The sequence below is a fragment of the Onychostoma macrolepis genome, chromosome 24 (assembly GCF_012432095.1).
Source record: "Onychostoma macrolepis isolate SWU-2019 chromosome 24, ASM1243209v1, whole genome shotgun sequence".
In the NCBI taxonomy this organism is placed as follows: Eukaryota; Metazoa; Chordata; class Actinopteri; order Cypriniformes; family Cyprinidae; genus Onychostoma; species Onychostoma macrolepis.
In genome coordinates, this window is record NC_081178.1 from 21,996,338 (window position 1) to 22,140,516 (window position 144,179).

General features: G+C 38.7%; 2 protein-coding genes across 6 annotated transcripts; one reads left to right on the forward strand and one right to left on the reverse strand.

The window, feature by feature from the left end:
* Positions 1-56,781: 56,781 nt before the first annotated feature.
* Positions 56,782-81,765, reverse strand: LOC131533443 (NXPE family member 3-like). Of its 5 annotated transcripts, none has more exons than XM_058765778.1 (10): positions 81,535-81,765; positions 73,968-74,156; positions 65,362-65,450; positions 65,075-65,139; positions 61,359-61,730; positions 60,571-60,986; positions 60,426-60,496; positions 60,121-60,324; positions 58,056-58,396; positions 56,782-57,713 (listed from the first exon to the last, which is right to left on the reverse strand). In XM_058765778.1, exons 3-10 carry the CDS (start codon positions 65,384-65,386, stop codon positions 57,516-57,518), a joined length of 1,692 nt encoding a protein of 563 aa, XP_058621761.1. In that variant the 5' UTR covers positions 65,387-65,450; positions 73,968-74,156; positions 81,535-81,765; the 3' UTR covers positions 56,782-57,515. The 5 variants fall into 5 exon arrangements, with proteins under 5 accessions (XP_058621761.1, XP_058621760.1, XP_058621759.1 ...); XM_058765777.1 differs by having other exon boundaries at positions 65,362-65,453; XM_058765776.1 differs by lacking the exon at positions 73,968-74,156.
* chst2b (carbohydrate (N-acetylglucosamine-6-O) sulfotransferase 2b) lies at positions 65,461-71,916 on the forward strand. Its single transcript, XM_058765781.1, is given in 2 exon segments — positions 65,461-68,584; positions 68,587-71,916. Coding segments are annotated over 2 exon segments (1,395 nt in total). The 5' UTR covers positions 65,461-68,220; the 3' UTR covers positions 69,618-71,916.
* Positions 81,766-144,179: the final 62,414 nt, after the last annotated feature.

Genomic DNA, 144,179 nt, shown 5'->3' on the forward strand with positions numbered 1-144,179 from the left:
CATGTATCATAAAACACTGACATAAAACCAAAAACACTGCAGTTCATGAAAATTCAACATTACGCAATCTTATGTGAGGAAGACTATGAACTTGAGGCTGAGCACCCCCCACCCTCCAATAATCCTTGAAACGTTATGTATGAAACTTCTCAAAGCAGTTTTTTTTTTTCAGAGGTGAGACACAGGTATACCTCACATTTGGTGCATTTCATCCTAACAACATCCTTACAGCCAGGATACATGCATCTACCTTTTAAGACACCATGGTAGGCCAGTGGCTCACTGATGTAATGTTACCTGTATTCATATCTAATCAAAAGTAAAATTGCCATTTAAATTTGATTGTATCCATTATACACACGCCATTACCATACAACTAATCAACATTATATCACTAGCATTAATGATGTTATTGTTACAGCTTAACAGATTGCAGCTGACCTTGCTAGCTAGCTAAACTATTGCAATAATATCATTCCACTATTGCACAGAGTTGCCGCTACAACACATACATTTGATTGATTTACCAAAATATAATTTCATAAAAACTTTTTGAGTAGTGAATATGTCGTTATAACTTATCTGAGGTGATCTTTATGATTTTTGTGCATGTGACACGGGCTGGTCCTTGTTTTTTACTGACGTTTTAGTTTGCTTTCAGCAACTACTGACAAGAGACGGCAGTCTATCAGAAATTGCTCCACAGAAAAAAACTGCATGTCACGTGACTTAACCAAAGCACATCATTGGCTAAACAAAGGTCTTCTCTTTCCAACAAAAAAAATGAGAATGTTCTCTTAAAGACACAGTGGCAAGGAAATTAACACAAAGTGTATGTTGCCATATGGCAACACCATGCGGTAGAGGGTTAAGATTAGCCCACCCCAGAAATATGGAAAATATTAACCAGATTGCAGGTGAGAACAACCATGATGGGTTTGTTCCAGTAGAGGCAGACCTGTCGTGTGTGTGTGTGTGTGTGTGTGTTGTGTGTGTGTGTGTGCAATTATTACTTTGAGAAGAAAAATGTCTGTTATGGTTGGTTTCAATATCACGTTAAATGTGTAAAAACATCTGACATGATTTATCTTGCATTCATTTTATACATTTCAAAACAGCAATTTTAACAGGGGCTTGTAGATTTTTATACATCACTCTTTAAATCTATGGGATTCCATCAGCCTATGGGATTGTTTCCCTACTTTTAGTCAATTAAAAGGTGAAAATTTTAAGTTCAACTGCTTGGAAAACAAATAGAAAAGACACACCTGGCCTTAACAAGTCGCATAAAGCTGGGTGTTTCCAGAGTGTTGCCAAAGTCCATGACAACAATAGATGCCATGCTTTAAACAGCACATTCTCGTTGTAACGCCATGTACTTATGTAAGTCTGCCAGTTTATTGTAAGGTGTTGAGAATGAGCTGTTTAAATTCAACATTACGCAATCTTATGTGAGGAAGACTATGAACTTGAGGCTGAGCACCCCCCCCCCCTCCTCCGATAATCCTTGAAACGTTATGTATGAAACTTCTCAAAGCAGTTTTTTTTTTTTCCAGAGGTGAGACACAGGTATACCTCACATTTGGTGCATTTCATCCTAACAACATCCTTACAGCCAGGATACATGCATCTACCTTTTTGAGACACCATGGTAGGCCAGTGGCTCACTGATGTAATGTTACCTGTATTCATATCTAATCAAAAGTAAAATTGCCATTTAAATTTGATTGTATCCATTATACACACGCCATTACCATACAACTAATCAACATTATATCACTAGCATTAATGATGTTATTGTTACAGCTTAACAGATTGCAGCTGACCTTGCTAGCTAGCTAAACTATTGCAATAATATCATTCCACTATTGCACAGAGTTGCCGCTTGGCAACATATACATTTGATTGATTTACCAAAATATAATTTCATAAAAACTTTTTTGAGTAGTGAATATGTCGTTATAACTTATCTGAGGTGATCTTTATGATTTTTGTGCATGTGACACGGGCTGGTCCTTGTTTTTACTGACGTTTTAGTTTGCTTTCAGCAACTACTGACAAGAGACGGCAGTCTATCAGAAATTGCTCCACAGAAAAAACTGCATGTCATGTGACTTAACCAAAGCACATCATTGGCTAAACAAAGGTCTTCTCTTCCAACAAAAAATGAGAATGTTCTCTTAAAGACACAGTGGCAAGGAAATTAACACAAAGTGTATGTTGCCATATGGCAACACCATGCGGTAGAGGGTTAAGATTAGCCCACCCCAGAAATATGGAAAATATTAACCAGATTGCAGGTGAGAACAACCATGATGGGCTTGTTCCAGTAGAGGCAGACCTGTCATGTGTGTGTGTGTGTGTGTGTGTGTGTGTGTGTGTGTGTGTGTGTGTGTGTGTGTGCAATTATTACTTTGAGAAGAAAAATGTCTGTTATGGTTGGTTTCAATATCAGCCTATGGGATTGTTTCCCTACTTTTAGTCAATTAAAAGGTGAAAATTTTAAGTTCAACTGCTTGGAAAACAAATAGAAAAGACACACCTGGCCTTAACAAGTCGCATAAAGCTGGGTGTTTCCAGAGTGTTGCCAAAGTCCATGACAACAATAGATGCCATGATTTAAACAGCTCATTCTCGTTGTAACGCCATGTACTTATGTAAGTCTGCCAGTTTATTGTAAGGTGTTGAGAATGAGCTGTTTAAAATGAATTCAAGGATTATTGGAGGGGTGGGGGTTGCTCAGCCTCAAGTTCATAGTCTTCCTCACATAAGATTGCGTAATGTTGAATTTTCATGAACTGCAGTGTTTTTGGTTTTATGTCAGTGTTTTATGATACATGACGTACAGTATTAGATTTGTTTTAACTGTATAAATTTGAAATTTAAATAATATTCATGAAAATGTATTGAAATTCAAATAATATAAAGCATTCAGCTAAAAGAATGGAATAAATAAAAGCAGAAGTTGTTGGAAAGTATGTATAAGGTTATAAATACCGTGTTAAAGCTTATTAGAACACCAGTTGAATCACCACAAACATTTGTGAGGAAAAATATTAACTGTAAGTAAACTTACACTTATTCTAAGTTAGATCCACTGTTGTATGTTGTTGCCGTATGGCAACAAATCATAAAGTACCTTAAAATAATATTTTTTCCCATTTTTTTTTTTTTTTACAGCACTTCAAGTTAAGCCATTCCAAGAAAAGAAAAAGAGTCAAATATTTTTTATAGGTCTATCATAATGCGTGCGGTAGAGGGTTAAATTCAAATAGCCATTCGTTGGTGCCCTCTTGCCCTTTTATCAGTTGTAACTGATATAAGTAACTGATGGTTATTTTTGGTATATTTTCCTTGTAATAAAAGTGGAATAATGTTGTGAAAGTGCCACAGTGCCACTGTGTCGGCCCTCTCAGAGAAACTCTTGTGTTCTAACTTGTGTTCTTATTTTTGGATAAACAGGGAAAAAATAACTGCTGAATTTTGTAGTTCCAATAGCGAGAGTTAACTATCTGCAAGACAGTTGGCATCTAATGTCAATCATCTTAAACAAAGAAAACTGGATAAACAAAAGAGTATTACTAAGGACAGCTGTGTTGTGCCACCCACATGTCACGTTATCCAATTTCAGAGCAGTGTGACCAACTTAACAGAACACTGGTTTAAGGTCGGGAGAACATGTACTTAGCTCACAAGCTGACGTTAAATCCTTCTAGGAGAACAGCGGACTTAGCCATGGTCATACCATCCGTGAAGAAATTAAATCCACCAGGTAATCACTATTTGTCACATTTGTCATTTTGGTCAAAATGGTTTCATGTTTTGAATGATTTGGAAGTTGCTCATTTTTATGTATTATCAGTCGGCAGGTTAAGACGATATGCATTACTGCTGGCATGTTTTCTTTGTGCATCATCCTGTCTGGTAAGTTCTTAAAAACTGATACTTAAATGCAGATGTAAAAATAATGAGGACAAATAAGAATGTTACTTCTCCTTGCAAAACAACAGGGATGTGTGGTATTTAGTTAGATTTAAATGAGAATGTATTGTAAATTCCAGTTCAATCCATGAATCTGAATGCATGTATCTGAATTTAGCAAATAAATTTAAGAATTTTAATAGGGCTAAACTGTTACAAGTGCAGTTTTAAATAATAAAATAAGGTTTTAGCAGGAATCAATACATTTTTATGTTTCATATTTTATTAAGTTGTCTCAATGCATTGTGGTGGACTTGTTTTGACAATATTAAACTTAGTTCAATTCATTAGACATCAGATCAACTGCGGAGAAACAAACAAACATGCTCTTATCAAGAATTAAATAGGCTAAATGTGGCTGTTGGATTTCTTTGAATTGCAATTGAGTAAATTCCCCTTCCTATCATTCAATTTCAAATTCTTATTCACTACCTCAATGTGTTATTTAAATGTAATTTATACAAATAATAATAATAATTTATACATAGGCTACTTATCTTTAGTGTATGATCTCATAGCCTAATCGAAAAACCCACGCAAAATATCTGTAATGAGCTGCTGGTCGTATGCAGACGGGTTTAACGACAACGCCTCATATATAGTTTGCACCAAAGTATTCAATATTCTCCGCATTTATAAAAAAACTCGTGACAGCTGTAACAAAGCGCTGCCCCATATGATGATAGGTTTTCCACTGACTAGTGTTGGATAAAATTTGGTTTATACAACGTAACTGCTTTGTTTTTTATGACTAATAATAGCTGCTTAGCCTACATAAGCTCAAATAAAAGAGAAAGGGTGTAGAATCGCCTGTGGCTTGAACTAAAGATTCTAGATTTGAACGCAAGATTCTATCGGAGCGCTCCTGCTAAAAATAAGTTATGAGACAGTGACGTATTCAACTGCAAGTGCAAGAAACAAACTGATTTACAAAGTTTTTAAGCATACATCTGTTGGTTATGTTCAGTGTTATAGCCTTGGTGATGTTGAGATTTTAGTACGGCACAAATCTTTCATATTCTATCTCAAACAGCTGTTGCGCCACAGTTTAAAGAGACTTTTTAAAATCCTATCTAGGATATATCCATATGGAAATTTATACAGAATATATTTCTGTTTGTGATGGATCCTTGTCTTCTGCTCTTCCTTTCTGAAACTCTTAAACACAGTTTTATACTGTCATTTTTAGCTTTACATTTTAGGAGGGATGTGCGTCTTATTCATTTTACTCATTGTTATAAATTTTCTATGTGGCTAATGTTATTTATAATTATACTAACATTTGTATTTCAAATAATTCAGATTTCTATTTTATTTTTTCGAATTTCTATTTAGTCTATTTCAGTCTTTCACATTATCATAAAGTTTTGATAAATAGCTACACCTCCACATTTCATTAAGCAGCACAGCCATTTTCAAGTATGAACAGTTTCTTGAGCACCATGCACATGAGCATATTAATGATTTTCTGAAGGATGTGTCATGGAAGGTTGGAGAGCAGGGTAAAGTTGGTTTTATATTGGCATATTCACAACATTCACACATTTCCGCGTTCAATAACTTTCTAATTATATGTGCAATAAAGTTATTTTTTTTTTTGCAAATTCTAATCAGCGACATCATTGTCAACCTACTACATATTTTTTTTCACAATCAATCGAAATGGGAAGGTATTGTTTTAATGTCATATTTACTTGCGAATGTCCACTGAATGTCCAATGTACTGTAGTGCGGTAAACAAGATAGGGACCATCTAAAAAGTTCTTTTTTTTTTTTTTTTTTTTTTTTACCATTGTGTGCAAACAGACAACTACATTTTGGCCAACTACAGACGTACCCGCAAATATCACTCACATTTTGCCTTCTAATGCTCCTTTAGCAACAATAAAAATTGCAATGTAATGATGGCGTTTGAAAAGATGTTTAGGAAATGACAAACAATGAACATGTACATGAACTGTAATTTGGAAACCTTCCAGTTCAATAACTTTCCAAAGTAGGGTCACCCCGCAACAAAACAACTTGCTAAATATTTATTTGGGCCTAAACAACATACTACAAGTTTTTTAATCTACTATTATTTGCTCTAGATGTTCAATATCTACTCACATTGTATTCAATGGGGTTCTTCAACCTTCCAGTTCAACGTGATCTCATGATAATTCGTATGCATTTTACGTAAAATGTGGTTCTATAAAATGTATGTTTACTTACGTTTTTCCAGGCACTAAAACGTACAATACTTACGTATTTTCAGCATTTAAACGTACAAAACTGACGTATTGACGACATCTAAAAATAAATCCTTATGAATATTGAAATCGCGGCATTAATTTCATTATTAGTTGCTTTTAGTTGTCATATCAATGACCTTGTTTTCAATGGCATCATTAAATAGTTTACTTAATACGAAATGATAACATTTCGTTTTGTTGTGTGATTTCTGCTGCCAGCTCGTTTCCAATAATAGGCCCACATAATGTTAAACAAGACTTCACTTTAAACCTTAAAATAAATAACATTTGAAATCGTTTACCCTTTACTTGTCATGTACTTTGTTTGCCATGGGCCACAAAAGGCGTTTTTCTGCCGTGTTTCTGGTGAGGTGTGTATTTGAATGATGCTAGCACGCGCGCGCCTTCACGAGTTCACAGAGAGCGAGAGGATCAGGGAAATCTGGATAATATTTTCAGCAATTAACAACATAAATTCTGCTCTGCACCTCACACAAACCTACTGTATTCCGTCAGAGAGGACTGCGGCTGCAACGCATCGTCATTTGGATTACTTTTGGTAGTGCTTTTGACATTTTTGCAATAAATAAATGATTGTAATTGTATTTACCTGTCTGTCATGTTTTTTCTTATACTGTACAGACATATCTATGTTTAGGTTTAGATGCAGGAGTGGGATTAACGTCTATAAAAACATTTTTAATGCTATATTGTTACTAAAATGGTTATTTTCCTGCATGTTTTGGTCAATTGCGTTTTATATCCTTTTATATTCGCTATAAAATGGGTAGGTTTAGGTTTGGGGGTAGGTTAAGGGGTCTAAAAATCTAAATCGCTTATAGATAAAATGATAAAAATGCATTACATGTTTCGAATATCTTAATGATATAAAAGATACGTAAATATTTTTACGTTTTTTAGCTAAAAATACGTATCGATTTGTACGTTTTAAACGTTGAAATACGTCTAAATTGTACGTTTTAGCATCAATAAAAACTTACAAAAATGTACGTTTTGTATTTGTAAATGTTACATATTAATACCTGGGCGTTTCTTCAACTAGGGGCACTTTTAGCCTTGTGAAGTTGAATAAAAAAAAACTTGTTCAAACGTCACGTAACACAGTCTTATAAGTTGAAATAATTTGTCTAGTTTTAAGGTCTGTAAGAGGACAAACTTAGATTACAAGTGAAATTGTTAATATTTTACATTTTTCCGACTTGCAATGAACAAATGTCATTTCCACCACACCCCAATATACAGCTGTTATTTAAATATAGAATAACTTATGCCACTCAAGAATTGCCTAAGATCATTTTTCTAACTAGTTTTACCAGTTTTTCCACAATGTACAATAATTATACATTTGTCAATGAGATAAATTAACTGCCCTAAGGACCAAATGCTGAACTGTACACCTGTCACACTCTGAAATTTAATATTGGTTTGGGTAAGAGCTTATTAGAAAATAAATAACTTGAATTTTTATATTAAGTAGAGCATGATCTCATAAATTGTGGATACATTTTTAATGTGTGATGAGAACTTTTTCAATATTTTTAAAAAATGTGTGGTGATGGAAATGACAGGGTGGTGGTGGAAATGACAGAGTGTTGTGGAAATGACAATGAATTAACGTGAATGTAGAGAAACAGCAGATATATTTTTTTCTGTAGCTTTCCTGTAGCTCAAATAGTAGAGCATGGCGCTAGCAACGCCAAGATCATGGGTTCGATTCCCAGGGAAAGCAAGAGCTGATCAAATGTAAAAACTGTAACTTGAATGTAAGTTGCTTTGGATAAAAGCGTCTGCTAAATGTATAAAAAAAAATGTAAAAAAATATATTTATTAGAAAAAGTCTTAAACTCATCACACTCATTAAACTCAATTCACAAAGTCATTAAACATATCAATTGTATTTTGTAACCATAAATGCCATTTCCACCACAGAAGCCATTTGGTGGAAATGACATTTCTGTAGTATTTTGTGAAAAAATGGAAGATAGCTTCACTGATTAGCTTTGAATTAATACTTAGCATTTAATGTATGCAAAATACTCTTATTTAGCTTAAAATGTTTAGCTTTTAAAAAAGACCCTTGAAGGTACAGCATGCTTGGAAATGACGTAGAATAAATATATGAACTGATCAAGCAACATTTACCTTGATTTTTCTTCCATTTGTTGTTGATGAAAATTTAAATTTCCTCCATGTCCAACATGTGCTCTGATGTCACTGAACATTTCCATAGAAACCACCTAATCAATCTTTCACACAAACTTTTTAAAGGGACATTACAGTGTTGTGGTGGAAATGACACCAATACTGTGCGACAGCTATATTTTATATAAAAAGTAATATTGATAGTGGTCTCACATTAAATATTATAATGTCTTTTAATTATTTTACTAGTGCTTAATTCAGGTACATTAATAGTTACCAGATAAGTCATATTTTTTAACTGTATTTTCATTGTTGAATTTTAAAAGTCTGGGTGTGCGACAAGAAGAAAACAGTGATTTTGACACCTATAAGGAGGTTGAAAAGTATGAAAAAATCATAATAGAAAGGTAGTAAAAAGTTTTAAAGGTGGTTTTATTGTTAGTTTGACAAAGAAAGAGGAATTTGTCCAAAATTATATGTATTTTTAAAAATATGACCAAAGAACATAAAAGTGCCCAAAGTCTAATAATCACCCACCTACGTATAAACATGAGACCAGGCTGTCCAGTTCAATAACTTTCCAAAGGAGGGTAACACCGCTACAAAACAAATTGCTAAATATTTATTTGGGTCTAAACAACATACTACAAGTATTTAATCTACAATTACTTGCTCTTTATGTTAAATTTGTTCCATCACTGTATTCAATGGGGTTCTTCAATGGCACATCTTCCAGTTCAATAACTTTCCAAAGGAGGGTCACACCGCTACAAAACAACTTGCTAAATATTTATTAGGGCCTAAACAACATACTTCAAGTCTTTAATGTGCAACTATTTACTGTAGATGTTCAAAATCTACCATCACTGTACTCTATGGGTTTCTCCATTGACACACCTTCCAGTTCAATAGCTTCTGAAAGAAGGGACCCAGTGCTACGGTTGAAGTTGCAAAATATTAATCTGACTCTAAATAACATACTTTAAGTCTTCAAAGTCTGTGTAAAGAGAATTCTGAGAATTGTTTCTAAACACATTACAAATGATAGAAATGTATTCCTGAAACACATTACAAAGACTCTGAACTATGTAGTACTGAATTGTGGAGTTAAACCGTTAAACAGTTTTTCATTAATTCTGTGTTCAGGATTTTTTGGGCAGGGCTAAAACGGTGGCTCGATGACGCAATAGAGCCACCGAGCGTGGCCCCGCCTCTAACACTCAAGTAACACTCGAGGTCAAGCTTTTAGTTTGTCTTCTTGTTTGTGTGTGATGTTAGATATAGACCCTTTTCCCGAATAACCGATGAGCGGCACCATGATGGATTCTAACTTCCATTTGGGTGCTCTCGTGTTCCGTCTCCATAGAAATCCGTTAAAACGGGTAAAAAGATAGACTAAATTGAAACTTTTTCAATATAACTACATATAAAAATGTGCGGAGGGTTGCTGTGCTGTTGTTGGCTGCCACAGTAACGGTAGTAAGCTTTAAGCAATTCCTTTAAAGTACTTGTTTTGCATACCAGAAAATCTGTCTTGTCAGGCACTGTATACATGGCTTGTAGTGCTTAAGTTAAAATACTGAGTGTGAAATAATAATACATGTTAAAATAATGTTTGTTCTTATCATTCTGTGTACAAAATCCCATGAACTTCACCCCGATCGGGAGCTGTATGTGCACTCGATCTGTTTTCAATGCAGTTTAACCTCGCATCGCTTCGTGTCTCATTGAACTATGACTGGTCCTTTACTGCAAAAAGACGGTCATTGCCACACTAAAATGATGAAACAATGGCGCCACATGATTTAAAAAAAAAAAAATGTAATCATAGGTTTCACATTATATTATCGGCTCTGAAAATATGCAAATGTGACTAGAAACCGGAAATGTAAAGCACCATTCTAATCGGGGGAGACTTCCGCGTTCAGAAAAAGGTCTATACCGATTCTAGGCAGGGACGGTTCTAGGGTGAATGGATACCTGGGTCTTAGCCCAGAGACATCAATAGGTAGCAGAATACATACAATTTAAAAACATGGAGCGTTCACAATTCGCATCTAAAAACGCATGGAAACGCGAGCTGTACCGCTTTCTCTTCTTTAAGCGAACCGGAGCTTGCGCTCTTGGTGTTTGCCGTTGCTAAGCAACCATGAGCCACGCTCGCCTTGAAGATAACAAGGTATCAACCACTGATCTTTTTTTTTTTTTTATTAATGCAATACAACACAGAGCTGACATTTCAAATAATACTTTTCCATAATACACAAAGTATCATAAGTATACAATGTCAACTGAAATCAAGTACTAAAGATTACATGAGAAAAAGTAGGAAAAAAGAAGAAAAGAAGAAAAACATAATAACTTGAGGGTAAGACATTTAAGTATCAATTACAGTATATAAATTAAAGTCATTGCAGAATGAAAAAGTTCGTCTTGCTTTCTTATTTTCTGACAGTGAAATGGTATTTAGATAATTTTTAAATTCTTTCAAAAAAACAATAAAATGTGGTTTGTTGTTAGTAAATTTACATTTATGAATATAAAATTTACAAAGAAAAAAAAATTATAATAAAACAAGCATTGCTTTTAGTAGAGTCAGCCTCATAATGTCCTAACATAATTCCTTTAAAAGTAATGGATACATCTTGCTGGATATTTTCATTAATAAATGAACCAATATTTTTCCAGAGTAGTTCAGTATAATGACAAGTCCAAAATAAATGAAAAACAGTTTCGGTATGGAATTGACAAAATGAACATTTAGTATCAATGTTAGCCTTATATTTCTCCATAAAATGTTTAACAGGGTAAAATGTATTAATTAATTTAAAAGATACTTCTTTTACTTTATTAGTGAGGAAGTATTTCTGTTGCAAAGACCATATTTTTTTCCAATTCAAATGTCTAAATAAACTATTCCAGTAAGAGATTACAGGTGACAAAGTAGTAACTTACTACTTTGATAAAAAGAGATCTAATTTTATAATTTCTATCTTTTTTAGTAGAAAAACATATTTTACCTATGGTGGTATCTATTGGTTCAGGAAAAGAAGCTTTTTGAAGTGGGGAGTAACTGCTATTTTTGAAGAGCATACAAATTCCTGATGGTATTGCTCCCATAACAATGGCGAATTCCTTTGGACTAACTGGTATGTTGTATTCTGAAATAAATTCTATAAAAGTCATTAACAAACCTCTTCTGTTAAATAACTGACTTACTAAAAGCAAACCATTATTAAACCACTGATTAAAAAACAAAGATCTATTTTTATATAAGATATTTTGATTATTCCAAATAAAAAAATTATGGGGGGTAAAATTGTGTTAATAAATTAATGCCCAGGCCAAGAGTACCTGTTGATGGAAATTTGAAAGCTTAACAGGTATTTTGGATATGTTATAATTGCACATCAACAGAAATTTAATACCTCCAACAAATGAAAATGCTTGTTGTGGAAAAACATACCAGATTGAATGTTGATTTTTCAAATACTTATTAAGCCAATTTATTTTAAAGGTACAATTTAAAGAATTGAAATCTATAAAATTTAGGCCACCTTTGTTATAGGAATTTAGTATAACAGACTTTTTCATATAATGGCATTTATTTTTCCAGACAAAGTCTGTTAAAGTTCTATCAATCAGTTTACATGTTGGCTTATCTACATAGAGAGATTGGGCTGCATAAGAGACGCGATAGCCCCTCAGCTTTAGTGAGCAAAACTCTACCTTTAAGAGATAAATCTCTTTGAAGCCAGCCATTCAATTTTTCTTTGTTTTGCGATAACTGGATTAAAATTTGTAGCACATCTGTTTTTATTCTTCGTTATATTTATACCAAGGTATGTTACTGTGTTTTTAACAGCTACACCACAGATTGAGGAAACACAACAATTTTTAATGGGCAGTAATTCGCATTTATCTATATTAAGATTTAGACCAGAAGCTTTGGTAAATGCTTGGAGAATATTTAAAGCTACCGAGACTTGGGAGGAGTCCTTTAAAAACAATGCTGTGTCATCAGCTAGTTGACTGATAATTAATTCTACATTTCCAATTGCAATGCCTTTTATATTACTCCTTTTAACATACAAATTAAGAAATTGCACTGCAATTAAAAACAAATAAGGAGACACAGGGCATCCCTGCCTAACTCCACAGTTTAAAAAAAACCTTGGAGAGGTACCACTGCTTAACTTAATTGAACTATTTGCATTTTTATATAACATTTTGACCATTTTACAGAAAATAGCACCAAAGCCAATTTCTTTAAGGGCTTGAAATAAAAAACCATGCTCTAAAGTGTTAAAGGCTTTATAATAGTCCAAAAAAAAGATGTAACTATCTTCATTAATTATATCAGAATAATCCAAAATGTCTAATATTAATCTTATATTATTAGATATGTGTCTATCTTGCATAAAGCCAGATTGTGTTTCATCAATGACAGAATGTAATTGTCACGAACTCGCCTCTGTGGCCCTCCCGAACACCACCGGAGGGCACCATCACCAGAGTATTAGTTCTGAACTGCATCTCCCACAATGCCTTGTACCTGAGACTGATTGCTGCACAGGTGTTTCCCATCTCTGTGCCCTTTATAAGCTGCAAACTAATGCTCACTCATTGCGAAGTCTTGTTTTGCCCTGGCTAACACTTCTGAGCGTATCTCTTGTCTTTTGTGATCGCCTGTTTATGACCTTGGACTGTTTACCTGACTCTGTGACTCTCTGCCACTTGCCCTTGTGATCTGATCTCTGGATTGTTAGTTACTTCTCCTGTCTGCCGCCTGCCTCGACTTAAGCCTGGTAATCGTTTACGTGTTTGGATCTGTCTCTGTCTCCCCTGTCATTGGTGTCTGATCTTCGCCTGTTTGATTCTGCCTCTGAATAAAAGCTGCAAATGGATCCCCATGCTTCAGACCCATCATTACATAAGACTTCGCCACCCCCGGATCCAGCGGCTGTTTCCCAGCTCACCACCGAGGTCTCCGCCCAAGCCTCTATGCTAGCTGCACATCATCAGCAACTGCAGCGTCTCACTTCACTCATGGAGGAGCTAAGCAAGACACTCCAGGCTTTGTGCAACGTTGCACCACCGGCTGCTCCGGTTCCACCAAGACCCCCAGTCGCGTCTCTTTTGTATGTTCATTGCTGACGGGAGAGCGTTAGACTGGGCTACGGCGGTGTGGGATGGCGGTAACATGGCTTTTCCTCCTTCAGAATCTTTATGCGACAATTTTGAGAAGTGTTTGAACATTCTGTTGATGGTAAGGAGGTTGGGGAACAACTTCTGGCCCCACGCCAGGAGGCAGTACGGCGGCTGATTACGCACTCACCTTCGCACTCTCGCTGCACAAACAGGCTGGGACAATGATCCACTCAAGCTGTTGTTCAAGGGCCTCACGACTGAACTCCAATCAGAATTGGCTTGCCGCGACGAGGGAAAACATTGGAACAATTTATCGAGCTCACCATTCGTATTGGCAACCTGATGCGCTCAAGAGGCTCCTCACGTCGCTTCACTACACTGCCCTCTGCTGTCACGGTGAGAACCACTCCAGAGTCTGAGCCTATGCAGGTGGGCATGACACACCTCACATCCGAGGAGAGAGAGCGTCGGCGCCGTCAGAATCTGTGCCTATACTGCGGTCTGCCAGGCCATATGAGAATCTCCTGTCCTACAAGACCAACCTTCAGGGGTCATCCGTGGTGAGTTCTATTCCATCTACCTTGTCTACACTTGAAGTTCCGGTAACCATAATGTTTGATACTCTGGCATTGATCGACTCGGGGGCTGCAGGTAACTTCATTGATGTTAACTTCGCTAAGACCCACTCTCTTCCTCTCATTACATGTGAATCCGGTGTTGCAGTGGCAGCGCTAGACGGCCGCCCCCTGGGCACGGGGCAAGTCAAATTCATCACCAAGGACATTACACTGAGAACAGGTTCTCTTCACACGGAAAGCATTGCCTTTTCGCCATTAAATCACCCCAGAAACCCATAATTCTCGGCTTGCCTTGGCTGGAGAGACACAATCCCTGTATCTCATGGTCCACACATCAGATCGTTCAGTGGTCTGAGACATGTCACAAGCACTGTCTGTTACCTCAGAGTCACTCACCCAAGTCCTCTAAACCCCCTCTCAAGGAAAGTTCAGCCATTCAGGGGTTACCAGCCGAATACCATGATTTATTTGAAGCCTTCAGTAGATCTAAAGCCTCACAACTTCCCCCTCACCGCTCCAGTGATTGCGCTATTGATCTCCTCCCAGGGGCAGTACCCACCAGAGGCAGAATTTTCCCTTTAACACAACAGGAATCGGAGGCCATGAAGGCTTACATAGAGGAGGAGCTGTCTAAGGGCTTCATCAGACCATCCACATCACCAGCGTCAGCAGGCTTCTTCTTTGTCAAGAAAAAGGATGGAGGATTACGCCCCTGTATTGATTATCGTCATCTCAATGAAATCACAGTTAAATTCCGCTATCCTCTGCCGCTAGTTCCAGCCGCCCTTGAGATGCTCCGTTCTGCCAGGTACTTTACCAAGCTTGATCTTCGCAATGCATACAATCTTATCCGTATCAGAGAGGGTGATGAGTGGAAAACCGCCTTTTCTACTACCACTGGGCACTACGAATATCTGGTTATGCCGTTCGGGCTTGTCAACAGTCCATCAGTCTTTCAGTCATTCATCAATGATGTGTTCCGGGACATGTTAGGCAAGTGGGTGATTGTCTACATTGATGATATATTAATCTACTCTGACACGTTTGAATCCCATGTGCAACAGGTTAGGGCAGTACTCCAACGCCTCATCGACCATCGGTTGTATGCCAAAATGGAGAAATGTGAGTTCCATCAGACCTTAACTTCATTTCTGGGATACATCATCAGTGCAGATGGGGTGGCGATGGATGAGAAGGTCAACTCAGTGTTAAACTGGCCCACACCTAAAACCACAAAAGATCTGCAACGTTTCCTGGGGTTTGCCAACTTCTATAGACTCTTCATACGCAACTTCAGCACCATAGCCGCACCACTAACGTCGTTGCTTAGGGGAGGCAAGCGCCATCTCGCCTGGTCCACAGCGGCCTCCGAGGCTTTTCAGCAACTCAAGGAGCGTTTCACCTCCGCACCGATACTTCATCACCCTGATCCTGAACTCGAATTCACAGTTGAAGTGGATGCCTCTAACACAGGCATCGGAGCCATCTTGTCTCAACGTCAGGGTAACCCCGCTAAGCTCTATCCTTGTGCCTATTACTCCAGAAAACTCAATGCTGCCTAAGGGAACTATGATGTTGGGGATCGAGAACTGCTAGCCATGAAAGCGGCCTTTGAGGAGTGGAGACATTGGCTAGAGGGTGCCAAGAGACCTTTCATTGTACTCACGGATCACAGAAACTTGGAATACATCAGGTCAGCCAAACGTCTCAACCCCCGTCAAGCAAGATGGTCACTGTTCTTCTCCCGATTCAACTTTCATATCACTTACCGCCCTGGCTCAAAGAATGGGAAAGCTGATGCCCTCTCAAGGCAATTTGACTCCACAACATCCTCAAATGCTCCCAACGAACCAGTCATACCCACATCTCTCATCCTCGCTCCGGTACAATGGGACATCATGACCGAGATTACCGATTCACTAGCCAATGATCCCACGCCACCTGACTGCCCACCGAACTTAACTTATGTTCCTGCTGATCTTCGACAACGAATCCTACAGATGATTCACGACTCTCCCAGTTCTGGGCATCACGGCTACGGTTCATCTCGTTTCCAACCGGTTCTGGTGGCCATCATTACAAAAGGACGTTATCACTTTCATCCAGCACTGTGCTACCTGCAATATTACCAAATCTTCTCATCAATGCCCAGCTGGTTTACTTCAACCCCTACCCATACCTCAACGCCCCTGGTCTCACATCGCCATCGACTTTGTAACTGATCTCCCTTGTTCCAGGAATCATACCACCATACTTGCAGTTATCGACCGCTTCTCCAAAGCATGCCGTCTCATTCCTCTCAACAAGCTCCCCACGGCCTTCGAAACAGCAGAGGCTTTGATGGAACAGGTATTCAGATTCTACGGACTACCCGAGGATATTGTCTCAGACCGTGGACCACAGTTCACCTCCAGAGTCTGGTCTGCTTTCTGTCAGCAGCTTAACATAAACGTCAGTCTAACCTCCGGCTATCACCCAGAATCCAATGGCCAAGTGGAACGACTCAATCAGGAATGAACTCTATTTCTAAGATCTTACTGCCACAACAACCAGAACGACTGGAGTCGTTATCTGCTTTGGGCTGAATATGCGCAGAACTCATTACGCAAGCCTTCGACTGGTCTTACACCTTTCCAGTGTGTTCTTGGTTTCCAACCTCCACTATTCCCTGGTCAGGGGAGCCCTCTGATCTGCCCGCTGTCAATGATTGGCTACACCGCAGTGAGGAGACCTGGAATACCGCACGTTCATCTCCAACATGCTGTACGTCGGGTCAGAGAACAGGCTAATCGCCATCGGAGACCAGGTCCTCCCTACGCCCGGTCAGTGGGTGTGGTTGTCCACCAGAAATCTTCGTCTTCATCTCCCGTGCAAGAAGCTCAGTCCCAGGTACGTGGGTCCTTTTAAAATCATTCGTCAAATCGCACCAGTTTCTTATCGTTTAGTACTTCCTGCCAATTACCGTATCTCACCCACTTTCCATATCTCTTTGCTCAAGCCCGCCGGGGTAGAATTGATAGAATTGATATGATAGAATTCTGATGTGAGACCATCTGTGCCAGGAGATTTATTTACTTTTAATAATTTAATTGCTGCTTCAACTTTTAAAGTAATGGAAGCATCACAAAAAGCTTGATCAGCATTACTCAACTTATTTATACAAGATAAAGATTCAAAAATCAAGAGCATGTTTATTAAATTTAGATGTATTTAAATCTCAAAATTTGGCACAAAAATTGGCAATGATTTTCTGGTCTTCACAGAGACTATCATCTATCATAAGCTTTCCAATCTGATTTTTTTTTATTTGTTGCTTTTCCAATCTAAAAAAATAAGAAGAATTCTGCTCACCACCTTCCATCCATCTTTTTCGCGATCTAACAAATGCTCCCTCAGCTTTTTGTTTGTAAAACTCATCCAATATATGTTGATAATGGACAAGTTCAACTTTTTCAGCATCAGATAACATAGATTTAGATAAAAGATCTGAAATTTTGCATATTATAATAGTCTAATTTTTTTCTTTTTTGCCAATTTACTGCTAAATGTTTGTAAAAATTTACAGATTTCATATTTTGCCAACTCCCAATTACTACCAAAATTATTTTCCCTATTTGCTTTTTTCCAATAACTACAAATTATAAAATCTATTTTTTCCTTTACTTTATAATTAAGCAATGAAACCTTTAGTTTCCAATAGGAAGCAGCCCTATGCTGATTAACAGAATCTGAAAAAAGGAATAAATATAGAGATGCATTTGTTCAACCACTGATCTATAATAGAGAACTGGATTGCTCATGACTTCATGAAAGTGAAGCCGCCTCCCCGCCATATTGGTATTCCCCAGTATTCCCATACTGAATTAATAGGAAATCGTAAGAATTTAATGAGAAAACATCACCTAACAAGTCAGCGTTTTTAAATCTGAAGTATCCCTGTGCATTCTTACAATGCAAACTCCCTGGGCATGTAAACGGTTATTATTTAAAAATGTCGGGAATTTCCCCTGCTTATTAAAACGTTACTTTCATATACATTACAGTAGCAAACATCAGATGAACATGATAAACATCAGACGGACACGACCTCAACATATAACAAATCGCAAAGTGCTCATTCTGAAATCTGAAGAAAGATTTATGCTTTGTCTACACATACCTTCGCCTTGTACAGTTATTCATTGTTTATAATTTTGTTAGTGTTTTTATTCGTACAGTAAGCTAACTGCAAATGTTTCAACAATGATTTTGTTAACAGCATTCGTTTTGAAGCAGATTTAAACGGTGGTTAAATAAATGATTAATTTAGCATGACATTTTACATAAATGGTAAGCATATTTGCGATCTTGGAGAGTCTGAAATAGATGTTGCTCAATCATGACATTAAAAATATATACATAATTTATTCAGAGAAATAACTGACTAACTTTCAGTACGGAAGAAGCAAGAAGCTTTATTTCAAGATGATGCATGGTAAGTTAAGCTTTTCATTTCAGTGCAATATAGAGGCTCATTGTATATTCAAATCAATTTCTGATACTAATACGTTCATGTTGAATGATTCCTGAATAATTACGTACATAAAGAAATAGGCTATATTTTGTGTTGGATCAGTTAACATTACCTGTGTCTGCAGTGCGCAGCAGGCACACACCTAAACGATTTAAATATATTGCTTATCCTGCCCAAAAAGATCATAAACATTGCAGATAACATCTGAAGTAAAAATGAATTCACATACACATAACATAAAAACTAATCCCGTTTGACTGATTCGCTCCAAATCGGGTGATTTTAGGCCATCGGTTTGCATGTGACTCAATGGTGCTCTCTGCTGGTAGGGAATAGTAAGATGGCGGACCGAGCACTTCCGGTGGCTTCACTGCCTGTCGGCAGTTTAGAACGCAACGAGCGATCCAGTCATTATATATAGATCAGTGGTTTCAACTCACTGCAGCTTGAGCGCGCATCTACAATTAAATAACGAACTTGCACGCTCAAACATGTATGGCTGTAGCATCAGTAGCATCCATTCAGGTTGTAGCGGTATTTGACAGTTGAGAGAGACTGCCGCTTTCCCGCAAGTGGGCGTGGGTTCAGCGACGACAGCGGACACGCCCCCAGCGTTTGAGAGCAGAGAGTCCTGCTTATTTTTCAAAGATTTTGATAACTTATTTTAGTTACTTGGCAGTTTTTTTAATCATTCAGATTTGGCTGGGTGGTTAATAACACATTTTTCTGTTGTGTGACAAACTCAGAACACATATTTTAATATCACTTTACACGGACTTTAATGTAGAAGTATTTAGTGTAGATGTTCAAAAAAATACCATCACTGTATTCTATGTATTTCTTCATTGACACCTTCCAGTTCAATAGCTTTCCAAAAGAGGGTCACAACGCTCCAAAACAAGTTGCAAAATATTTATCTGACCCTAAAGAACATACTACAAGTCTTTGATGTACAATTATTTACTCTGTTCAATTTCTACTATTTTCTACCATTACAGTCACATTGAAGACATAAGGTGAAACTGTACTTTGCTCATAATTGTTTCGAAGTTTTAAAGTAAATCATTCCTCTATAGATAAATCCATGAAGTAAAGAAGTTACTATTTGTCAGGCATTACAGTAATAAATAAAAGTAGGTAATGTAATATTTTTTGATGGAAGGTGTGTCAATGAAGAAACCCATACAATGATGGTATATTGAACATTTAGAGTAAATATGTCAGGATCCTGCCCTTGTCTGTCTTGTCTTTGTTCCATGGTTCCTTGTTTGTTTTGTCTTTGTTGTTGTCTGCCATGTGCTCCTCCGTCCTGCCTCCCTACCTCCCGTTGCAACGCCCCCTTGTTTAGTCCTCGTTTGTCTGATTGTTGTCACCTGTCCCTCATGTTCTCCGCTCCTTTATATTGTGCTCCCTTTCTCTCTTGTGTTGTCAGTTTGTTATTTCTAATCTGTTGTGCGCACGCCTCTGTTTGCTAGCTCGTCTACCCTTTTTGTCATACTGAATATTCCTGCTTAGTTGTGAGTTGACTTTTGTCTAGTCTAGTCTTGTCCTGTTCTGTCCAGTCCTGCCAGCTGAGCTCCTGGTCTGCCCCCTCTATCTTCCACACAGCTAGTCCTGTGCTGTGCCTGTGAGATCGCTGGTGTGGAATGGCTGCTCTGTTTCTGTCAGACCACCATTGCCTTTCTCGGGTCATCACCTGCACAGTCCCTTCTCTCTGGCATACAGTCATCTGGGGCTGGACCCTACGGCCTCTCTCTCAGCCTGCCTGACTTCTAGTCGTATTCCCTGCCTATTGTTTGGACAGTGTTCACTCCCCACCTCACCTTCTCTCGTCTTGTCTGCAAGCTTGTTCAATAAATCTGTTAATACTCACTCTGCATTTGAGTCCATCTTCCAGATTCATGACAGAACAAACTGACCAGCACTGGACTCAGCAGAATGAGTATCAAGATCCTGCTACCTGCTAATGCCAGGGAGAGACTGGTTCGCCAACAAGGTCTGGCTAACCTTCGCCAACAGGGCTGGGATATAAGTGCTTTTACCCAGTTTTTCTGGATGTTCAAGGGGGCTTGATTATGATGATAGCACCCTCAAAGACATTTTCAATGCCTGCTTGGATGATCCTGTGCCTGAGTGGGAGTTGGAGAACCTCAAAATTTTGAATTTCCAAAGTATCTGGGTCATCGCATCCAGTGGGGAATGCCTCATCCACCTAAGCCAGCATGCAGCAACCACTCTGCCCCACTTCCCTTGGCAAATCAAAGCCAAGATCCTCTTCTGACTCCAACTCAGAAGCGAAGGGCAAGAATGAAGGGGGCTCTTCAGTCGGCTGCATCCATTTATAACTTTGACACCTTCCCAGTCACCCCTTAGTCTACTGAGATCACACATGTTTCCCCTGAGCCAGTCAAGTCAACTGATGTCATCTCCCAGACATACAAGTCTGTCCCAGTTATTTCTGAGTCTGTTGAATCAACCTCAGCTTTCCCAGAGATAGTCAAGTGTGTTGCTGACCTTTTCTATTCCAATCAAACCCGCTCCAGTCACTCCAGATCCAATCAAGCCTGTTCCAGTCACGCTGGAGCCAGACAAACCCATTCCAGTCAGTCACGCCCGTTCCAGCCATTCTTGACCCAGTTAAGCCCGCTCCAGTCACTCCAGAGCCAGGCAAGCCTGATCCAGCCTTTCTTGACCCAGTCAACCCAGTCAGTCTCGCTTGCGGGTGGCAAGTATAGAAGCCCAGCCGGAAGAACTCTCGCCGACATCTTACGCAAGATCAAGACTCACTGCATCAGACGGGTAAGGTAGGGAGAAAAGGAAAACCGGACTGGCAGGGCTCTCGCAGCATCCGATGAGAGATTGAGACTCAGGACATCGAACAGGTAAGCCTCGCCAGGTGGGGGAAAAAGATGTGAGGTTAGGCTGAGAGGGTTCAGACAGCGTTCGGCGGTGGGACGAGACCCATGGCGTCGGACGGCTGGGCCTCGCTGACTCTCGCCGAGGACGGGAGATCAAGACTCACTTAGTCGGACGGGTAAGCTTCACCAAGCTTGGGACAGAAAAGGTAAGGTTGTCTGGCCGGGAGGCTCTCGCCGGCATCCAACGGGAGATCAAGACTCACGGCATTGGACAGGTAAGACAGAAGGATAAAGTTGTGTGGTCGGGAGGCTCTCGCTGACATCCGACTGGAGATCAATACTTACGGCATCGGATGGGTAAGCCTCGCCGGCCGTAGGATGGAAAAGGTAAGGTTGTCTGGCCAGGAGGCTCTCGCTGCATCCGACAAGAGATCGATACTCACTGCATCGGATGGTTAAGCCTCACTGGTAGGCAGACTGAAAAGCTTGAAGCTTGCTTGAGCTGTGAGCTCTGCGCTAAAAGGGGAAAGCAGCGGGGCTGAGATTGGCGGCGGCAGCGGCCAAGTACCCAAGCGCCCAAGCGCCTGCTTGAGCTGCGGGCCCCGGTTGAGCCGCGGCGGACGGTTGGGCTGTGGGCTGTGGCCGGAGCCGCGTAGGGCCTTACAGCGGCAGAACTTGGGGCGCAGCCCAGGCTTGTTGACGGCCTGGCGCCATGGTTTGATGCCCGTGGAGACCTGGGCCTTGTGCTGGAGGAAGGTAGAGGAGTCCGGTGAGGCGTGACCGAAGGTTTGTTTTGCTTATTAGCAGCCTTTGGGGCTTGGGTGGCCTTGGGAGAGAAGTTAGTTGGTTACAGATTTTTGTACAAGTCATATAACTCTGCTTTGTTTAACTTGGGAGAAGGCTGGACATCGGAGTTGGTCAGCGCTTGCCTCGGACTCGACACGGCCCACTTCTCTATGGGCGGAATCGTTGGCCTGGTTAAACGGTAGGAAGACGCCAGGGAGTCGGCTGGGGTTCTCGCTGGAGGTGGCGAGTGTAGGCCTGGGTGTCTTGGGAGGCGAGTGGCTACTCGAGCCGAAGAACGCCCGCGAGATGGAGCCTGGGGCTCGATTGCGTTGCTACACAGGGAAGGAGTGGTCCTGGGGCCGGCTGACTGCGGCAATGGGACCGGAGGAGAGTTGGACTCATCTCCAGATGAGGAAGTTTGTCTCTGTGACATGGTGGTAATGTTAGACGGACGAACCAGATGTTGATTAACCATCAATGGATAGAGGTATGTCAGCAGTATTTATACCTGTGTGTTGATTAACTTGAGTGCGTTCCTCTTGTGTTAATTAGGCTAAGCATTTGACGTGCTCCTCCCGAACTTTGTTAATAAAACTTAATTTGTCTTAATTTTGAGGACCCTTCTTGTGGCCTAATCTTATCCCACATTTTTCTTGTTTTGTAAATGTTTTGCTGTTTCACCTCTAAACATGGTCTCCAAACATTTACATTTTGGGAAACGCACATGAAACAAAAATGAACATTCATAAAAAGACCTGTAGAAAATGCTCTTAAGCGCTAAGATCAATTGTTATCGAGAAACGCAGCCCAGAGATGTCAATGTTGCTTTGGAGTCAATTTGACCCCAGACATTACAGGAGAGTTATATACTACATGATCCAACTTCAACTTTTATTTATTTATTTTATTTAATGTACATTTTGTTTTATTTATATATATATATATGTGTATATATTTTATTTCATGTAATGTCACCTATTCTTCAAACAACTTATTTTCTAAGAATCAGGAACATGTCTATGTTTGTTTTTTTGCTCACAGCATTGAGTCAATAATCTGACACAAAAGAAGAACACAACCTCTTGTAAGGATCCGCCTGCTAGTCCAAACAACGGAATCCAGCGGCCTGGTCGAAGGTTTAATGCATGTTTGGCCTTTTACTTGCGCTTCTGAATTTATCGGGATTTAGTTTCAATTTTGATCTAGCTCCAATACTGATCTGACTCCAATTCCAAGTGATCATTAAATTTAGACTGTACTTCTAATTAAAAAATATCGCTTATATATTAATTTATATATTTGATTATCCTAGACATCCCATACTTTCAATTATCCGTTCACTGGGGACCTAATGTCTCTCTTGAGCCTATAGCATCGGCCGAAGGCGCCGGTCTCACGATCACAAATTTGCCAGTCCGATGTTAGTCAGAGGGTGTAGGTAGACTAATACCTAATTGTCTGCCACCAACTGCTTGCTTATGACAAAAAGTTTAGTTTACTTTTCCCGTACAACTTGCTAGCACCAGTGATAGACAGAAATCTGAGCTCTCCGATGACGTGTCTACTGCTCTGTTCATTCATGAGCCTTCAGTTTGACCTATCCTGGCCGTAGATTTGCGGTAACAAAAGCCTCCTCACAGTCTAGTAGTCATAATGATTTCAGGACAGTTCAGAATAAATCAAATATAACAATTTATTATTAGTCAGGTAAACGTATCGTGCCAATTACATAATAAAACGATAAGAAGCCAATTCAAAAATAAGAAAATACATGACATCAGTTGTTCAAAGATGAATCTAAGAGTAAAAATGTATACCTGACTTCAAGAAAATACATAGAATGGAGCATATGAAACATACTCCACACTACAGGCTGATCTGGCTGCAGAATCGCGCTGACTGATCTGCAACTTTCCCTTAAATACTACAAGAACAAAAGGCCCATAAAAATTTATTCTCTGCCCTAAAACAGATTAGATCTATGTATGGGGGATGAGAAACCTCAGTAGGAGCTGTTCTTGTGTCCCAAATGGTGACACCCGTAGAGCAATGTTTATCAGGTTTTGAAAGGAGACCACCCCCACAACAGAGGTACAGAATTCACTTAAGTTTCCAATATTTCTAATAATATAAGTGACTACTGTAAAATTGAGACCATTTTACCAATCACACAGAGACCTTTAAAATGATACCAAACATGAAGGTGAAAATAACGGGTTCACAAGATATATGATAGGTATAGCTATTCTCAATGAACTTTGAGTGAAGCTTTTTTGGGGGGAAAAGAGAGAGAGGTAGAGAGGGCAGGGGGAGAATGGAGTCGTAAATGATCAAGGGGATGAGTTTGGTCAGGGTGGTGTTTGTTTTCTTTGAAGATCTTTTGTTCTCTTTGGAGATCTTTCGTTGTCTTTGGAGATATCTTCTCCAGGTTAGTTTCATGGCTTTATTGCATGGCATCTGTCTTTGGGAGAGTTCCTGAGTTTTGGCCTCAGAATTAATTTTATAAGGAAATAAATTAGCTCCCTACACTCTGATTGAGATAACCCTAAGTATTATATATGTATTAACATTTAGCTGTTCTTAAAAATATCACATTCTACAAAATAATTAAAGACTGACATATTGTGAAGAGAGGGTGATAAGATTTAGATTTAGTTCCCCTTCCATTTAATACTTTTGTTATCTTAAACAAATAATCCTAAACATTTCAATAAATAACTACTAAGCCCAATGTAAAAACTTTTTTTTTTTTTCTTTTAGTATTGTGATTTAATTCTTTCAGTTTGACCTCCTGGCTCCATTTCTTCTGTCCCATTTTGATGGTACATTTTGATCCCACACCTGTTTCTGCAGCCAGATGTACTCTTTCTCTCAGGCCTTTGCTTTTTTGGTTCAGAGCACCCATAATGTCACGGTGCACACAGCAGGGAGGAACGAGGAACACAGAGACGAGGATAAACTTCAAAATAATAGTCTTTAATGGTGACATCAGGACAGGGCAAGACAAGGCAAGGTTGACACAGACAGGAACACCGGGGAATAATGAGTAGACCAGACAAAATCTAACTAAACAGGCAGGAACTAAATACACATGACAATTACTGATAATTAGACAAAACACGGCTGGACAAAACTTAACTAATAATCACACATAACAAGGACAGGAACAAGACCAAATAAGGAAACAAGAGGCGGGAACACATGACACACTCGACAGAGGACGTGACAGTACTCCCCCCTCCCGAAAGGCGCGACCCGCGCCGTAACAGTTCCAACAGGGAGGGGGGGTGGGCACTCTGGAGGCCCCTCAGGACAGACATGGACAGGAACACAGGACGGGGACCTCCAGAGTGGAACAGACAGACAGAGGCCATGGCAGGGCAGGGAGCTCAGGAGGCCATGGCAGATGATCTTCGTGGCCATGGCGGAGCAGGGAGCTCAGGCGGCCATGGCGGAGCAGGGAGCTCAGGCGGCCATGGCGGATGGTCTTCGTGGCCATGGCCACATTCTTCGCCCGCCCACCCTACCCCAGAGCTCTACTACCCCCCCCCCAAAATTTCCTTGGGGAATCCAGGGGGTATCAGGAGCCCTCCAGGGCTTAACAGACAGGGACAAGACAGGGACAGGGCAGGCCAGACACACAGACAGGACAGCCCACAGGAACAGTTCGGAAGCTGAGGCTTCTTCTGGGCATGGCAGGGAGTCAGGGGCCCTCACAAGGTCCCTCAGCAACCACCTCCACTTCCACGACAGGGAGGCAGGCGGCTGGAATGGCCTCCATGGCCACTACAAGAAAAGCCGCCTGCCCCAGACGAGTCTCCATGGACCAAGACAAGACAAGGTAAGTTTCATTAAAATGTTCCTGTGGGCAAGACAAGACGGCCCTCCTGGCCGTCACGTGTGGACTTGATCCACTTGGACCGTTACTGGACTGGAGTCAGCGGCATCCGGCGGGCATTGAGTCAGCGGCATCCGGCGGGCATTGAGTCAGCGGCATCCGGCGGGCATTGAGTCAGCGGCATCCGGCGGGCATTGAGTCAGCGGCATCCGGCGGGCATTGAGTCAGCGGCATCCGGCGGGCATTGAGTCAGCGGCATCCGGCGGGCATTGAGTCAGCGGCATCCGGCGGGCATTGAGTCAGCGGCATCCGGCGGGCGGGAGCTCCAGGCGGGCTTGCCATACGCACTCCAGGTGGGCTTGCCATACGCACTCCTGGCGGGCTTGCCACACCCCAGGCTGGCTAGCCATCAGCACTTCCAGGCGGGCTAGGGTGAGCCGCGGACGACGGCGTGAAGGGATGGAGCCGCCGACGTACGGGTTGGCTTTCCCCGTGGTCGGCGGCGTGCACGAGCGGCAGCCCGTGAACCGGACTGAGGACAGCCGCAGACGGCGGCGACGATTCTCCCGCGAACGGCGGGCTGAAGAGCCGCGGACGGCGGCGTCGATTTTCCCTCGAACGGCAGGCTGAAGAGCCGCGGACGGCGGCGTGACTTTTCCCGCGAACGCCAGGCTGAAGAAAGCCGCGGACGGCGGCCAACGGACTCGCGGCACTCGCGGCGATCCCGCCGAACTCCCACGCCTTTCCGTGGGCTAGAGCGGGAAGGACGAGCGGCGACTTCCATGCCGCGGGACAGACAGGAACAAACAGGAACCAAAAATAAAAGACTTAAAAAAAACGGAAAACAAAATGTGGTGAAGGGGCGCCGCTTACTTTGTGGTCTGGTCTTCTGTCACGGTGCACACAGCAGGGAGGAACGAGGAACACGGAGACGAGGATAAACTTCAAAATAATAGTCTTTAATGGTGACATCAGGACAGGGCAAGACAAGGCAAGGTTGACACAGACAGGAACACCGGGGAATAATGAGTAGACCAGACAAAATCTAACTAAACAGGCAGGAACTAAATACACATGACAATTACTGATAATTAGACAAAACACGGCTGGACAAAACTTAACTAATAATCACACATAACAAGGACAGGAACAAGACCAAATAAGGAAACAAGAGGCGGGAACACATGGCACACTCGACAGAGGACGTGACACATAAGCAGTTACATTTATTTTTTATTTTATTTTTATTTTTTTGGTGTGTCATCATATAAATAAATCTATGGCAAGCTGGGACCATATCTCTAAGGAATATTAGTGTTTCTATTAAAAACATCAGCTTTCTGCAGTTTGTTTATTATGGATCTCTCCTGCCTCTGCCCATAGATCTTATCTTACAAGTTTTTTGCATTTTTTATATCTACAGTGTGAGAGATCCAAGTCTGACTATGCTGATCCTAGGTCCAGGTTGAGGTCCAGTTCACTACATCTTGAATTAGGTCTCACTAGACTCGCCTTCTTCAGAGAAATTACTTTATTCGCTACTCAAAAATCTTGCATTGTCTGTGGTCATTCTGACTTCATCTGACCAGCACATTTTCAATCAGTCTAATTATACCAAGCAAAGATAGTCAGAACTTACTGTTTCACAACATTGGCCTATCTCTACTCACCCTTGGGAAAACACAGCTCCCAGTCTAAGATTTACAGTTTTTCTCGATTGCTAACACACAATTCATGACACAATTCACAGTTTTCTCACAACTATAAACACAATCTCAAAATTACACACCAACTTGTGCAAGCTTCAAACTTCCAGGTCAAAATCAAATAGTTTAGTCAAAAATGTTCTCTTTTGTCAGACTCAAACTTTGGCCTCAGATGATACACAAACCTGTTAAATACTCAGACTACTTTCCTGTCTAGACAACACTAGTGAGATCAATCCAAAACACTGTTACAAAAACCTCCTTTTGGGAAACCGGAATCCTTTTGCTAGTCAATGACTGTTACAGTATTATTCTTATTCTTATACTTCTTCTGGACAAAACTTCGGTTCGCTACTCCTCCTTCACCATTCCTCACAGACCCATGAAAGAGGCGTCAAATCATGCGGCTTATTGAGGAATGGTGTGCTATATCTTTTATAAGTGATCAGGCGTACAATAATCGTACAGTGGGCGAAAAATCGGCCGAAAAATCCCATAGACTTAACATTGCGGCCAACTTTGACGAGTTGTAGCTCAGAGCGAGAGTTTCGTAGAAACATACGAATCACCACATTTAGAGAGGCTATCAAGCTGTGCGAGAACATACCCCGCAATGGGGTATAAGTTATAAAATTGCCCCATTGACATACTATGGTGAGAGACGGCCCATGAAACAGCACACGTTTTTCCTACTATGGTAATTTACGTAGGAATTTTGCATTGAACATAACTCTGCATCACAATATCATAGAGACATGGGGGTTGGCTCATTTTACTCAGCCAACCAATCAGACTCTCAGGATCATTATGAAGTTATCAAGCCATGCCCTAGCAACCATTTATAGCACCCTAGCAACTGATCCCTTAGACTGCTATGTTAAAAGCCCAGATGGATATCTTCGGATCACAGTGTCATAGAGACATGGGGCTGGGCTCATTTGACTCGGGGAAGCAAACAGCCAATAATGAATCACCATAGACACTTCCTAGCCACTCCCTAGCAACCAATGTCGAGTACCCTAGCAACCCAAACCCAAACAGCCATATCTTCAAATCTGAATGTCATAGAGACATGGGGTTGGGCTCATTTTACTCAGACAACCAACAAGACTCTCAGGATCAATGTGAAGCTGTCAAGCCACGCCCTAGCAACCATTTAGATCACCCTAGCAACAGATCCCATAGACTGCCATTATAAAAGGCTCAGATGGATATTTTTGGATCACAGTGTCATAGAGACATGGGGGTGGGCTCATTTTACTCAGCCAACCAATCAAACTCTCAGGATCATTATGAAACTGTCAAGCCACACCCTAGCAACCATTTAGAGCACCCTAGCAACAGATCCCATAGACTGCCATTATAAAGGGCCAGATGGATATCTTTAGATCACAACGTCATAAAGACATGGGGGTGGGCTCATTTGAATCGGGGCAGCAAACAGCCAATCATGAATCACCTTCACCACTTCCTAGCCACACCCTAGCAACCGGACTCAAGCACCCTAGTAACCCAAACCCAAAGAAGTGTATCTTCAAATCTGAATGTCATAGAGACATGGGGTTTGTGTTTTTGACTCGGGACAGCAAACAACCAATCATGAACCACCACTAGCACTTCCTAGCCACACCCTAGCAACCATTATTGACGTCCCTAGCAACCCAAACCCAAAGAGGTGTATCTTCAAATCTGAATGTCATAGAGATATGGGGGTTTGTTTAATGCCATTCATACTGACAAGCTGTCTTTGGAGTATAATCATTGGCAGCTGCCAAGCCACTCCCTAGCCACCAAACAGTGTACCCTAGCAACCATCTAGCAAGACCTATATCTTTGCATCAGAATATCGTACAGACATGGGAGTTGGTTCTTTTGACTCATGCTAGCAAACCGGACTTCAAACATGATAGTCATGCTAGCAGTGAATAGCTACATGCTAATAGTGATTAGCGAAGTGTTAATTCAAGCTAAGAACATGCTAAGAACTCTATAAAACTCTATAGAAATGATCTTTGACAACTAGCAACTGCCTAGCAACCCCCCAGGTACCATAGCAACCACTACAAGTACCCTATCAACCGCATAGCAACACCCTAGCAACAACCCCAAGTACCCTAGCAACCACCAGCAACGGACCTAGCAACCATCCTGGGTATCCTAGCAACCATATAGCAACACCTTAGCAACCATCCTGGGAACCCTAGCAACCACCCAGAGTACCCTAGCAACCAGCCTGGATACCTTAGCAACGGCCCTAGAAACCATCCTGGGGACCCTAGCAACTGCATAGCAACATCCTAGCAACCACATAACAACACCCTAGCAACCACCCGAAGTACCTTACCAACCGCATAGCAACACCCTAGCAACCACCCTGGGTACCATAGCAACGGCCCTAGCAACCATCCTGGGTACCCTAGCAACCACCCCGAGTGCCATACACTGGGTACCCTAGCAACCACCCCGAGTGCCCTACACTGGGTACCCTAGCAACCACCCCGAGTGCCCTAGCAATCGCCTAGCAGTGCCGTGGAAACCACTCAAGCCAACCTAGCAACCGAGGGGCGAGTTTTGCCAAGACAAGTACCACTCACATTTTCTTCAGGAAATGTACATTCTAGTTAGTGGTGCTTGCCAAAGGCAAGGCATCATTATTGTTACCTTGCATACTTCTTCTTCTTCTTCTGGACAAAACTTCAGTTCGCTACTCCTCCTGCACCGTTCGTCACAGACCCATGAAAGAGGCGTCAAATCGTGCGGCTTATTGAGGAATGGTGTGCTATATGTTTTATAAGTGATTGGGCGTACGATAATCGTACAGTGGGCGAAAAATTGGCCGAAAAATCCCAAAGACTTAACCAACTTTGACGAGTTGTAGCTCAGAGCGAGAATTTCGTAGAAACATACGAATCACCACATTTAGAGAGGCTATCAAGCTGTGCGAGAGCATACCCCGCAATGGGGTATAAGTTGTACCCCTGGGGCACAAGAGCGCCCCAAAATTGCCCCATTGACATACTATGGTGAGGGACGGCCCATGAAACAGCACACATTTTTCCTGCTATGGTAATTTACATAGGAATTTTGCATTGAACATAACTCTGCATCACAATATCATAGAGACATGGGGGTGGGCTCATTTTGCTCAGCCAACCAATCAGACTCTCAGGATCATTATGAAGCTATCAAGCTACGCCCTAGCGACCATTTATAGCACCCTAGCAACTGATCCCATAGACTGCAATGTTAAAAGCCCAGATGGATATCTTCGGATCACAGTGTCATAGAAACATGGGGGTGGGCTCATTTGACTCGGGGCAGCAAACAGCCAATCATGAATCACCATAGACACTTCCTAGCCACGCCCTAGCTACCATTATCAAGCACCCTAGCAACCCAAACCCAAACAGCCATATCTTTAAATCTGAATATCATAGAGACAATGGGGGTGGGCTTGTTTGACATGGGCAGCAAACAGCCAATCATGAATCACCATAGACACTTCCTAGCCACTCCCTAGCAACCAATGTCGAGCACCCTAGCAACCCAAACCCAAACAGGCATATCTTCAAATCTGAATGTCATAGAGACATGGGGGTTGATTTATATTATTCATACTGGCAAAAAGCCTTTGGAGTATTATCATTGGCAGCTGCCAAGCCACTTCCTAACAACCAAACAGAGTACCCTAGCAACCATTTATCAAGTCCTATATCTTTGCATCAGAATGTCGTATAGACTTGGGAGTTGGTTCTTTTGACTCATGCTAACAAATAGGACTTCTAAACATGCTACACATGCTAGCAGTGAATAGCTACATGCTAATAGTGATTAGCTAAGTGCTAATTCAAACTAAGAACTCTATAAAACTCCATAGTAACAATCTGTGACAACTAGTTACTGCCTAGCAAGACCCTAGTAACCACCCCAGGTACCCTAGCAACCACCCTGAATACCCTAGCAACCGCATAGCAACCACCCTGACTACCCTAGCAACCACATATCAACACCCTAGCAACCACCCCAAGTACCCTAGAAACCACATAGTAACATCCTAGCAACCACCCTGTGTACCCTAGCAACCACTCTGAGTACTCTAGCAACCGCATAGCAACACGTTAGCAACCACCCTGATTACCCTAGCATCCACATATCAACAACCTAGCAACCACCCAGAGTGCCCTAGCAACCGCCTAGCAGTGCCGTGGACAACACTCATGCCAACCTAGCAACCGAGTGCTGAGTTTTGCCACGGCAAGCACCACTCACATTTTTCTTCAGGAAATGTACATTCTAGTTAGTGGTGCTTGCCAAAGGCAAGGCATCACTATTGTTATCTTCCATACTTATTCTTCTTCTTCTTCTGGGCAAAACTTCGGTTCGCTACTCCTCCTGCGCCGTTTGTCACAGACCCATGAATGAGGTGTGAAATCGACCGGCTCATTGAGGAGAGGTGTGCTATATCTTTTCTAAGCGATCAGACCTAAAATGTTCGCACAGACGATGGAAAAGCGGGCAAAAAAGTCCCATTGACTTACAATGGTGGAATGTTCGTGAATTTGAATCTCAACTGTTACTTTCTCACACACACACAAACGCAGGCCCTTAGGAACCCCTTCTCTCTCTCTCTCTCTCTGTAACTCACACACACTCATTTGACTCCTCTTTTAAGGAACCAATAAGTAATGACCTATGATCTTCATAGCCACACCCTAGCAACCACTTACAGCACCCTAGCAACCACCCTATAGACCTCCATTGAAAACAGATCAAAAGGGATATCTTTGGATAGAAGTGTCATAGAAACATGCAGGTTTTGCTCTTTTGACTCGTGATCACAACCAGGACTTTCCTCATGCATGCTACACATACTAGCAGTGAACAGCTACATGCTAATAGCTAAGTGTTAAATTAGGCTAAGGAAATACTAAGACAAAACTTCGGTGTGCTACTCCTCCTGCACTTTTGTCATAGACACATGAATGAGATGTCAAATCATGCGGCATATTGAGGAGAGGTGTACTATATCTTTTATAAGTAATTGAGTGTACGATGTTCGTCTGGTGAACGAAATAATTTGGGCGAAAAAGTCCCATAGACTTAACATTGGCACAAAATTAGTGAGATTATATGTTTGGATCAGGAGGTCACTGAAACTTGGGGAAGGGCTCATTTGACTCGGCCTATCAAGCAGCCAATAAGTACAGACATGACAACTTCATAGCTATGCCCTAGCAACCACTTACAGCACCCTAGCAACCGTAAAAGGACATTAACAAACAATTTTTCAGCACCAAAACATTGTAGAAACATAGGGTTGGGCTCTGTTGATTCAGACTGTCAAATAGTCTTTAAATATCATCCCATAAACTGTATAGCACACCATAGCAATCATTTAGAGTACCTTAGCAACTGAACAAACACATGAATAAGCAATTTCTCGGCACCAGAAAGTGGTATAGATATGGGGGTGGCCTCTTTTGTTTGGGCCGAAAAACCAGTCTGCAATATCACTATGGCGACTGTGCAGCTACACCCTAGCAACCATATAGAGCACCCTAGCAACCGTATAGCAACATAAAGAAGCCATATCTCAGCTCCACAACATCATACAGACATGGGAGTTATATATATATATATATATAATTGTTTTTGTTTTGTTTTTTGTTTTTTTCAGACATCAGTTTCTTGTCACATTTAAATTGGTTGTCATAGTAACGACACTAATTTGTGGAAATTCAACACATTGTGTGTTCCACAAATCTGAACGCATTAAGCCAGGCTCACACTACAGTTTTAAAATCCTAACCGATTATGAAATCTGGTTGGAATACACATAAGGAGAATCTTTGCAGATTATCTTCTCTCAAATCTTAAACATGCACACACTACAAAATTTGAAATTCGTGGCACATCACACACTACAAGATATTATTAAGATTATCATGCCAGAGGGATCGCCTCACGTAATCTCACGCAGCAGCCCGTCAGCAATGTTTACATAATAGCTAGCGTGCTAGCAGCTTTCACTCACCCGGTATGTTCAAAACTGAGGCGATTTCACCCCAGCGCTTCTCTTTCTCCTTATAGGTTGTGTTATACGTGTTCGACATAATACAGACAATCGTGTTACTACAAATCTTCAAGAAGCAGTTTCCTCCGTCTCCACTATTCAATGGAGCCATACACCTGTTTTGCGGTCGCGCATTGGCTGTTAGAAGTGCTGACGTAATCATATAGCCGTCATCATCCCGATTTAAATCCTAAATATCAAACATGTTTGATATGATTGGGGCGGCCCCGATTTGTGTGCTAGAAGATCGGGAGGTGCAAAGTTCTATCGGTGAATGCCTCACGTTACCAGATAATCTGCGCCGAACAATGGGACCGATCGAGGTGCTCGACAAGATTTTCCCTCCGATTCTCAGGAGGGGGAAATTGTGGCTAAATCGGGCAAAAAATCCTAATTGCTAAGAAATTGTCACCAAACATAAATTAATTTTATTACATTTGGTTTTGGATACATGTTTAGATATTATCAATGGCTACTTTTTGACTTTATCTGTTTTTTTGTTCAATTGTTTTGTTGTTGTTGTGTCAGTTATTGCAATATTATTTCAGTCAAACCTATAAAACCCTTTGTTACCCCAAACTACATAGTGTCAGTCCTGTCTTCCCGTGTTTCCCCTCCTCTCGTGCCCATATTTGGTCTATTTCCTGTTCTCGTTTAGTTCTCCTCATTAGTTTATTAGTCCCCAGCCGTGTGTTATTAATCATCTAGTTTACTCCTGTTTATAAGCCCTGTGTTCCCTGAGTCTGGTGTCTGCTGTTATATGTCTTCACCCCATGCAATGATTCCTGGCACTTTGATGAATAAAGACTGTTCAATTGGAAGATTTCCTTGTCTCCTCGTTCCTTTGTCCCTGCGAACCCTGACAGAACAGCAGACCATAACCATTACCTCTGCGCGGTGTTTCCCTGTTTATTTTCCCCGTTTCTTGTACTTTTTTTTTTGTTGTTCCTGTTTTTCCCCCGTGGGCAAAAAAGTCCCATTGACTTACAATGGTGGAATGTTCGTGGACCTCCCAGACACCACAGGACTAAGCTAGAGGGTAGGGATCCTCCGGTGCCTGGAGAGAGTCCAGCCCCGATCCAGAACCAGCCTGCCGCTGTCCGCAGCCCACCCAAGCCCGCTGCCATTCAAACTCAGAAGTGTTGAGTAGTTAAAAAATTAAATAAATAAATAAAAATAAAGGAGACTTATGGGCGGGAATATCTAAAAAACAATATAAAGAGTTGAAATACTCAGAACTTCACATTGGATGTTTTCCCTTGCAGTGTTGCAATGCACCAATGGAACTACCTCCTTGCAAATCCATCAACAGCCCTCTGTCTTTAGATGAAACCAGTCTTTCATTTAGTGCATCAAAAAATGTGATGAGGCTTTCTGTATTGAACTGATAGTTTGAATGTGGCAAAGGACACCATCAATGGATATGGTAGCACACATGGTGATATTGGCGCCCCTCTGACCTGGCACTGCAACAGTGACCCTCTGCCCAATAAATGTTCCTCCTGCGTCACCTCACTTTCCACATAAATTAATTTGTGATGTGCTGCCTTCAGCTTCAAGTACATTATTCTTTAAAAAAAAAAAAAAAAAATCGGTAACACTTTATTTTGATGGTCCCTTTTGAACATTCTGTTGACACTAAGTAATATTGCAACTACATGTCAACAAACTCTCATAAGAGTATTAGTAGACTGGCTGCTTCATATCTACTAACTCCTTATTGTGTTGGTCTCCCAACAGATATTCTACTGACTATAAGTAACTTTGCAAGAACGTGTCAACTTAATCTAACCCTAACCCTACCAGTCAACTAATACACTACTAACACTCTAATGAGACTTAGTAGAAATGTAGGTGCAACATTACTTATAGTCAATAGAATGTGTTAAAGGGACCATCAAAATAAAGTGAAACCAAAAAATCATAGAGCGAATTATTCCAGTTGCATGTAACTGTATGGCATATCAAAATTGACATTACGACAAACACATAAATGGGACTGATGAAACATCTGTATTACTGTAGACACAGTTTGTTCTGCCAACAGGGCAATACAGTAAAGCTGAAATACACAGTGGTATACAGTAACACTGTGACTTACCTGTTGTCATTTTGAAAAATTCCTAGCAATAGATGCCACAGTGCTCCGACTCAGAATGGGTTGGACCCTTTGTCAAACTATGGACAAACTATGATTGATGACATGGTCAATAATTGTTTCCTGCATTTCATTTGAAACTTGAGCTGTATTTTCTCCGTTACAGTAATGCAACTCCTCCACCATGTATGCAAACTTCTCTTTCTCTGGCCCCTGCCATGGTCTTTTACTCTCCTTCCATGCCTTTGGCCTCTTTGATCCATACTTGCAAATAGCAGGACAGAGGTGGAATCTTTTGTAGAGGGATGAGGATTGATTGCTCATTGAAGAGTTGTACGAGCAAGTTTCACACGGGTGCATTGGAGATTCTATCAGCTGTGAATAGATGTTTTCCTTTTGTTCAACACAGTGAATCCAATAGAGTTTGGGGTCTTTCAATGAGATCTGTGGTGACTGTTTTGTCAAAGGGTGTGAAAAATGTGTGAAACAAATGAAAAAGTGTTAAGGCATTTGAAAGAGAAGACTTCTGCTGTGCTAAGAATGTGATGATGAAGATCAAGTGGATCCCAGTTTCACTGAGTGTGTCTTAGCAAATGAGAAAAACTGTAACTATGAATACGTAAATCAGGAATAATAATAAAAATAATAATAAACATTCTAAAATGTTTGCTTACAATAATCATTCATCTGATGTTCATCTTCACCTATACTTAAATTTTGCATATCATATCTCTTATTCACATTATTAATTCACTTATTATTATTCATTCAGGTTTTTAATTATTTTTTTGGTCTGTGCACTGGCTTGTGTGTGTGTGTGTGTGTGTGCGCGCATAAAAACCTTTACGCCTATGGGATATCCCCACTTTTCACAAAAACAAACGTGTGTGTGTGTGTGTGTGTGTGTGTGTGTGTGAGAGAGAGAGAGAGAAAGAGAGCATACTTGGATATAAAATTAGCATATACTGCACAACACCTTTTTCCAGACAGTAAACCTTCGGATCAAAGATATGCAAGCATGGTACACTGTAAAAAGTGAAAGTTGACTTAACTTAATAATTTTAAGGCAACGGGTTTCCTTAAAATTATTAAGTACATAATAATTAAAAAAAGTTAAGTGAACTTAATTCAATTAACTTATTTTTTTTAAATGATCATTTACTTAATGTTAAGGCAACGGGTTTCCTCAATTTTTTTAAGTTAAGTCAACTTTCACTTTTTACAGTGTAATAGCAAGAAATCAGATTTAAAAAAATAAAACATTTTAGAAGAGAACACAGCGTCAGGGTTGTCTGAACCAATGAGCATTAAGCTGTGTCATCAGTCAGTCGTTTCCCATCATGCTTTTGATCAGCGCAGTCGGTGGAGAGCTATGGGGTGTTTCTCAAACGGAAGTCTTATTTATTTATTTTTTAAGTACTTAAAGCTCTGAAACAAAGAACGGCTTATTTTATTTTTTTACCATTTGCATGTATGAATATGATATTTCATCCAAAAATAAAACAAAGTTGACAACATTTAAAAAAGAGAATTTAAATCACATTAAAGAAAATATATCCTGCAAAACAAATGGAGGAATTGTTTACATTTTTACTGATAACCAACTATGAATATCAAACCAGAATTTAGAAGTAACATCTCAGTAAAAGAATAGATGATCAAGTGTTTCAGGAAAATATATATATTTTTTAAAAACCACATGGGTCCACTTAATTTAAATATTTTCTGTATAAAATCACTAACAGGGTAAATCCTAAACATAATTCTGTAATGTGTCTCCTTAACCTTTGGAGCAACTGTAAGATAAAAGGTAAAATATTTATCTCTTACTGAGGGTTCAACATCTCTCAGAAAATAGCACTGATAATCTCCTGTAGCTGTACGTTTAAATTCTTTATAAATTAGTTTAATACACACTTACTATCGAAGAGATCTATATTAGCCTCTATATTTCCCCTTCTCCCAAAACAGCTTATACAGCTGTTATTAAAACGGTTCAGTTTTGTAAGAAATGAAAAAAATAATTATGTTTAGAAAAACGTTTGAGAATTTTTTGTTCGTTAAATGTAAAGTTTTTTATTTTTATTTTTTTACATTAACGACAAAGCGGCCAGTGGCAGACAGTAAGATGATAAAAGCCTATGTTTGATCTATTTAGCCTTCTCAAGTCATCACGACTAGCCTAAAATAAAATCTATAAAACAGTTCAAGCATATCACTGTTACGTGTCGTGTCTGCTAAGGAGGAGCAACGAAGAGGAGTAGAGAAAACAAAAGTCTCTTATTAATAATCCACAGTAGAATTCCAGGAGCATTGAGTAGCAAAACACTTATGGCAGACGAAATAGCAGACAAGGAATGGAGGGAGAACACGGGCTTTAAATAATAAACGTAATCAAGGGGAAAACAGAAACAGGTGAGGATCTAATTAACCAATAGGGGAACAGAAGAAACTAGGTCATACATGTGACAATCACAATGTTACTTGTTTAAATGTTTAACCTATATAAATGTGCGCTGTTAGACGCATATCCAACAGTTTGTGCGGAAAGTGGAAGCTGAAGGATCACTTGCATTTTTTTTCTTACAGTAGAAATGGCTTAAAATATGCCATACTTTTTGTTTATAAAGGTAAGAGTAATACATCATTCGGAACTGTCTACTTTTATTTGAGTCGTGTGCATTCACATATAGTTTGATTATCGTTATGGATAAAATCCGAGATATCATTTTTGTCTATATCGCACACCCCTATATTTAATTCTTCTTTGCTTGTTTGGTACACATAATTCACTGATCATCGTAAAATAAGCTTAGAAATAGGTTTTCTCAACGACAATGAGGACACGACAAAAAACTAGGTGAATCATATTTATATAAGATTTTATTTATTTAGGCTATTTATTAATTGAAGGGGCGGGGTCTGGTTAATATTGTGAAATATCATTACAATTTAAAATAATGGTTTTCTATTTTAATATACTTATTTCTGTGATGCAAAGCATCATTACTCCAGTCTTCTGTGTCACATGATCCTTCAATGTATACTGTCAACGGAAACAATTGTGCTGCTTAAAGTTTTTCTGTGATATTTTTACAGGATTGATTGACAAAATCCTGGCAGATTATTATTAAAAATATTTTTCAAAACGAAAGGAAAATGAATAGTGCTGTCCTTTTATTCTTCAAAGAATCTTAATATTATGTTTTAAACGTAAAATAAAGCAGAGAGAGGCGGTTGAAAAACTGAACATTGGGTATAATGTATTTTTCTATGTATTTGTCTATTTTATTTTATTATTATTTCACAGCAACAGTCTCAGATCTAACAGATGATTGCGATCAACGGGTTGACCACCACTGATGTAATGTTGGCTACATAAAAAATGTAAAAGATAAAAACACAATAAACCCCAAATGTAAAAAAAAAAAAAAAAAATCAAAAACGATTTCATAAAAACTAAAAAAACGACATGAATATACCTATAAGCAACGCAAACTTCACTAAAGGATTCCTTTCGGAAACATTTGTTATTTATATGTTATAGATGTTTTATATTACCTTTATATTTATTTCAACTTTATTTCCAGACTCAAGGTCCATTAGCAAGAAACACACAAAACAACCCAAAACAATACACATTAAAAAAGACAGTTATACCAGTACGTCCTCATAGAGGACTGATATCGCACATTAGTAAGCCTAGGATGACAACAACATTATAATATTATTATGCAAGTCATCCAGCTGACAAATACATTCATACATCAAATTTCTCATTAATGCAGGGAATGACTGTACTCTTGCCTTACAGAATAGATCACTTGCACTTTATACTTTTACAAATAGTGTAATAAAAATAAATGTCTAAAAATATGTCTAAATTATTATTATAATTATATTTATATATTTATATTTAATATGCTCTATATCACTTCATCATAAATAACCCGCATACGAAACCATACATCGTCAGTTAAGTCATGAAATTACCAAAATTGCGATTAAAACTGCGCATGCATGTATACATGCATCACATTTAAGAAAGTCTCTCAAATGCGTGTACTGAAATATTCTGCAATTCGAGATCACAATAGGGCGCAAGATGATAGCCTATGTAATTGTTTTTATTTCTAATTTAATGCACAGGTAGGCTAAATGTGAGCACAGTGCAGTTGTACTTTGTAAAGTACGATAATGAAATTATATTTAAATGCATAAAATAAAAATTTTACATTCTGACATTTGCTGTTGACTTCTGCCCTTTTTCACATTATTGCAGATGGGGAACTTTTTTTATTTTCCTTTGTACAGAGCTCGATTTAGGTTTGACACAACTGTTGCAATTAATTAATTTTGACAACTAATAGTGTTAAACAATGACTTTTTCAGAGTTCATTGAATATAAAATTTAGTGAAGGTTGACTAAACTTTGAACTATGCATGTCTCATCCATGAATAGGCCTGTGCAATGATGGAGAACAAGCTTTTGGGTTGTTGAGACCCAGAAGCAAGCTGACTGAGCAATAAACCTAAAGCATCTGCAAAATGACTAAATGCAAAATGACTAAATGCAAAATGACTAAATGGTAGTTAGCCCTTTTATTAAAATAAATACCTGGAGGTAATACAAAAATAATACAAAAAATGGTCATATTCACTCAATTACCTGATCTAATTTACAACTTCACAAATTCTCAATTACAATTACATACAAATTAATTGTATTCAGTTGTGTTTTAGGCAGTAAAACAGCAGACATTATAAACATTCTGGGCTTAGCCCAAGTGTTGTAGCCCTCCCCCTATATATGATGGTTTATGGACTAGCCTATTTCAGGAACAGATGTCAAATTTCAAAATGGTGAATAACATAATAGGTAGAAATTTGGCATAAACAACTTTACTAATCTTAAAACCAATTTTGTTATACCATGCTGCAGTAAAGTTCATACCCAAATTCAACCAAAATTTTGTCATGCTCCAGACATGAGGGTGAGTATGTATATTTTGAAGAATGTTGGTAATCAAATGGGTGAAAGGAGCCATTGTATTCCATTGTATATTTCCTACTATGGAAGTCAAAACTGTCAACTGGCTGATTACCAACTTTCTTCAAAATATCTTATTTTTAGTTCAATAGAAGAAAGAAAATCATTCAGGTTTGAACAACATGAGTAATGATGACATTTTTTTAATTTTGGGTGAACTAACCCTAATGTTTAGCTGACAAATGTGCTTAAGTTGAATCATGCAATAATGGGGTGGTCTAACTGCAAAGCAAGGATCTCCAACAATCCCATTTAAATATGGGCTTCAGTATTCTGAAGTGAATACAGGAGGCCAACAGAAGAAAATCTACTTTATTTATATTAGATTTCTTAAGGGAGTAGCATAAAAAGACAAACACTGGCATACAGGGCCGTGCGCAGGATTTAATAAATACTGAGGTCCCAAAATAGAGATTGGTAGGGGGGTTCGGGGGCATGCTCCCCTGAGAAAATTTTGATTTTCCTGACTTACATGTGTGCCTTTTAAGATGTTTTAAGGCTCATAAATTGGATAATAATATAGGTTTAAAACCAAGTCAGTGGGAAGTAGTAGCATCAATTATTTTTCAAGATAGCAGATTCTTAAACATGAGAATCAGATTAAATGTTGCAATGAATGATCCACACTACACACTGTAAATAGAAAACGAAATATAGTTTGTTTTAATTATAAACTCAAGTTATAATTATGCTGGTAGCCTTCAGTAAAATCAAGTGTCTAAAGTGATTAAACATGAATATTATTTTTTATATTTTTAATTCACACTAACAGAAATTAATCTTTTCCAATAAGTTTAAACGGATTTTTACATTTTATGGGCATTTTTACCTTTTATAAAGCCATTTTTTTTTCTAAAAGTGGCCATTATCTTTTGAGTCAAATTCTTACATTTAATTTAGTGAATTAGAATAATAAGACATTACTATGGAAGGATTTTCCGGACTATTTTCAAAAGCAATTGCAAATTGTATTTTCAATTGCGTTTTCCACATGAGGGCGCAAAAATTGTGACATAATCCAAATGCAATTGCAAATCTTGAATGAATCATAAAACACGGGACGTGATGGTAAACTGTCCATTGTGCCAATAGATAGTATGCACATGAGGTTTGCCTTGATGTTGAGAGTGGCGTGAGAGCTGTATCTCAGACGTGGGAAAGCTGTAAATTTCGGGACACATCATCAGTAGTGTACCTTTGAATCAGGGGGTGTTTCGGCCTTTCAACACTAGACACCCTCATCAAAGGTGGCCAGCTACAGGGTGATCAAACCTGAGCTTGTGTCCCATGCCCAATCATGAGAATTGCCTAGTTGTTTAAATGGCGCAGCCCACGGGACTATGCAAGGCAGGGGGCGTCCTCTTCCATGAGTCAAACCTAGAGTTGACCGCATACCTTGTTCACTCTCCTCCTGGAGGGTTGTAACCTGGGTTCTCAAGTGGGATATGGGGTGGGGGGGATTAATGAGTGGGTCACGTTGATGTTCTATGAGCCCAGCAAGTGTCCTTCCGCTTAATCCATATCCACTGGCTGCTTCTTTCGGCTGCTTCAGAGACTGATCTAATTGTCTGTTGCACAGCCTGTCCATGGATGCCAAGATCTTTCAGCAGTCTGATGGTGGAAGAAGCCACAAAACCTCTACATCCCACTTCAACCAGATAGACTTTAGCTTTCCATCCTCGTTGTTGAGCGTCTGCTGCCAGTTCTATGTAGCGCAATTTCTTGCGCTCATAGGCCTCTTCTGTTGAATTCTCCCATGGGACTGTGAGCTCTGGTGGAGGTTTTTTGGAGATGGGAGCACATCATAGCACGTCCTAAACTCTGATGATGAAGCTGATGTTGCTTGCCTCCATTTCCCAGAGCTCCCTCCAGCTAAACTTTCTCCTCTCCAGGTCTTCCCACCTCATCCATTGTCCCTGCTTGACAAGAGAGACAGCCTTTGCGCTTCTTACCGCCTCCTCCTGACGGCGCACCTCCTCGACCACCATTTTCCTCTTCTCTGATGTTGATGCCTTATGCCAAGTTGGCTTACTTGCCGTAAGGCCAAAGCCTCCTCTTCCCAACTGGACGTGCCCCACAATGTCACTGTGCCTCAGGGCTGACGTAGCTTGCTGCACCGCGTCGGATGGTGTCCATTTCCGTCCAGTTAACAGGAGTGGAACAGCATTGCTGATGGTCTGGTCTCTGGAGTCCTTCAACGTCATCTGGAGTCTCACTTTAGAGCACTTGTACTCTTCGGTGAGGCTCGTGATAGGCAGTTCAAGGACCCCTTTGCCATAGAGGCTGATGTCAGTCAGACAGCGTGGGACACCAAGCCATTTCTTCACGTATGAAGTCATGGTTCACTCCATCTTCTCCACAGTTGTTATTGGGAGCTCGTAGATAGTGAGTGGCCACATTACCTGAGGGAGAAGTCCAAATTGCAGGCACCAGAGCTTGAGCTTCCCTGGCAGTAGGGTCCTGTTGATGTTTTCCAGACTGTTGGTGATGTCCTGCCTTACTTGCTGCACTTGGTCTTTGTCCCTGAGGCTTGCGTTGTACCATCTGCCCAGGCTTTTGACAGGTTGCTCAGACACCGTTGGTATTGGGTCATCACCAATACAGAACTTCACGTTTTTTTAAGCTGTCCCTTGACTATCGAGATGCTTCGTAACTTGTTCGGTTTGATTTTCATCCGGGCCCACTTGATGTTCTCCTGCAGTTTTCCAAGTAGCCGCCTGGTGCATGCTGCAGTAGTAGTCAGAATGGTCATGTCATCCATATATGCTCGGATAGGTGGAAGGCGGATCCCGTTCTTAGTTCGCTCACCCCCCACCACCCATCTTGAGGCCCTGATGATGACCTCCATGGCCATTGTGAAGGCCAGGGGTGAAATTGTACAGCCTGCCATGATGCCTACTTCTACGTACTGCCATGATGTTGTAAAGTCGGCTGTTGTGAAACACAGTTGCAGGTCTTCGAAGTAGGCTTTTACTAGACTAGTGACAGATGATGGAATGTGGAAGAAGTTGAAGGATTCCCAGAGGAGGTTATGAGGAACTGATCCAAAGGCATTGGCCAGGTCAAGGAAGATGACATGGATGTCTCTTTTGTCTTTCTTCGCCGCTTGGATCTGGTGCCAGATCATACTGGTATGCTCCAAGCAACCAGAGAACCCGGGAATGCCAGCCTTCTGTACGGCTGTATCAATGTACTTGTTCTTCTCCAGGTAGGTGGACAACCTCTGTGCTATCACGCTGAAGAAGATCTTTCCCTCAACGTTGAGAAGGCAGATTGGCCGGAATTGACTTATGTCTGTCGCATCCTTCTCCTTTGGAATTAGCACCCCTCCAGCCCTTCGCCACGCCTTAGGTATTATTCCCTTCTGCCACACTATCCTCATTAGGCTCCAAAGATAGCGTAGAACATCTGATGCGTTCTTGTAGAGCTTATACGGTACTCCATTCGGCCCAGGGGCTGATGCTGATCTTGCACGCCGTACTATACTCTCTACTTTCTTCCATTTTGGAGGGCCAGCCTCCAAGTTGAATTCAGGAGGTTGAATAGGTGGAATATCATGTGGGATAATTATCTGTTCATGCTTTTTCGTGTCATGGTGGACCTTTTCCAGATGTTCTTCCAGTTCCTGCTTTGGAATTTTCAGGATTCAGCTTTTTTCATTAGCAAAGAGATCTTTGACGAACTTGAAGGGTTTTTGTAGAACGGTGTTCTTGTGTGCTCCTTCTTCTTGCGAAGTTTCCTCAGGTTTTCTGCTCGTCGCAAGGTTGCCAACCGACACTTGATGTCTCCCTGGAGTAGCATGAGACCCTCTCTCTCTACACAAGAGGCCTTCTTCCACTGCTTTCTCAGCTGCCTTCTCTCTCTGACCAGCCTTTCGATCTCTTGCTGCCTCCTGGATTTGGCTGGTGCTGGTGTTGCTTTGTCGCTTCTCCTTGTGTTTACTCCAAAGCGCTCTTCTCCATAGTGGTAGATGATGTCGCCCATCCTTTCCAGCTTTTTCTTTGCTGTGCCCAGTTGTTGCTCCAGGATTTTTGTCAGGTCGTTGTTGACTATTTCCCACTCTCACTTTTCAACAACTTTGGGCCACTTCACACTCAGTCTGTGCCCTTTGATCTTTTCCTCCTTAGGAGGTCTCTGTGGTTGGGTGGGTTCCTCCACCAACATTTCTGTGCTTGTATTATCCTCTTCAGTGACAGGGGTGCTGATGCTCTGCGAACTTTGGTTTTTATCCTGTCGCCGTGCTTCAATCGACTGATTTGACTGGTTGCTTCGTAAGAAGTACTGGTCAATGTGAGGCCATTGTCTCTGCTCTCTCAAGCACCCTCTCTTTCCTTGGTGGGTCCTCAACCCCCTGAATGATGTTATTTTCGCCCAGCCACAAGTGCACACTTGAAGTGAGTGTCCTGCTGCTGCTGTGGTTGTCTCATGTACCGTGTTCTTGCTCGTAGTCATGTCCGTTCCTGGGTCTGTAGCCATGCTGTCAGTCATCGAGCCATCTTGCGCCCCCGCTCTCGCAGGCTCTAGGGGTATGTTCCTTTGTTCACTTTCTGTAGCATTTGGCGGGTGTCTCCAACAAACTGAAACACGTCGGAGACTGCCGCCATGGGTAGCTAGCCCATGGCAGCCCCAGTGGGGACTATTCCCTCCAGTCAGCTGTCTCTCCAAGCTGTCACACAGACTTTCCTATGTTGTCAGCTGTCCTTTCACAGCGGTCACTGGACAAGTCCAGATACTCAGAATCATAAAACACGGGACGTGATGATAAATTGTCCATTGTGCCAATAGATAGTATGCACATGAGGTTTGCCTTGATGTTGAGAGTGGCGTGAGAGCTGTATCTCAGACGTGGGAAAGCTGTAGATTTCGGGACACATCATCAGTAGTGTACCTTTGAATCAGGGGGTGTTTCGGCCTTTCAACACTAGACACCCTCATCAAAGGTGGCCAGCTACAGGGTGATCAAACCTGATCTTGTGTCCCATGCCCAATCATGAGAATTGCCTAGTTGTTTAAATGGCGCAGCCCACGGGACTATGCAAGGCAGGGGGTGTCCTCTTCCATGAGTCAAACCTATCGGTCACTCATTAAATTATTTGCTGCCACCTAATGGCGGTTTAGTTTCACGTTTAAAAAGTATCATTGCATTTCTACGTTTCTTATTTGTAATTTCAAAAATGTATGTAAAACATTAATGTCATAACACAGTTGTAATTTTGCATTATAAATTCTTTAATTTGATTGGTGGTACAGTTCTACAATGTATTGTTATAATTGAATTTATTAATCAAATGTAAGAGTTTATTTTAAAATATATGCCTTTTTGGGTGTTCATTTTGGTCTCATTTATGTAAATGCGTTTTTTTTTTGCTTATTTATTCATTTCAGGTGTACCCAGTGGCTTTTGACTAGGCCTATTCGAGGGTCACATGGTTGTAAATTCATACCTCAACTTTGCGGCTGGATTTTCAGTCTTATTACAACTTCAGTCTGGCGTCCCGGGAGCATGCGTCATTTGCACACTTGAATTAATTTCAAAGGTAACATGTTTTACTTGAGTAATTTCATTTGTGAAAAAGCTTACTTATTTAGTTTAAGTACTGGTAAATGCTGATTGTATTGTATAAGTGGCATTTTTACATTTATTTTATTGAGCTAGTTTCATTCAATACTGAACTTTATTCTAAAGCTTCTGCTTGTCTTTATGTGCAGATGTTTTGTTGGAATCACAACACTCACTGGATACAAGACGGATACATAGAGGCAAAACAAGTGGAAAGATCTCAGAGAAGAAGGACAACCCTCATATGTGTGTGCTTATCTCAGAAAGTTGATGGACTTTCAGTATGTATTTACTAAATTGTCTTTTGCAGGAATATTCTAAATTTAATATAACATAAGCTCAAACAACAGAATTTGTGGTATAATGTTGATTCCAGCATTTTATTTGAATCCTTTAACCAAAACTATACAAATTCTGTTGATTGACCTTAAATATTTTATAGAAAGTTAATGTTCTACTCAGAATATGGCTTATTTTTTGTGATTTAACAGTTATTTGTAGTTATTTTGTGATGCTATGTTATTTTTATGATAAGATTTTAACTGTTGAAAGACTGTCATTTTTATTTTTACCAGTAAAAGCCTTGCAATGTCTTTCTGCCAGTTTTAATAAATATTTATTTGCAACATCTTTGACTTGGTTTTTATTAATTTGTAAATGTATTAAGATAGTTCTCATGATAATTCATTTAAATCAGTTTACTGTTAAAATTATTCTTTTCAGCATTTTCATTGTTAAATTATTACAACATCATCTTGGATTTAGGGGTATTTACATGATTTTATTGGCAACTTTTGTTGCCAGGTAAATACTGTACTTTAGTGAGATTACAAAATATTGCTGTAAAATATATTTACAGGATTTTATTGGCAACTTTTGTTGCCAGGTAAATACTGTACTTTCGTGAGATTACAAAATATTGCTGTTATATAAACTACAAGTTTAATTCAATGTTACTGTAAACAATACTACAAATTACTGTATTTCACATACAGCAATTAACTGCAATTTGCTTTGCAGTATTATACTGTAATCCATTTTACAGCAATTAACATCATTTTTACAAGATTTTATTGGCAACTTTTTTGCCAGTAACATCCTGTAAATTCTACGGTACATTTTTTACAGTGCGGGGACAGGCCTGGCGCCAGGATGTTATAGCTGGGGGGGCCACTTCTTATATGCGCAATGACAAAACAGACACGGGCGCCTGCGCGCACACATAAAAAAGTTAATAGTTTTTTAAAGTAAAGTTTTAAAGATATGTTTTAAACGTTTGCTGCATGAATTAAAAATAACTTTTATAAAATTGCATTTTTGAGAAAAAAAAAAAAAGGTAGGCTAATGCCAAGTCACATTTTATTATTACATTCATGAATAGCCTAATGTAAAATGCTGGTAAATAAAGCTAAATGTTTACTTGCATTATAAATGCAGATAAACATTTCTAAAAGCTTTTTTAGTTGTTCTCACTTGATGATAAATCCTTTAAATTTAACGGTATTCAGAAAACTAATGAAAAAATAGTAGGCTATAAGTAGCTAGTTAAACTAATCCTTTAAATTTTAAGGTATTCAGGACAGAGAAACATAAATATCAGAAAATATACGCAGCTATACAATTAAAGGACAACGTTTTACATATGCCATTATAATTTGTTTTATTTTTTAATTGTATACAATTATAAAATAAAACAAAAATTATAATCGGGCCTGTTTTAGGCTTTTCCATTTTAAAAAAAAATAGTTTAGATGGTGTCATGGTGATGAGAAAAAATGCCATGTCCTCATTGTATGTGCCTTTAGAGAGAAATGCATCTTTACGGATTACATAATGAAAGGGTTTTTACTATCGATTTGAATGATTTCGTTTTAAAATGGTAATTTAAAGCTTTCTATAGCTATATTTATCATATCTGTGAGTCAATTTCGCTGAGTTTCGGTTCATCATTGTGAAGCGCTCCAGTTCAAGACCGGCAGAAAGCGCATCCTCTGTTTTCCTATTTTATTGATATTGTGAATGCACACAAATAAAAGTAGACCCTTTAAAGTTCGAATGATGTATTTCTCTTACCATAATGAGCAAAAATTACGGTGTAGGCCTATTTTAAGTTGTTTCTACTGTAAGAAAAAATGCAAGTGATCATGCCTCTGTGTCCTGCAGAGCGCGCTTCAGCTTACACTCTCCACACAAACTGTTGGACATGAGTCTAACAGCGCACATTTATATACGTTAAACATTTAAACTAACATTGGGATATGCTTGAACTGTTTTCTATCAAAATATTTTATTTTAGGCAAGTCGTGATGATTTTATACGGCTAAATTAATCAAACACAGGCTATGATTGTGGCGAGTGGGGCGGGGCCGAGAGCCGTGGGAACGGAGCGAGGCCGGTGGAGTTAATGATAATGAGCGACACCTGCGCCACTCGCCGGTCTCGAGTCCCACGGAGGAGCTCCGGAAGGATAAAAGGAGGAGTGACGACAGTGGAAGACGAGAGAGGACCAGGCCTGGACTTTTATTTTGTATTTTATGTGCGGCAGTCGTCCGTGAGGGGCTGCCGCTTTACTTTGATGTTCTGCTACTTCATGGAGTAAGGATAATTATGAAATTAATATTAGCCACAACAGAGGTGCAAATTTTGCAATACATAATTCAAATTTTAAAAATTAAATAGACCGCAGCAATTAACATTTTGTCAGAACCTCTAGTAAATTACAAGCTATTTGTTTAGTTGTCTACTGAGAATCATAGGAGAATATGATCTCTATTTGAAAAACAAAAACAAAAGAGATACATTTTTCCAGAATTGTACATATTCCTATGTTTGACTGACTGTTTCTCCCATGGCAGTGACGGGCAAATGTAATCCCTCCCCTCCCCTCCCCATACCATTTACAATTTTTATATATAGTGAAAAAAATCCATTATAAAACACTCGTGCTTTTAAGCCAAATACAAGCTGAAACGACTCTCCGCAATCTCTGCAATCTCCGCAATCTCTGATCTCGGGTTTTCTCTGTATTAGAGCTGTTTTAAACTTGCTGTTTGAACGCGTTCGTTTACTGGATCCTTGGACTGAAAAGTTTACAGGAGTTTACCGGTTTAAAAAATATCTGATCGCAAAAACCTGGTCCTTTTGATTTTTCTTTTCATATTATAATGTATTGATTCAAATTAGAAATCAATAATTAATTATTATTTTGCCATCTTGTCTGGGGACAAAGCAGGCGCGGGCGCAATCATCAATCATATTTAAAGGGAAGCCGGCGCGTCCTGACCGCATCACTGTCTTTACTGGGTGTTTTTAGGGAATATTTGCATTTATTCACAGACGATTTGATTAGCGAATCATGTGGTGGACTGTCATTATTTTGGCTAATGCGAGACACCACTGAATGCGCATCAGAGGGTATTTAGAAGTAGGTATAGGCTACATAAAGCCGACTGATAAGCCTTATTATACCTGAATATACCCTGCACTACACCACTGAGACTGACGAAACCATACATCAACAGATTCTTAGCTTATTGACAAATATCTGATCTTGTAAGATGTTCTCCCTTTACACAGTGCACTGTCCCACTAAACATTAGACGTCTGACGGACGTGCAGATTATGTCTATATTGCGTCCGTCGGTCCAAGACCAATTCTGCACGTCTACACGACGTGCAAACTAGGTCCCCTATTTGGACGTCTAACCAAGACCCCATTTGGACGTCAATATGCAGTTCTACATTTGAACGTCGGACTAGGTAACTTTTTTTGGACGTCGAAGACATGTGCAGAAAATTTACATTATTAATGAATGTAATATTTATTTTATTTAAGACAAATATCAACATTGTTCTTATCAGCATGGTTAATGAATATCAATATAGGTTACCTGTGATGAAACATTATTTGTTATTTAAATATTTTATTTATTGAGTACATGATGTCTAAAATTAGTTTAAGTTTGATGTAGAAAAGACGTCCACAAAGACCACATTTGGCCTACAATTAGCCCTTATACAGAGGTCCTGTGGACGTCAATACTGGACGTTCATTAGACGTTGGAAAAAAGACGTCATCTGGCGTCACAGTCTGCACCTTCAGGGGACCAAAATTGGACGTTCAAAAACGAAGTACAAAAGACGTTGTTTGGACGTGTCTTTGCTCAGTGGGGTACGCGTGATCGCCAAATGGAAAGTGAAAGTGAAAGGCGCGAGCGCTCATTCAAAAGCATTTCAATTTCGCGCATGTTGATAGCGGCTCCCTGATGCGCGAAAATACATTAGCACGTATTTGGGTGTGGGCGGTAAGAAAACGAAAAAGAAAAAATATATGAACCTCAATTGAATATCACAACAATTTTGTGATTGGCTGTTATGTGTGGGGCCAGGGTGGGCCAAGCTTCTGACTGGGTGGGCCAGGCCCACCCTGGCCCCCCCGTGGAGCCGGGCCTGTCTGTGAGTCAATTTCGCTGAGTTTCGGTTCATCATTGTGAAGCGCTCCAGTTCAAGACCGGCAGAAAGCGCATCCTCTGTTTTCCTATTTTATTGATATTGTGAATGCACACAAATAAAAGTAGACCCTTTAAAGTTCCGAATGATGTATTTCTCTTACCATAATGAGCAAAAATTACGGTGTAGGCCTATTTTAAGTTGTTTCTACTGTAAGAAAAAATGCAAGTGATCATGCCTCTGTGTCCTGCAGAGCGCGCTTCAGCTTACACTCTCCACACAAACTGTTGGACATGAGTCTAACAGCGCACATTTATATACGTTAAACATTTAAACTAACATTGGGATATGCTTGAACTGTTTTCTATCAAAATATTTTATTTTAGGCAAGTCGTGATGATTTTATACGGCTAAATTAATCAAACACAGGCTATGATTGTGGCGAGTGGGGCGGGGCCGAGAGCCGTGGGAACGGAGCGAGGCCGGTGGAGTTAATGATAATGAGCGACACCTGCGCCACTCGCCGGTCTCGAGTCCCACGGAGGAGCTCCGGAAGGATAAAAGGAGGAGTGACGACAGTGGAAGACGAGAGAGGACCAGGCCTGGACTTTTATTTTGTATTTTATGTGCGGCAGTCGTCCGTGAGGGGCTGCCGCTTTACTTTGATGTTTGTTTATTTTATTAAAACTTTGTTTGAATGTTCGCCGGTTCCCGCCTCCTTCTTCCCGATCTACGAACTGTTTTACAATGATTAACTCACTTCTGCAACTGGCTGCTTGGTCCTTGCTTACAAAAAATGCATTTAACGAACAAAAAATGCTCCGTTAGTTTTTCTAAATTAACTTTACCAAAACAAAAAAAAACAACACAATCACTTTTCCATTACATACAAAACTGAACTATTTTAATAACAGGGTCAATATCACTAAAAAGTGCCTTTGAGACTTCACAATTTCCAAAATAAAAATATGAGATTTTCTATTAAACTTCATATTTGTTGTATTAAGGAGACTGTAGGCTGTTAGAATTGCATATTGGTCAAGCTCCTGCACTTTTTATAAAATAACTGCAAGCAGACAATTTTTGAGTAAACCACAAAATATGTCCACCCTGTCATGGACAAATTCAAAGTAGAGTATATACATTTTCATTACATAGTGATTATAAAATGTAGATTTTCAGAAAGATATTTTGTCCCTTTCTCAGCAATAAATTTTACTTAGTGTGAAAAAGTCTTTTGAAAAATTGAAATTACTGCAACATATCTGTATCCCTATAAAATATGCGAAAGTTGCACTTTCTTTTCTAAATAAGTCAAACTTTCAATGAATACTAACTGGCCCTCATTTCTTTATAAAGAAAACCCACAAAAGGTTTTGCTAACTTGTTTAAATAATTTGTTAATTTTCATAAAAGATGAAGATGACAGGGTGGACAACAAGATGACAGGGTGGACCTTGGCATGACAGGGTGGACAAATGCATTAACGGATGAAGAGAACATCAGATAAACAACAGGAACAACAAGAAACGCTTAAATAATATAAAGAATGATTTCAGAAATATATATCCTACACTGCAATTGTAAATTGATTTAAAAGGGCATTTTTACATTTATAAGGCCTTTTTTTCTCTCACCTTATTAGATGTATGCATCGTATTTTGTCATTCTTACATTTGAATCAATAATTTAAATTAGAATAGTAAGACACTATGGGGCTGTTCCAAATCAAATGAAATCATTATATATATATACATATACTGTATATATTAGTGCTGTCAAATGATTAATCGCATCCAAAATAAAGGTTTTTGTTTACATAATGTATGTATGTGTACTGTGTATATTTATTATGCATATAAATACACACATGCATGTATATATTTCAGAAAAATATGTTATGTTTATATATTATATTTATTTATAATATAAATTATATGAATATAAAAATAGACATGTAAATACATGTAAATATTTTCAAAATATATACTGTATGTGTGTGTATTTATATAAAAATAATAAATATACACAGAACACACATATTTTATGCAAACAAAAACATAAGAACCTTTATTTTGGATGTGATTAATCAAGATTAATCGTTTGACAGCACTAATATATATATATATATATATATATATATATAATATTAATTTACACAGACTGTATACACTGCACTTGTATTGCATAAATAGTGCTATGAGATTAATGGGTTTTAAATGGGTATTAATGGGTTTTTAAAAATGTAATATTAAATTATGAAAGTAATAAAAAATGAAATGATACTCTAAATATGAAACTAAAGCCACTCACTAGATTTGTTAACACGGATTCATTCAGTAACGAAAACGCTTTGTGTTGCTCAGAGATGCACAACAGTTTCACTGTGGATATTTTGGAACTATTTTCTTTGGAGAAATAGAACAAAAACAGACAATATTGACAGCATTGTGTTTAAAATGTAACTATTGTTTTTTGTTGTTGTTGTTGTTTATTGTTATAACTGTTGTATAAAGTCAAATTTGCAATCGAGCAGATATTCAGGAAAATGGCACTTTTGCTTTGGGCATTTTTTGCCCACTTATCTTGAATTTTAGGAACATTCTAACTGCCTTCTAATAGGCTATATCACAGTGAGTCGTTGCCTTCCATCATGTTCATCACTATGCAACTGCATGCAATGTAAAATAGCGTACAGTTCTGGGCTGGGGTGCATTAAATGCATTTATCAATTCAACCTTTTTTTCCCCATAATTAATCACACCAATTTAACATGTTAAATTAATAGCCCTTCTTAAAACATTATCAGAATTTGGCAAAAACTATGCACATGTCCCCCCTGTCATGGAAGGCTTGGTGACAGGGTGGACAATGACAGGGTGGACATTTTTGGTTAAAGTTAGCATTTAATAAACACATGGTGTACCTTCAGTCAGCAAACTGGTTCATTGTTGAAGCTGAATGTGTACTGCTTAAAATATATATTTTTAATTTCTGAAAAATGTTTATGTAAATTAATATTTTACTATGACAGGGTGGACATGTTAAGCTTGGCAACATGCAACTACAAACACAATATGATGAAAATGAGGAAATATAAGTGTAGATACTTCGTGTACTTGCATCAGATGTTTTAACCTCCACTGAAGAAAGGCAAAATGGGGGGGGAGATTTCACTGAGTATATCAGAGGGTTTCTTAAAGGGGCATTTACAACATCATGACAGGGTGGACAGCAATGTCAGGGACACGTGCAAAATGCTTAATATTATTATGAAAATAGAATATAAATGAACAATCTGACTTGTTTTATATAACAACTAGATGAGGGCAATAAGAACATTTAAAAATTATTTAAATATTGTGTTATTTAACCACTTTTTACACTCATTGAAGTTAGCTGAGCTGCGCGAGGGACATGCCAAAATCACATACATCCAATCAAAGAAAATTGTATAAAATGAGAGAAAATTAATTTCAAGAGACTGTAGTTGTAGTTATATGTGTGCAAATGTTTGGTCATTTATCATATAATTTCAGAATTTCATTATATTGTATTATGTTCATGATAACTGAATGATTCTGATGAGGACACCAAAGGCACTTTATAGTGATATTGACCCAACAGCTAGTCTGTTTTGGGAGAAGGGGAAGACGGGGTAATTCTGATAAGTGCGTACCCACTGAAGAAATCCTGTAGGCGGCCCTGATTGCGTTAATATAACTAGATTTTTACAAGAGTTTGTTACCATTAGAGGTCATCAGAGCTCGTGCAGCCAGCAGCGCCAGAGAAACTGCGATGACCGTAATCAGTGTCTGCTCGAATCGCTCTTGTTGTTGCCTACTTTGACACACACACTGCTTCAAGTCAGACACTGATCGATCTGCGCAAATCAAAATGCATCATATGCGCTCAGACGGACAAATCCAATGCGGAAACCCAATTCGGAATTGAGAACCATCATTTCATGCTTGTGTCATTTGTGGTGTCTGTATTTCACAAAGTAAGGCTGCACCACATCGCAAAATTAACTACCCTGGAGTTACAGAGTGCCAGCATACGCAAGAAGCTGTGCAAAACATTTCTTTTTCAAGGGTTTTAGCTCCTCAGACCCAGTTGCAAGCCTGACAGGGTGGTGTAAGATGCTGGAATGACCTGGAATTATAACGCTTACTTTTCCAGGCCTTTAAAAAAAATGTACTGAGCTGGTGCAGTATGGGAGCTTGTATGTGTATATGTGTTACAGAAGGGTCGTGTGAGTGTGTGTGTGTGTGCGTGAGAGAGAGAAATAAAAATGAACAATCAAACTGGTTTCTTTATTAAAATATCAAATTAATTAATTTATACATTTATCAATATGCCATAGCCTACCATATGTCTTTGTTAAAGAGCATAATACAAAGTCGTTTAGCATGAAAGCACTTAGAATGTAGTATACTGATAAAGAAAATTAGGCTTGATGAAGCCAATAGATGGCGCCAATAGACCGTTTCTTTTAAGTCCAGTTGCTTTTTCACCTTTCTCACTGGAACCCTAGGATAGGCTATATGTAGTTAGCTACATATATACAGAAGCCCCAGCAGTGTTTATACTTTTCAGGAAAATCGGCCTTTAATGGCTTATAGATCTAGTTGTCTTAGTTTATTAAACCTTAGTGTATTTTAAAAAATGTACTTAAGCTTAAATGTATGATTTTATTGACATTGCCTTGTAACTCCCATAAAATCACGTTTTGTTACTTGTTTTATTGAAGGATAAAAACTCTACAGTTGAAGAGTGCAACTGGGTATTTCACAACCTAAACCTGGTAAGATAACTCTCAAAAGTAATGTTCTTGTATTAAGCTTAGTTCAGCACCAGTCAACTTGAGTTCTTCACTCTTGCAAAATTATATAATCAGTGTGACTAAAATACCTCTTGTATGTTTTTCTGAGTTACTGGCACAAGACAACAACCGCAAGTTTGTAACAAGTTTCTTTTTAATTAGGTCTGCCTCTGTTGGTCAGAAAGAATTAAATATAAAGAGAGGTATGCAACTATGGTTCTAGAGTTCAGGATGACCGCCAGCGATTTCTATCACTTGGAATCAGATCAACAAACTCTGAAAACACACACAGACACGTTTGTTTTTGTGAATTGTGGGCACATAGGCGCAATGGTTTTTATACTGTACAAACCGTATTTTCTATCGCCCTACACCTAAACCTACCCTTACAGGAAACTTTGTGCATTTTTACTTTCTCAAAAAAACTCATTCTGTATGATTTATAAGCCTTTTGAAATATGGGGACATGGGGTAATAAGTGGAAAGTCACCTTCTCCTTGTAATACCTATGTCATTATACAAATTTATGTCCTCATATGTCACAAACACACACACACACACACACACACACACACACACACACACAGACAGACTGTACATATACTTTCCAAAATCTGTGCTCAGAAGTAAAGTAACCTTAGAACATTACCTGCTTCTGAGCAATTATTTTTAGAGAATACATTGCTATGGCTACTTACATACCTTACATACCTTAAAACTGAAGGTTGAAGTTGTGCGTTTATTCTCAGTAAAATGTACCAGATGTTGCTTACTCTGATTATGTATACTTTCTGGAAAACCCTCTGTTGTCTATCAGTGTTCTTTGGAGTGTAGCTAAAATTCAAGGGTTGTAATATAATAATGTAAAATATACCATGTGTAACGGGGCTGACGAGACGTGAGACATGCGGATCCATGTGCAAGCTTTTATTTAAAGGCATGGTCATAAATACAGGCAGGGTCAAACAATGGCAAACAAGTATGGCAGGGATAAGAAAGAGTAATCCTAGGACAAGCGTGGGTCGACGATTGACGGTCGAACAGTATCCAACAGGGCAAGGCAAAGAGAGTAAATCCGGGTACACAGCAATAATCCAGGCAGGGGAATAAACAGAGTCCGAACAGTGAGACAGGGGTAAATACAGGGAACACAGACTAGAAAACAAAAAAACGTTCCGTATAGCAGCGAACACTTGGGGAGTGATAAACGCAGGACAATACAGGAACTAAACAGAAACACGGAATGGCACGGTAAGGCAGCTAGCGTTTGAAGAGAGCTATGTGCAGATCAATACTCGTCAAAGAGGAAGAGGAAGTCCATGGTTTATGTAGGATGCGTAATTAGTGCAATCAGCTGTGTGATCAGTGCAATCAGCTGTGTGTGCGTGTGTGTCGTCAGTGCAATGGATGATGGGTAATGTAGTCCGTGGGTGCTGTGCAACAGTAGTGTAGTGCAAGAGTCAATGTGGTGAGCGAGTGACCTCTGGTGGTGGGTGAACAGAAGTTCATAGGCCGGATTCGTGACACCATGGTCTACAGTTTAAAAAATTTGAATTCAAATTTAAATAAAACAAATACAATTAGATTATAAATGTTGAGATTATACAGGTAAAGGTGCTACGTTTTAAGAGAAAGCAACGTATTTAATTGTGTCAGGTAGGACAGACATATGAGAGCAACATGTTGATCTCATTAGCAATGATAACAGCACCTGGGTGAACATCTTCAAGTAGATAGTGACAAGAAGTCATCTGCCAGACATCTAAGTAGATTACTCCATGAATATCTTTGAACATCTTTTGCATTACTGTGTTCAGCTGCATTGCATACCAGTCACTTTGAAATATGTCCTGGAGCAACACAGATATGTAACAAAAAATTACTATAAGCATTAACATATATGTGGCTTTTATATTTGTTTGTCACATGTTATGATGTACCTGATATTAAACCTACTTTGACTTTATTGGCCTATCTGGTAAAATACAAATAGTTCACTCATAATCTCATATATTCTAAAAGCAGTTATTTATAGCAAAATGTCCAATAACCATTCGTCGTGGCCATTTTTAATGGGGAAAAAAATTAAATAAATAAAATGTTGTTTTGTTTCTCCCACAGATGTATCATATTAAGAAAACAAGACAGAAAACTACTGAAAACAAAGTAGGATTGGAAGTGACCAAGTGTACCTTTACTCCTGCAGTGTTTCCAGACTTGATGATGACAGTAGTCTGTGGTGCACGACTCAGCAGCGCTACAACAGACTGACGGATTTTGGCCACTTCATGAACATAAAATGTTATTGGGTGAAACACCAGGTGGGCAAAGATTGTGAAGACAACAACTGCATGAGAACCACCAGCTATTTCATCAATATCATTGGCGATATAATGCAGGTCGGTAATGAGCATTTTAGTAAATCGCAAAGGAACACCGTGTGGCCTCCAGTGAATAATAATATTATTTTTCAACTCCACAGCCATCAGGGGTCCACCTGTAGGAGGAGTGTGGAGGTCCATTCTTTTTATGCCTAAGAAAGATAAGTATAACTTGCATTAGACTCATTGTTTTATTAATTTGTCAAATAGCTTTACAGAGTTTATTTACTTATTGTACACTGCAGCCCAAAAGTTGTACGGGCACCTAAGGGATAATACAATTCAGAGAATGTTAAATTATGTCATCATTTACACACCCTCATGTTGTTCCAAAACTTTATGACTGACTTTCTTTTGCATAAAACGAACAGACACTGGAGAATGTTTGTAGTCCATAGAGTAAAAGTAATCCAAATGTATGAAGGAAAAAAAAAAAAGTTTGTTTCACAAAAGAAAGCAAATCATAGTATGGACATCGATATGAAGGTGAGTAAATGATATCGTTTCGATTTTTGTGTGAACTACCACTTAAGATGCATTGACGGGGTCACGGGGTTGGTTTCGCTCCGATGGCCAGTATAGTAATATAAGCATTTCTTTACATTTTGAACACACAAATGTTATTTTAACACAGAAATAATTTGGTTTTCACAATCATTTGGATGACTATTCGACATCAAACTGTCTATATGCTAAGTTTTGATCGTGGTATCCCAAACATTGTTTTCATAATGTGAGGGCAACTTGATGTAAACAAACAACGCCTCATACAGTATCATTCATGTCGCATTTTATTGTTATTCAGACCATGCATTACATTGACTGGTTCATCAGTTGTATGCATCATATTTTATGTTCACCTGCGAATACAATTAGCTTTGCTGCTGTTAACAGGCCGTAGTGTTTAACTAATCACCTATTTGAACGATCGGGCCAGTGCTGCTTCCTCAAAGTTTATCATTCTCACGTGTTTTAAGCCTTGTCAGTTTAAATATTAAAGTTTTTTAAGCCATTCAAGTATGAGACAGCATGAAATAAATTTCAACGCGGTACTTACATGCTGTGATACACTGTGTTAGACCTTTTCTGAAAGAGATTTAAATGCGGTACTCACACGTTGTGATAGATCATTTCTGTTCGCGCTGGTGGTGCCGCACACACACAGAAAAGCCCCAGCTTGGCTTGGACAGCACGTGAGTACCAAATTGAGCTTTCTTTCGCGCCTTCATCAGCAAATGCACACAAAAGCATGTCGGAATGACAGTGTTGAGGAATATCCACGTAAACAAGCATTGTTTCCGATCCGCACTTTACCCCGAACCAGGTTCACAACTTCTTCAATCCTACTGCTCGGTCCCATCGCCGTATCGACTCAAATGCATAGGCAATTGGACTTATTTTGGACTCAACAGTGCTTTCAATGTCATCTTCCTCCATTTCAAAACAAGCGTATGTTCAAAATGTAAAGAAATGCTTATATTACTATACTGGCCATTGGAGTGAACCAACCCCGTAACGTCACACTCTGTGGTACTTCAAGATGGCGTCGCCCTTGCTCCAAAAGCTATAACAAAACAACCTTTTTTTCTTTAAAATGGTTACATTAATCATGTTTGTTATATATTTTTTAATCAAAGTGGAAATCACTTTACTAAATAATGTAAACTTAACTGACTGCTTCACTTCCACTTTAAGTGTACAAATAGCTTATACCTTTTGAGGCCTCTGTATTCATTATTGTTCTCTGATTCATTGTTCTGTATAGTGTACTATAAATTCAATTCATATTGTGGTACATATTAAATTAAATAACTTTTTATTTATTTATTTATTTTTTTAACCATACCAAAGTTATTTAGACCACTGAATAACTTGCCTGGCACATTTTTTTCTAAATATTCAAACCACTGCCTTGTGGTGGAGTCTCCCAACAAGTAGACGATCTTGTTTTTAAGGCAATTTCCAATTTGTGTAGAATTGAACTGTTGAGTGTTGCATACAAAAGACTTCCAAACATCTTTGAAATAGAACCCTGCAGGAACTGGTGTTGTCAGTCCAGATCTGCATTTCTCCATTGTGCCTAAAGCAAAGAAACATTTACATGAAAGGCTCATAATTATGCTAATTACTCATTTTCTTGTTACTACATTTGATTTTAGATGGTGTCTGTCCTGAACATACCATTGTCTGCAGTGTTGGGAAGGACATTTATGACTTGTGTGTCACCAGTAATAGCAACATTTGTTAATTTCCTGTGGAGAAATAATAATAATCTCTACAGTTGTACAATTCTTCTGAAATTTGTTTTGAATAATTTCCCACTTACTTTGTGAAAATCTGCTTTTCATCAGGATTTAATGGGTTTTCCAAAGCTCCCAATGAATGATGAACCAGTTTGTCACAGGAAAGTTTCTTAGGTCTCTCACACTGCCACACTGTTCCTGTTTTTATATCCTTATACTCACAGCAGCAGCTGCCTTTCCTCCAACTTCCTTCTGCACCCCACTTAAGATTACATTCTACTACTTCACTGATCCTGGTTTTATTGGGTCCTGATCCTTCAAAGTGTCCATTATAGTGGCTACGTGGGAATGAGGAATCCCTGTATTTTTTAAGAATCTGCACAACCTCACTGGAGTGCTCAAGACGTACAAAAACTTGTGCCTGACCTTCCCAGGGAAGAAGAAGAACAACTGAGTAAGTCCCATTGTGATGATCCACAACCTCCCCGTACACACTTGCCTTCAAGAAGAATGAAAAAGGTTAACTGTAGTGCAGAAGACTAATGTCTGTATGTACATCAATTTCATAAACCTAAACATATGTAATACACTGTTGATGTTTAAAAATCGACACCCAAACAAACCCATGAACATAAATGTACATACATCTACATACAAACACGATATTGTTTTAGCACACACACAGAACAGACAGCTAGCAAATACTCACAAAATCATTTGTTTAGGTGTTGATTTCAATTTTCAACAGTGTTTCCTAGAAATCACTTATTGCACCTTTAACAAGCAAATTAAACTCAATATAATGAATGTATGTATACTGATTTTTAATTTTTTTTTTTTTAATTGTTCATAATATAAAATAAAAACACACCTTTAGCTTTGAATCAAAAAGCTTTGCTTTGAAAAAATCTCCACCATATGTTTTCAGGTTCTTGTTGTGGTCTCTTGCTGTAATAATAATGGAGATCTTTTCTCCCACTTTGTAACTCTTTTTGAGTCCCACAATAGAGAATGTTGAGTGGACTGGACTTGTGCTCAGATTCAGCTGAGTGATTAGTTGGTCTGGACCAGGCCAGACGAGAGCCTTCTGTAGTTTTTCCCACTCCTCATCACTGATCCCCATGTCAAGCGCAGAAATTACAGAAGAGGAATTTGTTTGTGTCTGTTTTCCTGTATCACGTCTAGGAATGGGGGGCTGGAATTGTTGTCTCGGATGACCACTCTCCAGGAATTTCCATAAAATCTAAAAGATGACCAAGAAATTAGTTTATATTTATTTATTTTTTAGTCATTAACCTAATTTTATTTCCACCGTGTAATAAAAAATGAAAAGATAATTTTGACTTTTTAAATACAGTGAGGAAAATAAGTATTTGAACACCCTGCTATTTTGCAAATTCTCCCACTTAGAAATCATGGAGGGGTCTGAAATTGTCATCGTAGGTGCATGTCCACTGTGAGAGACATAATCTAAAAAAAAAAAAATCCAGAAATCACAATGTATGATTTTTTAACTATTTATTTGTATGATACAGCTGCAAATAAGTATTTGAACACCTGAGAAAATCAATGTTAATATTTGGTACAGTAGCAATTACAGAGGTCAAACGTTTCCTGTAGTTTTTCCCCAGGTTTACACACACTGCAGGAGGGATTTTGGCCCACTCCTCAACACAGATCTTCTCTAGATCAGTCAGGTTTCTGGCCTGTCGCTGAGAAACACGGAGTTTGAGCTCCCTCCAAAGATTCTCTATTGGGTTTAGGTCTGGAGACTGGCTAGGCCACGCCAGAACCTTGATATGCTTCTTACAGAGCCACTCCTTGGTTATCCTGGCTGTGTGCTTCGGGTCATTGTCATGTTGGAAGACCCAGCCTCGACCCATCTTCAATGCTCTAACTGAGGGAAGGAGGTTGTTCCCCAAAATCTCGCAATACATGGCCCCGGTCATCCTCTCCTTAATACAGTGCAGTCGCCCTGTCCCATGTGCATAACAACACCCCCAAAGCATGATGCTACCACCCCCATGCTTCACAATAGGGATGGTGTTCTTGGGATGGTACTCATCATTCTTCTTCCTCCAAACACGTTTAGTGGAATTATGACCAAAAAGTTATATTTTGGTCTCATCTGACCACATGACTTTCTCCCATGACTCCTCTGGATCATCCAAATGGTCATTGGCAAACTTAAGTCGGGCCTGGACATGTGCTGGTTTAAGCAGGGGAACCTTCCGTGCCATGCATGATTTCAAACCATGACGTCTTAGTGTATTACCAACAGTAACCTTGGAAACGGTGGTCCCAGCTCTTTTCAGGTCATTGACCAGCTCCTCCCGTGTAGTTCTGGGCTGATTTCTCACCTTTCTTAGGATCATTGAGACCCCACGAGGTGAGATCTTGCATGGAGCCCCAGTCTGAGGGAGATTGACAGTCATGTTTAGCTTCTTCCATTTTCTAATGATTGCTCCAACAGTGGACCTTTTTTCACCAAGCTGCTTGGCAATTTCCCCGTAGCCCTTTCCGGCCTTGTGGAGGTGTACAATTTTGTCTCTAGTGTCTTTGGACAGCTCTTTGGTCTTGGCCATGTTAGTAGTTGGATTCTTACTGATTGTATGGGGTGGACAGGTGTCTTTATGCAGCTAACAACCTCAAACAGGTGCATCTAATTTAGGATAATAAATGGAGTGGAGGTGGACATTTTAAAGGCAGACTAACAGGTCTTTGAGGGTCAGAATTCTAGCTGATAGACAGGTGTTCAAATACTTATTTGCAGCTGTATCATACAAATAAATAGTTAAAAAATTATACATTGTTTTTTTTTTTTAGATTATGTCTCTCACAGTGGACATGCACCTACGATGACAATTTCAGACCCCTCCATGATTTCTAAGTGGGAGAACTTGCAAAATAGCAGGTTGTTCAAATACTTATTTTCCTCACTGTAAGTTTGTCACAATTCAGAAAAAAATTAAATAAAATAAAAACTATATTACAATTTATAATATGCAACTATAAGATGTGAAGATGCAATTTTGAGAAAAAAAAAAAAAGTCAGAATTGTAAGATGAAAAGCCAGAATTACCTTTTTAATTTGTTTCTTCTGTGGCTGAATCAAGCTTCCATACAAGCCAACTCACAACTTCCTAATGATAGACCTAATAATAAGATTGGTTCTTCCTTTTGAGCCTACAGTTTGTAATTGTTTTGTCATCTGTAATATACACTGACATGCATTGTGTCTCAGGTATTTTATTAAAAGTCAGAGTCTCCTTGTCACGAATCTGGCCTATGAACTTGCGTTCACTCACCACCAGAGGTCACTCGCTCACCACATTGACTATTGCACTACACTAACTGTTGCACTACAATTCCCATCATCCATTGCACTGACCACACACACACAGCTGATTGCACTGATCACACAGCTGATTCCCATCACACACTTTACTTAAGCCATGGACTTCCTCAGTCAGGTTGCTGAGTATTGTTCTGTGTTTAGCACTCCCCCAGTGTTAGCTGCCTTACCGAGCCATTCTGTGTTTCTGTTCAGTCCCAGTATTGTCTAGCGTATATCACTCTCCCAGTGATAGCTGCTTTACAGAGCCCTTCCGTGTTTTCTATGTCTATGTTTATCTATCCTGCCAGTGTATCTTGGATTAACCCTTGTCTCCTCGTTTGGACTTTTGCTCACGTTATTGGACTACCCCTCTTCTCAAGTCCTCTGGGTATTGTTCGCCGATCAAAGACGAATGCTTGCCCTAGGATTACTCTTGTCTTGCCTGTGTTATACCTGTTTGCTGATGTTTTGACCCTGTCTGTGTTTATGACCTCGTCTCTTAATTAAAAGCCTTGCAAATGGATCTGCACGTCTCATGTCTCGTTCGCCCTGTAACACTCCTCAAGGTCACTTTCACATATACTGTAGCAAAGTGTCCCTTGAAATCAGATATATCATAGAGTAGCATCAGACTCTCAGCTGATCCACGTCTACGTATAGGGATGTGACACCTATCACAGCACTCATATATATATATATAAGTTCCTTCAGAACTATCACCAGCTTTGCTCAATAGGTAATTACCCACCTCCATCCCCGACGACTCCTCTTGTCAGTCAGAATTCAGCCTTCTGATTCTCCTTGAATCAGACTAATTTCAAAATGTTACATTAAATTATTAAACCTAATGATATCTGCAATACATTTATGTGGGTTCTGTTCTGTTACACTGGGGGTTATTGATGCTCTCCCTGCTCTTATGCATGTTAGGCTGCATGGATGTGCAGGGAGTTCTTGCCCAGAACAGAACCATATCGCCAATCCAAATTGTATGCTAATTGTCATCTTTGACGATAGTGGTCCTGACAGAACTAAGTTTATGATTTACTTTGCCTATCAATAATAATAATACAATTTTGAAGTATATTAAAATCATTCTTTTAAATTAATATTTCACAATATTACTGTTTTGCTGTATTTTACTAAAATTCAGTCTTGATGAGCATAAGACACTTCTTAAAAAAAAAAAAAAAAAAAAAAAAAAACTAACTTATGCTTAACTTTTGAACATTATACACACATGAACTTACCAGACAGATGGTTGTCCAAAGACATAGCAGCAAAAAGCAAATGCAACGACGTGTTATCCTGTGAACTAATAAGACACTATAATGAGTGAAAGTTTGTAGATGCGACCTTAAGGAGCTATTTGATTTGGCCATTGGTGTTAGTTTGTAGGTTTAAGTCATATTAAAACACACACAATGTATTACATCTAAAAGTAAAGTAAGTAAGTAAATAAAACCTCAGTCAGGGTTGTGGTATGATTTATATTCTAATCATATTCAAAATAAGCTCCCCATAAGCTGCTATTTACCTGAAGAATCAGATGGAATGAACATGGTCACATCCGATGCTTTCCTTCTTTTTAGGATACATCAGCAAACATCATGTGGAGTGCCAGTCCTGCTGGCATGAGAAAGGTTTATCTTCAATGTTATAGTGTTTTTTTTATTTATTTATTTTACATTTACCATTGATACATCAACTACCCATATATAATCATAAAAAAAAATAAAATAAAAAATCATTCTACAATTATGGTTATACAACATAAAAGTCCAGTCCTCATATTTTATTGAACAAGCGGCATTCAAAAGTGTGGATATTTTGTATAACAACACTGGGATATTTCACGGTTTCTTTTTGTCACCTCCAATTAGGTCTACAAATAAAATTGTATTTTGTGAATCTTTAGGTGTGTCCCAATTTGCATACTTACGCACTATTCTATGTCATTGTTTAGTATAAATAGTGTGAATAGCATGTTTACACTGAAAATTCCAAAAATAAAAAAGTACACTTTAAATATCCAGATGATGCACTTGAAAAACCAAAGTGTGTGATGTTGGACACTTCATGCAGTCAACTGCTGCAGCTTTATCAATGTACCAGAGGGGGCGGGACTATCAGGATCTGATGTTGAATGACAAAATAACCCTATATAATTCATACGCTAGACGCTTGAGTACATGGTGCATAGTATAAAATCATAGTGTATAGCAATATAATTTATACCAAGCTCAGCTCATAACTATAACATTAGGGTGCAGTGGAAGCATGACAGAAATCAATTGCAAATATGGTGAACAATAAACGTGTGTGCAACAGTCTGACTCCAGTCCTAACATTCATAAAGAAATTGATAAAAATCTAAAGTTTAATTATGATAAAAAAAAAAAAAAAAAAAAAGTTAACCTCCAAATCAAACTCCTGTGTTATTCGGCCCAAATTAGAACCACCAAATTGGCAAATTACTTGTCAATCAACAATTATAAGAAAGCCAAATCCTTTCAAAATATCGACTCAGCAACCATGACTTAGAAATAGAGAACGGAAGACAGAAACAATCCTGGATTCCTAGAGAACAGCGATTATGCAAACACTGTGACCTGAATCAAATAGAGGATGAGAAACACTTTCTTCTTGTCTGCCCCAAATACACCACTACAAGGCAAATATTCTTTTCACAATTTGAAGTACTGAATTGTTCTTTTTTTTTTCTTTGGATGACTCCGTGAAATACGCTATATACTCGGAGAGAATTACATCGCAGTCAAACTAGCTGCAAAATATGTATGGTTAATTCATTATATCCATTTGCTTCATTTGGTTGTGGTTGAGGAGATCCCCCCCCCTTTCATGTAAAGCGCTTTGAGTACCCAGAAAAGAGCTATAAAAATGTAACGTATTATTATTATTATTATTTATTTGACATTCTTCATTGTATATAATTGTAATTCTTATTATTAATATTAGAAATACTGTCTGCTGTTGTTATTTTTATTTTATTGTATTTATCTATTTATTTTCTCTCATTTATTACTCATTTATTGTCTCATTTTTTACTTTGATGGTGTAATCATATTCTGTATTTTAAACATCTAAAATGCTTTGGCAATACTGTAACACATATGTCATGCCAATAAAGCAACTTGAACTTGAACTAAATAAAAATAAAACTATATAAACTGACAAATGTATTCTGCTTGGTTTAAATACTTTCTTATATTGTTGTGTTTATATGCCTGCAACTGCCTGACAATTGTTTTGGCCTTTTGAAATTTAATTAATTAATTAACTAGTCAAAAAAAAAAAAAAAAAAATCCAATTTTAGTTTGGAATCAATTGCCTATACAGGGATAGGCTACTATTGTAAAACAAGACAAAGGATTTTGTGATTCACAGTCAGTGAACAATACAAGAATTCTGGTAATAATTTTGCAATATCCAATAGCATAGAAGTCATTGAATAATAATAATAATAATAATTTTAATTATTTTCTTTAAGTTCAAAATTGTGACAGAAATTCCAGTAGGAATCATGTTAAAGTTCCATTATTGTGACTAGAGATAAAATAAAAATAAAAAAAGTGGAAATGAATGCCTGTTTCCTGTATTTTAACCCAATTTTTGTCTTTCAATGATTTATAATTCCCATGTTTTTTTTTTTTTTAAGTGACACTGTCCTGCAGTTTTCGCGTTCACAGCCGCACTTACTGTGTTCAGTCATCTCGACTGTTTTGCTGTTCACTGCAAATAATGTGGTGGGGGGAGTTTGAAGTGGCGAAAGCACCGGTGCATTTCCACTGGCTGTGGAGAAGGGGAGGGTCTTTATTACCCCAGACCGAGACTGAATCAGTTCATTACAGTTGGAGCCGGAGACAGACGCCACATCTGCAGAAACATTCGCGCATCACGACACGCGACTGGAAAACAAGACACCGGCGGATGTTTGCAGAGTAATGAACGCATCCTGACCGCATTCACGACGCTAACGCGGTTATAATGTAATAATGATGTCTATTCCACTACTGTAGTGGTTCTTCCATCTTCACAGGAGCCACATTATAGGCAATCGCTGCTAAAAGGATTTCTCTAACGGTCGCTGTTGATGGATGTACAAACGGATATGATATTGTAAACGTCCGTGATATTTTTTTTCTGAGGACTGAGGGGAGATTCTGCGCACTGCAGTACGGCTACATTCAGCAATGCACGCGATTGGACTGTGGATGTGATGGATATTGAGTGTTTGTCGGCAAACGAGATCACATTTGGGTGTTCATTAAGAACAAAGTTTGCTTGCATGAAAACATCAGTTGAATTAATAGCGTTTGTGCAGTTGCTCATCCAGTGTGACTGAGTGGTTCAACGCCACTCTATCCTTCAGCAGATGAGAAGCAACCAGTTCCTCCAACTTCAGTTGCCTGCATTAGGGGAAAAAAATGGTATTTATGGCAAAAATCTCAAAACATATCGGAATCATCCCACAAAAATAATCACCCAGTCTGGAATCGTAATGAAAGTGCTGAGGAGAAAAAGAATCGTGCTGTTTATAGCGTATTTTCTGCTGTTAGTTCTTACCATGCTGAACTTGGCTAACTACAGGTGGACTAAAGAACCTCAACAGTGTAATCTCCAGATGAGAAGCACTCCATATCAGGGCAGGTCAGACATTCAATTCCTTTACAGACCATCTCTTGCTAAGAAGAGACAGCTTGTCTATGTTTTGACCACATGGAGGTCTGGCTCATCCTTTTTGGAGAGCTGTTTAATCAACACCCAGATGTTTTCTTTCTGTATGAACCGATGTGGCACATCTGGCAAAAGCTGTACCCGGGTGATGCTGTGTCCTTACAGGGGGCAGCAAGGGATATGCTAAGCTCGCTGTACCGCTGTGATCTTTCAGTTTTTCAGCTGTACAACAGCCCTGGAGGCAAAAACTTCACCTCCCTTGGACTTTTTGGGGCCACACTTAATAAAGTCATCTGTTCGTATCCTCTTTGCTCTGCTTATAGGAAAGAAGTGGTTGGGATGGTGGATGACAAAGTGTGCAAAAAATGTCCTCCACAAAGCCTCAGGCTCTTAGAGGAAGAATGCCTTAAGTACAACACTATAGTCATAAAAGGGGTCCGGGTTCTGGACGTCAATGTTTTGGCACCCCTTATGGAGGATCCGTCTCTGGATCTCAAGGTGATTCACCTTGTGCGAGATCCCAGAGCCGTGGCCAACTCCAGGATCAAATCGAGGCATGGGTTGATTCGTGAGAACTTGCAGGTGGTCCGAAGCAGGGATCCTAAACTGCGTCGGATACCCTTTGTGGATCCTGGCCACAAAATTAGCAAAAAGGATGGAGCAGATTACCATTCGGTTGGAGCTATGGAGGTGATATGTGATCGGACGTACAGAAGCCTGAGGACTGCCTTAAATCCGCCCGGCTGGCTGAAAGGGAAATACCTGGCAGTGCGCTATGAGGATCTGGTGGAAAACCCTGTCAAAACTCTCCGGAATGTTTATCAATTTGCTAATCTCAGTACCAACCTTGACATTGAGTCTTTTGCTCTTAACATGACGAATGGCACAAGCTCTTCCTCAAAGCCATTCATTGTGTCTGCCAGAAATGCCACACAGGCGGCCAGTGCATGGAGAACAGTGTTGAGTATTCAACAGATAAAACAAGTGGAGGAGTACTGCCATCATGCAATGGCCATCCTGGGTTATGAACGTGTGAGAACAGCTGGAGAAGCAAAAGACTTGAGTAAATCTTTATTGACTGCTTCCAAACTGTGACAGAGTTCCCTCCACAGAGACAGCTTTCAGATTTGTTTGATTAAAGTTGCAAAGTGCTTTTGAAGGATTTTACAATCTCTTTATATTGTACAAACCAAATGTTGCATTGCCCCTTTTTTTCCCCCAAAATGGATGCTTGGATGTTTTTGAGTTTCAGTGTATTTGCTGTATGTAAAATTGAGAAATGAAAATGGAAAATGAGCAACACAAATACTGATCAAAATTGTTATACGGAGTGCAGGTAATGCTGTTTCTTTTGAATCAATTTAAAGACAATCATTAAAGTTCACAGTCTCCACACACTTTATGAATGCCAGTGTTGTGTGTTATGTAAATAAAAACTTAAAGTAATGCGTTGAAAAATTTGTAAAGGCTTTAATTTTACTGCTTAGTTCCTGCTGAATTTGTCAAGAAAGCATTTAATTCCACTCAAGTCTGCTTTTATCATAAATACGGGAACATTACAATTATTACATTGAAGTAAAAAATAAAAATAAAAATCACTGCAAAAATAGTTCAGAAAAGTGAAGGTAGTTCTGAGAAAAGATCTATAGCTGCATTTATTGGCTGATTTGTTGTCACTTTGTTTGATATTGTGTATGTACAGTAAACTCTACTATGTACAGAAAATTTGTCAAGTATGATCCACGCATTTCAGCATTGCTAAGAAGTTCGTTTTTTAAATATTTTTTTTTTTTAGCTCACGTGCATTCTATGGGACCTCTGCTTACAACCTCCATGTCTTATATTGGTCAAAAAATATAATATTGATCTGCTTTTACTATTCAGAGATATGAATGGGAGTGAGAGAACACCAAAGCTATCAAACATGAATTCAAACAGGGTTTTACTGGTTTATCATTGATTTGTAAAGTGTTATACCATAAACACTATATTCAGTAAATTGGCTGATAATATAACTACTGTGCAAAGGGTTAACCTAGGAACTGTAGTTACTGAGAAAACATCAACCCTAATTGTTAAATTGTGGTGTCAATCTGCAAAATTGTTTTTGATAGTAAAAATCCAAAGCAACAAGTAAACAATTAACCAGAATGAGACAATTGTCTTTCCAATTTGACTGTGGAATTATGTGAAGTGTCAGATTTTATGCAGATTTTAATCATTTCATGCAAATTGTTCCTTTAGCACCCTTTAGTGCATGCTGGGAAGAAAACAAATAAGACTAAAGCACCGATTTCTCAGCCTATTGTAAGAAAAACAAAACAAAACAACACAAAACAAAACAAAACAAAACAAAAAAACATTAATCCAGGGGCCTGTACCATGATGGCAGATGAACAAATTCAGAGTTATAGGATAAGTTTTGACTTGACAAATGCAAACCACTCCAATCTGGCTTTGTTGGTACCATGAAGCTGATCATCAACTTTCTCTGTCAACTCAGGCTTGATCCTGAGTTAATGGAGCACGTGCACATGAATGTGTGACATCAGTGGCGAACAGCCAATCACAACACAGATCAAGTGTGATTCACTTCTCGCGAGAGAGTCAGCGAGATACAAAACTCTTTTGTTAAAGGTTAAGAGATTAAAGAATATGAGGAATTTAAACGCATTTCCACTGAATTACTTGTCCATGAAAGAGGACAAATAAAGGAAATTATCTTGCTCTATCAGTGCAGTCACAAGTGAAACTTGTAAAGTTAGTTTATATAGTTGATAATATGTAACGATAGAGACTCAAACATGTAAGGTCACATGTAGACATTTTTAAAGTGTTATCTATTGATTCTACCACTTATTTATATTACATATGATCTGTATATATTAATATTCATTTAAAATAAATGCTTTATAATAATTGTTAAACTAAAAGTGCTTGTGTAATGGAGTAATAATAATATAAATCATATTAAAATTATATAAATCATATGTAAATTGTAATTATCATATAAAGCCAGATAGTGACCTTTAATTTGTAGGAAGAGAAACTGGGGGAGTGACTTTTGTTTGTGTCAGACGTGTGTCACTTTGCTCACATCCGATTGGTCCAATTTCAGTTTGCGATCTCTAACTCAGAACATAACCTGCCCCGGAGCAAGTTAGCTGTGCAGTGTAAGTTACTATGGTAATGAACGCAGCTAAAAGCCAAGCCACTTTCATGGTACCTAAAACCCAGGATTGGTGCAAACTAAACTGAAACTTACCTGGCTAGCCAGCTAATCCGGCTTCATGGTACAGGCCCCAGATCAACTGCTAAATGTTTTTAATAACAACAACAAAATCTATAACAATAATGCTAAATATATAAATTTAAAAAATCACTAGAAATGTAATACAATAGCAAAGTTCACATCTATAATGGAACAGAGGAACAATGTTGTTGAAATCACTTTCAAAACATTTTTTCCCCAGCAGTTGAATGAGAAAATTATTGACAGCCAATCAGAATCCTTCCTGCTCAAGCATTTAAAGCAGCAGATGATATAACTCCTCCATACACATAAAGTTATTGTTAAAGTTATGTATCTTTACAGTTATTGTTCTCAGTGTACACAGGAACTTGTGTTCCTGAAAGTTGCAAGTTGTTATAATCCCAGAACAGTAAGTAAGCCAAAAACTACAACAACCAGGTAAATCTTTGGCCTAAATTCAATGGCAAAGCTTATCAAACAACATTTCTGTTCTCAAGTTATTTTAAACATGCATTTTACTGGCAGTAAAAGAAAAGTGAGTATATCTCTGGACACCACAAGTTCAAGTAGTTATGATAGCTCTCTGGATACTAAGCAGAAACCAGGGCTATTGTATTTCTTTTACTATAGCCAGTATTTTTGGGGACATTTGGTACTTTTTTTACAGCTTTCGTATTTTTCAAAATGAATCGATGTGGTTTAGAACCTTGTGTAATTGACTTATAGCCTGACTACGTCAGACTTCGTATTTCCGCTCAATTTCATTTCGCTTCTGTACTCAATCTGATATAGCAGACCATCTCCCAGTTTATCTCCGGCTCCGCAGCAGCCGGGCCAACCAACGAACAGAGGGCGGGCTGAGAGCCGTGACGTAGACGCTAAGCGCCGAATTTAAGATTGTAGTTTAGGTGAGGGAAATCTAAAATGACAGCGGACATGGAGACACGGGAGACATTCGCTCTGGTGTGGAGAATATTCCCGGCATTTGCCAACTGAAGCCCGAACAAGAAGAGTGTTTGGTTCACATTTTGAATGGAGGTGATGTTGTGGCCCTACTCCCGACAGGTTTTGGGAAAAGTTTAATTTATCAACTGTTACCGATCGTCAGCGAGAAACTGGGGAGGCCAAAGTCCGGCAAGGCAATAATTGTGGATGCGTAGATTACTTCACATAATCTGCAAAAGTCATTCACAGCCATCTTCACTCTGGTATTTCGCTCGATGGTTTTGTTTTCGCCGCATACCTGTATTTACAGCGGAGGTTCGAGGCAGCTGAGCCATAATGTCATAACCAACCGTTATGTGATTGGCTTACGGGTACACCAATGATTTTAAACTTCAGACAAGCGCCCGCCCATGAGAAAGTAAACGCTTGTCAATTATGCCCTTCCAGACTCTGTCAACGAAGCAAAGCGAAGTAGCAGAGTTTGGTATTACCAGGCTAATTGACTTATGGGGTTCTGTTAGAAACAAACAGGAGCTAAACTTGGTTGCAGTGGCTACAAACACATGCTGCAGCATATTAAGATGTGTTGTACTCAGGAACACGCTTGCGCACAGTTCATTCCCCATGTACATCATTATGACCGGGTACCATAGCATTTCTATGCTTGCCTCTGACAATGTCTTGTGCAGTTGCCATGACAACAGCTCAAGGAGTTGCAGCTATTATTTGTGTATGAACTGAAGCTATGGGAGCAGGTGGTGAAGACTCAACCTTATAAGAAAGAGAGACAAAGACAGAGATTCTGTATGTATGCACTTTTGTTTAATTAGCAGGTATATGACCCAGCAACACTTTTGGTGACATCATCCAACGCATCACATGTGGGAATTGACTATGTGGTGACTGAATCATGTTGTTGATTTGCATCATGCATAGGATGTTGAATTGGACTTACTGTATAATGACAGGACGAGAAAGGTATTCAATTGCATGTCAAATAATTTTTTAATTTGCCTGTGCATTTTAATTTGCCTAATTGCGTTAAATATTTTTAACGTGTTAAAAAAAAAAAAAAAAATATATATATATATATATATATATATGACACTTAGCCATTCGACTTTAATTCCACTGTTATGGAATGTGGACATGAACACAGACTGAAGCAGTGAGAGGGTGGGTGGCCAATGCCCAGAGATGAATGTTCGGAGTGGATTAGTGGGGTGTGTTGATAATGTGGTACATACTGGAGACCTTGTGGTGACTCCAGCAGAGCGGCTTTGGAGGCATTGGAGGAGATGGGTTGATCTTTTGACCACTGGACAGGGTTTACATACTGTAGAATAGATGGCAAGATGGGCTTGGACGTTTCAGTAGATTCCTCAGGAGCATTGAGATGGGAAAAAGCATCTGCCTTAATGTTCTTGGTGCCTGGACTATAGGAGATAGAGAAATTGAAATGGGTGAAAAATAAAACAGTGAATGGTTCTTGAGCACCCTCCGACCAATGCCTCCATTCTTCGAGTGCAAGCTTGATATGCTAGGAGTTCTTTGTTGCTGATATCATAATTTCTCTCCAGGGTGAGTTTTTTGGAGAAAAAGGCACATGGATGGAGTCTGGGAGGCTTTCCCTGCTTCTGAGACAGTATTACTCCTACCCCAGTGGTCAATGCATCCATTTCTGTGATGAAGGGTTTGCTGGGGTCACACATGCAGTATCGCCACTCCCTATACGCACAGTACGCAGTTAAATAAAAATCCAAACCTGAACATACAGTATATATATATATTATATACAGTTGCCAGATCTTGTATGAAACACATCCTACTCACACAATAGACAGATCATATTATTTTGAACCCATGTGACCTCGACCTGGCAACCTACAACTCAGTTGTTATCAGTTTATATCTGCGCAGGTAGATGGGGGAAGTTGAATCAAGCATTACTGGTAGAAATGGCATTAGAAAGCTCAGGTGGTGCTACGGCGACAAAACAACCTGAAAATATAGCTGCAAATTTAACAACAGCTAAATTATATTTAATTTCTTATCGCGAAGAAGCATCGACAATTCCCACGCTTTTTGCAAAGTGTGTTGCACAGATTTTAGTATTGGACACGGTGGGAAAAATTACGTAACGCAGCACAATAAATCACAACGACACAATCGTGCTGCGGAGGCACAGAGGGGCACATCGGCGGTTTCAACCTTTATCACCAAGGGACGGACGGAGGCAGAAACCGTATTACAGAGTTAACTGAAAATGGCAATGTTGATTGCAAAAAAAAACAAAACAAAAAAAAACATTCCATTTTCTTTTTGCGATGAATTCAATGCTAGTGTGGCAGGCATGTTCCCCGATTCTGCCACAGCTAGAAAATACTCCTCTGGAAAGACTAAAACAACTCAGCTTCTTAAAGGTAAGTTCATTTGTCTCAGCCAGGGCCGGCCCGTGGCATGGGCGGAACAGGCAAATGCTAGGGGCGCCACTCATCAATTAGGGTGCCAAAAAGAATGAATTTTATTTTACAAATGTTTTGCTAATCATTACTTCATGTTATTTTATTTAAATAATGTTTACTAATGCAACCTTATTGTAAAGTGGTAGGGCAGCAAATTGGTCAGGGCTGGCCCTAATCAGTCTATTAATGCTAGATTTACAATGTGCTAGCCTTCTGACAGAAAACATAACTAAAACTAAACACAAACTTTAATACATCATCTTATTCTTTTTTATCTATATCATCACCATCTTCTTCTTATTATTTGTTAGGTGCCATTGCCCCAGAGCTTGATGATGAGGTCAAAAACATCTGCCAGACCCAGCCATTTGGATTACTTTGTGATGAGTCAAACAACACGCAGACAGAAAAATAACTAGTAATACTGGCAAGAGTGTATGATGAAAACAGTCTTGAGGTTGTGACCAAATTTATTGGCATGCCATCTGCAATGTGGGTACAGCAGAAAATATTTATGAGAAGCTGGAAACCTCTTTGAGGTGAGTTTATTTACACAACCAAGAATGCACGTAAGGCATATTTGAATTCGATGGCATGAATGTTTACAAATTTATTTGTCTGATTATGACAGAAATAGAGGAATCCCATGGGATAACCTGGTGGCCTTCAACTCTGACAACTGCAGCGTAATGAAAGAAAAGCACCATTCAGTCATCACCAAACTAAGAATTAGGCAACCTTATGTTCAGGATGAGGGTTGCATATGCCACTTGCCACAGGCTGTGGCATGAAGGCCATCAAGGCCCCCGTGGATGATTTACTGGGTGGTGTATATAGCCACTTCCACAAAAGGTCAGTATAAAAGAAGAAAATTTTGTCTGTTAGTTAGCCTGTTCTCTGGGTATAATGACTGTTTATCCATTATTCATGTAAATCTTCTTGTACTTATTTTTGGTTGTTTGTGTTTCCTACAGTGCCAAGAGAAGTGAGGTGTATAAAGAGTTTGTGGAGTTCACAGACAAGCTAAATCTGCTCATATACTGCAGTACACAATGGCTCAATGGGCTGCTCTGCAGGCTTACTTTAATAGTCATGATGATGAGAGGAGTGCTAAAATCAGGAACCTGGCTGGCTACTTCAATTATCCTGAGATCAAGTTCTATTTTCTGTTTCTGAGTGCCAGTGGTTGCATTCAACACTGCTTTTCAGGTAGGTATAATGAATGGTGGAGACCTAGCATTATATATTCATAAAAAAATAATAAATGTTTGTTTTATTTAAGTTTAACCATGTTTGCCCAATAGGCAGTGGGAGTGATGATCCATAAGCCACACAGTGAGATGACAAGAGTGGTCAAGAGATACTTGCGCTACATTGTTCCAGATAGATTAATTGTGGATATTCCAATCAGTGAAGTATCATATGGACATGAACACCAGCTGGCGAATGAGGATCTCTTTATTGGGGCTGAGGCCAGAGCATTCCTTGAACATGAAGAACTCTCCTCCATGTTAATGACCAAAATATATCAGTAAGTTATAACTTAATTAATAATGATACTTGCATGCTTCATTTGTTTTTCTTCATGATTCCTCGTTAATATGTGATTCTGTCATAATTGTGCTCTTGTGAGAGAGCTTTCTATGTGGAAGTCATTGGGAAGATGATGAAGGTCTTTCCCTTAGACTCACAGCTGCTCTGGGACCTGAAGGTGTTGGACCCAGCCTCACGCCTGCACATCTCTCCTGAAACAGATTGACCTTGTTTGTGATTTACCTACCCCCTCAAATTATCTTATTATTGTAAGAATACCAGCTCTGTACATTTAAGTATGAAGTATGTAACCTAACTCATAATGTGTTGGAAATCTTTTCATACCACGCACACAGTGACAAGGCTAGGTTGCATGTTTCCACAACTGAGGCTTGATCCAGATAAACTGAGAGAGGAGTTCACAGACTACCAGGTCACAGACAGCAAGGAGTTAACACAGGAAGAGAGAGTGGACAGATTCTGGGGCCTTGTAGAGAAAAGTGAGACTGAAACCAGGTTTAGTCAGTTGGCTACTCTGATGAAGGCACTGCTTTGCTTTCCTCATAGCAATGCCTCCTCAGAAAGAATCTTCAGCATGGTCAGAAACATTGTAACAGAAAATCGAATGAGCATGAATAATATGCACACTTTGTGCTCTCTTCTGCTGCAAAATCAACTATACAAACCCTGCGCACAAGTACACTCCCTCCAGGGGGGTACTTAGAGCAGCAAAGTCTGCTACTTATAATTATAATTCCGGATGTAAGAAACACTTTTAATGTTAAATACATGAAATTTGCTGTTATGTGTTCCACAGAGCTACATCACATGCACCACAGTGTTTCCTTTTATGTAATTAGAATGTGTTATAATAAAAATAAATAAAAAGAAACATTAACAAGTCACATTGTTATCATAGTCGTGTTTATTAATAATTATGTATTTACTTATGTGTATTGTATGCCTCTGCCTTCCTCAGAACCAAATCCAAACCAAATTTAATGTCGGTAATAGGCTAATTTAACCACCTACAACACATCTATTCCCTCTGCGTTTACAATGAAGTATTAAGATAATATTTTTTGTGGTTATAAAATCAGACCTAAGCCCACAACAGCCTTTAAAATGACTTATATAAATGCATTATATAAAACAGTGAGGCAATAATGATTGGTTAATTAATAATTAAATGGTTTCATTAAATAACACTGTTAAAATACAGTACATAATGTAATACACAATAAACAATATATGTACACTCAGGGGCGTCACGCACTCATTATTTTTGAGGGGGCACGAGTTGGTGGGGGGGGGGGGGTCGTCATGTGACGCACAGCAGCCACGACAGCACTTATATTTATTTTTTCCTTTTTATTCGAAACATTCCCAAACGCATTAACTATATCATGAAATATCTCGATTCTCACCTTTATAGATCGTTAGTTGATCTAGTGGGCGATCAAAGTAACCTAATAATGTAATCTATTAAATATGGGTGTCATGCCATAACATATTTTAATACGACTGACTTTATATTTAATGTGAATTTAACATTGAAAGTTAATGTGAATAAAAACATTGTAAGTTAGGCTACTAATCATAACACTTTCATTGTACAGAAAGAGAGCAAAGAAGATTTACATTATCAAAGAACATTTTCACTGACAGTCTAGTTCAAGCACTCTCAATAACTCCCATTAAAATCACTGAAGCTGAAATGAAATTAATATCTTACAGATTCGTACACACATTTTCACTTTGTTGTTTCTGATGAGAAAATTCACCAGAAAGAGGTATTCAGTCAGCAAGCTAGTGAATGGTGATATAGTGATTGGTTATAATGTGCAGTGCTGTAAAAACGTGTCTGTTTCTGGCTCAGCGCCAACCAGCGAACACAGATTTGAATTTAGCAGGTGATGATATGACGCACTGAACGTTCTAATCACACCGGTGTGATTGTATTAAATATAGAAAATATGAATAATTTATTTTTTTGTCTTTTGGAAGTTGCATTCAAAATCCATTTTTGACAGTTTTTCCCTGTATATAGTGGGGTAACTTACTGATAACCTATTAACAGGTTTTATTTATTTATTTATTTATTTTTAAGTTTACAGTTAAAATTGCACTTATTTTTTACAGTGTGGTTAGTAGTTGGGTGAGGGAGTGCACTATGATTGGGTGAGTTCTGAGCCGGGCCGATCTGTGACATCTATTTTCTTATAATCAAATGAACTCAATTCAAATAAATTTAAATTTAAGATGGCAAATATCTTATGTATTTAATTTTTTAAAATATTCTTCATATTAATTTAAAAAAAAATAATAATATGCACAATTATTTTCATAACCTTTATTATCACACATTTTTTAATAGGATATTTTGCATGAGTTGAAAAGTGAGATGTCTTTGACTTTGAAGATGTGACAGTTATATGAAGATGAATGTCAAGAAAGTAATTTGTGGTTCAGGAAATTAATACCGCCTGTTGCCTTAGGCACAGTACTTAGATGCTTAGAATCCAATCACAGGAGTTTTATTGACAATAACAGAAAGCAAAACATGGGCAAGATGAGTATCCAAGTCTATATAGCCAGTGTTGGGTAGATTACTCACAAATTGTAGTCCGTTACTGATTCAAAGTTACAATAACAAAAAATTGGTATAACAATAACATTTTAGGTACTATAATCACTTTTTGATTGCTACTTTTTGATTACTTTTAGATTGCATTTAACCTAATTCATTCATCACATTGGTTTAAATATGATAATCATGTACCATATTGATATAAATAATAATAACAATAATAATAAGAGAAATAAAATATATTCCATTCATTGTGATTAACAACATGAAATGCATTAAACATTATGTTGTGTCAAGGCTTTCTAAACTGGGTTTGTGAAAGGAACTGCAGGGAGTTTGTGAGTTTAATGAAAAGCTAATAATTAATTAAATCATAAAAAATGTAAAAATAAAATCATTTTAATATAAAAACAATCAAAACAAAATCCCTGCATAACATGTAAATAAGAAATAACGTGAACTAAGTAACCCACTAAGTGATAATTCAATTAAATAAATGTGTTCATCAGTAATTGAGGCAATGTTGAAATGTTGAGAAAACATTTCTTAAAATTGAAATAAGTTTTGTAAATCATTGGTGAAATGCTGTGTGACCTCTAAACTTTCTGTGTAATTAAAGCCACCTAACTAGTGACTAGTTTTTGTGTGAATGCCCTCAAATATGGAAGACTTTCTGAATGTATAAGTGTTAGGCTACTTTAGAAAGGACAATTTAAAAGATGAAAAAAAAAATAGTGAGGGAGGACCAGTAAATGATGAATAATTAATTGCTATTGTGTGAATAATATGTAATCTATATGTATATTTTTTTAAAAAAGTAACTGTAGTCTGATTATAAGTCCTTTAAAATGTCATATAATCTAATTACAAGTACTTTATAATCTGATTAGATAATCCAGATTACATGTAATCAGTTACTACCTTGCACTGTCTATAGCAAGCAAGTATTCACAGGATAAAACAAGCGTTCACAGATTTCCAAACAGGCAGGTATTCACAGAACGAAAAACAGGTGAATTCATACAATGCACAGTCTTTGAGAAATATAGCATACATTCTTTTCCCCAAAACAGTTCATAAGCGCATCTGGGATAGCTGAATTGAGGATTACCCAAAAGAACGAAACTGAGAAAACCCCTCAAACAGAAACACAAGGCATAAACTAGCATAAATATCAAGCTAATCAAGCTACTAACCATGGATAAATGCTCCAATCAAGTTTAAATTTTCTATTTTTATTTATTGGCCTATTCTAATTTTTTTTAATTAAATTTTTGTGCTTATGCCACTGGTGTTTTGAGTTTGTTTTAGTTTTTTTAAGGGGGGATTTTTGCACTGTACAAACACATCGATTTTCTGCATCCAAATGTAAATGAGCTTCAACTTCAGACTACAGAGGTCAAACGGAACATATCCAATGACCCATGTACTCAAAGGAAGCCCTTTGCTTCAATGGAAATAACCCAATGTTGTAAATGAGACACAAAATCTAGGGGCGGGTGTTCCCTTAAAAAGAGGCTCATGTAAGGGTTGATTATTCTCCCAGGTGAGATGAAGGTAAGGTTGTTACCTTACACTATTTACATTAGAATAATGCTCAGAGTGCTTTTAAAACCACTTGCTTCTCAGTTTGTGTGCAACCCGCACAAGAGGTTCCACTTAGACAAGGGCAAACAACGTCTGCAAAATAAAGGGATGGACACTGAACAGCCAAAAACAATATTGGGATGATAGGTAGATGTGGATGATGAGGATTAATAAAGTTATCAGCCCTTCAACAATAACAATCACCAATGAAAGCATTTACATGCATTATTCCATACACAAAACTAGTCAAAAATAACACAAATAAATATAAAGAAATAATCTAGTGACAATAAGTTAAACAGCATTAAAGCAAATTAAAATAAAACCAGAACCTCCAAAAATTCAAGGATAGAAATGAACAATTATGGAACATCATGGAGAAAAAAAAAAGTAACAAATGTAAAAACCAAAGTTTAAAATTTGAATCTGAACACATACAAGATCTGATTTAAAAAGAAGTGATATTTATTAAACATTAATTATCTATTAATTAGTGTAAAAATGCATTAATAAAAATATGGATGCAAATCATATATCGGTTAAGATATACAGTATAAGGCTCATATGCAAAGTAGACAATTATTTTTATTTAAACGAATACTTCACACAAACATGACAATTTGCTGAAAATGTACTCACCCCCGGACCATGCAAGATGAAGTTTGTTTCTTCTTCAGAACAGATTTGGATAAATTTTGCTTTACATCAAAACAGGTTAATTAATCTAAGAAGCCCTTGTCCTTAAATGCGCCACATTTCTCAGTCCACCTCAACAAAGAAAGCACGACTGAGGGAAGAAAGGAACACAGACACATATGATCAACTTTTCTTTAAAGTTTTTTGCTTTAAACATCAGTTTATGTACCAGCCATGAATAAACAGAGGAGTTTGTTTAACAGAGTTCATCTATTGAACCCCAACCCCCCCGTTTCATTTGTCATCCAATGGAATTCATTGGAAAAGTCCAAAGGTACATGCTGTTTCTTTTTTTTTTTTTTTTACATTTTACAGTTACACAAATATTTACATAAAGGGACAAAGTTACAGAGTACTGCAATCAAGCTGATCAATCTCTGAGGCAAATGATATTTAACAATAACTTGCTCACTAATAGATCCTCTACTGTGAATAGATGCTTTCAGAAAGAGAGTTAAAACCGCTGAAAAAAATCACAATAATCCAGATGGCTCCAGTCCATCAATTAATACCTTATGAAGCAGAAAGCTGTGTTTGTAACAAATCTGCCAAAAATAATTCCATATTTCCATGCATATTAATAAAATAAATCTGAAAATTAAAATAAAACAAAACCAATATTAATGAAAAACTTAATAAAATGGATAGTTCACCCCCCAAAAAATTTACTTGTGGGGGAGGGGGGGGGGGTGAATAATGGTAATTTTAGATGACCTTTCGGATGTATTTAATTATAAGACACTTTATAATCTATAATAACATTTATTAACAACTTATTTAATATTTTCTCTAAACCTTCTTGTATATTTAGACAAGCACCTGCAATTCTGGCCAAATTAAAGATACGTTGTGTGTGAATTTGCACATATTACTTTGAAAAAATGTTTGCAGTTAGTTTTTAATATCACCCGCTTCGTATGGAAGCAGAATAATGACAATAGTTTTTGAAACATAAAGCATGCTGAATTCCACAAATCGATAAAAAAGATGCATTGCAATTAACAGTGCTTGCATTTTAATGCCTTGTATTTCCAGGGCTTGCATTTTTAGGTCCTGAGCTTTAACATAGTTGTTTATTTAAGCTGTGAATATTTCAATTCAAAATATTTCACACACATTTTCATAATTAAAAATTCAATAATTCATATTCACCTTCCAGAATTCACTTCCAAAATATTCAATCTGTTTAAAAATACGATGTATAATATTCGACAGGCAAATTTCAGTCATTTTATTTCACTTTCCAAATTCACTGCCACAAATTTAGTGGTTAAAATTCGGCAGAAAATTCAGCGTTGCACATCCGGGAACCGCAGGAATAGCAGTAGAGCACCGATGCATGATCTCCAGCTGCTGTCAGCCGCTCACCAGCAGGTGGCGCATGCGGCTGTTGATGAAGGCCATATGTGGATCAAGTCACTCATTTACAAAAACTGATTTGCAGAAATGGTGCTAGCGCTAGAAGTTTTGATTATCGGGGCCAGTATAAACATGTGGAAACGCTGATTGTGTGTATGTTTAATTCAACAATGTTTCCCGTAGCCTACATATAAGCAGCTTTCTCTACCACAAAGGAGATTATAATGCTCTTTTACCCAACGCTGAAGTACAGAACTAACATTACATCTGAGGAAGACATATATTGCTTTCAGTTGCTTATTTCTGTAACTTTGTATCATGGCTTGTGTGAAGCTGTGCTGTAATACTGGGGTTCCCCTCACATCACACTCCAGGATTCCCCAACGACCCATAACGCACCTCAGTGAACTAATACAGTGATATAAGACCTCAGATCTCAGAATACACTTTATTGATGATTATGCAAACTAAATGGACAGTTAAGCAGATGTAGAATATGAACGAACGCGCAAGGTTTCATGCTGTTTCCCTCAGAAATCGGTTAAAGAAAACACATTACGCGGCTCAGTAGTGCACTAACACAGCTATTAGGCTTGTTTGAGAAGCGCCTCGCCTTAAATGTAGGCAAGAGTAGGTGGCTACAGTGTGGGGAGGAGTGAAATAAGCGCAGTCAAGATGGACAGTTCTGACCTCTTGAAGTGGAACAGATAGACTATACGAGATCAAAGGCGGATATCACGTTATTCTCACTCATGTGCTGTTCTGCTAATAAATGTGATATAATTTCAGTTCTGTTGCTTTTATATGAATATAAATATGATGAACAGGACACTCAAAGTGCTTCCTATTTAATCCCATACGAAAGGCGTATTTAACATCTATTCTACTTTAATACAAACATGTATTTTAGATTTTTATAGAAATATGACAACAATCACATATCTCACTCAGAGATCGCACTGTCATAGTGTTTGGGAATATTCAAGCATAATTTAAATACACAATCATATGAAATCAGATTAAAAAAAAAACAACATTTTAGCAGAGAACGCAGCATCACAGTTGTCTGAACCAATGAGCGTTAAGCTGTGTCGTTAGTCAGTCGCTTCCCATCGTGCTTTTGATCAGCGCAGTCGGTGAAGAGCAACTGTGCGCGACTGCTCAATCCGACACAGCCACCTCGCCGTCGCGAGAGTTTTTTGGCACACGTCAGCATGACATGACAACTAGGCGGACGTAACTCGGACACTTTTTATTTTGTTTTATTTATTTTAAAAGATGTTTATGGCAACTATTATTTATTTGTTTTTCTCTTTATATTTCTTTTTTGTTATTGCTATTATCGAGGTATTTACTGTTTTGTATTCTGGTTGTGTATGTATTTTATTGCTTTGACTGTATCCCCTGTGAATGTTATATGTTTAATAAAAAAAAAAAAAAAAAAAAACTCAGACACTTTTCTAACTGGCATGCATCTCGCGGTGATCACCGGTGATCGGTGCTGCGCAGATTTTGCTCATCTCAAACAAGCCTTATTAAAAGACCAAACTCAGATATTACTGATGATGCAAACAGAAGCAGATATGAACACAAGTTACGGAACGTGCAAAACTGCACATTAAACATTTCCCATAAAGAAAAGACTTAACACGGTTTGCCTCCGTAATAATAAATGATTAAATTCAGCATCTAATTAATAAAATATTTTACTGTATATTATGTACATTTAAGCAGATGAGCCTACAACTAGCAAGTTTCACCAAACCATTTTTTCTCCCATAGAAAACCAAGCGCGATATATAGGTTTTAGGTTTGATATTCACTGCATATTCGCCTAGGCTGCTTTAGGGACCGTCTGCAAATTTACCTCACAGAACAAAACGAAGTAATAATTTACTAAATTATTTAAATGTAATTATTAAATTCAAATAATTTATTCAAATTAATGTTTACAGTAAATTAATAATTTACTCAAACTGACTAAATATATATTGCCAATAATTTCCCTAAGTATGTACACTACACAAATATTTTTAAGAATTTTTAAGTCACCAAAATGAGATTTTTTCGTGTTCCAAATGTTGTATGTTACTAGTGACCAGACTGACTTACTACTGTTGAAATTTTGACAATATCTTCCTCATTGTACATACAGTATATAATTATTCTTAAGAAATTAATTCACAAAGGTTTTTGGGGGATGGTTTTGTGTTCCAAAAGTTTGTAGTACATTCCTAGTGACTAGACTCACTTACTATAGGTCAAATTTTGCTAATACCTCCCTTAATGTACATAAAGTACATGAATATTTTATACTACAACCTTTGGGAAATGAACAATTCCTTTTGAGGTCTTACAGGTTTTTTGTTTTTGTTTTAAAAATGAAAAAAAGTGAATTGTACATACAGTAAGGGAGATATTGGCAAAATTTCACAATGTACTACAACCTGTGGAACATGAAAAACCCTTTTGGTGAATTACTGTAGTTTTTTTTACCAACAATTACCAACATCAATAATAACGAGCACACCGTTGTTTTGTATCCAGCAATGTACTACAACCACTGGAACATGAAAAAAAAAAAAACTTTCCAGGGATCTTTTATATGTAAATAATTGTGTACTGTACATACAGTATATATATTGGCAAAATCTCATCTGTAGTAAATCACTATGAGCAATACAAGCTTTACAGTTTGACTGTGTTATTTTAAATGTTAAAAGTCATTTTAATTTAAATACATTGGACGTTTTAACCCAGTTGGTGGAATTGTCAGACGGCCCCTTGGGTGCGATAGCGCGACAATGCTTTCTCAGGTTTACATTTGCTGCACAAATACACCTAGGCGGTCTTGAACTCCTTTTTTATGTTGATATAAAGTGATTGCTTACTGTTAAAACTAATCGTGGTATTGATATCTTTGTAGGACTGTCGACTAGATCAGTGGTAAGGGAAAGCAACGAAAATGCAGCACGTTGCTTTCTTCTGACCTCATTTGCATGCCCGTATATAGTTTGCATAATCATCAATAAAGTGTATTCTGAGATCTGAGGTCTTATATCACTGTATTAGTTCACTGAGGAGCGTTACGCGTCGTTGGGGAATCCTGGAGTGTGATGTGAGGGGAACCCCAGTATTACAGCACAGCGTCACACAAGCCATGATACAAAGTTACAGAAACTAAGCAACCGAAAGCAATATATGTCTTCCTCAGATGTAATGTTAGTTCTGTACTTCAGCGTTGGGTAAAAGAGCATTATAATCTCCTTTGTGGTAGAGAAAGCTGCTTATATGTAGGCTACGGGAAACAGCGAAAATGTTGAATTAAACATACACACAATCAGCGTTTCCACATGTTTATACTGGCCCCGATAATCAAAACTTCTAGCGCTAGCTCCATTTCTGCAAATCAGTTTTTGTAAATGAGTGACTTGATCCACATATGGCCTTCATCAACAGCCGCATGCGCCACCTGCTGGTGAGCGGCTGACAGCAGCTGGAGATCATGCATCGGTGCTCTACTGCTATTCCTGCGGTTCCCGGATGTGCAATGCTGAATTTTCTGCCGAATTTTAACCACTAAATTTGTGGCAGTGAATTTGGAAAATGAAATAAAATGACTGAAATTTGCCTGTCAAATATTATACATCGTATTTTTAAACAGATTGAATATTTTGGAAGTGAATTCTGGAAGGTGAATATGAATTATTGAATTTTTAATTATGAAAATGTGTGTGAAATATTTTGAACTGAAATATTCACAGCTTAAATAAACAACTATGTTAAATTGAAGGACCTAAAAATGCAAGCCCTGGAAATACAAGGCATTAAAATGCAAGCACTGTTAATTGCAATGCATCCTTTTTTTCGATTTGTGGAATTCAGCATGCTTTATGTTTCAAAAACTATCGTCATTATTCTGCTTCCATAGCTTCGGATGTTATCACTCTATTGAATAAACGTTATCAGTGGATATCAGGTCATAGATATGGGCCAGAAGAGGATGTAATCATGTAATCATGTTCAAAAGTAGATTATGATAGGGACATGGACAAGCAAGCAAGAGGAAGAAAACCAGGAGAGCTCTGATGATGAGCAGGAAAATGAATGTGATTCTATGATGCTCAGGACATTTCACCATGCATGCATTTGGGTGGCTTCATCTGATTAGAAATAATATGGTTTTAAATAACTCATTTTTATTTCTCTTCAATGTGATATGTCTTTATATGCTATCTTTATGCTGTATTCTCCTGTAAAGTATTCCACATGGTGTTGGATTGATGGTGATATATGGTGAATATTCTGTAGGGACGGTGTTTGGTAAATACACCATTTAATTTTGTAAACAATACATATAATTACTACGATTGTTTAAAGACGTGAACATTTGGTCATATTAATTACTCCATTATGAAGGGAATGCTGAAAGATGCATTAGAAGAGACTGCATGGACTATATTGCTACAGGCACTTCATGCACAACTGAGGCTGATGCACCAGGGAAAAATCAACATGAATCCTATACTGTATTATAAGCAAGACGAGCATGCACATTGCTCATGTTTAACACTTGAAGAGGACAAAGATGAGACATTTTTGACCGAGAGATACTAATTAGGTATTTTATAGTGATTATTTGCATTGCAAATAATTGTATGGCTTTTGCACCATAAACCACACACTGTCTGTACCTTGTCTTACTGAATGATACATTGGCATTGTGTAATTGTACAATAAAGTGTCACAGTATGTATTGGCTTAAATTGGTGTCTTTGTTTACTGTCAACACTGTATTCTTATTCCTGATACAGTGAAATAAATGGAGCACATTCCAAATAAGCACTGATGTGTATTTTTTGGGGTCTATTCTTATTCTAAGATAACTATGACTTGCAACTTACATATTGACAAGTTTTTGAAAAGACAATCTAAAAAATTTGACTCAGCACAATTTGTTGTGATATTGAGAATAGATGTGTGTATTTTTTACTGCCCTTCCATCCTCAGGGGCCCAGTAGAGTCCCCTGGAAGAGCAAATAAAATTAACATTTCAAATGGCTGTAAACACTGCCCTCCTTCACGAGCCCCGCAGCACGACGAGGACACCAGATCCCCCATTTCGTTTGGACACTTCTTCCCCTGGACACTTTATTTTATTGATTTTGTTTAATAAAAGCCTCTCCGAGGCCTGACGCCACACCTACTGTGTCTGTCGTTGGCTCCTCTCGTCACTATATATATATATATATATATATATATATATATATATATGTATGTATGTATGTATGTATGTGTATAGTGACAGGAGTGAGAGATGGGAGTGTTGACTGTAAAGTAGAAATTAAAACAAGTAGACATGCTAAGACTGGAAGTTGGCAGTAAAGGGCTGAGAGCAGAAGTGCCACACGAGAGAGAGAGAGAGAGAGAGAGAGATGTGGAAGCTTTTGGAAGGGCTGATATTGTGGAGAGCTGATGGAGAAGGACTAAGTAATCTGTGAAAAATCCTGCCAGACAGGAAGAAAAATAATTTATCACATGATGGAACAATAAAAACATTGACAATAAAAAATAACAGGCAACATACTGTAACTGCCAATTTGTAAAGGTTAATAAAGAATACAATGGACTTAATAAAAACTTTATGATATAAACACTCTGACTACTTACAATGGGCACAGTCTGCATGAGAGTTGAGGCAAAGGCCAATGACAGCAGTAGGAGTAAAAGTTGTAGAATTTTGTATGAGTACGTTTGTACAATATCATATGAATTTGCTGATTTAGTAAATTGTATCAATTATTACTCCTTCAACATGACACTTTGTTGAGGGTTCTTCCTGACGGGGCCGTGGGGTATGTAAACCAAAGTTAAAGAAACATCAAATGCTGTACAAATAGTCAAGGTGCTCCAAAATTATACAGATATAAGGACAGATATTATCAACACATAATATAAAGATGTGTTCATTAAAGCAAATCGGTTATTACTAAAAGTGTTCAACAAAACCTGTAAAGGGCTGAACCTTTGAGGGACTTGTTCAGCCTCCTTGACAGCTTCTTCAAGATTAGCATTGACAACTGAGTTCAAGTTCCCTGTTAATTCCAGCAGCTTTCTGAAAGAATTGGTCAAAATTTGATGCTATGTTTTAAAAATATGCCATGATGAACCACAGAAAGAGAGCAAGCAAAATATGTGTAAATGAATTACGGATTACAGTTTGGAAAAATAGGAAAGGAAAAGCTGAGAGAGAGAGAGAGAGAGAGAGAGAGAGAGAGAACCTTTACAAGAGATGGCTTCTTAAAAGAGCTGCCAGAGTATGTGATCTGACGTAACTGCAAGACAAAAAATATTGAATTACAATTACTTCACAAAAACATATTAAAGGCATGGAAAACGTTGTGGTTACTGTTCTTTACAAATAGTATACTGTAAAACATTTAATAAAACTATGGTTATGAGGTAAACTCATAGTAAGTATTGAGGTTATTGTGCTTTAACTACAAATGCCACAGTAAAACTACGGTTACTGTAGTAAACCCATAGTAAGAATAGAGGTTATTGTGATTTAACTTCAAATTCCACAGTAAAACTACAGTTACTGAGGTAAGCTCATAGTAAGTATTGAGGTTATTGTGCTTTAACTACAAATGCCACAGTAAAACTACGGTTACTGAGGTAAACTCATAGTACATATTGAGGTTATTGTGCTTTAACTACTAATACCACAGTAAAACTACGGTTACTGAGGTAAACTCATAGTAAATATGTAAATTATTGTGCTTTAAATACAAATACCACAGTAAAACTATGGTTACTGAGGTAAACACATAGTACATATTGAGGTTATAGTGCTTTAACTACAAATACCACAGTAAAACTACGGTTACTGAGGTAAACTCATAGTAAATATGTAAGTTATTGTGCTTTAACTATACCACAGTAAAACTACGGATAAGGTGGGAGAAGCATGGTATATTTTGTCGTTACTGTGCATCGAATACATGGTCGAGCGACAGTTACTATGGTAACAATAAGGTAAATGTGTGGACTTTTTACATGATCCCTTTCCCACCATAGGCAAATTTTAAATGAATAACTTCATTCATAAACACGGAACATGGAGTATTTTATGAGACGGTACCTGTATATGTGTCCTGAAGTCATCTAAATCCATCTTTTAATGCGCTATTTCGCTGGTCTTTGGTCCGTGTGCAGTTGTTGGCAATGGGGAAACGATCACCCCTGCTGGTACTCCAGTGGTAACTTCACCTTCATACATGCGTGTGGGGATTAACCATGTAAATCAATGATAACAGACTTCTGAGCCTACCAGTAGGCGCAGCAGACCTCTTCTGGCCCATATCTATGACTTGATATCCACTGATAACGCTCAACAGAGTGATAACATCCGAAGCGGGTGTTAATATTACATTCTTGAGGACTCAATGCTTATATTTATTTTCTCTTAAATAAAGGTCATTCCTGGGATTTGGTAACATTTCAACTTGGAATATACAGGTGCTGGTCATATAATTAGAATATCATCAAAAAGTTGATTTATTTCACTAGTTCCATTCAAAAAGTGAAACTTGTATATTATATTCATTCATTACACACAGACTGATATATTTCAAATGTGTATTTCTTTTAATTTTGATGATTAGAGCTTTCAGCTCATGAAAGTCAAAAATCAGTATCTCAAAATATTAGAATATTTACATTTGAGTTTGAATAATTGACCATCCCTACAGTATAAATTGTGGGTATCTCTTGTTCTTTGAAACCACAATAATGGGGAAGACTGCTGACTTGGCAATGATCCAGAAGATGAACATTGACACCCTCCACAAAGAGGGTAAGTCACAGAAGGTCATTGCTGAAAGGTGTGGCTGTTTACAGAGTGCTGTATCAAAGCATATTAAATGCAAAGTTGACTGGAAGGAAGAATTTGGGTACGAAAAGGTGCACAAGCAACAGGGATGACCGCAAGCTTGAGAATACAGTCAAGCAAAGCCGATTCAAACACTTGTGAGAGCTTCACAAGGAGAGAACTGAAGCTGGAGTCAGTGCATCAAGAGTCACCACGCTCAGACGTCTTCAGGAAAAGGGCTACCAAGCCACTTCTGAACCAGAGACAACGTCAGAAGCATCTTACCTGGGCTGTGGAGAAAAAGAACTGGACTGTTGCTCAGTGGTCCAAAGTCCTCTTTTCAGATGAAAGTAAATTTTACATTTCATTTGGAAATCAAGGTCCCAGAGTCTGAAGGAAGAGTGCGGAGGCACAGAATCCATGTTGCTTGAAGTCCAGTGTGAAGTTTCCACAGTCAGTGATGATTTGGGCTGCCATGTCATCTGCTGGTGTTGGTCCACTGTGTTTTCTGATGTCCACAGTCAACGCAGCCATCTACCAGGAAATTTTAGAGCACTTCATGCTTCCTTCTGTTGACAAGCTTTATGGAGATGCAGATTTTATTTTCCAGCAGGACTTGGCACCTGCCCACACTGCCAAAGGTACCAAAAGCTGGTTCAATGACCATAGTGTTACTGTGCTTGATTGGCCAGCAAACTCGCCTGACCTGAACCCCATAGAGAATCTGTGGGGTATTGTCAAGAGGAAGATGAGAGACACCAGACCCAACAATGCAGATGAGCTGAAGGCCACTATCAGAGCAACCTGGGCTCTCATAACACCTGAGCAGTGCCACAGACTGATTGACTCCATGCCACGCCGCATTGCTGCAGTAATTCAGGCAAAAGGAGCCCCAACTAAGTATTGAGTGCTGTACATGCTCATACTTTTCATTTTCATACTTTTCAGTTGGCCAAGATTTCTAAAAATCCTTTCTTTGTATTGGTCTTAAGTAATATTCTAATATTTTGAGATACTGATTTTTGACTTTCATGAGCTGTAAGCTCTAATCATCAAAATTAAAAGAAATAAACATTTGAAATATATCAGTCTGTGTGTAATGAATGAATATAATATACACGTTTCATTTTTTGAATGGAATTAGTGAAATAAATAAACTTTTTAATGCTATTCTAATTATATGACCAGCACCCTGTACATGGTTTTCAACTACATGTGATTCAACTTCTAAATACCCCACATCATTAGGCACATATCAAACCTCCAAAAAATATTCATCATATTTTAATATATCATATTCAAAATATCATATTTTCCAACCTCGGGCATTAAATACCTTTTATTATTTTCAGTTTTTTTTTTTTTCAGCTTTTCTTTTTTTTTCTCAACCCCGTAACAGGATTGGTTTAAAAAGGATTTTACACAGAAATCGTTATAAAACAAACATCTACCTACTGCTCTTGTGTCCCTGATAACAATTTAATGATAACAAATGTAACATTTATCATTATTTTCACATTTGTATAGGACTGAAGCTAAAAATACACAAATTGTGTGTATACAGTCTCTTTATTTTTGTACAAAATATTTTTTATTTAAAATTTTAACCAAAACCACCATTTTATTGTTTTAGCCCTTAACATGTCAGATGGTAAATCAGCAAGAAATAATTTTGTTCTTAATTGTCTTCCCTATATTTTTCTAAAAATATTAATGTGACAAGCTGTGATGGGGTTGAAGACTGTAACACATTTGAAGGGATACATTGCCTTAAATTTAAATTTTTGATTTTCTTTCTCTCTCATATTGTCCCCTTGTTTCTGGGTCAACATATCTGCATGGCCAACATTGTCTTTCTGCTGCAAATGTGGGCGCAATTTCTGATGTATGATGCTTGTGAACATATTACGTTAAAAATTCTATTTAAAACAAAAATATGAGTTGTCATGATTTTGGAGTATATATATTTACTGAAACCATGGCTATTTTATATGTTTTCATTAAAATGATTAATAAATGAAGCAAATAACTCAACCCTGTAACAATGATAAATACATATATTTGATGGGGTTGAGTGTGAGGGGGTTGTGGTTTTTCACACAAAATGGCCACTGCTGCTCATGTAGCATAGGAGAGTAGACCATATATGGCAGCAATAAAAAAAACAAAAATAAAATAAAAACATTGTATATACTCATGAATTCAAATAAAATGTTGAAAAAGTAATAATTTTCCATCATAATTTTATATGACGGGGTTGAGTTGTTAAGCTGGACAGTACCCTCCCTGACTATAACATGCCTCAAAAATATGAATAAAAAGTATGATACTACTAATCATTTTCTGCACCACTATAAAAGAGAACTGAATGATGTCACATATGTGTGGAGACTAAATTGCCGGTATCATGGGAGTAGAATGGTTAGTGTGACGGGGTTGAGTTCAGACTGAGAGACATAACTTTAAAGTCTGTTTTTTTTTAATCAAATATTTTGCATTTTTTTAGAAAAATATTTTTTACAAGAAAGGAACACAAGTAAATGCTTACATTGTTGCCAAAAATCACAGACACTATTGCACATTTTGTTAATAATTTTCTAAGTACAAACTCAGGGACATTACAAAATGCTTGGTTCAAGATAGATATTATTTTATGCTAAAAATATAAAAATGCAATAATAATTTTTATTAATTATAACGGGCATTCCAAAGTTTTGTGAAAAGCTTCTAACAATTCATTTTGGTGAACCACCACTTTAGAAACTCTGGGGGACTGAAATATTACTGAATCCCAGGAATGACCCAGCAATTAACCTTCCTATTGATATTTGTCTCCTTAAAGTTTTTTTTTAAAACCTTTGTAATGCCATTTTTCTAACTTTATTATATGTATGTCATCTTTTGTGCCAAAAATTTGAACTAAACAATAAAATCAGTTAAAATAATGTGATTACAATAACAATCAGGAAGAATAAGTTTCCAGTCAAATGAAATCAGCATCAACAATTCATCTTTGCATGGCACAGAAGACCACAAATGTGGCATTAAGGAATATTTACAGAATTTAAGAAATTTTTGACAAGGCTCAGAGGTGGCATTAATGCATCTCATAATAACAATGTTATGAGATTAATGTTTTAAATATAGCAATTTCAATGAATTAAATGACTCATTAATTCATTCAATGGTTGATTCATTTAGGAACGAAGCAAACGACTCTCTTTATGAATGGGTCATTGAATCATTGACTCACTAGATTTGTTCAAAAGCAAAGATTCATTCATAAATGAAACAGCGCTGTGTCAAAGACTTGTGCAGAGGCTCAGCTGTGACTTTGTTTTTTAATTATATTTTTGTTGACAAAATAGAGCAAAATAGTCACTTAATATTAACTTTTGTATAAAAGCAAAAATGTATAAACTGTTTTATGAATTCAATTTCACATTCTCTCAATAATCATTAAAAAGCTGTTATACCCTCAGTTCATCGCTATCAAACTTCCATTTTAATGAATGAAGCTCTCTACACTGCACACTGAATATATTATTTACATCGTCTCTACACTTTGTTTGTTACAATGAATGACAACAACTGCAGTCTGCTTTCACGGTCTGTGCGAAAGTATTTCTATTGACTGCAGTCTGCAGGTATTATGGCAAAAGACGGCATTGCGCAGCGAACCATAAACACAGCGCTACGTTTATATGCAGAACTGGGATCGCTTTCGTAGTCATTTGAATGGATAAAATATAGAAATCACTTTAATTTCCAAATAAACCTAACCAGTTGGAAATGAAACACTGTCCCCCCTCGAAATTCAACACCCGAGACTCCGTCCCCCCGCGTCCCCCCCATTTCCAGCCCTGACTATAACTAAAGACATTGCTGCTGAACACTATTGAGAGACGCACAGACTCACAGAGGTAACATTAATCTCTCTCTCTCTCTCTCTCTCTCTCTCAAAACTTATTAAATGCATTAACTGCATTAGTCTGCTATCAACGGCTCAAAGCTCCGTTGATAGGTTTAAAATGACATTTTGGAATTAGCAACGGAGGCGTTGGATGAGATGTGGAAGAAATAATCCTACTCACAATAGCGATTTAAGTAGAAAGTCAGACGAATGCCTAGAAATATATCATCTGATCGATGTCTTGAGGTGTGGCAACCGTAGTATAAGCGGAATAATTGACTTTGGTCCGTTGAATTATTAGAAAAATAATGCACACCCGAGGTGAACAGCGCCGTTGTCGCATCACCACCTCAGGTGTGCATTATTTTTCTAATAATTCAATGGCCCGTCGTCAATTATTCCTTACATAATATAATATAATGCATATGCATTTGGAAAATAGATTATTTAATAATTAATTACAGATCTTACACTCTTAAAGGGATAGTTTACCCAAAAATTTAAATTAGCCAAAGATTTACTCTTTCATTGTGTCTGACATTCCTCTTTCAGATGAACACATTCGGAGTTATATTCCATATTGTCCTGTCTGTTTCAATCTGTATAATGAATGGTGCCCCTGTTTCTGAATCCGGAAAAAAAGTATTCAACCATCACAAAAATACTCCACATGGCTCCAGGGTGTTAATAAAGGACTTCTGAAGCGAAACAATGTGTTAGTTTAAGAAAAATTTCGATTCTTAAAATTTTATAAACTGAAATGTGCAGCTTCCTGTCTCTCAAGCAGGCGTGTTCATGACAAGGCAGTCGAGCGTATGACGTAGGTGTAACGAAAGGCGAACGACAAAATAGACAAAAATAAATTGTAAAATAAATAAATAGTATGTACAGTTGTGCTATAATAGATAGATAAATATAAGGTTATTGCACATTTTTTATTGCATAATGTGGGGAACATTTAACTGTTCATAAGGTAGATTAACTGGGGGAAGAAACTGTTCTTGTGCCTGGCTATCCTGGTATTCGGGGCTCTGTAGCGCCGGCCAGATGGCAAAAGTTCAAAAAGGGGATAACTTGGATGTGAGGGATCCAGAGTGATTTTCTGAGCCCTTTTCCTCACTCTGGATGTATACAGTTCTTGAAGGGTGGGCAGGGGAGCACCAATAATCCTCTCGGCAGTCCAAACGGTTCTCTGCAATCTTCTGGTGTCTGATTTTGTAGCTGAGCCAAACCAGACAGTTATCGATGTGCACAGAACAGACTCGATGATGGCTGAGTAGAACTGTTTCAGCAGCTCCTGTGGCAGGTTAAACTTCCTCAGCTGGCAAAGGAAGTACAACCTTTGTTGGGCCTTTTTTACAATGGAGTCGATGTGAGTGTCCCACTTCAGGTCCTGGGAGATGATGGATCCACTGCAGCCACAGTGCTGTCCATGATGGTGAGTGGGGAGCATGCAGGGGGGTTCCTCCTGAAGTCCATGATCATCTCCACTGTTTTGAGTGTGTTGAGCTCCAGGTTGTTGTGACTGCACCAGACAGCCAGCTCTTTAACCTCCTGTCTGTAAGCAGACTCGTCACCATCCTTATCTTCACAATCCTCTATAATGCCCTCAAGTCCATTATTATGGTAGAAATACACAAACGAGTTTGTCTCTGTAAGGATTTTATTAGCTCTCATTTTAGCTTTTAGGGAATCGAGTCTTAAAAACTCGGGTTGATTTGATTGAATTGGCCGTAATGTTCATAATGTAATCTTATGAACACTGTATATAATGTGCACTTGGCATTCATTTCAACATCCTGCATTTAAAATAATCTTCCTTTCAAGACTAAACATCACTTAGTTCATACGCATGTTTAAATGTTCTCTGCTAAACAAACGGTTACAAGTTAAAGTATAAAAATAAAACACATCACACATAAAATGGCATAGAACAAAATTATTAGTAAGTATATTGCTCCAACACCTTAAATGATTGTCCTTTTGAAATCGTTTATTTGAAACTTTTCTTTGTCTGAAAAAGGAAAGAAATGAAGAAAGGAAAAAAGGAGAGTCATGGGACGCATTGTATAGATCCTGATGTCCTGAGGGCGTCAGTTAATTTAATCCTTGTTTTCCTGTTGGGTACACTGATCCATACATTGCCTGATCACGAGGTGCTTCTTGATACAAAGAGACCTTTGTTGCTTTCCTGATTAATTTAGTCATTATCACCATTCTGAGTAGAGTGGCACTGACAGGAAACCAGTCAGAATATTGACGTCATGTGATAGTGTGATTAGTTTTAGTCCTCGTGATGAATTTTGTTGGGGAATCTTTAGATAGTTGATTTGATAGCTCATTGTGGGATAGTTTCTATATATGAAATTCCTACATCTCTTCCATTTATTTAAATAAAAACAATCCTATTTATGAAGGCCAAAAATTAGCTATTATAAATGGGCAGTATGTGAGCCCTTCACAAAGTTAAAATGGTTAAAAGTCATGGGATAGCTTTAACTATAACAATGTGGAAGACATGAAAAATACTTGATTGGCAGAAAATGCCTTAGGTTACGTATGTTACCCAGGTTCCTCGAAGGAACGAGACGCTGCGTCCGAAAACGCTAGGAGAATGCCTCCAGCGTGAGCGGCTCTGAATATTGTGTGCAATCTATCCAATGGATGGGCGAGACATCACGGACGGGGTACAGAGAGCTTCGAGCACCACAGCCAGTTCCCAAGGAGGAATATGAGACTGTACTGGGGTCCTTAGCCTCAGCGCACCTGGGGTTTCTGCCCACTGACTGCCCACCAAGAGAGGTGTGGTAGGCCGAAATTGCCAACCCTGCAGAGAGACGGGCCTGCTTGTCAGGGAGAAAGTGTTTCAGAGCTCGAAACGGCCAGCATCTCCAGACAATTGATATGCCAAGTGAGATGGCGACCACTCCACAGACTGCGGGCAGGGTGGCCACTCATGACCGCACCCCAACCGGTGAGGGACACGTCCGTCGCTAGCGTTATGCGGTGACAAGGAGCTCCCAGCACTGGGCCCTGAGACAAGAACCAGGGTTGTCTCCACATGTCTAAGGCACGTAGGCACCACCGCGTGACCTTGATCATGCGACGCGGGTTTCCCATCAGGGAAAACCCCCTGATCTTGAGCCACCACTGTAGGGGTCTCATGTACAGCAGGCCAAGAGGTATCACATTGGATGCAGCTGCCATCAGACCTAGCAGTCTCTGAAACTGCTTTAAAGTGAGTGACCAGCTTTCTCTCACTCTTGTGACTGCAGTGAGGATCGACTCGATCCGAGCAGGTGACATGCGTGCCTGCATCGTGGTCGAATCCCACACCACGCCCAGATAAGTGGTTCTCTGAGCCGGAGAAAGCACACTTTTCTTGGCGTTCAGTCTTAACCCCAGCACTTCCACGAGCGAGAACGACATTTCGATGTGGAACCGCCATCTGCTCTGATTGAGCTAAAATCAACCAATCGTCAATGTAACTGAGTATGCAGATGCCTTGCAGCCACAACGGAGCTAACGCAGCATCCACACACTTCGTGAAGGTGCGGGGTGAGAATGCTAGGCCAAAGGGAAGAACCCGATATTGGTAAACTTCGCCCCCGAAAGCAAACCTCAGGAACTTCCTGTGAGTGGGAAGGATGGAGACATGGAAATATGAATGAATGAATGAATGAATGATGCATTTATATAGCGCTTTATTGTGTATTGCTGTACACCCAAAGCGCTTTACAGTCATGTGGGGGGGTCTCTCCTCAACCACCACCAGTGTGCAGCATCCACTTGGATGATGCGACGGCAGCCACAGGACAACGGCGCCAGTGCACTCACCACACACCATCTACAGGTGGAGAGGAGAGAGAGTCATAGAGCCAATCAAGTGGATGGGGATTATTAGGAGGCCATGATTGATAAGGGCCAGTGGAGGGAATCTGGCCAGGACACCGGGGTTACACCCCTACTCTTTATGAGAAGTGCCATGGGATTTTTAATGACCACAGAGAGTCAGGACCTCGGTTGAACGTCTCATCCGAAAGACAGTGCTTTTTGCCAGTATAGTGTCCCTGTCACTATACTGGGGCATTAGGACCCACATAGACCACAGGGTGAGCACCCCCTGGTGGTCTCACTAACACCTCTTCCAACAGCCACCTAGTTTTCCCAGGAGGTCTCCCATCCAGGTACTGACCAGGCTCAACGCTGCTTAGCTTCAGTGGGTAACCAGTCTTGGGCTGCAGGGTGATATGGCAGTGACTAAATGCGGAAGTGGAAATATGCATCTTTTAGATCGATCATGACAAACCAGTCCTCGGACCTGATCTGAGACCCGACGCTGATGAAGGCTCCTCTCTCATCGAAAAGAGCCTTCCGGGAGCAGAGCACGTGTACTGCTCTGCGCCCTCGACTGTGCATGCTCCACTCCCAAGCAGAACGCACACAAGCTGTGTGTGTCACCTGCAGTGATGTAATGCTTGCAGGGAGGAACACACAGCTTGTACTTCGCGCTGCTCTCACCCTTACAATGTCTCTTAGACATTTTATGGAGCTTATGGAAATGACAACACCAAATAAGATTCACAACAGATTGAATAGACAATACACACACAGAGCGCTTGCTGAGTGACAAAAAGGTTTCACTGCACGTGCTTTTATACCAGCTGGTCATTACGTCACCCCGTTTGTGACGTCTCGCCCATCCAGTGGATACATTGCACACGATATTCAGAGCCGCTCACGCTGGAGGCATTCCCCTAGCATTTTCGGATTCAGCTCAAGTTCCTGAAGAGGAACTAGTTACAATTTGAAAGTTACATTTTATAGACATTTTAAAAAAAGAGACAGATTACCTGTTCAGAGTGAGTTAACAGTCTGTATAGCTGAATAATTGAGGGGAATTCACCCAGACTCCATCCGTGTGCCTTCTTCTAAAGCATGTTGTCCCTGGCATAGCAGAACTATGACACTGGCAATCGGGAGCTGCTCATTATTACACTTGCCCTTGAAGAATGGTGCCAGTGGTCGGAGGGATCCAAACATCTGTTTCTTGTCATAACTAACACCGTAATCTGGTGTACCTACTGTAAGAGAGGTTTGATGGCTAAATCCCCATCAGGCAAGATGGGTTTTGTTTTTCACTGTTCACATTGGCTTGCCGTCTGGTTCTTATGACAGGACTTACCACTGCCTTTGAGACATAGTGATTGACTATTGTCCCCAGTTTGCTTCATGAGTTTGGAAGTCACTTTTCATGCTCATAGAGTGTATCCCACCACTGGACTGGACCTCATTCAAGTGTGTACTCAGCTTTCAAGTGCCCCTGTTTCCCTGGTCAGTTGAGGGGTCTCAGGTTCCAGCTAAGGACCACTGGTTCTGGGAGAGCGAGAAGGTTTGGGACTCAACTCACATCCACCTTCGATGAGCAGTTTGGCATCTCAAGAGCCAGGCCAATATCAGGAGAGCAGATACACCCTTGTACTGTCCACTGGCATCCAACTTTGGCTGCCAGTTACATTGGTCCATTCACTATCCAGAAACAAATTAATGCAGTCAAATGCCGGTTAAATCTCCCTTCACAATACTATATTGAATCTACCTTCCATGTTTCGCTTCTGAAACCCCATCATTCCTCTTTATCTCCTTCATCCGCAGAGTCTGGTGTGGCTGATGATCCTCCTCCTTTGTTGTTTCTGGATGATAGGTCATCGTCCTGTTCATCTATCAGCATCTGCACGAAAGAGACTGTTATCAACGGACATGATAGGAATAGCAGATACTACCTTAAAGTTAAAATCATAATCAACTGCTTTACATGTGCTTTAGTATGTTAATCAAACAACAAAAGACAAATTCAGAATCACAGTATCTTGAGTTAAGAACTTTTGTAGCTTTAATAAGAAATAAAGAATGTTCTTACAGTGAAGACTATGCTTTTTTTTATTGTTAACAAATTTGTATAAAATTTTCAGTCACACTTTATATTAGGTGGCATTAACTACTATGTACTTACATCAAAAAATAAGTAGAATGTACTTATTGTGGTCATATTGTTTTGCAAAACACTTTTGCTGCTATTGAGGTGGGATACGGGTAAGGTTAGGGACAGGTTTGGTGGTATGGGTAGGTTTAAGGGTGGGTTAAGGTGTAAGAAATGGGTCAACAGTGTAATTATACATGTAATTACATATAGGTATTTTTAAAAATATAAGTACAATGTAAAAACATGTATGAACACAATAAGTGCATTGTATCAAATGATTAATTTAAATGTAAGTACACAGCAGTTAAGGCCACCTACTATAAAGTGGGACCAAATTTTCCTCTGGGAACAACAGTAAAAAAAAAAAAAAACAAAACAAAAAAAAAAACAACTGTGTAAATTTAGAACACACACCCTCAATAAAATATTTTTTACAAGGATTCTAGAAAAGATGACAACATCAAAAGCTGAATGCCATAAACCCACAGTTTCCATACTAGATCCATGCATATGAGAAGTTGAGAGTTCCATCGAGATAATGTCCAACAAATACACAGTCCAGGTTCGTCTGTCCATTGTGTGAGGAGGACTCTTACGGTTGACTAACAATTTTTGTTTTGCTGCTGTGTGAGCAGCTAACAGTAAACATCTTTATTGGACGGACAAGGTAAAGTCCCAAAAGTCATTCATGAAAAATTGGCGCGGAGTCAAACATATCTCAGGACTCAACAAATATAACAGGTCCTGTGAGAGCTGAGACCAAAAAGGTGAGAGAGAGGGGCAGTCAAAAAAAAAAAAAAAAAATTGCGAAAACATGCCTAAAGATCCTTGCGAACAGAGATTACACTTAGGAGAAGATGACAGATTCATATTCAGGAAAAAAAAAAAAAAAAAAGCTTTAGAGTGTGATTCCTTTGGACCAGATCAATCTAGGATATGCAACATTACAGAATTCGTATCTGCACCCAATACAATTTCAAAATCCTAAAATTTTAACTTTCTTTTGTTCTCATCTCCCCTGTAAGAAGATCCAATTTAGAGCATAGCGACTGAACAACTGACATGTGAGAAGCGAACTGGTTCCGCATCGCCGTCAACTCGGTTCTTAGAATGTCCGCAAAGCTTGGATTTCTTCTTAATCGGAGAAGCTGACGGTGACAACTCCTGCTGTTTCCGATTGTATGCCATCAGGGAAAGTATTATTAATGAATAAAACTTAAAATAAAATGAAAAAAATCTGCAAAAAGGGGCCAAATGTACGGAGCTCTACTCAAGTGTGACTAGGTTCATGGACACGTCACGTGACTCTATGCTATGCTATTTTATTTTACATTTGATTATTAATTTTTGTTAACTGAATACTTGAGACTTGCATAAAAAAACCTTAAAGCACAGTTTGTTCCATTTGTATCATTTTATTCTATTGCAATTGTCCTTTGCTTTTTTATAAGTGACAGTTTAATTATTTTCAATAATTTTAAGGAATTTTTTGTTTGTTTGTCACTAATATCATTTACCCTAATACTCTGCTGTGGTATTGAGAATTGTGAAATTTATCAGGTCTCTAAAATATAGATGTCATAGCAACCTTATTTACAGAAAATAAATATTTAATATACAGTATATCACTATATTTAAATAAGTCACTCATATAAAGTTTTAGTCATATGGCCCATTCATAATCGTGTTAAATAATTGTGATTACAATATTGACCAAAATAATCGTGATTATGATTTTTGCCATAATCGAGCAGCCTTAATATAAGCTATAGCTAGGTGAATGCCTATTGTACCCTAACACGGTGTCTACGATAGGTAAAGCTGTTCACAATGTATGCAGTGCGATACGGCCAACGCAACAAAACTTCTGCTACTGCTACTATTAATAATATTCACTAACATTTCAATACTGATTTGAAGTTCATGCTGTTGCTGTTAATGATATTCACAATGTTGTAGTAGGAATTTACTGTGCAAGCTGATCCAGCTTTGCTAAGCATAATCTACTGCTACTGCACGAAACCTGCTGTAAGCCCTGTTGAATAAGCAAAGTAATAAATAATAAGTAATAACTTATTACCCACCCATTTCCTTTATCCATGAGTTATCACTAAAATTTCATGTAACTAAAGCTCTTTCTGCTGCCGCTGCTATATTAGCAACAATAATAATATGACTTGATATGCATGCTGCTGCTAATATTATTTCTAACCTTGAATTTGAATTTGCTATGTATGCTATAAAATTTGCTAACATTGCGATCTGAATAGCTATGCATACTGCTGCACAAAAGTACTTAGAATTGATACTGCCCCTTTATTAATATCCAAACACAACCAATTAATGCTTAATTCGATTTGAAGAGTTCTATAAACCCTGTTGAATTGAATATCAAAGTAATAAAATGCCTATTTCACCTAAAAAGTTCACTACCATCCAAGCATTATCTTATCACTGAAATTTCATGCAACTAAATGTACTTTCTGCTGCCGCTGCTATATTAGCAACAATGATAATTGGATTGTCATGCAGACTGCTGCTAATATTTCTAACACTGCATATGAATTTGCTATGCGTGCTGCTGCTATTAGAATTCACTAAACTTGCGATCTATATAGCTATGCATACTGCTGCTACAGCTGCACGAAAGTACTTACAATTGATATTAGCCTCTTTATTAAAAAGCAAACTCAATCAAATAATGCCTATTCACTTTAAAGAATTCACAAATCTACTGTGAGCCCTGTTAAACAAGGAAAAGTAATACAATGCCTATTTCACTTTAAAGGGTTACTCCACCCCAAAACGAAAATATTGTAATTAATCACTTACCCCAATGTCGTTCCAAACCAGTAAAAGCTTTGTTCATCTTCGGAACACAATTTAAGATATTTTGGATGAAAACCGAGAGGCTTGTGACTGTCCCATTGACTGCCAAGTAATTAACACTGTCAAGGCACAGAAAAGTATGAAAAGCAGGTAACACTTTATTTTAAGGTGTCCATAATACAGAGTAATTACTTAGTTAAGTACTTAGTAGTAGCCGTTGTACTTACATGAAACAATATGTACTTACCATGTAACTAAGTTATGGAACAGCCTGTACGTACAGTTTGTAATTATGTAGATGTAATAGGCAGCTACTGTTACACATATATAACAGACCGAGTCTGTTACACAGCTACTTATGTAACCAAAATATTGTTACATATGTGTTGCAGATTTTATACAACATAATTATAAATGTAAGTAAACGGACATAAGCCACTTAAAATAAAGTGTATCAATATTGTACTTAAGTGTACTTCATGTGTATCTATACTGTACACCATATCCAGCTGCACCTTAGTTTGATTTAACCCACCAGTACACAGCTTAAATACATTTCAGTCAGGACCTCTTAAGTCAAAAAGAAATACCATAGACAAGCCTTTAAGTCAACTTTTATTGGCATATTTACTAAAGTTACATTTGGCGGTATGGCTCTGTTCCATGAGCTCCATGAAAGCCAAGACAGGGAAACAGCAGCCGCTTCAGGGGCAACCCTCCTATTTTAAGAATAGGAGAGTAGCACAACAACTTAAAATAAAGTGTATCAAGATTGTACTTAAGTGTACTTAATGTGTATCTATACTGTACACCAAATCTAGCTGCACCTTAGTTTGATTTAACCCACCAGTACACAGCTAAAATACATGCAATACATTTCTAATTACATTACAATTACATAATATTACACAGGCATAAACTACTTAAAATAAAGTATATCAAGATTGTACTTAAGTGTACAAGTAGCTCTGTAACAGACTCGGCCTGTTACATATTTGTAACAGTAGCTGCCTATTACATCTACATAATTACAAACTGTAAGTACAGGCTGTTCCATAACTTAGTTACATGGTAAGCACATTTAGTTTCATGCAAGTTCAACGGCTACTACTAAGTACTTAATTAGGTAATTACTCTGTATTATGACACATTTAAATTAATGAACAAAAAAAGATGTATTATAAAAATAGACAGAGAAACAATAAATGCATTAAACTATCCATTACAATTATAGCAAATGAATAAATCATATAAATGAAAAACTTAAAATAATGAATAAAACACAAATATAACAAATACAGTGGGGCAAAAAAAGTATTTAGTCAGCCACCAATTGTGCAAGTTCTCCCACTTAAAAAGATGAGAGGCCTGTAATTTTAATCATAGGTATACCTCAACTATGAGACAAAATGAGGAAAAAAAAATCCAGAAAATCATTGAAGGATTTTTAAAGAATTTATTTACAAATTATGGTGGAAAATAAGTATTTGGTCAATAACAAAATTTCATCTCAATACTTTGTTATATACCCTTTGTTGGCAATGACAGAGGTCAAACGTTTTCTGTAAGTCTTCACAAGGTTTTCATACACTGTTGCTGGTATTTTGACCCATTCTTCCATGCAGATCTCCTCTAGAGCAGTAATGTTTTGGGGCTGTCGCTGGGCAACACGGACTTTCAACTCCCTCCAAAGATTTTCGATGGGGTTGAGATCTGGAGACTGGCTAGGCCACTCCAGGACCTTGAAATGCTTCTTACGAAGCCAGTGCTTCGTTGCCCGTGCTGTGTGTTTGGGATCATTGTCATGCTGAAAGACCCAGCCACGTTTCATCTTCAATGCCTTTGCTGATGGAAGGAGGTTTTCACTCAAAATCTCACGATACATGGCCCCATTCATTCTTTCGTTTACACAGATCAGTCGTCCTGGTCCCTTTGCAGAAAAACAGCCCCAAAGCATGATGTTTCCACCCCCATGCTTCACAGTAGGTATGGTGTTCTTTGGATGCAACTCAGCATTCTTTCCCCTCCAAACACAACAAGTTGAGTTTTTACCAAAAAGTTATATTTTGGTTTCATCTGACCATATGACATTCTCCCAATCCTCTTCTGGATCATCCAAATGCTCTCTAGCAAACTTCAGACGGGCCCGGACATGTACTGGCTTAAGCAGGGGGACACGTCTGTCACTGCATGATTTGAGGCCTTTGTTACTTTGGTCCCAGCTCTCTGCAGGTCATTCACTAGGTCCCCCGTGTGGTTCTGGGATTTTTGCTCACAGTTCTTGTGATCATTTTGACCTCATGGGGTGAGATCTTGCGTGGAGCCCCAGATCGAGGGAGATTATCAGTGGTCTTGTATGTCTTCCATTTTCTAATAATTGCTCCCACAGTTGATTTCTTCACACCAAGCTGCTTACCTATTGCAGATTCAGTCTTCCCAGCCTGGTGCAGGTCTACAATTTTGTTTCTGGTGTCCTTTGACAGCTCTTTGGTCTTGGCCATGGTGGAGTTTGGAGTTGGACTGTTTGAGGTTGTGGATAGGTGTCTTTTATACTGATAACAAGTTCAAACAGATGCCATTAATACAGGTAACGAGTGGAGGACAGAGGAGCCTCTTAAAGAAGAAGTTACAGGTCTGTGAGAGCCAGAAATCTTGCTTGTTTGTAGGTGACCAAATACTTATTTTACAGAGGAATTTACCAATTAATTCTTTAAAATCCTACAATGTGATTTTCTGGATTTTTTTCTCATTTTGTCTCTCATAGTTGAGGTATACCTATGATGAAAATTACAGGCCTCTCTCATCTTTTTAAGTGGGAGAACTTGCACAATTGGTGGCTGACTAAATACTTTTTTGCCCCACTGTACATTAAATTATAAATGAAAATGCTCCATCAGGACAGGACCATGGGAATCAGATAAGCCCTTTACACAATCTGACATGGCTGCAGTTGGAATTGAACTGTGGGTTTCGTCTGGCCAGAGGAGAACTGGCTCCCCGACTGACCAAGATTTTTTTTCTCCATTCTGTCACAGAGGGAGTTTTGGTTCCTTGCCACTGTCGCCTCTGGCTTGCTCAGTTGGGGACACTTAATTTCTAGCGATTATCGTCGATTTGATTGCACAGATACTATTTAAACTAAACTGAGCTAGACAATGACATCTCTGAATTCAATAATGAAATGCCTTTAACTGAAAACTGAGTGTTTAATCTTATCATTATACATTACTGACACTCTATCCTCCAATTTGATACTGTTAAGTGCTTTGACACAATCTGTATTGTTAAAAGCGCTATATAAATAAAGGTGACTTGACTTGACTTGACACCTTAAAATAAAGTGTTACCAAAAAGCATTGTCAGGATAGTCCATCTGCCATCAGTGGTTCAATCTGAATTTTATGAAGCAACGAGAATACTTTTTGTACAAAAAGAAAATAAAAATAACAACTTTTTTCAACAATTCATCTCCTCTGTGTCTCTCCACAGCATAGCGCCATTTTGGAGATTGGAGACGCAAACTGCGTACGCTCTTCTGTGTCAGCCGCAACACAAGGATGCGCTATTTTAGTTCAAAACAAAGCGTAAATACACGTTGAAAATGTATCCTTGTGTTGCAGCTTGACAGTGTTAATTTATGGCATTCAATGGGACAGTCACAAGCCTTCCAGTATTCATCCAAAATACCTTAAATTGTGTTCCAATTTAACAAAGCTTTTATGGGTTTGGAACGACATTGGGGTAAGTGATTAATGACAAAATTTTCATTTTGGGGTGGAGTAACCCTTTAAAAAGTTACTTACCCTCCATGCATTATCACCATAAAGAAACGTCCCAGGTTACGTTTGTAACCATGATTCCCCGAGGGAATGAGATGCTGCGTCAGAAAACGCTAGGGGAATGCCTTCAGCGATACCATGCTCTGAATAATATGTATAATCCATCCAATTGATGGGCGAGACGACAGGGGCGAGTGACGTAATGACCAGGAAGCTTAAAAGCACGTGAGGTGTAACCGGCGTTAGCTTCTAGGAATGAAGCAAGCTCTAGTAGGGATGCCAGAAGTATGGCCCTGAGACACAGCATCTCGTTCCCTCGGGGAACCATGTTTACATACGTAACCTGAACGTTCCCCTACAGGAACTCAAGCTGCATCGGAAAACTCTAGGGGAACGAGATTCCCACATCACCAGACTTACCCTGCCTAGTGTGGAAGAGCACAGCTATGGCAAGAGAACAGAAGAACCAGGAGTGGCTCGCAAATCTAGGTCATAGAACCTGAACGTGAGGGACGTGGACCAACCCACAGTGTTGCAGATGTCCTGCATAAGGACACCTGCAGAAAGGCATTAAAGGCCTCCATACTACGAGTCGTGCCTTGACCCCCAAAGGCGATGGGAGATCAGAGAACTCGAGGCTATAGAATAGCATCCTGATCCACCACTTAGCACTTAAACTTCTCTGGCCAGAGGCCTCAGCCTCATCACACCGTGGAGGAAACGTGTAACTAGAGGGTTCTTGCCTACTGAAAGGCCACCAAGAGGGGCATGGTAGGCCACTATAGCCGCCATGTAGACCTTCAGGGTTGAGTGGGTTAACCCTGCGGAGAAACGGGCCTGCAAAAACTCCAGCACTGTACCAATCGGGCAGTTAACTGGGTCAAGCTGGCGGTCTCCGCACCATGAAGTGAAGAGTCTCCACTTCAGGGTGTACAGTTTCCTTGTTGAGGGAGCTCTGGATTGGAGGATGGTCTCAACAACCTCAGTTGAGAGACCAGAGGCTATGAGTTGTGCCTCCTCAGGGGCCACACCCACAGCTTCCACAACTCTGGACGGGGGTGAAAGATCATGCCCTCCACCTGTGAGACGAGATCCTTCCTGACGGGAATCTCCCATGCAGAGCCATTGAGGAGAGAAATCAGGTCCGAGAACCATACTCGGCCCAGCCAGAACAGGGCTACTAGCAATAGACGGACCCCATCCTGGCTCAGTCTCTCTAGAACTCCCGGGAGCAGAGCGATCGGGGGAAAGGCATACAGATGAAGCCTCGGCCAAGTCTGTACCAAGGCATCCAGCCCCAGTGGAGCTGGATGAGTCAGAGAGAAGCAGACGGGACAGTGCGATGTCATCTGAGTCGCAAACAGATCCACCTGAGCCTGGCCAAAAACTCTTCATATCTGCTTCACCACCTCTGAGTGAAGCCTCCATTTCCCGGGCCTCGGCCCCTGCCTCGACAGGATGTCTGCTCCCATACTGAGATGCCCAGGAATGTGCACTGCTCTCAGCGAGAGGAGTTTGCTCTGGGACCACACAAGTATCTGGAGCGCCAGCTTGTACAAGGGTTGCGAATGCAAACCTCCCTGGTGGTTGATATAAGAGACCACCGCAGTGTTGTCGGTGCGCACCAACACATGACGATCTCTCAGGTCTGGGAGAAAGTGTTTCAGAGCCTGAAACACGGCCAGCATCTCCAGGCAGTTGATGTGCCACGTGAGATGGCGACAGCTCCACAGAACGCGGGCAGGGTGACCACTCATGACCGCTCCCCAGCAGGGACACGTCCGACACGGCGACAAGGAGCTCCCAGCACCAGGCCCTGAAACAAGAACCAAGGTTTCCTCCACATGTCTAAGGCACGTAGGCATCGCCAGGTGACCTTGTATGCGGAGCGGGTTTCCCCTCGGGGAGAGCCCCTTGGTCTTGAGCCACCACAGTATGGGTCTCATGTCCAGCAGGCCAATAGGTATCACGTTGGACGCAGCTGCCATCAGACAGAAATTTATAGCTTATACTTTATCAACTGTTCGTCCAGCGAACGTTACAATCAGTATATCTTAACAATTTTGATATTTATATAATGCCCTGGCCAAAGTCATAATAACTGTTAATGATAGCTTAGCTCTGAGCTAGGTAACACAAGATCTGGGCAATTTAATTTAAAATTACACAACATGAGACAAGGATTCTTTATAAATGAAACATGAGTTTATTGGAGTTATTCTAACACATTAAACTAAGCTAAAATACATGAACTAAATCAATCAAACTCATACAAACGTTTCAACAGATGAGAATTATTGTGATTGAAGGGAATTCTTTAAATCACAACCTAAGAAAAATCATAAAGCAGAGATTTCAGCTTATCGTTACTGCTTTAGGATTAATTTGCCCAGTTCAGCAAGAGATGAAGTTTTTGTTTGTTTTACTTGCGTTTGAGTTGAGCTGACAGCTGAGCGGGGTTTCCTTTCCTGGCTGAAGGAACCACGGTGCCGCAGATTGGTTGCTAAGAGGTCGTTGCATGACGTCTTTCTTGGAAAGCCCTCCGGTGATTGGTTGGTTTCCTTGTGATGCCCGGAGCTTTGGAAGTCAGTTGCCTGGGCTACGGATGGTGACACACTTGAAATTCTTCTCAGAGTTTCTTTACGTGGCTTCAGTCTTTAAAGGTTTCTGCAATCACAAAGCTTCACGGAGTGTTGGTGAGTTTCTGGATGGCAAGAATGCTAGTGGCATGTTGGAGTAGGCATTTCAGTGGTTCGAGCTGTCTAACCCTTGTACACTGTTTGGGTTGTACTTTTGTCAACACTTTGTAGCTGTACAAATAACAAATTAAACTGGATTGATATCTGGTTGTATGTTAGTGTGAAAAAAAAAAGTCACACTCGTGATGTCTGGGGTCAAAAGAGACCCCACATTGAAATTACTGGGGAAACGATAACACCGATATCTTTCTGTCTGTAAAAGGGCACGTTCTCTTTTATATGCAGAGAGTACCTCTCCTCGGAGCGTGCCCAGCGGGAGCGGAATGTATTTCAGTGGGGAAAAGTACAATCAGCCCCCCTCTCCCTTTTTCTCTCGAGAGCTGACTGCGTGAGCTCCGCTCCCCAGACATGCTGCTCATAATGACATTAGTTCACAATATGCTTGTGAAAACAATATGCTTGTGCAACTGCTTTACGAAAGCTCATCGATGTCCTCCACGTCTACCTCCTCGGAGGAAGAAAGGTGGAGCGTCAAGCCCTCTCTCTGAGGAGAAGAAACCACGGGTTGGGCTTCTGTTCCCAGAGAGCGGGTGCTGGACCGGATGGGAAAAGAAGAAGATAGGGGCTCGCCCGTCTTCATTCCCTCCACCTGATCCATCCATGATTCCCACTAGCACAGTCGCCACTCCATCTCGGCGAAAGTGGGGCCGGCACAGTGAAGAAATCTGGTGAAGGCTCCCTCCTCAAAGAGAGCCTTTGGGAAGCGAAGCGTATGCAGTGGAAGCCGCTCACAATGCGGGCAGTGGGTCCCCTCGAGAGCCGTCTCTGCGTGCTTCACTCCCAAGCAGACCATGCCCAAACTGTGAGTATCTCTGCTCGTGATGTAGCGTGGGCAGGGAGGAACACACAATCTGTATCGTGATCTGCTTTCGCACTTATGTTTTGTCTTTGCCTCGGCTTTAGACATACTGGAGCTTTATATGTTGCTGGACTTGTAACTTGACAAATAAGACTCACAGAACATAGATCATGACTGACACAAACACAGAGTTTTGCTGAATGACAGAAAGTCAAGTCATCTTAATTTATATAGCGCTTTTAACAATACAGATTGTGTCAAAGCACTTAACAGTATCAAATTGGAGAACAGAGTGTCAGTAATGTATAATGATATGATTAAACACTCAATTTTCTCAATTTTCAGTTAAAGGCATTTCATTATTGAATTCAGAGATGTAATTGTCTAGCTCAGTTTAGTTTAAATAGTGTCCCATACTGCATCCCCCTCTGCAACCTAATCCACCTCGGGGTCTTTTGCCTTTCGGCACTGTCTTGCGGGTAGCCATCCCACCGCTGCCACCAAATGTGATACCGCGAGAACCACCAACTCGCTTGGGATGTGGAAAGTGTCCGTAAGAGATGTAAAATGATGGCTCTACCCACAGAAGCACTTTCGTGCAAGGTATAGTTTATTTACAGCACCGCAGGTATATACAAAAGTTCACGATTGATGGCGTGAAGAAATATATACAGTGCAATCACCAAAAGACTCCCCAAAAATACAAAGTAGCAAAGAAATAACAAACTGGAAAATAAAGATGAAAAATATATATACAAAGGGTATCCTCAATATACTCGCTTTGCTGGGTGTTTGCTCACGGCACTACTGTTGCACGCTCGCATTCGACTTGGTTAACAAGTGATAATTGTGAATCTGGCCTCCCTTTAATAATAATATTTTTAACTTTGCGTCTGAATTTTGCTATGTCAGAATCAGAATCAGCTTTATTCGCCAAGTGTGCGCAAACACACAAGGAATTTGTTGTGGTTTTTAAGAACCTCTTGGTACATACATGCATACATACATACATACACACATATATACATACATATCTGACATGAAAACAGAAACATTTAAATAAGACTTAACAATAAATAATAATGTGTATGAATCTGGAACAGAAGATTTATGTACAGATTTGTGCATTATTTACTCTATATATACAGCTGTATAGAAAATATGCATATGCATTTATATAGTACTTGAGAGAGGAAATAATTAGAGATGGAGAATGAATTTCAGGCATAAATTACAGAACACAGATAATAATTCCTGTGTTAGCTGTTTAGGTTGGAGATGGCATGGGGGGGGGGGCAACTGTTGTTCTAGACATTCTAGTGCACAGAGATCTGTAGTGCAAACAGGTTGTGGCTGGGGTGAGAGGGGTCTGTGATGATGTTACCTGCCTGGTTCTTCACTCTGGAGTAGTACAAGTCCTGAAGGCTGGGCAGGTGGACACCAATGATCCTTTCTGCTGTACTAACAGTCCGCTGCAGTCTTCTTATATCTGACAGTTATAGAGGAGCACAGAACCGACTCAATAACATCTGAATAAAACTGTGTCATTTGCACCTGTGGCAGGTTGAACTTTTTCGGTTGACGAAGGAAGTACAACCTCTGCTGAGCCTTTTTCACGATGGAGTCAATGTGAGTGTTCCACTTCAGGTCCTGGGAGATGATGGTTCCCAGGAACCTGAATGACTCCACTGCAGCCACAGTGCTGTCCATGATGGTGAGTGGGGGGAGTGCAGGGGGGTTTATCCTGAAGTCTACTATCATCTCTACAGTTTTGAGCGTGTTCAGCTCCAGGTTGTTGTGACTGCACCAGACACCCAGCTGCTCAACCTCTTGTCTTTAAGCAGACTCGTCGTCACCCTGGATGAGACTGATGACTGTGGTGTCATCTGCAAACTTCTGGAGTTTGACAGAGGGGTCTTTAGAGGTGCAGTCATTTGTGTAGAGAGAGAAAAGCAGTGGGGAGAGAACACAGCCCTGAGGAGCTCCAGTGCTGATGGTGCGGGTGTTGGATGTGAGTTCTCCCAGCCTCACTAGCTGCTGCCTGTCTGTCAGGAAGCTGGTGATCCACTGACAGATGGAGGTGGGTACAGAGAGCTGGGTCAGTTCATTCTGAAGGGTATTTGGGATGATGGTGTTGAAAGCGGAGCTGAAGTCCACAAACAGGGTTGTGTGGATAATGCATTCTGTGATCGCGTGCAGTTGCTGACGTTCGCGAAAGCGTGCAATGGCTTTCGTATGCGCACTAGTTTTTTTCCGATTTCACTTTCACTTCAAATCTAACACAACTTCATGCGCTCTGCAGACGGTGTGCCCATGCTCCTCTAATTAATTATCCATTAATGGTTTAAATAAATAAGTTCGTTCCTTTTGGCCTCCCCTAGCACCGGGCCTGGCTATAAGCGTCTGTATTAACAGGCAAACGCAATCAAATAATGCCTATTTCCCTGTTGAATAAGCAAAGTAATAAAATGTTTATTTTACTTTAAAGAGTTACTTACCCCATGCATTATCACTGAAATTTCAAGCAACTAAAGTACTTCTGCTGCCGCTGCTATATTAGAAACAATAATTTGACTTCCTGCTGCTAATTTTATTTCTAACATTGCTTATGAATTTGCTATGCATTCTGCTGCTATTGTGGTGGTTCCTGCTTTTACTATGACAAATCACTCTTGAAGTCTTGGGGGTCTGATGCCAGAAGACAGACTTTATTATCATAGAGAGAATGAAGCCGAGAAAACTCTGCAGAGCGATCTCCAGAATCTTTTTCTGTACCCTCTTTTATACAGTTTTTCCTCTAGAAGTGTTCAATACATTGTATACATATTTGTTATGGGATCACGATGCAGTCAGTAGGCCATAATTTTATGTTCCGTGACAGTAAGGGCCCCATCATATGTTTTGCCTAAAGAAAAAACAGGACACGCAGCTTCACCCTATGTCTGCACTTCTCATACAGATTTCTGCAGGCATACACATCATTATAATAGTATAATAAGTTGATACATAAATGGCTATATTCACATTGATTAAACACATTGAATAATTTATATTTTGATTAATGAAACTCTTCGTCACTATTAAATTCTCTACATGCTGAATAACTATGCTTACTGCTGCTACAGCTACACAAATATATTTAGAATTGCTATAAGCCCCTTTTAAATAAACAAAACGCAAATGATGCATATTCGCTTGAAGAGTTCACATACCATCCATTTTTAGTCACTGAAACTTCAGCAACAACGGTCTACCTACTGCTGCCACAACTAAAAGCATAATTTTATTTGCTATACATACTGCTATTAATAATTTGCTAATAACGAGTGCTGCTACACTCCATGAAAGTACTAGAATTGCTGTAGCCCATCCATGCATTTTCACTGAAATTCCATGCAACTAAAGTACTTTCTGCTGTCCCTGCTGTAATGGCAATAATAATTGGTTGCTATGCAGACTGCTGCTAATATCATTTCTAACATTGCATCTGAATTAGCTATGCCATTCTGCTGCTATTAAATTAGTTAAAAATTGCGATCTGAATAGCTATACATACTGCCACTACATTAGTAGTTGCTCATTAAGTTGTTATGGTTAAATAGCTGCTGACAGTATGACGTTTATGAAAGACAGTTATATGGGTTAAGTTAAGTTAAGTCATGACGTATTGTCAAGTATGGTGACCCATACTCGAAATGGTGCTCTGCATTTAACCCATCCAAGTGAGTAGTGAACAAGTGCGCACACACACACACACACACACAGTGAACACACACCCGGAGCAGTGGGGGCAGCCTTGCTCCAGCGCCCGGGGAGCAATTAGGGGGGCGCTGGAGAGAGTGCTGTTCCATTCACAATCCCCACCATCAATTCCTGCCGGTGCGAGAATCGAACCAGCAACCTTCAGGTTACAAGCCCGACTCCCTAACCATTAGGCCACGACTACCCCTGACTTCACCTTGTTCACCTTGACTTAAAACTGTGAACAACTGTGAACGCCAACTGCAAACCGACCCCTCTAGTGAGGTGTGCATCTGAAAGCGATCCGTTCGTGGTTAATGTAGAAATGAATGCCCACAGAAGATATTGAAAGCATTGGAGATTTATTAAAGATTTTATTAAGGTAATCCCCAATTCACTTTACTGCTCTGAAATCCGCGACGCTTGACGTTATATTCTCACATACATGAACTAGAAAAACCGCTTGCTGCTGCTAATGCTACTGCTGTTATATGAACAAGACATGCTTAGTAATTGCTCCTTTCGAAAATAACCTCTGCATAGTTTTACAACTATATATTTTCTAGTTTAAAAACGTAAATCTGACAAATGCAATAATTCACTGAAATCAGAGTGAAGACCGTTTACTTATCTATCTGTTTAGTTTCAGAGAAACTTTGAAAGTATGCTGCAAGAATCTCAAGTGAATGCTAGCCAGCCATATAAATGCAAAGCTCATTGCCTGCATATGCAGCATGAACCAATCAACTTGTGCCAAGTCGTTTAACTCTCTGAATATCATCAGTTACGTTAACAACCCGTCAACCTGCACCATCTAGAGTTTCATGACTGAACTATATATTTAGATTCAGGCAGCATGGCAGCCAGCTGAACATACTCCACCATTCAGCACTCTGTAGAACAGGCTACCTGTACCCTTCCCTTCACTGCTGAAACCCCTTGTTTATCACATCAGAGGATCATAGAATTGTAAAACATGTTTTGAGATGTTAACAGAAATCTATAGCTTGGAACTTATTGAAAGCAATGATGCAGAATGCAATAACATATACTGTGAGAATGGCCCATAACTATGTTTTTGGGGAACTTGCCGAGTTTCTCTATTTCTCTACACCTGTTTCAATACATTTTCTATCACTCTCAGGCTCAGCAGCAGAAGGCTGAATAGTGAGTATTTGGTTCCAGGGACTCATTCCTCTTGCTATATGTCTGCATAGGAGTGAGAAGATGAACATGAACACTTGTCTTATTATTTTTTGGCAGAATCACATCATTTTGACCTGGTCTTCTAATATGCTCTATAATCTGCGGGGTGTGGATCAACTGTCTCTAAATGTAGGGAAACAAAAATGGCATGGCCTGAGTAAGTGGGGGTGAATCTGTGAGAAAGAAAGAAACATTTGTGCATCCTTTGTTCGAATCCACTTTCATCACCTCACCCTGTCATTTTTTCTTCATTTCACATGTCCTCTTCTTTCTCTCTGTCTGGTTTAAAAATTATTCAACTCCTATGCATGTGATAAAATTTTAAGAGTGCTTTTGAATAATTGAAGAGCAGAGTAATAATCGCATGGCATAGCAAGCTGCGGCTGTAGAAGATGGGTCCATTCTGGCCCTAAAGGCTCTGTCAGATTTACTTTGTGATGCCTGTTAATCTGCAAACCCCTCTCACTGTTTAAGGGAAACTGGACTTTTTGTCCAGCTCTTTTTTTCCCTTCTCTTTTAAGCTAACTGGTCAAAATTTGATACAGAATTACTGGCTCCTACAGGTCCTCTTTTTTAACACTTTAAATTTACATTAAAGGGGTGGGTTACTGTTTTTTTTCTTGGCTTGATTGTGTTTATGGGGTGCAGTCTAACATGTGTTCATGCTTCGTTTTTTAAAAAACGCATTATTTTTCATATAATTTACCTTTATTCCACACCGCTCTGTCCCTTCTCTGACAAACACCTCGATTATTTCCTGGTTTTATGAAGCCCCTCCCTCAGAAATACGTAATGGGCTCTGATTGGTTAGCTGGCTCAGTGTGTTGTGATTCACTAAACCGCCGAGTGTGCGTCTAAATGTCCCGCCCCTCAGCTCAGCGGCATGTGCTCCGGTTGTATTGTAAACAATGGCTTCGTCTATATTGCTTATCAATTTGAGCCCGAATTGAGACCCAGAGGATATTAGTGAAGAGGATCGTGCAGAACCTGTGCAAGCACGGCTCTTAATGGTGTGTTTGTTTGTTTGTTTGTTGTCTCATACTAGATACGCTGTTATTATGCTACTGCTTATGTTAGCTTGTAATACACGGTTTTATTCTGATTAAAACTTTAATACAGTACCGCAACTGCACACTCTAACGCTTGTCTAACGCTTCTCATTGCTATGTGAAAATGTATAATTGGAACAGTTTGTTGGAGCTGATCTGACGATATGAATGAGAGAGAGAGAGAGAGAGAGAGATGCAGAGCAGGAGACGCGAGGAACAGTATTAAGAATGGCTGTTTTAGAACATGATTTTGAAACTTGTGAATCCATTAGAATCGTTAGAAGACAGAATCGCGATTCATAAATGAATAGATTTTTACATGCACCCCTAGTTTTCTCTTCCTCTTCTCTAAAGCAGCACAGCATGGCCTCGCCCCCTTCCTTACATGTTCCCGAGGGCGGGGTTTATCTGGGTCAGTGACGTATCAGACCCGGGAAGTAGTTCGTTGTAGTCCCTTACCAGCCATTTTTGTAGGCATTAAACTTCCAGAATTTTAAAAGACGATATCTCTGTTTGCATTGAACTTTCAGCGCTGCAACTTTGCAGATATTGTTTATGCTCAAACAGCAACATTACACACTAACTAACGTTAAAAAAGTGAAATTGCAATAAACCACCCCTTTAATTAATTTTACAGATGCAGTTGCATTACTAAGATTGTGTGGCTCCTAGGGCAAAAATAAACCCAGTTTTATTGGAATAACTTGCTTGTGGTGACATTTTGTCCAGTAAGTAGCGCTAAAAGTGGAACCTTGTCTTGATGGTTGTTGTACATATGCATTTGAAAATAACGTACCAGCTATACTAAATCTTACCTTAAACTTAACTGAAAATTTAAAATGATTAAATTATAAAATTTAAAATTTTGTTTTAAGCTCTTTTATGGAGTGCCATGACTTATGTTTCAAAGGACTCGACACAAACACACCACATTGCAATTGTAGTGATGTCCCGGGTGAGCTACTGAGCACATTTACTGCTATTGGTGTTTTCAGATAATAGTTGTTTCTTTTGGAAACTGCAGTGAATTGTATACATACTGTATACATGTAGTTTAGCAAAAATGTAGGTAGAGGCACATTTTTCCAATGAGGATGGGTTGGCAAAAACAATTAAGGGTGCATTGGACCACAGAGGTCAAGAAGCAAATCGGATCTGCATCAGTGAGTTAAGTAGTTGTTATGTACACAAGCATTGATACCTTAAACATGATGTCGGTAGCTTTCTGGTACAGCCAGTGAAGCAAGACTGGGAGAGGTGTAACGTGGGCCTTCTCATCTTGGTTGAAGACCAGGCTCAGTGCCACATTTTGGATCATCTTCAGAGGTTTAATCACGCATGAAAGAAAGACAGCCAATGGATCACTGCAGCAGTCAGTCAGATGACAAGGCGCTATGAGGCATACAGAAAACGTCCTGTGAGGTGCTCTTAAAGGGACAGTTCAACCAAGAATGAAAATGATTACAAAATACTTCCATACATCTTCGAAAAAACATATAAAGAAATTTATAATGAAATATAAATGATTTATGTCCGTCTATTGAAAGTCCATACACCCAAAACTTTCATGTTTTAAAAAAAGTTCATAAAGACATGTAAAAATAAATCCATATGAATTGAGTGGTTTAATCCAAGTCTGATGAAAAGACTTGATTTATATGATAAACAGATTTAATTTAGGCTTTTATTCACATATAAAGATTTATCAACATTCCAGTAAACCAGTGACATTTGTTCTTGTGTCACACAAGCACGTTTGAGGTTCTGCAAGAATGAATGAGGTTACTGAGTACGGCTGAGCTTCTGTTTACCATATTTGATGTGCTCAATGTATTAATTTGAAATGTTTATGAAAAATTATTGTGATGATCGCACAATTTTGAGGTATTGCACCACATAACGTTCTACAATCTAAACCTAAACTAACCTTGTCTTGCTATAAAATGTCAAATTATCTGGTATTTTAAGACTTATTGACCTTAACACATGGCTATAAGCGTCTTCAGGGGTCCTCTCTATGATATAACTTCATATTTTATGTTTTATGCTTGCTAATTGCAAAACATTGCAATTATTTTTTTCTTACTTTTATGATATGATTTATGGTTATGATATCATGATATTTGTATCTGCCTGACATTTCTAACTGTATCCCCCCCGCCCCAATTTTAGACATCATAGACAATTTGTATTCAAGTTATTGAACATGTTAATTGATTTTTTTTTTTTATTATAGATCCAGATAAAACAAAAATTAATCTCATGTCATTTGCTAAGTCATCATCAAACACATCTAGGCACACATAGGCGCATAGTTACTGTAGGCATGGATACATAACCACATTCTGCACCATCTGCGCTGTCATGCTGAGTTGCGGAGGCTAGAATCTGAGCCGCTTGGCTGAGGTCTGAGCCAGACTGGACAACCAGAGGAGAGCTAATTCAGCTGTGTTATACACACAAGAACAGATGTCTTACTTTGGGCTTGCCAAGTCCAGCCACTCGACCCTTACTCTATGATTCTCACGGTCCATGTTACACCCTTATTCCTTTCTCATTTCTCATTCTTTCTTTGTTTCTCACTCCTTCAGTCTGTTAGTTTCTGCCTAAAACCACATCCACCCCCTGTTGAAGTCTTGTGACTTACTTCCAGTAACATTTTTAATATTCCAAGAAGAGAAAATACACATCTAATAAGATTTGTGCCAAAAGCCAGCAGATGATCATGGCTGCCCTTTATGACGATACTATAAATAAATCACTGTGACTAATGGAGGGCGATGTGTGCTGACATAGCGTGCGTCTCAGGCACTGAGATTTTAAGAACTCAAGTGAACCAAGAGGCCTCATAACCAAAAGTCCCAGTGACAGTCTTTGGACCAGGAACAGGATACCATGAATACAAGATATGTTTGTATTCCAAGAGAGGACATGAATGGAGGTTTGGAAAAAAATCTGGGATAGGCAATTTATAGCTGGATTACATGACTTTTGCACAGATAGTTATCTCGATTTACAGTCAGTACAAATTGATGCCAGTTGCCTATAAAGTCAGAGCCAGTCTGCAGATTTTAGTTAACAGATTTCATAGGAAATAGTGTATGATGGTCACAGACTCAGACTAGCATCAGACTAGCATTCCTTTCAGTCTAAGGATTTCAAAGATGTTTGATATTTTGAGCCAGTTTTAGAACACATACTGTTTACACAGTATGTCACACATCACCTATCATGCATCATACATTTGTCACACATCACCTATCAATAAGGCATGTGTTTCTGCATGAGTTTTTTGTGTTTGGAACTACTTGAAATTCTTGTAGTGTGTGGTCAGATTTTAAAAAGTTGTGTAGTGAAACAAAAGCAGGCACAAATACCGGATTGGAACAGGAGCTAGAACAAACACAGGAATATGGACTGCAAACAGGAGCAACCAGGGTTACAGGTAATGAATCATTGAGGGGTTGATAAATGTTAGTCTCAAAATCACATGGCGCTTTTTGGAATCCAACAAGTTTTTTGTCAGTATATCAGGAAATTTTGTTGTAGCATCAGTTTTAGACATATTCAAAAAATGTGTTTGCCAATTTTATGTTATCAAATTACCTCTTCCTGCAGGTTAGTGGGTTGTTATCCATTATAACGAGCTACAAAATGCACCACATGTTATGCCAATAAAGAAGAACATTTGCATGAAGAACATTTAAAAAATCTAAAGAACCCCTTTCCACTATAATGAACCTTTTGTGAAATGGAAAGCTTCCATGGATGCTAAAGGTTATACATGGAACCATACTAGATGTGCGATAATTGTTGCATAATGTATGAATGTGACTAATGAACCAAGAAACATTACTGAGTCACTGAATTAAAAAAAACAAAACAAAAAACACTGGGAAAAGCAGTAGTATTTTACAAAAAATTGATTTCAAGAAACAGACAATATATATCATAGATTCAAGGACTATGTGTGTGTGTGTGTGTATCTCAATTGTCTGAATAAAGTAATTCACTAAAATGAATTGGACTTTCCAACTTCAGAAACATAAGACTGTGTTTGAATGTTGCCTTGCACAGCTATAAAACCGCTTGCACAAAATAAAGTGGCATTAAAACAACAGCAATGTAGCATTTTACTGCCCCACACCACTGCACACTGGAGATGTAGCTTGTTACTTGAAAATGTTCTTTATTTTGCAAAAGAACTCTGTTGTAAGATTACAAATTTTGGTGGTGCTACAAACACAATTTCACCCTAACCCCAATGGGGAAAAAATAAATAAATAAAATAAAACTCTAAAAATTGAAAAGCAACATACGTATGTAGTTATGTACACTATAAATAATATAGAAATTCCCCTTTAACAGAAAACTTGCCACCAGTACTGCATTTCTAAACATATCAGTTTTATTTTTGATGCTCAGTAGGAAGATCACTGAAATTAACATACCAGGAATAGCTCTGCTATAAATAGTTCTGCTCATTCAAAAGGATTTGGATGGTGGAATGGGGGTTATTGAGGGCCAAAGCTGAGAATGATGGGTAACAGAGGACTCATTCCTCTTCCTCTGTACACACTCTCCTGTGACAACCCACACACTCTGCAAACAGCCAATAATGCTAAGAGTTCTGGTATTTTATACGTGCAGGAAATGCATCTTAGCACCTCTTCCCTTTAAGTTTCTTGCAAGTACAAGGACACACACACATATATAAGTATCCCACATATCTTACAATGTCACTTTGCTGTCAATCAGTGATCAATCATTTTGACTATGAGAATCTGATAAAATGTGTTATACCAGGGTTGTGTGGTGGTGTTTGGAAGTGAGGTCCTTGCATTCGTTTGTTTGCTTTTTATAATCCAATTTAAATTCATGTACAATTCTAATTTCAGTCTTGTCTTAATAAATAAAAATACACATTTTTATATTACTTTAAAAATAATATCATACTGTAAAAATATGTTTCATACATTTTATTGTTCATCCTTTATTTTAGGGATACTCTTTTAAATAACGAACTTATTTACCTCAGTTAACTCCTAATTTTCTGCTTATTAATAGCAAGTTAGTTGTTAAGATTATGTATGAGGTAGTTTTAAGAGATCTAAAATATGGTCATGCAGAATAAGGAATTAATATGTGCTTTATAATACTAATAAACATCCAATATGCTAGTAATATGCATGCTAATTAATAACTAGTTTATGCTGAGAACTGGTCCCTAAACTAAAGAGTTACAATTTTATTTGTTATAAAATACAGATACACTCATTCAGCATCTCTGAAGCAATTGGCTGAAGTTCTGACAGACAACATCCACTGATATTGCCAATTTTCCAGGTGTTCAAATTATTTTGTCCAACCTCTATATGTCCTGAACACCCACTAAAACAATTCATGATGATGAAAGTCGGTCGAACTTTAATCATTAAACATTCTATTCACCATAAAACAACCCCTTCACACCTGCTCTGCTCGGTCCTGTCAATGAATAATACATTTGATGGCTGTAATGATTGAATCAGGCACAGTCACATCAAGCCAAGCAAATATATTACAGTTCCTAAAGTCCTAAAGTCTGTTCAACTTGGACAGTGGCTAACACATGTATGGTAGAGGATTCAAATGTTTACTCAGTGTTCATAGTGCATAGTGCACCGACTCACTTACCACTCTTCGTCATTGTGCTTAAACAGGGGGGGGGTGTATGATCATTCACAGATGGTCATATGTCCAGAAGTGCTGGGTGGTTGTACTGAATCAATTACCTTGGAAAAGGAGCAAGGACAGACAAAGACAACAAAACAACACAGGAAAATATGGAAAACAATAGTTTTGTGAAGAATTCCAGGAAGTATTATTTCAAGTGTCAAGCTCAAGTGTGCAAGTGTTAGTCCAAGTGAAAATGTTGAACACACTGAAACTGTTGTACAAATGCTCCATCTGCCCACACAAACACACACACACACACACACATATTTTCATACACCCATATGCAAATCTTGATCGTACACAAGACTGCCAACATCTGTTCAAGTGATTTCCTGGGGCACATACTGTATATCCAACATGTTCTCATTCCCAACTCATCACATATTGAAGCTAGGTCAGGACCACTTGGCGTCAATTTTTGACGCTCAAGGTACCCCTTTAGCGCCATTTTTCGACTTGCAGGGTCCTCCGTTGTTTTCAGATGTTTGTCTTAGTTTAATGGTTTGCATGCATTTGTAAAAAATATAAATCATTTTATATAAATTTATACTTTCATTGGAGCACCAAACCCCACCCCTACCCTAAACCTACCCACTTCTGAACAATATAAAACACGTAACAGGAAAATATAAGTGTAGTCACAGGTATTTATTGCAAAAACTGACCATAAACAAGCAGTATAAAAGCATTACAAAACAAGTCGTGCTGCATTCCAGGTCTTCTGAAGCCATACGAAGTCTTTATGAGAAGAAGAGAGCAAAACATAAGGTTTTAATCGCTGAAAATGATCCCGTTGTGTTCACATCTCGTTCGTAGCATGACGCAATCGGTCACGAGACACACAAGAGCCAATATCATTTCACAACCAAGGCTGACGTAAGGCTTCTTCTGGCGGCATTTTTTTAATTTGCGCACAGAGACAGCACACAGGATAAGATTTACAGCGGAAGGAGACAGCAATCACGTTTATTCCTCTCACAAATCATTCGATTTTGCATCAAAAAAACATCATAATTTAGAAGTAATAGGCTAATTTCTTTCCTGTTTTGACCTCCCTCATCGGAAATCTCTGTTTGAATAGGCATGGAAGATTGTAGACTGGGAAATAAACGCTCACTGCTACGATTGGCTAATAGTTGTGTATGTCTGACAGCGTACATTCCTCATAAATGGACACTGCTGTGATTTAGGTCAAAAACAATTCAATAACTCAATACATATCAAACGATCTGTAAAAAGAGACAAAGCAATAGTGATCTCGTAATAAAAACTTGTTACTTACACTTGTAACATCAGATCCAATATAGTTGGCACAGCATCGTCTTTTAGTTTCAATCTTTCTGAAAATCCTGCATCGAACTGTGCCTTGTTTGTAAACGAATCCGCAATAAAATTAAGTGGACAAAGGAATAAGTTCTTACTGGTGCGGTACCCCTTTAGCATCATTTTTTGGCTTGCAGGGTCCTCCGTTAAGAAACTTTTGGCGTCAATATGCCGGCGCGAAATGTACTGGGAATTTTATTAAATTATATATTGGGCAATAATATTGCCATTATTACATATGTTGGGGTGTGATTTTTCTATGTAAACAGTCACAACAGTTTTATTTATATTACATTATTTACACATTCATGAGCACGTAACCCAACCCCCTAAACCTACCATTTGTCAATAAAACACAAGATATAACAGGCAGATACAACTACCATCATAATTTATTCAAAAAGTATTAATATTCCAAATCTTCCGAGGCAAAACTTGATAACATCATAAGTGTGTCAGGATTCTGGACTGTCTGTGTCGTGTTTTGTCCCTGCTTTGTTCCTGTTTGTCCTTATTTGGTCTTGTTCCTGTCCTCGTTTAGTTTGATTAATATCCATGTACCTGTGTTTCTCCAATTATCCTTTGTATTTAAGTCTCTGCCTTTGTGTTCTGTGTTGGTTGGGTCTACTTGTTTTCTACGTGTGTTGCTCAAGCTCCTTGTGATTATTCCCTGTGTTTCCTTGATTAAAGACTGTTAAATGTTTCCTCGTGCCTCCAGCGCGCTCCGTGAACAGCGTAGCATTAAAAAGTGGACCTCAGAGAACAGTACAAAATAAAATAAAAAACAAAGACAGCTCATGATCCCTTTAAGGGCAGTTTAGACCATATACATGAAATGATTTTGAATCTTTTTTTTTTTTTTTTCTTACATGCGATTTAAAATAATGACAGGTATACTGAAAATAACATTTTTTTTCATCTTTGTATTAGTCTGTCATTGTTATTTTGAAAGTAGATACATTTTAATCACTGATAAGTGATGTATTGTGATGTATGGTGGTCAAAATTAGATATGTTGGAGAATATTGATAAAAGAGAATGTGAATTACAGTAAGTGTTTTGAACATTGCTTATTTATGAGCACTCATGAGTAGTGAGCTGCAATTTTTTGTACTCTTACTTATGCAGTTTTTTTTTTTTTTTGGTCAAGTGCCTTTTAGGTCCCTAACCCTTCGGGTGCTGAGGCTATTGTTTCAGATCGTTAGTTTGCGTTTTGATAGCCTATCCATCCACTGCGGCTGCCATACTGAGACTAGATCGCCCCTCATCTGATTGTAATCCAATGACAGAGACGCACATTTTGAAAGACAAGACAGTTAATTTAGCATATAGGATGTATTTTGAATGTCCGGTAGTCCTCAAATAACATTTTAGTCCCGTCTCGTCTTGTTAATGAAGACGCGGCATAAATTTCGTCATAGTTTTTATCATCAGACATTAATTTTAGCTCGTCAACGTCTCGTCTTAGTCACAGAAAAAAGGTTCGTTGACGAATATTTTTCGTCTTCGTCTTCATCGACGAAATTAACACTGCAATACACAGTACCTGACAATATCTGAAATAGTGGAATTGATTGATTGATTGATTGACAGACATTCGATAGATAGATGATTTTCACTTGTTATTACTGTATATAATTGTGTTACGTAGCAGGCTGCTTGCACTGACACTTGTATATGATTGAGCTAACTACGACCAACACTACAGTCTCGCTTTTATCTGAGCTTAGAGGGTGCCAGTTTATCACATGCCATTATAATTTTCTGTCCATATCTCTCACTGTGTTGTTATTGATGTCACGTCAGTTCTAATGGCTGTTGGCTTGATTAGACGAGTGGAGGGCGTTGATTTCTCTGGTTTCCCTGCTGATAAACAGTCCCCTGCTCACCACTGCCTGCTGCACTGTCATATGTTATCTCTTTAACCCAACACCATCTATCTATTGCAGAGAGACCAAGAGGCCCATGAGGGAGAGAGAGAGAGAGAAACAGAGAACTTATGTTACAAAACCTGAGCTGACTATTTGCACAGTCTTTTTTTAAAGAATTGTTCACCCAAAACGAAAATTTACTCACCCTCAGGCCATCCAAGATAGATTAGTGTGTGTGTTTTTTGTTTTTGTTTTTTTTTTAATCAGAAAAGATCTGGAGAAATTTAGCATTATATCACTTGCTCACCAATGTGAGCTGCAGTGAATGGGTGCCGTCAGAATGACAGTCCAAATAGCTGAGAAAATATCCCAATAATTCACACGTAATCCACGAGACAACAAAATGTTGCATGTTTGTAGTAAATTCATCATTATGACATTGTTAACCTCAAACTATCGTCTTATCTGAATCAGGAGTGAAATATGCACAGATCAAGCACTGCGTCACAGTTGGTTGCAGGAAGAAAGAGTTTAGGCTGCATCCATGTGCAAGTAGTATGTCCTGTTATTTATAATAAACAAATACCCAAATGACATGAGGAGAAACAATCTAAAACAGACAAAGTACAAACTCGTATTTTGGCCAGAAGCAACAATTTTAATTTAAAACACCTTAATGATGAGTTTGTTTCTTACAAACATGCAGCCTTTCGCTTCACGAGACATTAATTGATGGACCAAATTTTTGTGGTTTACTTGTGGATTATCGTGATGTTTTCATCAGCTGTTTGGACTCTCATTCTGATGGCACCCATTCACTGAAGAGACTCCACTGGTGAACAAGTGATATTTAAACATATAATTTCTCCACATCTTTTCTGTAGGAACCAAAAAAATTGTTTCTTTGAAGAAACAAGCTCATCTGCATCATACATTTTCAGCAAACTACTCCTGTAATACTTAAGTGTACACTAAACGTGAAATTTGGGTGACACTTTACAATGAGGTTCATTCCATGAGCTAACAATACTTCGAAGGCATTTATTAATCTTAGTTACTTTTACTAATGCATTATTAAATTTGATGGTTAACATGAACTAACAATGAACAATTGTATTTTTGTTAACTAACATTAATAAAGAGGAATTAATACTGTGACATATTGTTAGTTAATGCATCAACTAATTGGACCTTAAAAGGTAAAAAAAAAAAGAGATTAAAATTGTCACATCTGTGCTGGAGCAAGGAGAAAGCAGGAGTCGAGGAGCACAATCAAACATTCTTTTAATGAAGCACAAACACAGGGAACCATGGAGCATGGGGGAAAAACAAACAATACCAGACCTCAGACACGGGGAAAACCAAGGCTTAAGAATACAGGGGAATCAAACGAGGAGAACTGAAACAGGTGAGGAGAAATCAAACACAGATGGAGACAAATTAACTAATAATAAAGACAGGAACAGGAAGGACCAAATATGGGCATGGGGAACAAGACACACATGACAAAAATATTTGCTGCTCTTTCATACAACAACTTATGAGAAACATTTATGATTTATATAATAAGGATAAAAGCATGGTAACAGGGTAGCATGTAAAATGTGAGCCATCTAAATTTTAAGTTTGCTAGTTATTTATTTCAGACAGTTATTTATGATTTTAATCGCTATGTACAGCTGGAAAGGTCAAGACCACTAAGGTGAGACAGTATGCCTCTAATGGTGTAAAATAAATAAATAAACATTTGTGAAAGTATGAGCTGTCTATGTAGGCAGTAAACAGCAAGACAGCTCACTGGGTTTTGGAACAGACTTACAGAGAACCCCATGAGGAGTGCTGCAACTTAGCATCTTAATAGTGCGAGACAGAGAGAGAGGGAAAAATGTGCCTGGGCTGTCTGATTAGGCAAGATAACATTTCCATTCTGATCAGCATCAGTGCTGTAATCCCTGCTGCAACTCACTGTCTCATTACCAGAGCCTCTGAGCAAGATGTGCAATTAACATTCTTCACGCATTACATCCCACATCAACTCGTCAGCTCAGAGTTCAGGCACAGTTAATGTAAATGTTAGCTCTTCTTGATTGCTGACATATTTAGCTGTGTGTCAGTATGGCTGAGTGTTGTTCCAGCTGTGCAGAGGTTGGTGAGTAATACAGTACATGTGTGAAACAGCTGTAGGAGACATGAATGTCTATGTTGGAAATGCAATAGACCTATCTCAAAAAGAAGGGAGTGAAAGGAATATTGTATTTCAGGGAGCAATAGAATGAGAGAGACTCAATTCCGTCTGGGCAGAGTAAAAACTAAATCAATAGCAGAGTTTGCCAAGCACCAGACAAAGCAAAGCTCACTATATAAACCCAAAGGCAATTAATTTCAAGTTATTCTATATAGTGAGTGCCATTTGTGTTTTTCAATTTTATTTTATTTGTTTAGATTAAAAACTACTGTGTTTTCTCCTTGCCATATTAACAAATATGCATATTTTAATGAGAATATGCATATAAAAGCTAGCGTTTTTATTTGATTTCCATTACCATAACATAAATGGACTCTAGTCTCTAGGGTTTGTGTGAACCATGTTACCATCATATTTTTCCAAGTAATACACTATTCCAAAAAAAAAAAAAAAAAAAAAATGCAATATGTTGCTTGCTATTTCATTGTAATCAATTGTGAAATTTAATAGCATTTTCTAAGTGGAAACTATCTACACCTTTTTTCAGTGTATATTAAAATTTAATAAAAATGTAATATCTCAACCTTTCCCCCATGATTTTGTATAGTAAACAACTGAAGTTAAATATTAAATTTTAGAAACATTTAACCGTTTGGATGCCTAAAAATGGAAATTATGTCATCATTTATTCATTTAGCTTGAGATGGCAGAAAATGTTTTGAGGTGTTCATTTATTAACACCTCAAAACAATATTTACTTAATCTGAAGAAACATATCTTATAAAGACATACTTTAACATTCCCAATATTAAACTGAAAATAGCTCTTTTTTAATGGAATGACCCTTTAAACTAAACTTCTCTGATAATATTATAAGGCAGATTTATAAATCTATAATAAATGACTGTGAAGAACAGAGAGAGAGAGAAATTTAGATTTTCCAGTGAAACTGCAGTGTAAGAGGTCTGGGAGGAATATTACAGCTGCAATCCATATCTGATTACACCACTAAGAGACTTGTCTCCTGCACAATGCTGCATTATGTATTCCATAGCTTCCTCTGTTTTGTATGATAATAATACACACCAAAAAATTGCTCATTTCAGAATTCTCAACCCGGGGAGATATTGCTGGCCCTGAAAGTCCAGAAATCTCATTACATCTTGCTTCATATTTCTCTAGTTAAAGTGCATACTCATTTGCAAACTTCACATCTCAAAGCCAGCCATCCTTTAAATTGGTTTTCGAATGCACATTTTTCAAACTTCATTTATTTCTGTGCAAGATTGAAGTGAGCAGTTCGAGGGGACGGAAGGAATGAGAGTGTGATATATTCAGGATGCTGGAGGGAAAGTGGTATCAGGGTGCCATTGCAGTCATTTCTTTATTCCACTGTCTTTATCAGTCCTTTCATTGTTGGCTGACTTTTGTGGGTTCAGGACCACACAACCCTCTCCTCCTCTGATTACACCACAGAGAAAACTAGGTTTTGTGCATTGGTTGGACTGTGTGAGGAGAGCTCTGGATACTAGAGATCTTGCTGCATATAAAGTGTCTGGCATTGAAAACTAACAGATAACAGTCTGTTACCATTAGTGTTAGGGAAGCTACCCTGAAACTGTAGCTTTCCAAGTTATCCTACCTATTTGGAAAGGTATAGTAATATACTGAAAACCAATAAGAAAAAGCAACCAACAATGCTTAAGTACTTAGTTATTATGTTTTATGACCATTGTATGTTAAATGTGTAATCCTTTGCATGGTATTTATTTCTTTTCTTTTCTTTTTTTTTTTTTTTTGCAATGCATTGCATTGCAATATTAAGAAATATTTTGTGTCCCATGGCAAAATATTAACATGATAACATAAATTTTACAAGTATGAATTCCACACAAGAAATTAAGTTCTGTTCTATCAACTGAACAGCAAAAGATGACATGATGTCAATGAAAGCTTTATCACAATGATAAAGATTAACATACCGAAATAGATGCACCTTCTGTACAAAGCCTGATGAATCAAAAAGAGAAATGGGTCCCATGACCCTGTTCAATCCTTTAATATTTCATGGCTTCCAGTAGTTACCCAGATAAAATGGCAGAAACCAATGTTGATTCAATGCTAAATAAAGGACTTATCTAGGCAGTCATTTTCTAACATTTTTGGGGAAGCTACTTTGAAACTGTAGCCATAAACAACTGGTAATTTAAATGACATGGGCCACAGATTAGATACTGATTTTAAATAGAGACTGAATTTACCTGTGGTTATTTATTCACTAAAAATTACAGAATGTATAAGATGCTGTACAATAAGTCAGGAAAATTACTGATATGTTGATTTGGACAGGAATAAAATGTCTGAGAAGCTTAGGTGATTATTACATTACTGTAACTGCAAATCTGTATAAAATCCAGTATAAATGGCTGAATGGAATAGTTCACACAAAAATATGTGTAATAAACAAATTATCATTAAGGTGTTTTAACTTGAAACCATCACTGTTGGCAAAAATACCAGTCCATATCTAACTTTCTCCTCTCACATCAAAATCCAGAAACATTTGTTTAGAAAAGTTTTGCTTGGAAACTTCTCTCGATCTGTGCATATTTATCTCCTGATTCAGACAAAATGTCCTTTTTACTGGAGAAAACAATATTATGGGATAGATCATATTTTAGCTGGAAACAATGATTTAAAGTTAAAAACATCTTGATGGATTTATTAAAAGCAAGCTTTCCACTTCAAAAGATATTAATTGATGGACTGGTGTGGTGTGGACTACTTTGTGTATTATTGTAATCACGTTTTTATCAGATGTTTGGAAACTCATTCTGACGGCACCCATTCAATGCAGAGGATCCATTACTAAGCATGTGATGTAATGCAAAATTTCTCCAAATCTGTTTCTATAAAACAAACTCATATTTATATCTTGGATGGTCTGAAAGTGAGTACATTTAATTTTTTGAGTGACCACTGATGACCCTGGGCAGAACAAGATTTCTAATGTTCAAAGAGAAGCTCACTGGTCATGGAGAGTTGGATAGTCAGTTGCTTCCTGAAGTAAAATAAACAGAATGAGTCTGTGAGAAGAGGTTGTTCACTTGACTAGATCTTCCTAATGTAGCCTCTTTTTCACATTGTGAATGACTTTCAGGTGATGGCAATGTTTGTTTATGGAGAATGATTTTGGACACAGCTCCGTAAAACAGCATTGAACATCACCTTGCTAATTTTGAGTGTGAGAGCCCTCTAGAGGATTAGGCAACTTCTCAGACTGTTTATTACATATCAGTACTCGCAATGACCCACACATCATTGTTTTACATTTCACTTCTAGGCTCTGTTGCTTGACAGTGAAATGAGCTAGGAGCAATAATGGCTAAGAATTTGGGCATCCACATTGAAAAGACAGGCCTTTTGGAAATAGGCCATATCAGATTGTCATGGGGACTGAGCTTTGCTCTGTTGTCACTAAAGTGTTTAGACAGTCTGTGTAGCCAGCAAACCACTACACCACGGAGAGAAAAAAGGGAGTTCAGAAGTCCAGTGTTCAGTCAAACTATAGTGAATAGCACACTATTTAAACATGCAGGCTTTGCATTTCTATTGTTCTCCTTAAAATGTGCCTTAAGAAGCAGACATACAGTAAATGTTTTACAAAAATAATGTATGAGAAAACATCAAACTCAATGATAAGTCAACAACTATGATGCGGAACACATAAAGAAAAAAAAAAAAAGATTGTTCAATTGCAGATGTAGATTTGCTTTCATACAGTATTATGCACTAAGCTAGTTGCCAGTTTTCCCTTTGAAGACCAAGGTATGGATATCCAGTTAATGTTCTTCAGTTCATTCAAGTGACACAGAGAAGAGAATAGATTGGTGAGGCACAAATGGTTTCAATAAATTGGCTGAAAGGCATAAAGTCATGGTTTGGCAGCTTTCAAGATTGTGGTCTCATAACTGTGGTATGAAAAGCAGAGCTGAGGATCATTTTTGGAGGATGTGTATTATATAAGCAGGTCTTATTAAAATGTTGCTAGTACATTTTAAGTGGTTTTTGGACCCCAATAAACTCAAGATGAAACACTAATCTCATGGGAAACAACAAAACTATCGATTAAAACTAGTTTAGTCCTGCCTAAAGTAAATGCAGGGAAATACTTATTTATACATATCTTGCTAACTTCAATTACTTCCTAATTTAATCCTAAAATAAGGGCTTCTCATGGATCAGAAAAAAAGCAAGCACTCTCATAAAATATGTGTGCTGGAAAGTCATCTTGTGTTGATCTTGGAAGAACATCTGTCAAACAAACATAGTTGTAATCCTAAATGTATTAAACCACCTGTATGCATTTTTATGTTAAATATTCATGCAATTTAACCAACATAATCCATATTTGGAAGTTGCATTCATTATCCACTTGGTTCAGAAATGAGGGACATGTGCAGTTTGCATGTGTATGACACTTCTGCATGTATTTGTCACAAAGCCACCATTAGAAAAGCAGAGGAAATTAGGATACTTTCAGTGACAGATGTACTGAATGTGTTTCTCTTCTGGGAGACAGATTAGAAGACATCTCACATGTTTAACTGACATTGCAAAGGTCAGAGTTAAGAGCTGATCATTATTTAAGAGGTTAATTGAGTGAAAACAGAGGCTAGTGAAAATGATAAATATAGAGGACTAAACCCCAGTGTATCTGAGAGAGAGATGCTAAGATTTATCTGCTTAATGTATGAGCTGTGTCACATACAGTATGTCTATTATTATAGTCTCCAAATGACACAGTCACCACAGTGCTTAAAATACAAAAATTATAAGTTAACAAAATACTGTAAAGTGTGTTTTAGAAACAAATTGTTCCCTCAAAAATGTAAATTGTGTTTCTTGTTTGAAGTTTGTTTCTTCATTGGAACATATTTTTAGAATTGTAGCATCACATCACTTGATCACCAATGGTTCACCTACAGTGAATGGGTGCCATCAGAATGAGAGTCTAAATGTTTGTAATAAATCCATCAGTTTTTAACTTCATTCCACTGCTTCCAGATAAAACATGAACCCCTGTCCATAATATTGCTTTTCTCCAGTGAAATTGTAGACAGAAATGTGCACATATGAAGCACCAATTACAAGAACTGTGCAATACAGTTTTAAACAGATGAATAAAAATTGATTGTTTGTGGATTACTTGTAGTTTTGTAAGGTGTAATAACATGGACAAGGACCATTATGGAACAATCATGTCCATTCCTACAGCACAATCTGTTCCCACACTCACAGGCAGTAAGATAACATGTTTTCAGACTTGGAGAGACAGAGAGAGATAGAAAGGAACAGAGAGAAATGTATACTCTTGAACTGGCTCTAGAAAGGGGTGGTGTGTATGGACACAGTAAAATTAACATCAACTCATCAAGATGGCCTTGGACAACTTCAAAGGAGACATTTGCAAAAGAAGAATTCAACTGTGAATTTTCACAATAGCTTTACTATTATTTTGGCAGATGTAGACTGAAACTGAAACGTATACTATTGAATTTCAAAGGTTATGCAAGGTATCTAGGGTTTCTCAGTTTGATGCCAAAGAAAGCACAATGTCATCCATGAGATCTCGGATACGCCAAAAAAACACTTTGAATATTTGCTATGGATTTAACAAGCTGATCACATACCTTCACAGATGCTGCTAAAAGCTCAAGTGTTTACCAAGGACAAGCTATAAAGGAATTGTGAAGGTCAGAAGAAAAAAAAAACATTTTTAGTACTGTTTTGCAAATGTGTATTGTGATGGAAACTGGGTTGAAGTGAATCAATATTTTAAGAGTTCTGAGACTGTTGTTAAGCTTTGTGCTGCAGGACAGAATCAAGTATTAATGCATTAAAAGGAATAGTCTCTATATGTTATTGGTCTCACATTTCTAGCAAGTCCCCAGATAGCAGAATTCCTGAGGCCCAGACCAGGCCCACACCTGACACTTTCATCTGGCCCACACACCACATGGAATGATGGCACTTGGGCGGTCCGCTCCTGTTTGTCAAATTTGGGCCACAATTAAGCCAAAGGAAGGCCCAATGTCAGCAATGAATAAACAAAAAAAAAGCAGAACTGCCCCAAATCTGAGCCACATTGATTTTAATTCTGGCCCAGATGCGACCCAGATCCAACACTTTGCTCCAGCCCACATACTGTGAATAATGATGGCACTTGGGCGGTCCGCGCCTGTTTGCATAATTTGGGCAACAAGCCAGCCATAGGAAGGCCGCATGTCAGCCATGAAAATAAATAAATAAAATAAACCAAAACTGGCCCAAATCTGGGCCACATTTATTTTAATTCTGGCCCAAATCCGGCCCAGATCTAACATCTTGCTCTGGCCCACATACTACACTGAACAAAATTATAAACGCAACACTTTTGTTTTTGCCCCCATTTTTCATGAGCTGAACTCAAAGATCTAAGACTTTTCACTGTGTTAGTGAGCACTTCTCCTTTGCTCACAGGTGTGGCATATCAAGATGCTGATTAGACAGCATGATTATTGCATAGGTGTGCCTTTGACTGGCCACAATAAAAGGCCACTCTAAAATGTGCAGTTTTATCACACAGCACAATGCCACAGATGTCGCAAGTTTTGAGGGAGCGTGCAATTGGCATGCTGACTGCAGGAATGTCCACCAGAGCTGTTGTCCGTGAATGTTCATTTCTCTACCATAAGCCGTCTCCAAAGGCGTTTCAGAGAGTTTGGCAGTACATCCAACCAGCCTCACACCCGCAGACCACGTGTAACCACACCAGCCCAGGACCTCCACATCCAGCATCTTCACCTCCAAGATCGTCTGAGACCAGCCACCCGGACAGCTGCTGCAACAATCGGTTTGCATAACCAAAGAATTTCTGCACAAACTGTCAGAAACCGTCTCAGGGAAGCTCATCTGCATGCTCGTCGTCCTCATTGGGGTCTCGACCTGACTGCAGTTCGTCGTCGTAACCGACTTGAGTGGGCAAATGCTCACATTCGATGGCGTCTGGCACTTTGGAGAGGTATTCTCTTCACAGATGAATCCCGATTTTCACTGTACAGGGCAGATGGCAGACGGCGTGTATGGCGTCGTGTGGGTGAGCGGTTTGCTGATGTCAACGTTGTGGATCGAGTGGCCCATGGTGGCGGTGGGGTTATGGTATGGGCAGGCGTATGTTATGGACAACGAACACAGGTGCATTTTATTGATGGCATTTTAAATGCATAGAGATACCGTGATGAGATCCTGAGACCCATTGTTGTGCCATTCATCCACGACCATCACCTCATGTTGCAGCATGATAATGCATGGCCCGATGTTGCAAGGATCTGTACACAATTCCTGGAAGCTGAAAACATCCCAGTTCTTGCATGGCAAGCATACTCACCGGACATGTCACTCATTGGGCATGTTTGGGATGCTCTGGATCGGCGTATATGACAGCGTGTTCCAGTTCCTGCCAGTATCCAGCAACTTCGCACAGCCATTGAAGAGGAGTGGACCAATATTCCACAGGCCACAATCAACAACCTGATCAACTCTATGTGAAGGAGATGTGTTGCACTACGTGAGGCAAATGGTGGGTCACACCAGATACTGACTGCTTTTCAGATTTTAGAGTGTGCAGCAATTCAAATGCCACAGATAAAAGTTCAAAGACACATTCCAATACTTTAAAATAAGTCCTAGTTTGAACCTAAATGCTTCTCACTCAGACTCTACTTACACAGTAAGTCTGTAAGTGTCACGGCTACGTTGTGTTAAAGAGCACACGACAAAGATTAAAGGTTACATATCATAAGTCTTTAATCCAACAAGGGTAAATCCAAACACAATGTAGCACAGCAACATTTAAGACATGTAGACATAAGACCAAACAAACTCAAAGTGAACATACAGGAACTTAAGTACTCAGACCAAACAAGGATAATTAACTAGGCACACCTGAACAGAATAATACAATCAACACAACAAGGGAAATGGTGCAAAAGGAAAACAAAGTCCAAATTAACAGAAACCTTGACAGTAAGAGCTATCATTATAGTGCACTTCTGTTTTTTTTATGCCACACAGTACACATATAAACATTTTTTTAAATAATTTCAAAAATTGCTGCCTAGACAGCAACATAGTCGACACTGGTCGGGTGGGTATGTAGCCTTCTTAAGACTCATATCCAGATCATCCTGCATCAGTTAACTGTGTTGCATCCTACTAAAAGTAGCCAAATTCTATTAAGCCATATTTACTATTTCAAACTTCCATTTCAATTAGCCAGTGTCAAGTACAACATCCAAACCAGAAGTGGCCCTCATCTGCTTTATAATATATGGGGCATATTTTCTATGTCAAATGTGAGACAAGTTAGGCTCACAGCCACATTAGCCAGTGCTCACTGTGCCACATCTTTGCCAAAACTGGCCCAGATGCGTTGTAATATACCTGGGCCACATTTGCTGAAACATATGTGGACCACATTTGGTTTACGCGCTGATTAGCCTTTGTTGATAGTGCCATATTTTTTGCCAAAGGTGGACCACATTTGGTTGGCAATATTTGGGCCATGTTTACTATTTACCACATGGGCCACTTTAGGGTCACATTCAGATTACACATTGCTGTGAATACCACATATTTGCCTACAGAGGCCTACGTGTGACTTGATACATTTGGGCCATTTTTGCTATTTTACATGTGAGCCACTTCAGGCTTACATCCATTTTGTACAGGCCATAAGAAGGCCAGCAGTGCCATATCATTGCCTTAAGTGGCCCACATCCGCATGCTATCTGGGATGGTCCAAAAGAAACTCTTCTAGCAATGCAAAAGTGAACACTACAGCAACCTTGGCAACAGGAATATACAGTAGGGTTGAAATGATTCACTCGAGTAATTAGAGTAACTTGAATACAGAAAATCATTGAGGCAAATTCTTGTGCTTCGAAGAATCGTTTTAGTCTATTTACTAGGGATGCACAGAATTTTCGGCCTCGGAAATATATGCAGCACAGCAGTGTTCAGGTTTCACTCTCATCACTGGGCGGCGTCGCGTGACGCTCCGTTCAGTATTCCGCTCTATCAATGTGCATTCTGCTCATTTACTCATGCTCACCGGAAAGGCTAAGTCCTCTCAAATAACGCATGATAAGAAATACTTGTTCCTGTTTGCAGTAGCGTTACTGTGCTGTGACATACTGTAGTACAGCTGTACTGGGCAACGCTGGTAAAATCTCCTTCACTGATCTGCTCCTTGCTATGCTCTGCTCACATGCGCTGATAATAATAGCTTTGCCAGGGTTTTTATATTTTTACACGTTTACTTGATATTTCTGTACACACAATCATTATTTATATTAATTTCCCACTAATTTACGAAATCTGATGAGCATTAACTCCTATTACGCGATCATATCTCTGTATGAATGAATGGCATAACAGGACATAAACACACAAACATCTCCAGAACTGTTGAGAATCACTTCATGACCGATTCACCATTTCATTTGAAATTTAAAGGAATTCACGTCAACCCGTCAAAATAAAAGTCCGGTTTAATTTGAAGATATTGCAGCAGAAATATATTACTATTGTTCAATGTACATACTACTACTACTAAAATTATGAAAACTTTATTTTTTAAGGAATGATCACACAACATTTCTTCCATGTTTTAATTTTAATAGTAAATCCCCTTTGTTTGCCAAAAAGTTTAATTTTCAATAATTTAAAGATAAATAAAATTAATGTTTTACGCCTTCATTTGATAACCAGATACACAATACAGAATTTCTGAGGAAAAATAAAATATTTCATAAGGCTATTTTAAGAATAAATAACAATAAAACATGAGATGAGAGAAAATAAAACATAACTTTATAATTGTAATTTTCTTTAATCATAGCTATAATTATAATAACACCTAAAATATGTTGCGTGTAAAAAAGTGTTTGTTTCATCCACTTGAAGGGTGGGTACATTGTGTTTATTATTTATTTATTTATTTCCAGTTTACAGTCACCTACAGACCTGGCAGCAAGAACAGTAAGGCTGATGCTCCATCCAGACGTCACAATCCTCCCACAGACAATGTCACACCTGAATCTATTCTTCCACCATCTGTTATCATTGCTCCAGTAACCTGGGACATTATGGAAGAGATCCAACGGGCTCATCAGCAAGAATCACCACCCGCAAACTGTACCCCAAATAAACACTTTTTGCCTCAGGGTTTGCGTCTCCGAGTCATGCAATGGATTCACACCTCTCTGAGCTCAGGACATCCCAGAATTTCATGCACTCTCCATCTATTACAGAACTCCTTCTGGTGGCTTTCGATGACCAAAGATGTGGTACCTGCCCCTCTCCAATGGTTTCACCACCATACTAGTAATCATTGATCGCTTCTCTAAAGCCTGTCGTTTGATCCCTCTCAAAAGTCTCCCCACAGCCATGGAAATGGCTCAAGCCCTATTCCACCATGTCTTCAGAGTCTATGGTTTACCTGAGGATATTGTTTCTGATAGAGGACCCCAATTTACCTCTCAGGTTTGGAAAGCCTTCTGTAAGCAACTAAACATCAACATAAGCCTCACATCAGGATACCATCCCCAGTCAAATGGCCAAGTGGAAAGGTTGAATCAGGAGATCAGCAGGTATCTCAGAACTTACTATAGTCGTGAACAGAACCAGTGGGCATAATTCCTTCCATGGGATGAGCATGCTCAAAACTCCCTAACACACTCCTCCACTGGCATGACCACTTTCCAATGCATCTTGGGATACCAACCCTCCTTGTTCCCGTGATCCGGTGGACCCTCATCAGTACCTGCAGTTGATGACTGGATCAGATGTAGTGAACAAATGCACACACACACAGTGAACACACACCCAGAGCAGTGGGAAGCTATTGCTCCAGCGCCCGGGGAGCAATTAGGGGTTCGGTGCCTTGCTCAAGGTCATGGTATCGAAGGTGGAGAGAGTGCTGTTCATTCACAATCCCCACCTTCAATTCCTGCCGGCACAAGAATCGAGCCAGCAACTTTCAGGTTACAAGTTCAGGTTCAACCTTCAGGTTACAGGTCCAACTCCCTAACCATTAGGCCACGACTACCCTTATTTAACGCCTGTTTCTCTGGACTTTTGGATTACCCTTTTGCTTGTTTGCTGGTTGGACTGTTTACTGTGATTTTTGATTACTTTGCCTGTGACCTCGACTCAGATTTCTGCTTCACAAATTGGATTGTTGAACTGTTTTAATATACTTCTGCAAATGGATTCTAACATGGCTTCAGCCTCACCCTCATTACAATATCTCTCTCAAGGGGATCCTGTTCACAAGGATGTCTAGGGATGTCACGCTGATTTATAATGCATGCATTAGGGAGCTGGTATCTACAGTATATGTGATTATTGTTTTTTACTTTCACTTTTGAATTGGTGATCATGTGTTGACACACATGATGTACATGGAGTGGCATACTGAACACACATTTTACAAGATATTTGTCAATGCCAATGACGATGTCTATGGTAGCAATCAAAAAAAGAGTAAATCACCTTTTGAAAGTATTTGAACTTTTTGTACATACTGTATAGATTATCTTGTTACGGCAGTAGGATACAACAAGTGGCTATTAAAAAAAAGCATTCGTCACTCAAACATTTATTCAAGAATTTCATTCATAAATGTGACCCTGGACCACAAAACCAGTCATGAGTGTCAAGTTTTTGAAATTGAGATTTATACATCATCTGAAAGCTTTCCATTGATGTATGGTTTGATAGGATATGACAATTTTTGCCCGAGATACAACTATTTGAATATCTGGAATCTGAGGGTGCAAAAAAATCTAAATATTGAGAAAACTGCCTTTAAAGTTGTCCAAATGAAGTTCTTAGCAATGCATATTACTAAACAGAAATGAAATTTTGATATATTTATGACAGGAAATTTACAAAATATCTTCATGGAACACGATATTTACTTAATACCCTAATGATTATTGGCATAAAAGAAAAATTGATAATTTTGACCCATACGATGTATTTTGGTTATTGCTCCAAATATACCCCTGGGACTTATGACTGGTTTTGTGGTCCAGGGTCACAAATGGTAATTCATCCTTTTAACGAAAAAGTATTTAGTAAATTAAACTTAAACACATTCATTCAACTATTTTTTTAATAAAATGTAATATATTTTATATATACTGAGGCTATGAACATTTTGGCAGAACCTCTAGTAAATGGCGTGGTTTGTTTGTTTGTTTTGTTGTTCTCCCCCATACACTCCCCCTTAGGATCATAAGAGAATCATAACCTCTATTTTAAACCAAAAATAGTCAGGATTCTCTATCTATAAAGAATCGTGCAGCTCTAGAGTATATACCTAAATATGTAATTTACAGGTAAATATACAAAAACTCTATAAATCACTTACAAGCAAGACCACTTAAAGTAGACTTTCATCTTGTCGTTGTAGTTCAGAACATGTTAACGACCGTCTGGGCTCAAGACTTGTTTCAGACCATCTAGGCATAGGACTTTGTAATCACTACAGCTCAGATCGTCTGGGCTCAGGACTTGTCTCAGATTGTCTGGGTTCCAGGCCTGTTATGTGCTTCTGAGGTTCAGGTCTTCAAAGTTTCTTTAATGCAGACAATACATCAGGGTTTGGCCCTTTAATTTTGGGGGCTGGAGGCAATGTCCTTATTTGTTTGACAGTATCTTCATTATCACTTTCACTTTCAAAGTGAATGTTTGGTCTTAAGGTGGTGTTGGTGGGGGGACATACAATTAAAGCAGAATTGATTTGAGTCAATATAACAGATACAAAGGTTCTCATGGTTTCAGTCTAGTCCAGTAGTGTCTCTCTAATTCTGTATATTTTATTATTTTATTTTATGCAACACAACATACAGGGACAATATGTCAGTCAGCTCAATGCGTCAGCAATGGTCGTTACACCTGATGGAGGCATCTGTTTCCTTGCATAACAAACTGATTTTATTCATTATAATAGTGAATTTAATATTTTGATGTTAATGTATGTTCTGTAATGTGAGTATTGCTTGTTTATGGGCAGGTTATGGAGTCAGTCACAGCATCTTTCAGCTACAAGTGAAACACAAGGTGGCAGGTCTGCAGTTCACAGTTCTCCCGCCAAACAGCAGCCCATCACTGGCTCAGATTCCAGCGACACACCAGCATGAGAATCAGCATTATTTTGGTGAAAAAGGATAACAGAGAACGGTTGAATAAAATTAAAAAGTTACTTTTAAATGTTTCATTTTTTTATTTCCCAAATGCTTGTTAAAAGAGTTTAGAGCTGTATTCATCCAAATAAATTCAATTTGTCTTACATGTTTGTCTATGGGTGTTCTTGCTTATTAATACATTTTCAACTTTTGATTATTACTGTAGCCTTCAATAATTATGTGTGATTTTCTAAATTACAACCGATTTTAAACCAGCATAGTAATTTTTTAAGTTAAATAAAACCAAAAAAATACAACCCAGCATGTGTTCTGTCCAATATTTAACCAGTGCTAGGTTGACAAACAACCCATATATTGTTTTTTTTTTTTTTTTACCCAGCATTTTTTAGTGTATATATATTCCAGAACTTAAAGTACTTCTTTGTTAAATTACATTATTCTCAATTCCTGAGAACTCCTAGATTATATTTGAGAACCTAAATAAATTCACAGATGTTAACATTAGATTTTTCCCATACAATTTAACATCAAAAATTAACAAGTACAATGGCAACCTTAAAACTTAGTCTTTTTCACTTTTTCTTTGGATTGTCATCCTCATCTTCTTCTGCTGTTTGAAGGTCAGTGTGGGTTTCTGCTTGAGGAAGTTTTAGACAAGTGGTCTTGTAGGTTGCTGCAAAAATGAGGAATGTAATTTGATTATGATTTTTTTCAAACCACTGAATACTACCAGTAAATAATGTGATGTGCATACCAGCTGTATATAAAACTCGAACACGATATGCATCCCACATGTGTCCAGGCTGCTCCTCATTTCTTATGGCCTTTACTAATTCATCAGGTTTGTAGAAAGCTGGCCTCTGACAGATCTCTAGAAATTCAACAATGTAAAATATGGCCTACAACAGAAAGAAGCACATTGTTACTACATTTAAGAGTATGAAAAGTAACATTGGCTCTTTTTTAAGGCAAAGCAATTAACATAATTAGAAGGCTGTTTTTTAAGATAATCTTGAATGCTATAAAAGGTGAATGATATTGAAGAACCAAAGATATAAGTACTACAAATATGGGATACACGCCTACAGAGATAAGCGAAAGCAGGCTGGACACTGTCACCAGTGTCTAAATTTGATGGTGATCTGCACATAAATTATTACACATTTTTCTGAAGTTAAAAAGACTGGCATCTCTAAAATTAAGTAGTCTTAATGACTACCACAACACCACGGTAAGACTACAATTTAGGATGGGTCTGCATGAAGAAGTGGAATGACAACAAAGTCATTCTCCATAGGCTACCGGACACACTTCTGCACACTGTTCTGTAATTTGATGCACACCAGATTTGGTGACAGAGCTAACACAAAACAAATTCCCAAATCTGCGGAATCAATGGGATAGTCAAAAAACTTTGTATTGTGTCTATATTATTTGCAGATTAAGTATTTGTCACCCTCAAAAACAATTAGGGTAAACGTTCCTGTTAAGCTCAACAACATCTACATTGAGATATTTTTAGTGCACAAGATATTGGTTTCAGTACAAAAAGTTATGTTAAAATAAAATATCAATCTCTCACACAAAAATATTTAGTTTTATTTTAAATGACAAAAGCATTTCAATTAAGATATACAGGTGCTGGTCATATAATTAGAATATCATCAAAAAGTTGATTTATTTCACTAATTCCATTCAAAAAGTGAAACTTGTATATTATATTCATTCATTACACACAGACATCTATTTCAAATGTTTATTTCTTTTAATTTTGATGATTAGAGCTTACAGCTCATGAAAGTCAAAAATCAGTATCTCAAAATATTAGAATATTACTTAAGACCAATACAAAGAAAGGATTTTTAGAAATCTTGGCTAACTGAAAAGTATGAAAATGAAAAGTATGAGCATGTACAGCACTCAATACTTAGTTGGGGCTCCTTTGCCTGAATTACTGCAGGCATTGCGGCGTGGCATGGAGTCGATCAGTCTGTGGCACTGCTCAGGTGTTATGAGAGCCCAGGTTGCTCTGATAGTGGCCTTCAGCTCATCTGCATTGTTGGGTCTGGTGTCTCTCATCTTCCTCTTGACAATACCCCATAGATTCTCTATGGGGTTCAGGTCAGCGAGTTTGCTGGCCAATCAAGCACAGTAACACTATGGTCATTGAACCAGCTTTTGGTACCTTTGGCAGTGTGGGCAGGTGCCAAGTCCTGCTGGAAAATGAAATCAGCATCTCCATAAAGCTTGTCAACAGAAGGAAGCATGAAGTGCTCTAAAATTTCCTGGTAGATGGCTGCGTTGACTGTGGACTTCAGAAAACACAGTGGACCAACACCAGCAGATGACATGGCAGCCCAAATCATCACTGACTGTGGAAACTTCACACTGGACTTCAAGCAACATGGATTCTGTGCCTCTCCACTCTTCCTTCAGACTCTGGGACCTTGATTTCCAAATGAAATGTAAAATTTACTTTCATCTGAAAAGAGGACTTTGGACCACTGAGCAACAGTCCAGTTCTTTTCTCCACAGCCCAGTTAAGATGCTTCTGACGTTGTCTCTGGTTCAGAAGTGGCTTGGTAGCCCTTTTCCTGAAGACGCCTGAGCGTGGTGACTCTTGATGCACTAACTCCAGCTTCAGTTCTCTCCTTGTGAAGCTCTCACAAGTGTTTGAATCGGCTTTGCTTGACTGTATTCTCAAGCTTGCGGTCATCCCTGTTGCTTGTGCACCTTTTCCTACCCAAATTCTTCCTTCCAGTCAACTTTGCATTTAATATGCTTTGATACAGCACTCTGTAAACAGCCACACCTTTCAGTAATGACCTTCTGTGACTTACCCTCTTTGTGGAGGGTGTCAATGTTTGTCTTCTGGATCATTGCCAAGTCAGCAGTCTTACAACCATCTTTTGGATCTAATGTAATTATTTCCCACATCCAAA

What these genes read in the sequence shown, in the direction of transcription:
- LOC131533443 (XM_058765776.1), bottom strand. Translation starts at nt 65,386, where the DNA reads ATGTTCATTCCATCTGATTCTTCAG. An exon ending in TCCCAACACTGCAGACAATG is followed by an intron (nt 60,325 to 60,425) that starts GTATGTTCAGGA and finishes TCTTTGCTTTAG; the next exon opens with GCACAATGGAGAAATGCAGA. An exon ending in TTTAGAAAAAAATGTGCCAG is followed by an intron (nt 58,397 to 60,120) that starts GCAAGTTATTCA and finishes TATCTTTCTTAG; the next exon opens with GCATAAAAAGAATGGACCTC.